This window comes from Numenius arquata, chromosome Z, assembly GCF_964106895.1.
Source record: "Numenius arquata chromosome Z, bNumArq3.hap1.1, whole genome shotgun sequence".
Taxonomy (NCBI): Eukaryota; Metazoa; Chordata; class Aves; order Charadriiformes; family Scolopacidae; genus Numenius; species Numenius arquata.
In genome coordinates this window covers 28,563,211-28,706,336 of record NC_133616.1, presented here as the reverse complement: position 1 = coordinate 28,706,336, position 143,126 = coordinate 28,563,211, and the positions used below count along the sequence as shown (strand labels likewise).

Below are 143,126 nucleotides of genomic sequence, written 5' to 3'. Positions count from 1 at the left end.
TCTGTACTGGAGAATACGCTTTGCTGTAGAGCAGGCTAAATCGTCCTCCTCTGTGTATTTCAGCTGGCCTTCGGTGTCATCCTGCGCCTTGCCCCCACAAGACACTTCTGTCCAAGTGCAGCTATTGGCGTGTGTGCTGCTGGGGAATCACATGCGATACTTTTCTAAAAATGGTTCATGTATGTGTCGGTGCAATTTCAGAAATTCAGTTCCTGATGTATTGTTGTGGTGCAAAGCAGTACTCCTCCGTGAGTCTGATGAACTACATCAGATTTTTCCCACACTTTAACAGCTGTTTAATAGGCAGGTTGTCAGCTGCAATTACATTTCATCTAAAAAAAAAATAAAAATATGAACTCCACTTACCTCAGGTAGCAAATTATTTGGCACTATATTTTTCTCTTTTTATTTTTCTTTTCTCCTATCTGTTGGACTGAATTTGCTTCCTAAATAATTTTATTAATCCTCATTTCAGCTCAGAAACATCATTGTTTTAACTAAAGGTGAGTTTGTTTCTTAATGGAGGTACTTAAGCCTGCACAGTTTTGAAACCAATAGAAGTGTACCTAGACGGGAGCTCGTAGCAGGTCAATTACATCTCTTTAAGCCACAATAACATGTAGATCTGAGGCCCTGTTTTGGCTTTCAGCAGTGTCTTTATTAATTTTAGGTCAATTCTTACCACAGTTGCATTTGCTGCTCGCTATTAGGAAGCTCTCCTCATGCGTGCCTGTGATGGTGACTAATGTTTTTGAAAGTGATAGCATGAAGCTCAACAGATTTTACTTTTAAACCCACGACAAGTTTCCAGGTATGCCATAGCATGGGTTTTAAGCCAGGGCTCCCTTTTGTGGTTGACCCGCTCCCATTTGGGACTGCACTGCACCTAAAAGAGGTGGGTCCCCCGCAGGGTCCTCTCCCACCTGTCTGCCCGTACCCGTTCTTGGGTGCGTGTTCTCACATCCTCCCTTGTTACCAGCGTGAGCAGCGGTACAGCTGGTGGTGTGAGCCGAGCAAGCTCAGGCAACCCGCTAACATCCAGCCCTGCAGAAGGGCTGGGACAGGACCCTGGAGGACTTTGGCCAGATGGATGCAAATCTTGTGTCAGGTTTCCTGAGCAGCCTCCCTTGAGCTTTCTTTGCTTCTAGTGGGATAGGAGGCCACAGACTGGCAGAACACGAGTTGCCTGAAAAAGCAAGTGCCTCGTTAGACAGTGTGTGTGTATTACTGTGCTTCGTTGGTTGGGTTTACAGTGGTGCAAAACTTTGCTGCAGCAGTGTACAATAAACATATATAGTGAAAGCAGGGAACCGTGACTGTTACAGTGATAGTGAGAAGCACAGAGCTGTGCTGAGCAAATGAGAAGCGGGTGAATTGATTCAGCCCTGTTTACCCTTGGGTGCGCTGCTGGTAGAGTCCAAAAGTGCAGCCTGTCCTGAGACAGTGCCTGTCCTGAGAAACTTAACATGGAGAGAGGTGACAATTTTTGAGTAAACGTGTGTTGTGACTCAGTAAAAATTGCCTTTCTTGAACTTAAAGCATAACTTTGTATCCTGATGGCAATGGCAGAGATATGGGTGATGTTTTAAAATTTCTCCTTTTGAAAGGAAGTAGTTAATATTTTCCTAAAAGCTCCCAGCTTTCAAACTTTGGTCTTGGCTGCAAACTCAGCCAGTAACATGCTTTTCTTTTCTTTTCTTTTTTTTTTTTGCCATGCTTCATTGTTTCAGAAATCTGATAATTATTGTTATGCCTGGAATCTTGTGATGGGTCTCTCTGTGTCATGGTCTGTGTTGGATGCCTGCTTTATTTTGTTGTCTGTAGCCTTTTGCTTGTACAGTCTTTATGACAGCTTCATGTCCTGTCGAACATGAGATCATAAATTTCAGAGTATATGGCAGAGCTTGGGGAGGAGGAGTTGCAATGGAGGTCCTTCTGCATTCTTGGAAAATTGATGTCAGGATTGTACTAAAAATGAAGTGATCTGTGCTTGTGTTCCTTGAAGGGGAGAGCTAAGCGATATTAGCCTGTGTGATGTAGCTCCATCAGTTGTTAAGAGCCAGCTTCCCTGTCAGCCAATATACCTTTGACTCAGATTCACATGGTGTTTGCACTAATTCATTTCTGGAGTTTCTTTTCCTTTGCTAATCTGCTTAGCTTTTAAATATTTCCATGCACATACTGTCAGAGCCAAATCAAATATAATTGGAAAAATGTGACTGGTTTGTTGAGGAGCTGTCAGCCTAAGTCAGACTGGGGTCGACGAAACAGCATGTTCTTCATACACCTAAGCTCCACCTATCTGAGTCAACAAAATGAAATGCTGTTTGGATTGTAGAAAACTTGAAGCAGAGCCATGAGGACACATCTGCAGCCCCGGATGAGTCAAATCTGTTGCTTTGAGGATGCACGTAGTGATCAGGCTGCCCCCATGGTGGGTGGTGGGCAGGGAAGGAGGAGCAGGAGCCCCGTTGCAGAGCCAGCAAGGCTGGCTTTGCTGAGCCAGCTAGCAGCCAACTAGCCACAAAACTGCTGCAGGTTTTGCTTCTGCCTCTCACTTGGCTCGGCAGCCACCCGCCCAGGGCAACAGCGCCCTTTTTCTGTACCTGCAGCCTGAGCTTCAGGCAAGCACTGCTTCTCGGTTGAATCTGCCACATGTGGGTTGGAAGAAAACCTCACACCCAGAAAACCTGTCACTGCTGGGACCTGCAGGGGACAGGTCTTGAAGTCAGCCATGCACTGTCCGTGCCAGCTCTGGTCCCCTCACCCCACAGGCTTCCACACAGCAGCCATCAGTCGCCGGGTTTGTCAGGCGATGGGGATGCACGTAGTTGCTTTGGCTGCATCTGCGGTGGGGTCCTTCTGCTCTCCTCACCTCCCTGGGGGACTTGGGAGCTCAGAAATTGCAACTGGTCCCCCCCTTGCTGGTATGTCTCTTCTGTAGGTGCTCTTCACCTAAAAATCTTCTAACCCTGCCTACATAAACCTTTGGGGAGTCTAAAACTTACATAGGTGCTAGTGAATGTGAGGAAGCTGCTGTGGTACAAGGGAGGCTAGGGACAAACTGCAAACAAGCTCAAGGCAGACCAAAAAAACCAAGGCCAGTTCAGCTGGTTACATCCTCACTAAGGACAGATCCAGGGCAGCTATCCTCTTTGGAAGCTGTCAGAGTGACACAATTCAACTTCAGACGCCAGGACAGTGGTGGGATTTGTGATAGCTAGGATGCTGATTAAGAGGCATGTATTTATTGCTACGGTGAAGTTTGCACTGAAGATGAGACTGTAAACACTCTTTAAACCAACTGTTTAATGTACCTAACTTCTTAAAGCTGGACGTTTTTAACTGCCTTTTTCTTGTCTGTTTCAGGTTGCATGTCTGGTTGGACTTGATGCATGGCATTTGCATGACACCTAACAGCCTAGCTCTGGATGTGTCACTGAGCAAACATGGCCTACCCAGCAAATACTAACAGCAGTACTACAGGTAACTAATCGGGAATGCTTTTCTCCCTTTGGATTATAAATTTATTTTTTTAAAACCTTTTTTTCTTAAATTGTGGAAGTAGCAGAAAAGGGAAGTAGCAGCAACTAAAACTAAATACTGAAAACTAATTTCCTGGTAGATCAGAGCCTGTGTGTTCCCCCCCCATCTGACCCCCCAATAATCTTTTAAATATTTAAAGTGTGGAAAGTTGTTTGCAAAGATGCATGGGCTGGCAGTCAGTTGTTCAGCATGCAGTGCTCTCTCCTTTCAAGGACCTACTCTGACTTACACCAGACTCCGAGAGGCCTAGGGGTTTGCTGCAAAAAGTCATGTGGTTGTTATCCTGTGTCTGTAATTAACTTGGGAGATTAACCAGCGCTTACGCATTGAATCCTCAGCTCTGCCTGGTCAGGCTGATTTTTGTTTCTTGCTTCTCAGCAAAACATAAAAGCATTTCTCAAGCAATGTCAAGAGGAGGCGTTCAGTTCATTTCACTTTTTCGTTATTTTAAGAAGGTCCCAAGATGTCTATTTTGGTTGGGTGATACTCTTTGAAATAGATTGCTTGGCGTGTTCAAAGGTTGCTGAGGAGGGCTGACGGGTCAGGAGGGAGCAGAGATTGCGGAACAATTGATAACAGCACAGCAGCAGTGTTCCTCCTGCAGTTGTGTCAATATTTTCCTGTTCTCCTGATCACTGCACAAACATAGCTTTAGCCCACTACAGCTAAGGCTGCTACAGTGGGATTATATGGAAAATTTCAAGTGCACAGCAGGAGCTTGTGGGTGCTCTTTTGAGACCTCCTAATGTAGGTATGAAGGGAAATGGATTTATCAATGAAGGCCGGGGTGGCTGCGAGCACTTTGAATATCCTGGGAAGGAACATTAAATATATTTTTTTTATGCATGTAAATAGAAATTTCAGGGTTTTTTGTCCACCTAAGGCTCATATATTTGTGTTCAAATGCTACTCGCTAGATCATGACACGCGCATATTGAGAATTGGCTTATCTGGTGGGTTTTAGCACCAGCCTGTTTTGAAAGTATGTTCTGGTATGGAAACAAATCCTGAATTACTCACTGTGCTCACTGTTGAATTGTTCTAATTAGTGCAAGGGATTAAAACATTTTGCGTGCAGGAAATTAGAAATATGGAGTGTCATTATCTGCAATTTATGCAAAAGAAGTAGTTGTTTTAAAGGCTAGTGGAAGTTACCTGAAAACGTTGGAGTTACTTTTAAATGTTGCTGATTTAAGGCTAAATTTACCAGTGTCATTAAATCCTGGACTGCTGAAAAGCATATTCGTGCCCCCCTCCCCTTTTATACAATTAAAAGTATAGTCTCTGAGAAAGAACTATATCCTTTTGTAACCTTTTCTAATCCTTTTGAGAAGGTGAACTTCAAAACATCTGCTGTGTGACTTAACTGTCGCTGTTTACTGCCTAAATCCCCCACTTAACTTGATTTTTTTTAGTAATACGCTTTTAACTTAAGTCATGCAGAACAATTCCCTCTGCTTACAAGGAAAGAAAAATTGTGCGTGGACTGTTACTGATAGGTCTACTAATCCCCCCATCCATCGTAGAATTGTCTATTGAAAATGTTGGTAAGCTGGCATGTAAGTCTAAAAGAAATTTACTGGGGATGTGTTAATGCAAGATGAAGTTTTAGTTTCGGGATTGTTACGCAAACAATGCTCCTTGCAGGGTAGAAGCTGTTTGTTCCTTTATTCGTAGAGAGACGCTATAATGAATTGCGAGTATTTAATTCAAAACTAAATTGGACAACATTTTGCAGAGACTGTCAGGACTTGTTGGCTTTGCAAAGCCTTGAGGCCGGCGTTCTAACATGCAGCTACGTACGCCCGTGTCTCCAAATCTCCAGCAGTTCATAATGGACAGGGTATTGGACTGCAAATACCTGTGATTTGTTATCCTGCCGTGCTGCCCGGGAGAGCATGCCTTTGGATGAGTAGGAACTGATTTGGGCGTTGGAGGTATTGAAGCAAGTTTCTTAATTGCATGGAGCTCTAAGAGTGGAAAGACAAACTTCAGGGGTGGTGTTTTCTGCACCCTCTGAATCAATCAGCTACAGGAAAAAGAACTAGAAAGACTTGTTGTGGACTACTAAGCTGCGTTTATGTTACTTGAATATTTTGGCAAGTTTGACCACATACTCAGCTGCATTCAAGTACGAGGTGACTAAGGAGCAGTGGTTTGCTTTGGTTAACTCGAGAATGTGAGTACTTGTGCTGTTAAATGGTTATGCTTATGTGCCATTTCAGTCATTTTTTTTCAGTATACAAGGCTGTATGGACTATTGCTGCTGCAGATAAAGTCTGTTGAGGAATGCTTGAATTTGGAACTTGTTTCCAGGAAAGGATTAAGCTATTTTGCATTCATATAGAGATTATATTTTTAAAGATGTTTATGGGAAGTACATTTGCTGTAAATATTTTCAGTGAGTGTGTTATGTGAGATAAGCTACAAAGCAAGTGATGACTTTATCATGAAACCACCTATCGTAAATTTCTCTGCCTCTTGCATAGCTCTGTAAAGACCTGAACTTTAAATGTGGCGAATAAATAACAGAGATTGTGATTTAGACTTCAGGTCTGTTTGTCAATAGTTTTATTTGCTGCTGACAAAAGTTTTATCGCTCCATTCCTGGCTTCATTGCACAGAGGCATTGTAGTGAACTGTATTTCTGTGAGCTGCAAGATTATTTGTTCATCTTTATCCATTTTGGAAGTTGGTTTAGACACTTGGTACTGATTTTGGACTAGGCTCTGTCAAAGCTGTGTCATCTGCTCAGCAAATAGCTGAAGTCTTTCTAGCACCGATGATAGATAAATTTGTACTTGCCAAAAAATTAGGTTTATTTTATCGGTTGGGTGGTGGGTAGTCACAACTGTTGGCTGTTCTGAGCTCAAGCTAGTGAGCTTACTGCTCGTTTTGGTAGATTCCGCAGGGTTAAGGAGTGCAGTGGAAGTCCAGGGCGCCTCACGCACTCCTCCAGGGAGCTGCAGCAGGAGTTGGGAATTACCCTGAGTCTGTGGGGAGCCACTGGGAGGCTGGACTTGTTTTGGTGCATGTTACAAATTAATTTCTCTTTGCACAGTTCAAGGGAAAAAAAAAAAAAGAAGTGATTGTTTCTCGAAATAGTATTAGTGTCTTCATTAACGGCTGGGTGAAACTTCCAGTAATTGTTAGCTTCTGTGCTTGCTAGAATTGATGCATAAATCATTCACTTAATGAGACTCTGCAAACATTTCTGTAGTGATATCTGTAGAAAGGTCCTCCAGTCAGCTACAAAAAGCGCGATGCACACCAGCCTAAAACTTACCAGGCAGTTCGGAAATGCTTCTGGCTGGATTTTCATTCCTTTCACTAATACCTGATTAGCTGAAACTTTGTTTTCAAAACAAATGTTCTGAAAGGCACTGAATGGTGTGAAATTCCAGTCCAAATCGATTTATTCTGATGTAGAAAACAAGGAAGCAGCAAAACAAACACAGAAGACTGATTAAAAAGATAAAGAATTAAAAACTGTATTTGTTTCTAAGCATAATGAAAACATCTGTTTTATTTAAATTCCCTGAGCATCTCATGCTCTGTATCCAGAGACCACGGAATTGTCAATCATCTCTTTAGCAGGGACATAAAAAAGCGTTTTAACAGAAGAAAAGCTTTTCCAGTTTTCCTGACTAGGACGGGCTGCAGGGGTCAGTATAGCAAGGCTGTTGCACAAACCCTTTCTTTGCTGTGAAGCAAATGCATGTTGTTTTCTGTTTTTCAGGGTATCTGAGACTTCCCTGATCCTTCCTCTTTTCTCCCTTCTGTTTGCACCTTGCCCCTCACTCTTGTTTAAGCGTGTTTCCATGCCTTCCCATCCCACTTTTAACATGCTTCTACACACAGGAGTACTACGTCTTAGTTGGATTCAGTGGAACGATTTCCCTGGAGTGTTTAACTCAAGGATATGCCTTACTTCCTTCAGATTGTTACATAGTTCTTAAAGCGGTGGCCTCGATGCAACCCACCATCGTTTTTACTGTTGGTCTCTTTGCACTTGTAAAGCAGGGAACTGCTGCTGTAATAGCCAGTGTGCAGGCATCAGGTGTCTTTGCTCCTGGTTTACTGCTTTGACTTTCAGCCTCCCGGGGATGGGGAGATGTCACCCCCAGGAGGTCTGGGCATCCCCCTCCGCTCTGGAGAGCACCGGCACCAGGGACTCCAGGACCACGGGTGGTTTGGCGACAGGTAGAAAGTGTGTTGGAGCACTGATTCCCCTGCAGCAGCCTGGTGTCCCTCTGGTTATTTTATAGATGTGCAGTTACTCTGCAGCACTCTGTGGGCTTCTGGTTAGATTTTCTTTGTATCTGAGCAGTTTTCTTGACTCCTAAGTGAAGTTGTAACTATGCATCAGTTAGTCAGAGAATGAGGCCATTACAATCATAGAATCATTGAATGGTTAGAGTTGGAAGGCACCTTAAAGATCACCTAGCTCCAATCCCCTTGCCATGGTCAGGGACACCTCCCACTAGACCAGGTTGCTCAAAGCCCCATCCAGCCTGGCATTAAACACTTCCAGGGATGGGGCATCCACAACTTCTCTGGGCAGTCTCTTCCACTGTCTCGCCACCTTCACAGTAAAGAATTTCTTCCTAATATCTAATCTAAATCTCCCCTCTTTCAGTTTAAGACTATTACCCCTCGTCCTATCGCTACACTCCCTGATAAAGAGCCCCTCCCCATCTCTCCTGTAGGCCCCCTTTAGGTTCTGGAAGGCTGCTATAAGGTCTCCCTGGAGCCTTCTCCAGGGTGAACAACCCCAACTCTCTCAACCTGTCTTCATAGGAGAGGTGCTCCAGCCCTTCGTGGCCTCCTCTGGACCCATCCAACAGGTCCATGTTCTTCTTATGTTGGGGGCTCCAGAGCTGGACACAGTACTCCAGGTGGGGTCTCATGGGAGCTGAGCAGTGGGGCAGAATCACCTCTCTTGACCTGCTGGCCACGCTTCATTTTTTCCAAGAGGCTGTTGCCTGAATTGATGTTGTTTGAGATATTAACGTAAGCGTGACTCAAAGGCCAAATGTTTAATAAATGTGTTTTCCATCTGCTGGTATATAAATGTTTAAGCAACTGTTGTAAAGTATTATGAAAACCTCTGTTTTCTGACTTATTAACCCTTTTTATCAAAGCCAATAAATAGAACACATATTTGCTTAAAGCAAATGTTTTTATGCTACACATCCTCTGCATTGATTTGTAACAACTCTTACCAAAGATTTGTAGACACACTTTCATTTCAGTTATTGGATTGTTTGAGTCAGTCTCTTCTATGATTTTATTTTCCTGGTGCATATAATCTCAGGCAATATGCATAGAGTTTTGCATGGTTTCCAGCCTAATGATCTGAAGTGTAGGCTAAGAAAGTGCTGTGCACCAGAAGATTATCTCTATTAATGATTTTAGCAGAATGTCCAACACTTTTCATTACAGACTCAGTCAATTAACAGGAAATTACAGAGGTGAAGAAGTTAGCAATTGGCAGTGTTTGATAGGTAGGTAGTAGTCAGTCCAACAGAGCCTTTAGTCCTGAGTACTGCGGGTGCCTGTCACAAGAGCCCAGCCGACAGCCGCTCTCCGCTGCTTTCCTGCAGGGTAGCTGTCACCAAGGTATCATTGCGGTCCTACTGACACCTGGAGCTCTGAGCTCAGCAGCCTTAAGTGCACTGAGGGTGCTTAGCTTAGCTGATGCAAATGACCAGGGTTCAGGTGAGTTTGTATTTTTATCAAATCCGCTGTGCCAGCAATTTGGTAATTTGGTTGAGTCAGAGGGATGTGCGATGAGAGGCTGTTTAAGCTGGGCTTGCCTCCCGTACCATGCTCCCTGCTCTGAGCCTGCATTCGGTAACTGTCAGAGTTCATGGAGACGGGTGTATGCCGGAGATGTGCTTTGGCAGCTGGTGGGAGACTCTTGCCATTGGGAGAGCCTGCTGAATTGCCATGTAGTCTTGTGCTTTCTGGATGAGCAGATGGCATGCAGGGCTGTCACTGGGATCCTGCTCCTGCCTCACCCACGAGTGATCTAGTGAGTCACTCTGGTGGTGCCCAGTATTTAAAAACAAGCTGGGGTGGGACCTTGAAATCTGTGGCGTGAAGGGTGATTGAGCCTCCAGTGATTTCACATCAGCTCTCTCATAAGGCATTGTCGTGGTTTAGCCTCAGACGGCAACAAAGGACCACGTGGCAGCCGCTCGCTCAGATGGGGCCCTCCCCCCCAGCGCGGCCGGGAGGGGAGAATCGGAAGAAAAAAGGCAAAAACTCGTGGGTTGAGACAAAGGCAATTTAACAGAACAGCAAGGAGAGCAAGAAACAACAACAATAATAACACCGACAGAGGAATACACAGCCACGAGTACGATACCACCGCTTGCCGATCGCACCCGGGACGCCCCCGACCGCTCCGCTCCCCTGGGGGATGACTTCCTGCCCCTCCCCTTCCCCGGCTAGCTCCTGTTACCCCCTGAGCATGGCTCACATGGGATGGAATACCTGTGTCCCTGCTAGGTCCTGGGGAGAATTAACCCTATCCCCGCCAGACCCAGGACATCATCCACCCCTTATTCCATACCATTTCATGCCATGCCCAGATCTTACAGTTTCCAATTAAATACTATCAGTTTCCCCTGACATACATATATATATATATACATATGTATATCTCCATACAGGCGTAATGTCCTTAGTCTGTGCGCCATCACTCTAAAATGTCCGTTGAGTTCATATAGTCCATGACTTCGAGCTCCATCTGTTGGAACAGTCCCTCAGGGCATGCAAGATAGCGTGTGTGGAGCTGGACTGTCGCATGCTGTATTCTTGGGGCTTGTGGCTGATGTATCCGGTGCGGCTCATGTCCATGGTCCATGGGTTGAAGATGTCGATCTCAGTGAAGTTGCTGGACGCCAGCTGCTGAGGTCAGTTCTGGTCCCTTCGCTGCTGCACTTTACTTGGTTTTTCATCAGAGTCCATTTGTCATTAGTTTGGGTGATTCTTATTATAGTACAACCAATAGCAGTTACAGAAATGAGATGTACAGTGGCAGGGTTATTTAGCAATTAACATCATACAGTTTCATTCACTGGCTATTCTCGCCCAAAATCAGGTCCCCGTGTGGTACACATCGAACTTCCCCATCCTTCCGCATCACCCACCAAGTGCACCCTGGTCCTTGAGCAAAGGCAATCCCACGGACAGGTTTGCCTTTGCCTGAGGCAGGACTAACCCAGACTGTCTTCCCTAACATATTCTTCATGTGCACTACGGGGACTTTATCTCCCTCCACAGTACGTGGAGGTTTTGATTGGGCAGGGCCAGCTCGGTTGGTAGACCCCCTGGTGTTAACTAGCCAGGTAGCCTTTGCTAAGTGTGTATCCCAATTTTTTAAAGTTCCACCACCCATTGCTCTCAGTGCAGTTTTTAACAGTCCATTGTACCGTTCTATCTTCCCAGAGGCTGGTGCATGATAAGGGATGTGATAGACCCATTCAATACCATGCTCTTTGGCCCAGGTGTCAATGAGGCTGTTTCGGAAATGAGTCCCGTTGTCCGACTCAATTCTCTCTGGGGTGCCATGTCGCCACAGGATTTGTTTTTCAAGGCCCAGGATGGTGTTCCGGGCGGTGGCATGGGGCACAGGATATGTTTCCAACCATCCAGTGGTTGCTTCCACCATTGTGAGCACATAGCGCTTGCCTTGACGGGTTTGTGGGAGTGTAATATAATCGATCTGCCAGGCTTCCCCATATTTGTATTTCAGCCATCGTCCTCCATACCAAAGAGGCTTTAATCGCTTGGCTTGCTTGATTGCAGCACATGTCTCACATTCGTGGATGACCTGTGCAATAGTGTCCATGGTCAAATCCACCCCTCGGTCACGAGCCCATCTATATGTAGCGTCTCTTCCTTGATGGCCTGAGGAGTCATGGGCCCATCGAGCTATGAATAATTCACCCTTATGTTGCCAGTCCAGATCCACCTCGGCCACTTCAATCTTAGCAGCCTGATCCACTTGCTGGTTGTTCTGATGTTCCTCAGTGGCCCGGCTCTTGGGTACATGGGCATCTACATGACGTACTTTCACAACCAGATTCTCTACCCGAGCAGCAATATCCTGCCACAATTCAGCAGCCCAGATGGGTTTGCCTCTGCGCTGCCAATTGCTCTGCTTCCACTGCCGTAACCACCCCCACAAGGCATTTGCCACCATCCATGAATCGGTGTAGAGATAAAGTACTGGCCATTTTTCCCGCTCAGCAATGTCCAGAGCCAGCTGAATTGCTTTCACCTCTGCAAACTGGCTTGATTCACCTTGCCCTTCAGTGGCTTCTGCAACTCGTCTTGTAGGACTCCACACGGCAGCCTTCCACTTTCTATGCTTTCCCACAATCCGGCAGGACCCATCAGTGAACAGGGCATATCTCTTCTCATTTTCTGGTAGTTCATTATACGGTGGAGCCTCTTCTGCACGCATCACCTCCTCCTCCGGTGACATTCCAAAATCCTTGCCTTCTGGCCAGTCCATAATCACCTCTAGAATTCCTGGGCGACTGGGGTTTCCCATTCGAGTTCGCTGCGTGATCAATGCAATCCACTTACTCCATGTAGCATCCGTTGCATGATGTGTAGCAGGGACCCTTTCTTTGAACATCCAACCCAGCACCGGCAGCCGAGGTGCCAAGAGGAGCTGTGCTTCCGTACCAACCACTTCTGAAGCAGCTCGAACCCCTTCGTATGCTGCCAGTATCTCCTTTTCTGTTGGAGTATAGCGGGCTTCAGATCCTCTGTATGCCCGACTCCAAAACCCTAGGGGTCGACCGCGTGTCTCCCCTGGTGCTTTCTGCCAGAGGCTCCAGGTAGGGCCGTTCTCCCCAGCTGCGGTGTAGAGCACGTTTTTAACATCTTGTCCTGCCCGGACTGGCCCCAGAGCTACTGCGTGGACTATTTCCTGTTTAATTTGTTCAAAAGCTTGTCGCTGCTCAGGACCCCATTTAAAATCGTTCTTCTTCCGGGTTACTTGATACAGAGGGCTCACAATCAGACTGTAATCTGGGATATGCATCCTCCAAAAACCCACAATGCCCAGGAAAGCTTGTGCTTCCTTTTTACTAGTTGGTGGAGACATAGCTGCGATTTTATTGATCACATCCATTGGGATCTGACGGCGTCCATCTTGCCATTTTACTCCTAAAAACTGGATCTCCTGTGCAGGTCCCTTGACCTTACTTCGTCTTATGGCAAAACCGGCTTTCAGAAGGATTTGAATTATTTTATTCCCCTTCTCAAAAACTTCTTCTGCTGTGTTGCCCCATACAATGATGTCGTCAATGTACTGCAGATGTTCCGGAGCTTCACCCTGTTCCAGTGCAGTCTGGATCAGTCCATGGCAAATGGTGGGGCTATGTTTCCACCCCTGGGGCAGTCGGTTCCAGGTGTACTGGACACCTCTCCAAGTGAAAGCGAACTGTGATCTGCACTCTGCTGCCAGAGGGATTGAGAAAAATGCATTAGCGATATCAATTGTAGCATACCATTTGGCCGCCTTGGACTCCAGTTCGTATTGGAGTTCTAACATGTCCGGCACGGCAGCACTCAGCGGTGGAGTAACTTCATTAAGGCCACGATAGTCCACAGTTAGCCTCCACTCTCCATTAGATTTCTGCACTGGCCATATGGGACTGTTAAAGGGCGAGCGAGTCTTGCTGATCACTCCTTGAATCTCTAGTTGACGAATCAGCTTGTGGATGGGGATCAGAGAATCTCGGTTAGTTCGATACTGCCGCCGATGAACTGTTGTGGTAGCAATTGGCACCTGTTGTTCTTCGACCCTCAACAACCCCACAACAGAAGGGTCCTCTGAGAGACCAGGCAAGGTAGACAACTGTTTAACTTCTTCCGCCTCCAAGGCAGCTATGCCAAAAGCCCACCGGTACCCTTTTGGGTCCTTAAAATACCCTCTCCTGAGATAATCTATACCAAGGATGCATGGAGCATCTGGACCAGTCACAATGGGATGCTTTTGCCACTCATTCCCTGTTAGGCTCACTTCAGCCTCCAGTACAGTCAATTCTTGGGATCCCCCTGTCACTCCAGAAATACAAATGGGTTCTGTCCCTCTATAGCTTGATGGTATTAGGGTACACTGTGCACCTGTGTCTACTAAAGCTCTATACTCCTGTGGCTCTGATGTGCCAGGCCATCGAATCCACACTGTCCAATAAACTCGGTTGTCCCTTTCCCCCACCTGGCTGGAGGCAGGGCCCCCCTAATACTGGTCATAGTATCCGTCACTCACCTCGTGCAGAAATGCTCTGGAGGTTCCTTCAAGGGGATCAGAAGTAGGCTCAGGCCTTCTATTCTGTTTGGGGAACTGCACATTGGAAACCGGGGCAGCACTTTTCCTGGGGAGATCTGCTTTTGTGGTTGTTCTTCCTTGCAATTCCTGTACCCGTGCCCGTAGGATTGAAGTAGGTTGTCCATCCCACTTCCTCATGTCCTCTCCGTGGTCACGCAAGCAGAACCACAGGGTGCTTCGTGGGGTGTACTCCCTGTATTCTCTATCTTGAGTGGAAAAACGTCTGTTCCTAACAGCTGAGATACTGGCTCGTACAGGCGGGGAGGACATATTCTCTTCAAGTTGCTGGACCTTCCGGGACAGTTTCTCCACAGCTGAGACGAGGGGAGAAGACAGATTTTCTTCATATTGCCGAAGTCGGGCAGCCACCTCATCCACTGTTGGTCCCTCTTCGCCTTTCCATTCCATCACTGCTAATGAGTTGGCATATGATGATGGTGCGCTCCGTACAAACTTCCGCCACATGGACCTTGTGCATTGGATCTCATCAGGATCTGTGGGAAACTGGGCATTGTCCAGGTCATAATAAATCATCTCCCGCACGGCTAATTCTCTCAGGTACTGAATACCTCTTTCCATGGTGGTCCACTTGCTCGGATGACATACAACATCTTCACTGAAGGGATACCTTTCCCTCACGCCTGACAGGAGTCGCCTCCAGAGGCTGAGAGCTTGTGTCCTTTTCCCAATTGCCTTGTCAATGCCCCCCTCTCTAGACAGAGATCCCAGCTGCCTGGCTTCCCTACTCTCCAATTCCAAGCTACCAGCTCCGTTGTCCCAGCACCGGAGCAGCCAGGTGACAATGTGCTCACCTGGAAGTCGGCTGAAATCTTTTCGCATGTCCCGCAGCTCACTCAGGGACAGGGATCGAGTGATTATCTCTGGTTCTGCCTCTTCCTCTTGTTCTCGTGACAACCCTGGATCATCGTCATCCTTCGCTGAGCGAACTGATTTCTTGGTGTATTTCTTCTTCTGGATAGGGGCAACTGATATGGGCACAGGTTGGTTTTCTGGTTCAGTTGCAGTGCCTGCCACTGGGGCCGGAGCAGCCACCGCGCCTGCTGCAGGGGCCGGAGCAGACACCGTGCCTGCCACTGGGGCCGGAGCAGACACCGTGCCTGCCACAGGGGCCGGAGCAACCACCGCGCCTGCCACAGGGGCCGGAGCAACCACCGCGCCTGCCGCAGGGGCCGGAGCAACCACCGCGCCTGCCGCAGGGGCCGGAGCAACCACCGTGCCTGCTGCAGGGGCCGGAGCAACCACCGTGCCTGCCGCAGGGGCCGGAGCAGCCACCGTGCCTGCCACAGGGGCCGGAGCAGACACCGTGCCTGCCACAGGGGCTGGGGCAGCCACCGCGCCTGCCGCAGGGGCCGGAGCAGCCACACTGCCTGTCAGCCTGGTTTCCATCTCTTCCTCCTGAGGATGCTGCGCACCATTGAGCAATGCTTGGTAGATACTGGCCAGGGCCCAGCACAATGCAGTGAGTTGTGCCTCTCTGGAATAGCCACAGCATTTTCCTTTCAAATATTCTATCACTTTATCGGGGTTCTGTAATTGTTCGGTGGTGAAATCCCAGACCATTGGAGGTGAAAAACTCTCTAGATACCTGCCCATGTTCTCCCACATGCCATGCCATCCATGACTCTCCAGCCTTGGGGCAGATCTCGGGGTGGTAGTCTTAAATAGTTGCTTAACCCTAAACAAAAACTGAAAAACATTCAGGAGACCGAGCAATAGGACCAAGCTGGTCTGCATGTCCCAAGAGTATTCAAAATTCTCAAAAACTGGCATATCCAGCACGAAAGAGAAAAGGGAGGTGAAAGAGCTGGGAAAAGCATCCCCCCCTGCTTCCCCTATAGACTCAGTGTGTTTATTAATAAATTCCCCGAGATATGGGCAGGAAAGCAGTGCCAAATAAACAACCCAACATAACCATCTGAACAGTGATGCTATCATATCATAAGTTGATATCGCACAGGACAGCAAAATTATAATCCTGATCCCTCTCCCAGAAGTGATAAACATCATCACGGGGAGTACATAGAGCATGTAAGAGTTTACATAACACAGCCATGAAAACAAACGAAGCAACATTGTCCCCAGTAAATAATACAATAAATACCGATAACAAATTCCTTTTAGCACACTCTGGTCAGATCTGTTTTTATCTCAACCCTCCGAGTTGCCCCACGTTGGGCGCCAAAAAGGACTGTCGTGGTTTAGCCTCAGACGGCAACAAAGGACCACGTGGCAGCCGCTCGCTCAGATGGGGCCCTCCCCCCCAGCGCGGCCGGGAGGGGAGAATCGGAAGAAAAAAGGCAAAAACTCGTGGGTTGAGACAAAGGCAATTTAACAGAACAGCAAGGAGAGCAAGAAACAACAACAATAATAACACCGACAGAGGAATACACAGCCACGAGTACGATACCACCGCTTGCCGATCGCACCCGGGACGCCCCCGACCGCTCCGCTCCCCTGGGGGATGACTTCCTGCCCCTCCCCTTCCCCGGCTAGCTCCTGTTACCCCCTGAGCATGGCTCACATGGGATGGAATACCTGTGTCCCTGCTAGGTCCTGGGGAGAATTAACCCTATCCCCGCCAGACCCAGGACAGGCATATCAAAATTTCCATCAGTATGCTGTAGTACGCTCACTGCTGCCAGATCTGCCTTAAGGACAGATGGCTGGAGAATGGAGCACATGATCTCACAGCCAATGCCAGCTTTCTACTTGAATTAATACTAGTTTCTTCTGCAATTGCTAGTTGATACCTGTAATCCAAGGGTCCATTTGCAGCTGCAACAGAAGGCTTGAAAACACATTGACTTGCATTTGCCCAACCCAGAGGCCTTCATCAGATTGCAGGGGATAGGGGATCGTGTATCTTCTTTTACATAGGACTTGTTGCCCATCAGGCTTGATTTTGGAATCTGCTGGAAAGGGAAGGAGTGGGAAAGACGTAGAAAGGATACAGTAAATACAGTGTCATTAGGAGCTGAGGGCATAGCAGTCTGGCCCAGATAGCCCAGTCCTTAGAAATGGAAATTGGATGTGGTGGGAAGCAGATGGCCTGAGACAAAAAGCCATATAAGATGCTGATGCTTTGCAGAAGGACAAAGCATGTGAGAAAAGGAACGGGGTTAATCCATCTGTCTTTTGTTCAAAGATTTACTGCAGTTGTGTTTTATTCTGGATTATCTTCTGCAGCTGCCTAGAAGCTTACATCTCACCTAGACAGAGGACTGTGTTCATTCCTCTCTGGTGCTGGCCTGCTCCTGGAGCAGTGCACGCTTTCCTTGTCTGAGCTGTTGAGATGCACTTGCATGAGCAGCATCTGGACCTTCTCACGTGGCCTGCTGCTGCTCCCTGTGGAAATACATACCCTCTACACCCTCAGAGGCAGCTGGGAGTGCTGATCTTGTATGTTAAAGCTAATAATGCTCTAGGGACTAAACAGGCATGCCTTGCTGCTTATGGTGCCCTGCAACCTCACTGACCTGGTGGCCTTTAACAGTGATAAAAGCCCTTAGGTCTTGGGATGGAAGTGAGTGCTTTGCACCCATGGGGAGGAGCAGCCTGTGGGGCTGGGTGAGGGGCAAGCACCAGTAGTGGGGCAGGCACGTATCATGGGAGAAACAGCAAGAATAAACTTTTTCCAGGCTTGAAAATGTCTTCTCTCTGCATCTTCTTCCTCCCCCCCCACTCTCAAGATACACAACTCAGAAAATCTTTCTGCGGCCATTTTAACCCAAAAGAGTGTATTTTTTCCCAAAACTGTTTTCCAGTATTCCTCACTCCCTTCCCAGGTTCTGCAGAAAGCAGCCTATGAATAACGTGTATGAATCTCCTCCCTGTGGGAAGGGAGGGGATTTTGTTGCCTTTAAAAGGATACAGTCCCCCAGGGAAAAGGCTTGGATGGAAATAGCCTGATTACAGCTGGTTGTCTTCTGTTCGTGAACACTGAGTGCCTGCATTTAGACATGTTCCTTGCAGAAGGGTTACTACTGGAGCAGAAGTCTTTGGGAAGGTTCTTGTAATAGACACCTCTCTCCTCCCCCCCTTTCATGCCATTTGTAAGGCTTTGGATTAGAGATGACAGAAGGGCAGCTCTTCCCGTATCACGTTTTCACAGCAGTTTTAGGGGCTGAGGGAGTGCTTGGGCTGCCCACGTTGGCATTGCTACCGTATTTCCATTTCCTTCCTCTGGAAACTCGACTCCCCTTAGTGGGAGAGTACAGATTCCTGCCAGGATGTCCCCATGTGACCAGCTTCAGGACAGAAGTGTGCTTGTGGCCATCCTCCCCTTTCTTTCTCCCATTCCCTCCTCTGATTTCATCCAGAAATCGCATTTACCATATCGGCTGAAAGCGATGGTTGGCCTCCGCTGTGGGATGCACATTGCAGCTTGCTGTGTCTGGGGATTAGCAGATCAACTGGGTCCAAACAGGGCTTTCTGCCTCCCCCATCTCTGTGACTCTTTAAAACTCTTCACAGCATGTACTCAGTCTGCATTAGGTACAGTCTGAGATTTTTCTTCACCTGGCTCTCCATACAGACTTCGATAAAACTAAGTGCCTAGACACTCGGACAGGTAGGTGAGTGTGAGATCCTACCATATTCTCTAATGCTTTTCGTCAGTCCTTCTCCACTTGCAAACCCTTCTTTCCTGTAAAAGTAGGTAATGTGACCCTTACCCCTTCACACAGCCTATCCTTTTTTATTGCTCAGTTTCCCCGCCCTAGTTATCTCAAGCTGTAATGAGTGTTTTATGTAATTGTCTTCCCTTTTTTTATTAATATATTCCTGTATGTTTCTTCTTCGTACAATATGTTGCTTTCCTTCATCACACAGGACCTGTCTGTGTTATTTCTGTATTGCCCTTCAGTGTTCGTTTGAAAGTAGGAGCGGGAAGGACAGAGGGAGGGGGTAGAAACTGTTTTTAATAGCTGGGTTTGAAGGTTTGGTCAGATTAGGGTGAGGATCAAATTAACTGATAATTGGGAACAGATTGTTCTCCCTATGTAAACCAGACATCACTGGTCTGGAGTTGTCTCTTATTGCTGAGGGGCATGTTTGTTGATGTACTCCTAGCCCCTTCCCTACCCTCTCTTCACTCAGCTAACCTCTGCCTGCAGCACCGTCATATGGGTTGCAGAAGATGTAATAATAAAAACACCCGTGCAACTGAGCTGCTGTTACTGGAATTTCAGGTCTAATCCTAGCAAACAGGTCAAGTTTTAACATTTCATATACACTACTTGATAGATCTAAAGTGTGTGGCTTTCACAAAAAAAAAAAAAAAAGTACAGTGCAAGAAAACAAAAAAAAAATGCATGGTTGTGGTTGAAGAACTGGACTGACATTTGCATATGATAGAAGCACAAAGACAAGATCAGAGCAGTCATGTTTTAAGGGATTACAAGGTTCAACAGGGTTTTTTCACTTCAAAATTCCATGGCTAAACCCTTTCTCTCCCCTTTCTCCCTCCCTCCAGCACAAATTGTTATTCTTAAATTCTAGATATGCTTTTCCATATATTAAGTTAAAAGGTTAAAAAAAAATGTGTATTTTAGAATCATTCTCTTCTGCTCCTGTCCTCTGTTATATTATGTGGAGACAGATGGCGGTTATGTAGCTTTTAAGCTTGCCAGCACTTGAATGGCCTCACAAGGCTGTGCATCCACTGGATCACCCTTTAGACTTTCACCGTTCTCCCTTGCCATCATTAGTTACAGTCCTGTTCCTTTTCTCCGCTCTCAGACAGTGTGTCTGCCATCCAGTATGCTCATCCTTTCTTTTTTGTTCCCTGATATTCCTCTCGGCCCCTTTCTCCAGTGCTTGGTGTCACCCCAGCTCTCCCCGAGGACAGGCAGGGGCTTCTCCCCAGCTGCAGTCCCCGGGGAGCGCAGCCTGTGCCTCACCCCTGATATCCAACCTTTCTTCACCCTCCCCTCTGCCTTTAGTGCTCAGAGGCTTCCTCGCAACCCATTTTCAGTGATGAGGAAAGCATACTGTTGATGATTCTGCGAAAATTACTTCTGTCTCCCTTTGCAGGGAAAAGTTGTAAGGCTACAGTTACACAAGCGTGTGCGTGGCTCAGCCAGACCATCCCAGCCTGTATCCCCGTAGGACAAAGCACCAGGTGCAGCCAAGACAACGGCAGCAGGAGAGACATCTCTATGGGAAACTGAGAGTAACATCTCCTGCTCCACTCCAGCTTTACCATTCTTCTCCTATCCCGCTGCTGCGTGATGTACTGCACGCACAGTTTAGCAGTTATATGGCACATTAATAATGGACATGCATGCTCTTGCCCATGGGTGCCATTAGTTATGCATGGCACTTTTTTTTTTTCCCCAGTTTGTGTCGCACTTTTCCTTGCCTCAGCCTTTACATAATCAGTATGTAATGGGTAGAAGTGCAGTATTTCTGGATTAGTAATTGTTACTAGAATTCCATGGTGTTTGGTGGCAGAGTCTTGATCCAAGTGGGAAAAAGATGCCTGGAACCGTAGCCTATACAGTCTCCCTGGCAAAGCCATGAGTTCCCTCCTGCACCCTCTGCCTCTGCTCAGCTGGGGAAGTTGGGAGGGATGACTGAAGGACATGGGATGCCTTCCACACTGCCAGGACCCACCACCTGACTCTGAATGACCCAGTCTGCTTTTTCAAATGCCCCAGGAGACAGTCGCTAGGCTGACACCTCCACTTGAGCTCCCAACAGGCAGAAGTTCACTGTGCATTCTTTTCTGTGGCAGAAGAGGCATGTACATCTATTTCCAGATTCGAGAATGCATATTTTTCTTTTACAGCCATGGCTTTTTCCTTTTTCTTGCATTCATATTCGGTGACATTCACTTGTGTGCCTGACTGTCCACACAAAAAGAGAAGAAGAAAAAAAAATTTTCATCAAATTTGAAGATTTGAGTGGACTACTGACTCCCACAACAAGAGTTCTTACCATAAATGTTTCCAAGCAGCCGTGTTCAGAGAGCAGTAGAGATCTTGACTTGCCTCATGACACACAAAATATCAAGTAGTCGAAGTTCGTTCCATGTGACACTAAACCAAGTGCACACGTAACGATGATACATTTTTCAGTTTCACCCTCTCTGTGGGGAGATGCTAACTAGTGAGTGACCTAACTCCAGGATGCATAGTCTCTCATATGGAGGGTCTGAGTGTCACATAGTCATTGGGTCAGGTTAATCATCCATAACTATGTCCCCAGGCACTTGATGAGTAGATCTCCTTACAGTACTAACACATCAGCTGCAGTCTGACATTTTGATCCCAGATATTGAATACCTCGTGGCTACCCTGAAAATAAACATTTGACACCGTGATTTAAAACCCATCCTGGACCACCCCCGGCCCAGGAAGTCTCTTGGTCACAGGTTTGTGGAAGCCAAAAGGAGAAATGTTGTGTATATTTGCTTTCTTCTTATGTCCTTCCAGAGGCATCTGCTAGGAAGGAGAAGGTGTGTAGGCCAAATCAGTCTCAGGTCTGACCTGAATGGCTACTGGGTTTTAAATCATTCTGTGGAAACAGCTGCCAAATTCTGAAAGGCTATAAAGAAAAAAAAAACAAGCCCACAGCAATGCCACCCCTCTCTCTCAAAACAAAATCTACCAAAATAAAACCGAGAAGAACCCCATATCCAACCTTCACCAAAATGCAACAGCCATGTTTTTGGGGATAGGAACATAAACCTGACAGTAGTGGGTCAGGCCAAGCTCTCTGCTCCCCTGGACAGGACCAAGGTCGTCAAGCAGATTATGTCATTCTTTCCAAGCAGAGCCACTCCAGTGCTGAGGAAATGGTCTGTTGGAGGGAAGTGTTTGAAAGAGCTGCGTTCCTTCATCCATCGCCTTTCACAGACCCATTGTGCTCTTGCTGCCTTTTGTTTTCAAAAGGGGTGTGAAATAACCTGCTCTTTCGATAAGAATTTACCAGCTGGATGGCTGCCCATACACCAAATCTTACATTCGCTCAACTGCAGACCAAATCAGGTCTTTTGGTCACTGGGGAGCTGTGCTCTGACCTCCGTTTTGTTTCTACTATAAACAGTAGCTGAATGAGTTTATTTGGCACCATAGCGGTCTCAAAGGCCAAGAGAATAAATACGCGTGTGCTCTTTGCCTTTAGGTTTTACTGGTGCCAACCCAGACATGTGCCTCCATATTTGACTTGCTGGACAAGGGACAAAGTGCTGCTACATATTACAGGTTATTGCTTGCACTCGTGGCAGGTCTTTTTCAGCCACCTGAGTTGACCGAGCTTTGAGGAGAGTCCACTGAAGGTGCGTGACTTGATGCAGGGCTCATTCAGATGTCAAGCCCTTGAAACCACAGAGTAATGATAAACAGATGGAGCATGTGGAGGCAGCTGCTAAAATTTGTGCTTCTCTAAACAGGATATCATGCTGTCTTATTTTAGAAAAGTGAAATCATATAATGTTAGAGAATTTTATTTTTTTTTCTCTGAGCAGAATCCTAACTCTTGAGAAGGACATTTTGTCCATGCCTTCTATTCTCATACCTTATCCCAGATGTCGCAGTTTTTTTCACAGCAGAAAACTGGATGGGTATTTTCATGTTCTCTCCTTCCTGGTGTGAAGAACCTGGTGATGGAGCTAGAGATGCCCACCAGTAACACCTAATGCTGCTTGCATACTGCTTGTCCTCACTTGGCTGGTCACTCGCTCTGCAGGTCAAAAGACAGGGCTTGAAGGGTAGGCAGCGAGTGTAAAGCAGTGGTTGCAGGCTCCAGGCAGTGTTTCAAGGGTTGAATTTTTGCTTTTGTTTCCCTGAACAGAAAGCGTAGGTCGGGTTTCAGCTGCCCTAGAGTTCTTCTGTCTTCTAGGAGAAATTTCAAAGCATGGTTATAAGCTGTTCCCAAAGTGTTGTTGCTTTTCTTTATGTCATGGTTTAGGCTGGGCTAGGCACTAAATGAATGATAGGGTGGTTAGAACAGAGACCAAACCAAGTTCACCTAAAATTCAGTACCTTCATGGTCCATAGATGTAACAAGTTGGCTACGTCTAGAGACCTTCTTCAGACCTTTTTTTGGGGAGCTTATGTTTTATAGTGTTGGCATCAATGACTTGTAATTCAAGGGAATAAATGCAAAATTACCTAGAGGGCAGGACCTAGTTTCCAGTCCAAAAGCTGGTGCCTGTAAGTATTAAATATTACCTTGCTTCATATTAAATACCACTGAAGCCACTCGACATATTCAGGAAACACTTTTATTGGAAGTGTGTGCTATTTTAGCGGAAGGCACTGTGAAGGACTTGGACCTCTCTCCTGTCATTTCAGCACAGGATCCCACTTCTGTTTGAAGCACAGCTCTTCCAATCTGCAGTGATCTGGGAAATTATTTCAACAATCCATGCCTCTTTTTCCCTTTCATTTTAAGTGTTCTTGGGAATCTGGATGGAAGGCACAGTAATAAAACTTTTTTCCTTTAGTCCTGTGAAGTCTTAGGGCCATTATCCTTGTTAAATTAGCCCTTTTCCTTGCCCCTTTGCTTTTGCAGTCCCTGCTTGGCCATACTACAGCAACTGTTGTTGTAAGCAGAAGTGAAGAGAGATGGAGCTGAGGCCTTTAAGGGTCTCTTTATGATGCTGAGAAGTGACATTTTTGCATCTGGAATCTCAGTTGTCTTTACTTGAGTTAATACCTGGTGTTACATGGAAACAAGAAAATTGCATATGGAAAAATCAAATACGTTTGTGCTTCATTTTGAAAGTGCTTGTACTAGCATGAAAGATGTCTCATGTATCTGGCTGTGTTTCAGAAAAAAGAAAACTGTTTGTGTCTGTAACTTTATACAAAAAGTTTTTATTTTTATCCCTCAAATTATAAGCTGCATTTGAGAAGAGTAAACAAAATGAGGTTGAATGTAACACAGGCAGAATTGCAGGCAGTGCTGGTTACAACAGAGGTAATTGTTCTGCCCAAATTATATCAATGAACCTTTCTGTGCTCTCAGTCCACACGTGGGAGTGAGAAACGAGGGGGGTGAGGGTGAAAGGCTTGGGGAGGAAGGGAGAGCCGGTAGAAGAAAAGTCACCTGAACTTTTAATTCCCTCTTGGGAATTAAATCTGCCTTTATCAGAGAGAAAAAGAAAAATAATCTTTTTAGTGTGTCATTTGGTACAGTTCCTTTTGTCCTGCTGCCCATTTCATGTAGTTTAACCCTTGGTGAGCTGAAGGCGTCGCGCAGCATCTGAAGTGCCTTGAAGGAAACCACTTGGCGCTGCGCTGGGCTGGCTGCCGGGCTGGGACCGTCTCAGGAAATTCCAAATGAGTATAAATAAATGCTCTGTAGCAACCTCTGGGCTCCCTGCCTGCTGATGTGTCAGGAATACGCACTCCCTTTAAGGCAAAGGAAAGTGTGCTTCAGACTTAATTTCCTGAAAAACTAAAGGCGGCAAGGTCCAAGAGTTTGCTTCTGGGTGGACTGGTGAGTGAGACCCTCGAACGGGCTGGGGGGAGAGGTGAGATGCGAGCGGCCGGCTCCCCTGGAGCTACGGGCCAGCTGAGAAGAGGGATGGGGTTCACCCTGGTTGAAACCAGCCCTCAGTGTGCTTTTAGCATATTAATTTGGGGTGGTTTTTTCCATTTTTTAACAGTGCCCGGTTAGCTGGACGGTCTCGCAAGGGCTGCTGTCCGAATGGAGTTTGCACTTAACGGTTTCACGCACCTCTGGTGCCTCTTTGCTTTTGTTGTTACGTACAGAGTAGTTTGTTTCTTTCAACAAACGCGGGTTTTCTAGTGGGAGATCGGTGGTGTGAACGCTCAAGTGAAGGGAACACTGCACCTATTTACTGTAAGGCATTGTTTCAACAGCAGAAAAGCAGCTGTTACCCTTGAAGTTGTTCATTTTGAACACTGTTCATAGACTTTCAATTATAAGCCACTGGTTTTAGCTATTTCAAATGTGCATAAAGAATTACTTCTAATAATGACCTTTTCCGTATTTTCTCTGATGATCGCTTTTTTTACCTTTTTGGAGAAAATCAGTTCATCAGTCTGAACTATTCTAAGTGCAGAGAAAAAGCTGTTAGTGCTTTTGGAAAATGCAGATCGCTTATGCTTTTGAAGTTTGGAAGGCAACACACGTCTTATCTCACATAAGAAATCAGTACTAGATTAATATAAAAAGGGGTAGGAGGGAACAATTCCCGGTATTTGAAATATCATACTGATTATGCAGCATAAACCATATTCCTTATGGAGGTAAGCATGTGACAAAATAATGTCCTTCCAGGACCCATAAAGACAAATATTTGTGGAACCATTCTTGCAGAAGACAATTCTTCCATTTTTTCCACCCTGTGCACAGTTGTAAGACCAAACTGAAACTGTAAATCAGCTTTAATATTCCATGGCAGGTTTATATCCCAGGAGTCCACGTTCTTTCCTGATGGTTACTCCTGTTACAATAGCCCTGTGTATCTGTTTTCTCCTTCTCACCTCCTCAGAGATTTATAGGCACAGAAGGGTAATGACATTATAAATCTAAATATTTTGGTTTTGTGATTCAGGGTTTTTTTTGGCTAGAAAGCGAACACAGCCTTCTTTGCTTGGGCTTCAGCAGGTAACACTGGTGCACAGTTGTGTTAAAAGACGTTTTCAGGCAAACACCTGGCTTGTATTCATGGCTCCATTTTGGCCCCCACTGGGAGTCGGGAGATGATTTGGATGACTGAGGAAGGAAGAGAAATATTTGGGGGTTTGCTCCTCTACTGCTTTGCCAGCCTTCTATCTGGGTTTTGTGGAGCCCATTCTACTATGTGGATGCAAACCTTGGTCTTTGTGATTATTTTTTCCTTTGTCTTTTTTCTTGTGACAGCGAAGTGGTGTAAAGTAACGGGGGATGATGTACTGTTGGAAGAGTGGGGCAGGTGTGGGTTGACAAGGGAGGGAAGGGAGCTTTGGTGTTTCTCCTATGCAGCAGAGGACAGCAAGCTGCCTTACCAACACTAGGACTCCACCTTCATCAGCATCACTGGCTGAATCAGTTAGCCCAGATCTATTGGGATGTATTTTTGGAAAGGAGGGCTATGGTGGTCTGCAACTGAGCTACTGAGGGACATAAAGCACATCGCATGGCTTTCTCCCAGGCTGCGAGGAGGTTGTGATTGGTATATGCTGTTTGCAGAAACTTAATTTTGTCAGGCCCAAGTTAGTCTGATTTGGAAAGTATCTTTAAATTGAATGCTCTTCATTTGTCACAAATGTGCCTGGAGCCAATAAGTGTGCACACAGTAGAAAGTGAATGAAATATGTGCTTCAGGCAATAATGAAGGGCAGTTCTCGAAGCAGACAAATACAGCGAGATGGAAAAAATGCACATGGAATTGGGTGCTTGGAAAGAATAAATTCATACTGGTTTGGACTTGCCTTGTTGGCATCTGGTTTCCAAATGTCAGTAAACAGGACTGAGATGCCTGCCATTTCAAACCCAAAAGTAAAGGATGACTGTTGACACCCCATCACTCTTCCGAGTGACACTTGAGTGAGCAGGAGGCAAACTTTACTATGAAGAAATGAGCATCTTTGAGGGGTGCTCACAGCCACAGTACACCCACAGGCTGACTTGTGACAGCAATTTGCCCACGTGGCCACTGTTTTGAGAGTAGTTTCTACCCAGAGGTGGCAGCGCTGTTGATGACAGCAGCAGTCCCCACCATGGTTTCTGCTCTGCTCTTCCTTGCTGCTGGTGGGGCAGTTAGCAGAATAAGCTAATGACTGTATCCCTTCCCACACATGCCCTGCTTCCTGCCAGCCATAGTTCGGTTTCCCCTGGGACCTGTGAGTCAGAAACTGGAATGGAGGCAAAACAGACTAGCCTCTTAGTTTTGAGTTTCCGTGGCTAGCAGCCTTGAGGTGGTGCACATAGAGAGACGTGCCACCACAGAACTGCCAGGTCTAGAGCTATTCGCAGAAGGTGAGAGTAGCTGAAAAGGATAGTTATTATTGGCCTCAAATAAGGGAGTTGTCAAGATTATAAAGCAGATTTTGTGAATTTTGATAAGGGGGCATATTGCAGTCACTCTCAGGATAGTTGGTTGTGCGCCCTTCCCTCCTCCCTCCCTTATCCCCCCTCCCCCCCCCCCCCAAAAAAAAACCAACAAAGATCTCTCATAAACAAGATTAATCCTTTATTCAGGGTTAGTTAATTAATTGCAATTACTTTCTTATAGCCTGTATTCCATATTTTAAATGAACTTCTGTTTAAGCTGCAAGTTTTCAGTTCAGAGATTCTAGAAGTAAAAGTTTTAGATGTTAAAAAGAATAGAGAGGGTTAGGAAGTATGTTTTTTTTTAAAGGGTGGTTTTTACTTTCAGCTCACAGGCGTAATTTTTAGTTGTGCTTATATGGTGTTCAGATATAAACTCTGTAGGTAACTCTTTTTTACCATGTGAAAGAAAAGTTTTAATGGTGTAAAAAAAGGTAATGTGACCTTGAAAGACCCTATCCTAGCACCAAAAAGGTTATTTTATATATACAGCAGGCTGGTGAGCACTCTCTGAATTTCCTATGTGATACCAAAATGCTCTGTTTTTCATAGCTATGAACAGTGATCAGCACTTAGTTAGCAAACATGCAGCGAAGGGAGAAGAATAAGAGAAGCCAGAGTCTCTTCTATAAGGTTAAGAGATGGTTCTGTGGTTTAGGAATTGGCCCTTGAGGAGGAGGTGACAGTGGGACATCCAGACTAGTGCATCCATCTGATCACTGGTACCAAGGTGAGAGCTGGCTCATTGCTTTGGCTATAATGCTAAACAAATAATTATATTTTTTTAATTAGGTTTTTACTATAATGATAATTCTAGTATAACGCTAAGCAACTAAGGTTTTTCAGGTCCAGAGGAACATAACTGCTCAAGAGACTGTTTTCGCTGTAAATTGATCAAGTCCATGGAAAAGCCCAGTTAAGTCAAGGGCCTTTGTATTGTGGCTGTGATTGTTTTGAGTTCTTCTTCTATTGCCTTGCCTTAATGATCCTGCTTCTTATAGAAGGAGCATGTATTAGATTACTTTAGGCAGTTCCTATTAGATGAGGTAGATCCCTTTTTAAAATGCCTTCATTTACCAGTGTTGTGTGGTAAATGCGGCATTGGAGCCCAGCGCCCTGGTGTTTGCATTCACAGTGCAACCAAAACACAGCAGCCCTCTGAACCATCTTTCTTCAACACTGCCGCTGCTTGTGCTCACTGACTTAAGGTGATGTCCTTAGTTCACTTCTGTGAGGTTTGCCACTACAAATATTTGAGCTGGAGCTTCTACATTGTGAAATAAAAACCTATTCATTATACAGTCTTGTAGCTTCAGCCTCTCTCTGTTATTATTATCAGGGAATTGTTGCCCCCCATTTTTTTATTACAACCCCCAACCCAGAGTACTGAGTATTTACACGTCAGATTTAAATGTCAGCTCTCCAGTTGGAATATTGACACATAAATTTTAAAAAGTAATCTAAAAATGTTATAAAAAATATTTTACCATTTTTCTGCTCCTTGTTTTTCTTTGAGATTAAATTTGCAGCAAGCGTTTTACACTGGAGATTTATTTCTTCAGTAAAAGGTGCAGTAAATGGAATTCCTCTGTAACAGGAGACTCCTCTGCACCCCTCAACTGCCAGGTTGGTCATACCTCTCTGGCTGAGGTGTTTTAGTTTGGACCGTAGTACCTCCTACCCCACAGCTTCAGATGCGTCAGGAGTTAAATCGCATTTGCTCCAGGCATGACTGTAGCTGAGTAATAGCAGAACAGATTGCTTTTTTTACAAGGCGATATTTATTGGTTATTGTCCCAGAGCAGAAAAAGACGGGAAGGTGTTATCGGCCGGGTCTACGCTATGGTGTGGTGTGATGGGCAAATGGTGCCGTTGCCTGTACAAGCTGAGCTGGGTCATCCAGGCACCCCAGGCTGACACTGCAGGAAGGGTAGCTGAGGCCAGCACCACACAGTATGGTTGTGGGCAGCTTGGTGGCTTGACTCTGCTGTGCTGTGCTGCGGTGGTTCTCCCTGTGGGAGAGGAGCGGCCAACTTCACACCATCGTGTCCTTTAACTGCAAAGGGAAAAGTAAAACGCTCGGTGCTCCTACTGCGTCTGGAAAAGTACGGAAACAACTTTCTATAAGTTTTTTCCCCCCTCAGTTCTTGGAATAAAATAAAATAAAAATCTCATAGGTTGATTGTTTGGGTTTGGGGCTTTTTTTCTATTTGAAAATACTGGAGAGCTAGGCTGAATTGTTGGGGAGCTAGTAATTTCATGACATCTTCTCTATATTGCTAGCCAAAAAAAAAGCTGATCAAATGAGTATGCTGCAAGGCTAAGGTCTATTTTCCAAGCATTTTTGTTGTTGTTTTTTTTAACTCACATGCAAATCCCAACATCTGAAAAGAAGAATGAAAGATGAATTGTTCAGTATTTCATTCTTCTTTCTCATTTTCATTAAGGGCTGACCCTCATATGTTTTGGTTCTTTTCAGAAGGAGAGGCTAATACTCATTTATATATGCTGAAGAACAGAAAAAGAAAAGAACAAAAGCAGAGTTGAGGGTAGGAGAAGGGGAAAAGCATCAGTTTCTTCTCAGATGCAGTGAAGAATCAGAAAGTCAGAACTCTTTTCTTTTTTTCTTTGAACCCCGTCTTTTCTTGTCCCAGATAACCTCTCAAACTGAAGTTGAGCATATAAAAATACTGATTTGACACCACTTATGCCAGCTATTGCCTCTGTATTTTTCCTCTGCAGTATTCTTTATGAATTGTCTTATGCCATAACTCTGGAAGTAGACTCTGTTATTCATAACATTATTTCAATGGAAAAGACTTCTTTAATAGCAGTCAGATCCAAGATAAAAATGCCTTAGAGCAGATATCATAACCAGATGGGGAGAGAAGGCTTTAGATGTGATGTCTGTATTTTTCAAAGCACTTTGACTTTTAGCTTCAGAAATACATCTTCAGTTGCTTCTCTGCTCTTCCTGGACCTTCCAAGGCAGCTCTACAATAAAGTTTTCTAGCTTGCAGAACAAAAACTCTATGGCTGCCCACATTTTCACTGTCCCTCAGAAGACTCAAAGCACAACTAAATGTTCTATTTTTTTCCAGTTCTCCGGGTCTGGGAGCAGACATGATTAGTGTGGACTTGGGTAGGGCTGACTCAATATTTTAATATACTGATGTTCTTGTGTAGTGCATTGGATAGGATATAATTTAATAGAAGTTGGCAAGACTGGAATGTTTGGACAGAGCCAGTCCCAGCAGTGCAGGAGGCGAGAATTGAAGAGTACATTTTTTAAATGCTGCTTGTGTCCTGCCTGTGGTTATCCTGCAGCAGGGAGAGGGAAATGAAGTCTTTGCATACTTCTGGAGAAATGCATTAATAACGACAGCACCACAATGAGGCCTCTGTTCTTCACAGGGTGTTTTACTTAACAGGTGCTGGCCTATCAGCATGATCTGTTTGTGTCTCATTGCATTTAAAGACATTTCAGAAGAAAACAGTAGCGTCTGCAGCATTTTCACAGAAAAAAAGGTGTGTGTGTTTTTGCGTCTGCACATACTGTCTCAGGGTAACACAATGATGTGATTAATATTAGCCTGAGCTACTACAGAGACTGGGGAATAGTTCTAATTTTAGCCGTGCCCATGATCCGCCAGCCAAGGATGAGACAAGATGCCTAACAAGAGTGTTTGTACCACCCCGTATTTGCTCCAGTGCTTCTATGTGTGTTTAGGTTGAATGGGGTAGGAATCTTTTTTCTCACTTGAGGTCTGTGGGCATGAAGGCTTGCCTTTCTGGCTGAATGGCTAATAGATACAGCTTCCTCCGAGGTTAATCTGAGGTACCTGCTTGTGTAGCACTTGGTACTCACCCACCAGAGCTATGGTCCATCCAGGACCTAAGGGCTGAAAGGGAGAAGGGATGCACTCTTATCAGGTGTTTATTCATTTCCTTTTTATTAGATTTTTTTTTTCCTTTGGAACAAACAAAACCATTTTTATTGTTTGAAAACAGCCACCCATTTTTCTTTGTTCCATGCTTAGCCGGCACACCCATTTTGGCCCTTTCCCTGAGACAGCAAAATGCACAAAGGCTTGGCGCGGCTCCGGCACACAGCATCACAGTGTTGTGTTGTTGGTGGTAGATCGCATGCCTGATCCTCATTTGTCTTAACGTATCAAGAAACGTCTCCGGAGATCAACTCATAATACTGGGATTGTGTTGGTGGAGTGCTTACTGTGTTGTTTCAAGGAGAAGTAATAGGCAGACAGCTCCGCACAGAGTCTTGTGCTCGTGGAGTGGCAGATATGAACTGTGTCCTGGTAGTGCTGCCAGCTTAAGCTGAGAACCAAAGAGGGTTTCTTTGTGAAGACACTGAGCTGCCTGCAGGTGTTGTGGAGAGGCTTAGTGAGGGATTCAGTGTCAGTGTTACTATTTTTTTATGATTTACTTTTGATAGGTTTCTGTTGAGCAATCTTAATACCATTCCATGAAGAAGAAAAAAATACATCTGTGATTCCAGTTTGCCTCTCTTGACTTAACATGAGATTTGCATGTCTTTTTAGAGGTTTTATGAATATTTTTCCAAAAATGTATTCATTTTTAAGTCCTGGGACTTCCAAAGAGGCTGTTCCTCCCTCCCCTATCCAACATACTTATGCATTGTGCCCAAGGACAGCTTAGAGGAGCTGCCTGACTTCACTGGTGTAGTGATGAGAGAATCGGAGATGTTGCTGGGAAGGAAGACAAGGACCAAGACAAGCAGAGGAAAGGAACTGGGGGAAATGGGACAACAGGTAAAACTGATGGAGCTTGAATTTACCTGGGCTGGGTGAAGTGACTAGAGTCAATCCCAGGACAAGGGGTAAGAGTATAACCAGATTTGGGGTTAGATTTGGTGGAGCAAGCAAATGGATGTAAGTAGAGAAAATGGGTGAGAAATCCAAAGTGTGGGAAGAAGGCAAAAAGAGACGTAAGACTACAAGGGATGAGGGTCAGGGTGAGAGTGGGGACAAACCTAGGGTGCAGGCAGGAAGGAAGGGTGATCAACCTAGGGTGAGCAGCTATGTGATGTGGAAAAGTCGCCAGAGTCCCAGAAACTTTTTCCCTTCCTGACATTGAGGCAGTCCTGCTGGAAGGAGCTGTGTGTGCTTGTGTGCTTAAAGTATGTGTGTATGCATGTATTTTTGCTTCCACTGTGGTATTTAGATGGCTATTTTGGGTGCATCTATAAGTAAATACTACAGCATACCGAGACTCTGGTCTTTCAGCAGAAACATGTGGTTTTGGGGGGGGGCTGTTTGTGTCTGCCGAACAGTCTGTCCACACTGCAGGACCGAGATACCAATGTGCTCAGGTCAGCCCCACTTCTGTGCCTCTCCCACGTGCCTGCCTGTGTCTGTGTCTCTCTCCATCCTTTTCTTTTCCTGTGCTGGTGAATATAGGTTTTCCCCGAGCAGCATCCTCCTTCCGTCTACTGCTCGGTGTCCTGTGGTAGCCAAAAGCATAAAGGATCGCCATGAAAGCAGTTATACTGTCTGTAGACAAAGCTTTTCTTAAGCACGCCAAGGAAACTGGAAAAACAGGAGCTTTTTTTTTTTTTCCCCCCCTTTCTCCTAAACCCTTTCAGTACAACATTAAGTCACTTCCTGTAGTTGCAGTAAGTCGAAAGTTTCTCCTGTGGGTTTTTTTTTTCCTTATTTCTTTTTTTTTTTTTTTTTTTTTTTTTAACCCCTCTCCTGAGGCTTCTATTCCTTTAAGAGGACGCGGCTTCCCAACCTCGCCTTTTAAAAACGAAACAGCGAGCTAAAGTCTCTTCCAGCCACGGTACCAGCCTGCTGCGCCCCGCGGAGGCGGGACGGGGGGCGCGGGTCGGACCCCGCACCGCGGGTGGGTCGGTGGGTGCGTGGGCTGCCGGCCGTGGGGAGCCGGCAGGGCAGCGCGGCGGCGGAGCCGGTGCGCGGGGCCGGCCGGGGATGCGCGGGTGCGGGCGGCTCTTCCTTATGGGGTGAAGAAGGAGAAAGCCGGGAGGGAGGCAGGGCTTCGGCGGGTGACACATGAGGCTGGGGCAGCCATACGTGGTTGGAAAATTTGCAGTGTGGGGGCAGAGGCATGTGGCTAATTCAGGTAACCGGAAAGCTGGCTTTTATTATCCCTCCAGCTCATAACTCGCAACAGTTGTTTTTCCCTTTTCTTTCTCTTTCTTTCTTTCTTTCTTTCTTTCTTTCTTTCTTTCTTTCTTTCTTTCTTTCTTCCTTTCTTCCTTTCTTCCTTTCTTCCTTTCTTCCTTTCTTCCTTTCTTCCTTTCTTCCTTCCTTTCTTCCTTTCTTCCTTCCTTCCTTCCTTTCTTCCTTCCTTTCTTTTCTTTTCTTCCTTTCTTCCTTTCTTTTCTTTCTTTTCTTTCTTCCCCCCCCCCCCCCAAGTGGGGTGGGAGGAGCAGGTTGTATAGAAGCGCTGAGTATAAATATTCAGCCCAAGGAAGCCCATCGGATTGAGTGAAGTTTTATTTAGATTACTCTGGGGACAGGCGAGTCCTGCATTTGGAAGGCAGGTGGGTTTTCCTTACATGCGAGGTGATGGTCTCTCCCTCAGCGGTGGGATTCCGGACCCTGCAGGAAGCAGGGTCCTGCTGCTGGTTTTGGTGCTGGGGGCTTCATGCAGTTTAAATTGAAAGAGGCAGAGGCAGTGGTGGACGTAACGTGAGCTGAGGTGAGAGCAAACTGGTACTGCTGCTCTTGTGGCGGCAGTTCCTAAAGCCATAAAACGGTGTGTAAAGTCTAATGGCATCGGTTGCATAAGGAGCAGGGTCGGAGTTCCCGTCGCCTGCTCAAATGCACCTTGTGGAGAAATTGGTCTCTGCAGGATTCGTGCGGTACGTGGTCTTGACGTGACAGCACAGTGTGTGGGAAAGCTTGGTGTGACAGGGGAAGACTGGAGGGATTCGGGGAAGGACGGCTTCGAGCTTCTAGCTGTGCCACTTCTGTGCCCCTTTGTCAACAGACATTATCTGTGTGTGCGCGTGTGTGGACACATTTATGTGGGTATGCGCTTCTCAGCATTTGAAAACCTACTGATTAACTTTTTAAAAGTTAATTAATCAGGATTTAGTGTTGAGGGTCAGTCAGCGGAAAGCTGGTCTGCTTGCTGAGCTGCAGCAGCAGTTTCTGCCTGCGGCGTGCTGTGAGCACCCGTCTTTCTGTGCTTGTGTTTCAGCGCATAGTTTACTGAGACATAGTTTCTTTTCCAATGCTGATTTTGTTTCTTCTTTTCCAGAAAAGGAGGAAGTTATTATAAACGGAGAAGATGAAAAAGAACGGAAAGACCCCTATTTTGTGGAAACACCTTACGGCTACCAGCTAGACTTGGATTTTCTGAAGTACGTGGATGATATACAAAAGGGGAATACCATTAAGAAACTAAACATCCAAAAGAAGAGGAAAGCCATACCAGCCTCGGCGGCTACCAAGAACTCTGGTGGCCAGTGCAGCGGCTGGACCTCCACAGAGTCTCTCTCTTCATCAAACAGTGATGAGAACAAGCAGTCTTGTTTGGCAGTGAGGAGTCAAGTAGCCTCATCCGTCACTGCGAGACCCTCAGTTTCCTTTGAACTATCTCCTTCCTACTTAACCGTCCCTGAGAATAAGCAGCTTCCTCCTCCCTCCCCCCAGCCTCCCCGACACAACCTCCATGTAACAAAAACCCTGATGGAAACACGGAGGCGACTCGAGCAGGAGAGGATGATGCAGGTCATGCCTGGAGATGTCCGCAGGCCCCGGCTTTCCAGCTTTGGAGGCATGGGCTCCACGAGCTCCCTTCCCTCTTTTGTGGGATCCAGTGGGTACGGTCACATGTCTCAGCAGCTGCAAAATGGTTATCAGGGGAACGGCGACTACGGTGCCTGCTTCAGCTCCTCCTTGGGCAGTTCCATTCGTCACAGCCCCATGAGCTCGGGAATATCCACGCCAGTCACCAATGTGAGCCCGGTGCATCTGCAGCACATCAGGGAGCAAATGGCAGTTGCCCTCAAGCGTCTGAAGGAGCTCGAGGAGCAAGTCAAGACCATTCCTGTGCTGCAGGTCAAAATTTCGGTGTTACAGGAAGAGAAGAGGCACATGATGGCTGAACTCAAAAACCAGAGGAAAGCCTCTCAAAATGACATGTACGGTTTCAGAAAGCGATCCTACAGTGCAGGAAATGCAGAGCAGTGGGAACACATGTCTCAGGTGAGAAGAGGTGGAGAACTGTATATAGATTGTGAGGAAGAGGTGGAGAGCATGGAGCAGAGCTCTCAGAGGATAGAGGAGTTCAGGCAGCTGACTGCTGAGATGCAAGCCCTGGAGAAAAAAATCCAGGATAGCAATTATGAAAGTCCAGCAAACCTTCGGGTGAACAGAGAAAGCCTGACCAAAGAAGCCCGATCTGTTGCTGTAGGTGCTGATGAGAACATGAACGATGTGGTTATATACAACAGATCTGCGAGGCAACACAAAGAAGTAGCTGTGGGGACAGAGAAAGAAATGAGAGAGTCTGGGGTTGGGGTGACGGAGGCCATGCTTGGCTTGTCCACAGAGGTTGAGAAAGAGATAGAGCTTCAGCAGCAGACCATCGAAGCCCTTAAGGAGAAGATTTACAGACTAGAGGTTCAGTTAAAGGAAACGACCCATGACAGGGAAATGACCAAATTAAAACAGGAGCTGCAGGCGGCTGGGTCTAGGAAAAAAGTGGATAAAGCTGTGATGGCTCATCCCCGTGTCGTCAGCAGGATGGTGGAGGCCATCGTACAAACAAGAGACCAAATGGTGGGAGACCACGTGGACGTTGCTGATTCATCAGTGGGAAACCACCTGCAGACGAGCAGCGTTGGCACCTCCTGCAGACCTGCGGTACGGAGCACGGCGGTGGGCCCCGAGCTGCTGATGAGCCGGTGGCTGGTGAGGGAGAGGGCAGAGGTGCAAGACCAGGGCACGGGGAGGTCCGTGGAGCTGTGTGATAAGGCAGTGGGCGCAGAGACAAACATCTGTGAGATGGGCGTCAACACGGAGGAGCCAGCAGGCGTGCCGAGCCCCCGCCGGGTGGCACAGGCAGTCAGAGCAGTGAGGTCTGTGGGCTGCGGGGACTGCTCGGTGGACGTGGTGGTTTGTGCCCCCAAGGAGCACGTGTCCCGCGAAACGGCCACAGAGGCTGTCCCCAGGGCAGAGGCAACGGTGATGGCCGTGCCTTCTACAGCTAGCCAGCAAACCAGTACCACTTTGGAGATGGTGAGCCAGTGCACTGGCACGGAAACGGCCTCCCTGGCAGACTGCGGGACAAACACCGCCCTGAGCAGCTGTGATAAACAGACCAACACGGAGAGCGTGGAGACACGGAGCGTGGCAGTAGGAGATGGCCGGGTGAAGGACATACATGCATCCGCTAAAATGCGTTCAGTTGGGGTGGGCACCGTGCTTTCCAGCCACCCTGGCTTTGAAAAGCCCTCTGCAATAAAAACCAAAGACTGTGGTGTTGGGCAGATAAATGTTCATGAGAACTACTTGGTTGGTCTTAAAATGAGGAGCATTGCCTGTGGACCCCCTCCATTGCCGGTTGCGCCAGCTGGCACCAGGAGCATCGGTGTTGGTGGAGAGTCTGTGTGCGATCCGGTGAGTGGTCTGTTGGAAAGCCCTCTGCCTCCACCTGAGCTGAGGACGGGCTTGGATCACTACATCGAGCGTGTGCAGAAGCTGCTGCAGGAACAGCAGATGCTGCTTGCTGAAAATTACAGTGAATTGGCAGAAGCCTTTGGGGAGCCCCACTCCCAGATTGGATCTCTCAATTCGCAGCTCATCAGCACTCTCACCTCCATCAACTCCGTCATGAAATACGCCAGCACAGAGGAGCTGCGGAGCCTGGACCTGCAGAAGCAGTGCATGGAGAAAAGCACCACATCAGGTAAGCCCAGCATCCAAGCACACGTTTGGTCTGCTCCTTGCCAGAACCACAGGTCAGCCACCTTCTAGGCTCTCACTTAGTCTGGAAGCAAGCATGTAATCCTCCCTGCTGAAACGCAAAACGTAAGGCTGTTGCTGGATGTGCCCATTTGGTGTTCTCCCCAGCCCACCACTGGTAACTGAAAAAACGGAGGTGGCTTTATCTCTCCCAGTCCAGCAGACTATGAAGGGCCTGATGAGATGATGGTGACTATGACTGTGAAAGAGAGGTATCTAAAAGTATGCAGGGTTTGCAAGATGTTGACTCTGTTTTACAGCTTTAAGAGTATTCAAGGCTAATGCTGGTGGGTTTGGAATTTTCTCCTTCCTTTAAATTTGGCATGGAATTTTTAAAAACTATGGTGTCAGATTTGACAGCGTGGAAAGCCACATTCAGCGTCTGTATCAAACTCACTTGTTTCCACAGACATTTCCATGGATTTTGTCGTGTTTCTTCCATTGCCTGTGTTCCTTGTGCCTGTCAGCCGGAGAGCTGCGGGGTGCTTTCCCCATTCCAGCAGGGCTGATGGCTTTATAATAGGCAACTCCAGAGCGCTTCACAGAAACCACATCTTGCATCTTCTCTGTTCCAATAACTGTTTGTCCTAATCCCTAATTACAGCCTCATGTCTGAAAGGCATAAGCTGTAATTACTGCTGGAGGTTCTGGTGATACTCAGGAAAGGCAAGAACTGAGATTTACATATTCCTTGCACTTTATTTAATAACTTGAAAATCTATACAATTAATTTGAGGGATTTCTTTATTCCCTGGGGTAAAGTTGTTTACATTTTTTTTAATTATTATTATTATTGTGTGTCTGATAGTCTAGTTTAAAACTTAGCCCTTTTTTGTAATACCTTACTGGTGAATCCAACCATATTACTATTAAATTTATAAATGTTGGCTACTGGAAACCAGTATGTAATGCCTAGCAGTGACTGTTAGATACCATCTTCTGTGTCCTGCTATACAGTGACTAAACAGGAGGTTAAGTAAATGGAAACCTAGTGCAAATTAATCTGTATCATGGGTACTGAACTGGAAAAAAAGTCCTGAGTAAATACCATTCAATATCAGCATAATATTACTGGCATTGCTATATAAAGTTTTTGCAGCTCATTTACTGCCTTAAAATTTACCTAGTTTTGTTAAAAGGCAGCTTGGTAAATCTCATTCTTTTCAACGTTCATGTGCTAAATGGAACCATCCATTAAATGAGCTGAGGTAAAAATTTTAGCTTCCAATAGTAAAGCAATAAGCAACATTTACGTAATGGTAAAGAAAACATATGATATCCTGTCTGCATACATGCAACATGATACTATATATGCAATATTCTCTTTCTGGTATGCACTTTATATTTTGGGCTTCCTACAACTAATGATACTATAATAATAATGAGTATCTAGCAGGCACCAGAAGTGTCCTTAAAAACAGTGAACCAGAATTTTTACTAGCTGTAAATCCTCAATTCCTTTCCCTGCTTTTAGTGCGCAGTATCAAATGTGTAGTTTGAGACTTTAAAGTATTTAGACACAGGTGGAGCAATGGTTCATATTTTACTAAAGATGTTCTTACTCGGATTCAGATTTCACATTCTTGACAAAATTATTCTGGAATAATTTTATTGTAGCTTGTAATGCCATTATCTTTAGCTGTAGATGCTGAGTGTAAAATCTCTTTATTTTTAGTCCCTGGTGAGAACTACATGCCAGAACTGCATGCATAAATCAAGCTCTGGGCTATAACAGTTTAGACCCATGGAGAATTGGAGTGGGAAGGAGGTCATAAGCCTGAAATGTTTCCCATTCTCTTTCTATTAATTTCTAAAATATTGTCTTTACTACAGTTACCTGCTGGTCCTGCTGCCTGTTCCTGTGGTCTTACAGATCATGTGTTACTTCTTTCTGCAGAAGGGTTTTTGCTGAATGAAGTGCAAATTTAAATAAATCTGTAAGCACTGGAACTGATAAAGCCTTTTTTTTTTTTTCCATGCATCAGTATCTCATGATAGCTTGTGAGCTCTTAGTAAGTTTTTCCTCACATTTAGGTTTCTTGAATGTAGCTTTTCAGGTGTCTTGTGTGTGAACTCAACCAGCACCCTTTTCTCCAGGCCTGGCATCTCAGCCTGATTTCTCTAAAGCTTGTATAAATATAAAAATCCTTCAGAGCACTGAGTCTCTAGTCCAGTTTGATTAAAATGAGCAATCAGGTTTAAGTTACTGAAAGAACCATGACCTCACAAGCCTCGGGTTTCTTTGGAAAACAGGCTGAAAATAGAGGCAGAAGTGTCCGGTTTCAGATTAGCAGCAGTCATGTCATCTTTTAATATTTTATTCAAAGCGCACCCTTAGGAAGCGCCTCGTAGGGGCCAGGTCCTTTTAGGGCAAAAATACCTGGTCTGGCTTTGAGGCGTGTGATTTGGGTACCAGTTTGCCATGTTCAAGGGTTAATGGTCCCATACTGCTTCTGATACCTGAGGTAGCACATGGGTCAAGTTCTCAGCTTTACAGACTTTTCTCCCTGCCAGTGCTGGGCAGACAGGGATGTGCTGCAGGGGTGTCTGCCGTCTCACAGCCCCCGAGGCAGCTTGTGGCAGGCGATGGAGATGCAGACATGAGAGCTGGAGCCTGCTGAGTGGGACACGGGCTGGCTCTGCAGCTGGCATCCCTAGATGCAAGCCAAATGGACTTCTGAGATGATCTCTGAACCAGGTCTGTTAGCAATTAGTATATTGCATGTTGCAAAATAAACACCTTCACTTCTGTAACTAAGCAACTCCTATTCACATATGCGCGGTCTTTCAGAAGCCCTAGTGACATCAGGGAGATGAAACCCGCTGGCCAGACAAGCCAATTTCCACTCCACAAAGTCACATTAGCTGGCACTGGCACCCTGTCTGTGTCCAGCGGGGTTGTATGGATGTGGGTGACAAACCTAGATGCTAAGTCATCCTTACTCTTAGACCAGATAGCGTATAGGAGGACTAAGAGAGGCGAGCGTGTTCAGGTTGTCCATTTATTGTGACAGAATTTTTGAGAAGTTTCAGAAAGTTACATTTGAGTGTGCATGTGATGGTGTTTGGCAAAATATTAGCCAGAGGCCTAATGTCACTCGTAGGGGTTTTAATTAAAAAGACTTTTTACAAGTCTTGTAGGTGGATGTCTTTCACAGGCAAGGAGTTTGCAAGGGTGGTATTTAAATACAACTGCTCTGCTCTTGCCCTGAAAAATTGCTCTGAGTGTATTTGACCTGAAAATGCATGGTTATTTTGCCACGGTGATCTTTGGAGTATCAGTTTTATGGTCACTTTTTGGAGGGCTGATGACTGAACACCCCAGTGGAAGCATTACACTAATCATTGTGAGGAAGGAAGCAACTTCTTGAATTAAAACTTGAAGGAGTGGAAGAAGCAGCAAGCGAGTGGTGTCGGAAAGTCTCGGGGGTTGGGAAAATGTGATGTGCCATCTGATGGAAAGATCTTTCAAGGTTTTCAACTCTTAACTTCTACCCAGACCTGGGGAGACAGGCTGGGGGACAATGAAAAGACCAAAGGAATGATAGTAGTGCAAGAAGTCTCTGGTTATCCAAAGCTGGTGTGTAGGACTAATGAGGTATTGTGGCCACGGTTGTTTCTCTCTGCGTTGTTATTTGTAACGCAAAACTAGCAGGGAGTTGGAAAAAGCTCTTTTCTCTTTGCAGCTCTTCTGTTTGACAAATTTTGTAGCCTTTTCTCTCAAAGATTGTGTAGCCTGATGGGTTGGTAGCCCCCCTCCTGGCACCATGGACGAGGCTAGTGCAGCTGAGGACTGGAGGCTTGCCCAAGGCTCGGGAGCCAGTGCTGTTCGAGGTGCAGGCATGTCCATGGACCCTGCAAAGCCATGGGCTGCTACAAATTGCACTGGTTGTCTGCCATCTAGGCATGTGAATGAAGCCCTCAGCTTCAGTTCTGCCACACGTGCATGCTTTAATCACCAGGTTAGGTTTCTGTACAGATTTGTTTGTTTGTATAACAAACAGGACCCATCCATCTCTCTGTTGGGGAGAGGCTGACTGACAATCATGAAGGATTTTTCGTATTCCCTGGATGATGCAAAACGTTTGTGCAGACGGTCCCATCTGTGTGCCAGATGAGTGCTGTTTATTCATGTGTGTTTGGCTGGCATCTCAAAGAATACAGTGCCTCCTCTGCATTTTTTGTGTGGCAGGTGGTATCTGTTGACCTGCTAGGCAAAGCTTAAATGCCCAAGTCATTTGAAAATGGTAGCAACCTCTATATTAGGAGTTGAGAGGTTTAGCAGGTTTTTTTCCTGTTTTAAATTCCCGTCTGATTACATTGGAAGAGAAGCAGAGATCTGGTCAGTAATTGTCCTATAAATGCATTATTGAAGGTGAAACTCAGTAGACCTCTTTAAAGAGGTTTGACTTATCTTCCCTGGTCATGTGTTAAGCTTATTATCATTACAATATTTGCTGTTTTCTGTTTTCATTCTGTGGCAGCACTACACAGAGTGTTTGAATCTGAAAGCTGTTCTGTCTCCTAATTTCTGCTTCAGTTAATAAGGAGTATAAATTGCCACAATATATATAACTTTTTCTTTCAAATCTATTGCTGCTTATAGAGTGGCAAGCTCCAGCCTGTTGGAGTGACTTTGGTAAAACCCCGGTTCCCTCACCGTACTGTGGCACAGGGACATGATGTTCAGGCACTGAGCTTTGTTCAGAGTTCAGCTCCCATAGTAACAGGGACATCTATGAATATTTAATGGCAGGAGATTCCTGTTTTTCCAAGGAAGAGTTGTTATATTGCAGCAACAATAAAGCATCAGCTTGAGAAGATCAACTCCTTATAAATGAGAAAGCAACAAAAGCTCTGAGATGACCTTCCTGTTGTGCCCAGCATCATGAGATGCTTTGATCCACCACTCACCAGGGAAATTAAGTATGGCTTCACTGAGCTTCACACGCATTTGTCTTGGAAAAGAGGGCACTTCATAAATAAGATTATTAGCTGCTTCACAGACGTGTAATTTTTTGTGTTCAATCATGTTCAATTAAAGGAATTGGTTTTGACTTCCAGTTTCAACAAACTGGCTTCACAAGCTTATTTGGGGATGGAAAGCAGCTTCTCAACACAAAGAAAATGGTTAAAGCGAGAGTGAAAATGAAATTGAGATTGCTCTTGCAGTCATATTAAAGAAGCTGTCCTGTTAGAAAGAGCATTTTCCCTGGAACCAAATGGTAGTTATAACTTTTACCTATGTCTGGGCCTGAAGTGAATCTGGCTTCTGTCAGTTTATCATATAAAAATTTCACAAATGGCAGTCTTTTGTTCTGAAATTTTACATTCACTGCCTTTTAACCTGGAATGGCTCAAAAGTACCTTTTAAAATGAAACTACGTTTAGTCTTCTGAAGGTAACACATTTATGAGGTGGATGGATGGGTTAATATCAATCATTGTAAATGTTTAAACATAACATGTTTACTCATCACTGCCTTTTTATTTAACTTAGTAGAAAGAGGTTTTTTTCTTCAATAGTTCTGATGCGTAGACCAAGTGGAAAGTGGATTAAAAGTTATTTATATGAAAAAATAACTCTTTTAGGATAAAGCAACTTAATAATCAAAGACCACTGGAGAAGACTGTGTGTTCTTCAGTTACAGTAGTTTCATAGGGAGCTTATTGCTACTGTAAGGAAATCATGCAGTGTGAAAGAGAACTATTTCCTTGTTGTATATGCTTCAGACAACCTTAATGCACTGTGTTTAATAGGGATTTTATAAGTTGTATCATTGGCTGTTATAAACATATTGTGCACATAAACGCTTGCACCGATAAACAGGTTAAAAATAAAATCACTGTGTAGCTACCACACAGGCAGCAAGCTTGTGCCCTTTTTTTAGCTAGAAGCCTGTGATGTTCCAGCCAGAGTTAGGTTCTCATCCTGATGGTATTTAATTCCCCTGGCCTCGTTTGCACTTCCCTTGATTTCCAGTAGTATAAAAGTATTGTCAAGCTGGATTGTTTTTGTAGTAATAGGCTTGCTTCCATCAGATTAAATGGAATTTTTCAAAAGTAGGTAAAGGCCAGACTTATATTATCACAAGTTCAGCACACATTCAGGGGGAAAAGTACTGTTTAAAACTGACCCAGTGAGTTCCCTGAACCAGCTTAATACATGACTACTCATGCTCTCATAAATGGGAGGGGAGGTCTGCAGCTGGGAAGGGAAATAGCATTTTAACAACAATAAATTGATTTTATATGCGCTAGAAATGGCATGGGTAGTCTACTGCTGATATAGTTTTGCTGTCATTCTGGTTTAAATTGGTGAGATTTTCAAAAGAAGCACAAGTGATTTAGGAGAGGGGTTTCCTTCTAAAAAATTAAAAACAGGTGTTCTCATTCCCTCAAACCACTGAGGCTAAGCCAGTGAAGATGCTTCACTTGTTTCCCTTTGAAATTGATGAGCGTAGCGTTCTGTATTAAGGGTTTATGAACAGTTGAAGTCAGTAAGTATTTTGTTTTGTCTTATCATACTTCTGCTTCTAAAATACTCATAAACTTTTCCAAGATCACCTACTATATTGAAAAATACATTTAGAAATTCCTGGCAGCTCCGTGCTGTAGTTAGCTCCACCATACCAACACATAGAAACTTATGTCAAGTTTGCCTTATTTGCCAGCAGCAGTTAACTAACAAAAGTCAGGAGAGCGAGTCTACCTGTGTGGCTCTCTCTGGAGGCCATGGCTGGCTAGGTGTTGAACCTGTTGGCTAATGTACTGTCAGTGTGGTGCCCTGCGCCACACTGGGAAGTGTCACTGGGAAGGACTCTGTGCAGGCATGCGTGAGGTCTGCGTGAGGTGAGTTGAAGAGTCTCTTCTAAGATCTGTGTAGTGATGGTGATCTTCCATCAGGGTTTCTCTTTCACGCTTGAGAAGCATCCGGCGCCTCCAGCCCTCATGGCCATCCTGCAGCCTTGTTGGAGGAGGAGGGAACTTTGCTCATTGAGCTTGTTGTTTTGGGTGGCAGTTGATTAATCAGTTGAGTCATTGACCATAGTGTTGGGTAGCACGGCTTTTTCCTTCACCTGTTGTTCCAAGTGCTAGGTTGCTGCTCTCCAAGAACGTTTATGTTGGGTGTCTTGTAAAGAGGAAGGCCTGAGAGCTGATGTTAAATGCTAATTAACAGTTTGCAGTATTAATGCTGTGTTGGGCCCGAAACTGTCTTTTCTTGAATCGTCATTACCGCAGACGCAGTAAGTGTAGACATGGAGTAGCTGTGCTGGGAGAAGCAGTGTAGTGGCCATTTTGTCTAATGCCCGCTTACTTGTTGTGTGCTTGGCCTCAAGCCTTGATGTCACCCTCTTTTGTCAGGTGCTGAGGGCCCAGCAGCACACCTCTTCTACTCTGTTTGAGGGCATGGACAACATACCCCAGATCCTGAACTCAATGTGGTGCTTCTCAGCCACTGAGGGGTGAACCAGATGAGGGAACCTGCTGAGATCTTGTTGCATTGGTGGAAGGTTTAGCTGGCAGAGTGGCTGTGGAGCAGGGGAGAAAAGTCTGCTACTGTCCTCCTTCTTTCTCTCGCTGCCTCCCCAGCCATGTCCCAGGGCAGATGGGAGACACTTGAGGAAGTCCAGATGCTGGCTTTGGGGGGCTGAGCATCGCTGGGGGGTGTGTGTGCGGTGTGTGACAGGGTGCAGCAAGGCGCACCGTTGGGTCACATCAGGCAGGACCCCCACTCTGCCCTGCCAGAGCCCCACCGGCTGCCCTCAGCTCCAGCATGCACAAGCCCACCTGTGTCCCCAGGACATGCTGTGGAAGTGGAGGGATTTCAGTTGACAGTAAACCCAGGCAACTTCAGAGGATTTGCACATCTCCAGTGCTTCAGAGCAGGTCCCCTCCGCTCCCTCCCCGATTGCTCAGTGGCGAGGCTGGAGCAGAAGGGGTGACCGGGTAAAACCAGCTGAGGCAGCCAGCACCAGCTGCAGCTGGAAGCTGTTACTCCATTCGGTGCTTTCTAGCTGTAGCTGTCAACACTCCAAGCAAGTGGAGGGAGAGGCGGTTTCCTTGTTTTTCAACTAAGGGAGTTTAAAAACCATTGGTTTTGGCTAAGCGCTCCATCGCCTTGGCAGCCCTCTTCTCCTCAGTTGGTGGATGAGGGATGGTGCTTACTGCCGGGAAGAGACCTGACCAAAGTCAGTCACTGCTGCGAAGCCAGGAGAGGTGGGGGAATGAGGACACGACTTCCCTGTTGATTTCCACGGATGCCCATTTTGTCCCAAGCATGCAGGCTCCGGACAGTGAGAGGGGTTGCCTCTGTACAGGGGGGCACTGGGGTGGCCACTGCCTTCATCCCCTGCTTCCCTGAATGGGCGGAAGCTTTTTGGCTATACCTGTAGTGACATCTCTGCCAATACCCTGCTGTGTGCCTTTCCCGGCAGGCAGCTTCCTCCTGTAGCTTGCAGAAGTTATAAGCAATGGTGGAAGTGGGCAATAGGTCCCCTCCTTGCTGGAGAAGGCATCTTGGAAACGTATGTGGGGTGAGATTTGATTGGGAAGTTGGAGACTTGGGCGGGAACAGGAGCAAAGCGGAGGAAGCTGCTGGGAAGTGACAATGTTTGGAAAAACCAGCTTCATTATGTCCTATTATGGGAAAAAAAACAAACAACAACTGAGGTGAAGCAGGAAGGGGGAAAGGCAGCCTCGCAAGTGCAATAAAGATGTCAGCTGTATTTCTAAAAGTCAATATTTGGAATTTCTGTTACTACAATATGTTAGCAGCCTGTGCAGTGCCACTCATCTATTTCAATGAGGAAGCTGGGTCTTAATTCTTGATAAATACAAAGGAAAAAAACTATGGAGGCAGAAGTGACTGAAGCAAGCTTTGAAAGAAAGAAGTGATAGTGTTTAAAGTAAATTAAACGCTATCTTTTTTTTCCCCTGAAATACTAGCAAGATTACTTGAGGAGGAATGTGTGTGTAAAAAAAACAGTGTGTTCCACAAACAAAAGCATTTGTGCAGCTTTGGAGAGCAGTCGTAATAGCACAGCTGGAGAAACTCCAGGGGAATCTGTAAAAGTCTGTGCGTAATTAGCGCAGCCTTTTAAACACACAAAGGGAAAAAATGAGCAGATGCCAGCAAATTGGGGGGAAAAAAGAAAGTATAACTGAAACATTTGGAATTTGATTTGAATACAACTACTAGCTCAGTACAATCCTGAAAAGGAAAAAAAAAAAGATAGAAATGCAGTGGGTGGGAATTTATTGCAGTTGTCTCACTAACTGAATAAAGTATATGACTTTCAGAAATAGTAGAATGCTGGCAAAAATTAAAGTTTCCTGAAAAGTTTCTGCTTTCATGGAAAATGCCATTTATTTTAAAAGAGTAAGATAGAAAAAGTAAGATATTCTGGTCTTGCAGAAGGAACCTGCAGAGCCTGTGAAGGTGGTCTTCAGGCATGTCAGCAGGGAGCAGCTCACTGAGTGCGCCCTGAGCCAAGGTGGCAGGAGCTGGGGTCACTGCACATACCAAAAGAGAAGGAAAAGGAAGGAGCACTCCTTTCGCCTGTTGTAAAGCCAATAGGTTTTTAGTTTGCATTGTATGTTTTCATGGAAAGAAAACTAGCTTTTTTTTTGTTTTTTTTTTTTTAAATTTTCTGAAAGCAATCACACCCTTTTCCTATTGGATCCTCAGAAAAGAGTACGGCAGAGCACAAGAGTTCCTTTTTCTTAACCCCAGTTTGTTCCTCCCGGCCCCCGCTGTTGAGCGCATTGTTGACGGAAATGTTTTGGTCTGACTCCTCCGTGATACCTACTGTCTTCTCTGGCAGGTGCTACTTTGGAGTACATCCCTCACGGCCAACTTGCAAACGCCCACTTAGCTTCAAATTTGCGGACGCTGAAATTGGAGCAGGACATTTTGCCTGCTCAGGAGGAGAGGAAGACTCCCCTGGTGGAAGCTGTTCGGGGAAGGAAGTCCATTTCTTCTCAGGACAAAACTCTTGCTCCAATTAACCTGACAGATGACCAGCTTGCCTCTGGCCTCTATGGTAATAACTAGCTCACATTCACCTTTCATCGTGCCAATGGAGTTTGAATATGAAAATACAGTTAGAGGAGGTTTTCAGGGTTCTCAAAGTTGTGAAAGCAGGGAAAGATGCAGCTACGGGGAAAGTCACAGTGGGAGACCCTGTGCCTACAGATAGCCGTTAGTTTTTAAATGGTAGATTGCAGCACATCAGTGAAATGCCGTTTAGTGTCTTCATAAGAAAAATGTGCTAAGAGAGAAAGGGTTAATAAATTATTACTTTTTTTTAACCTAAATTTGTATGAGTGTTTTACCTGTCTTATACTTAGAGATTGGTTTGAAAGTTGTTTCAGTGAATACTAAAATCTAAAGAAACAACCTTGATTGAACTTCCCCACCCTGTTGAATAGGTTATTGTTAAATGTGCTGTCTGTACTAATGTGGTAGTTCTGGCAATGAGCTGCTGTCATCTGACACCAAGAATTAAGATTTTCTTAACAGAGCACAGTAACTCATTTCAATGTTAGTAGTCTTTCACAAATAGCAAAGAAAAAAAAAAAAGTGTATTTTCTGAAAGTTTCCTAAAACGTCATAAAGATTAGCAGCATGTTGGAAGATGGGAAAGTTAGGCTAAACAAGTTTTCGATTTCCAGAGTTGGTTTTGAAAGTGTTCTTTTGTATTTCCAATATGCGTCTCATGCCATGACTGTAGGTATAAAAAGATTAGAAAGCCCAGCTTCAGTTGCTAAATCAAACAGAAAGCTGTTCGCTTATTTTGAAAAATTGTCTAAAGCTGATGCAGTCAAGGCTGGCTACAGATTTGTACTGATACATGTGCTTTGTCTCCCTTTTCAACAGTATGTGCTAATAATGAAAACACACTTAAATCTATCATGAAGAAAAGGGATGGGAAAAAGGATTTGAGCAACACCAAGAAGAACCTGCAGTTTGTCGGCATTAATGGCGGGTAAGAGACCTGTCTCCAAAAAATCTGTTGTTATAGCACTGTCACAGTGGGAAGGGAAAGAGGAACCCATGAACTTATGCATAGCTTTGGCCTGACATAAAATCATAGAATGGTTAGAGCTGGAGGGGAACTTAAAGATCATCTAGTTCCAACCCCCCTGCCGTGGCCAAGATCACTTTCCACTGGACCAGGTTGCTCTAAGTCCCATCCAGCCTGGCCTTGATCGCTTCCAGGGATGGGGCACTCTCTGGGCAATCTCTTACAGTGTCTCACCACCCTCACAAAAAGAATTTCTTCCTAATATCTAATCTAAACTTACCCTTTTTCAGTTTAAAGCCATTACCCCTAATCCTATTGCTCCACTCCTGTATAAAGAGTCCCTCCCCATCTCTCCTGTAGGCCCCCTTAAGGTACTGTAAGGCTGCTATAAGGTCTCCTCAGAGCCTTCTCTTCTCCAGGCTGAACAGCCCCAACTGTCTCAGCCTGTCTTCATAGGAGAGGTGCTCCAGCCCTCTGATCATCTTCATGGCCCTCCTCTGGACCCGCTCCAACAGGCCCATGTCCTTCCTGTGTTTTCCATGCTGCCCTTCAGGCTGAGGTGCATTTGCTGAGTTTAAGGGTCGGAGGGAAGAATGAAACAGCTGAGCTCATCTTAATCCTCTGTGAACCTTTTGTGCTTGCAAGTCATACATGGCAGTCTTGGTTTGAGATAGAACAAAACCAGTTTTCTTTTCAGTAATTTTACTTTTCAGTTAAGTCTCGTCTAACAAACTGCACTCCCTGAAATTAAGGGCATGTTTTTCAGACAGTGTCTGCTTCTAGCAGTTGAGAAGGCCTGATGTTTATAGTTAATGCCGAGGAATGGTATGCAGAGAGGCTCTTGCTTATGCTTATTTTGATAACAACCAGGGTCAGCTAACTTTGTTACATGCCATATTGGAGGGTCAGAAGCAGAAAAGTGTAGAGGGGTCACACCTGTAGGGAGGAGTGGACAGGACAGGTGACCCAAACCTGACCAACAGGGTATTCCATCCCGTCTGCCCCACAGTCAGTATAAATTAAGCTGAGGGATCAAAGAGGTCAGCCTCTTTCTTCAATGGTCAGTCTGTTCTTCTGCCTTTGATCCTGATCCATGTGTTCCTGAATCCATTTCCCATCTGCCACCAAGTCCAGTCTGGGACTTTCCCAGTGTCTGCCGGCAATGTGATCATCATCCTAGAAGCTTGATACTGCTTTTATATATAGTATATATTTCATTATTTTCTTATTGATATTATTATCTTCTTTTTATTGTTAATAGTTTTAGTTTCATATTTTATTGAAGTAGTTTAGTTCCTTTTCAACCCTTAAGTCTTTCTCCCTTATTCTCTCTGTCTCTCCTCTTCTTTTCTCTTCTGAGAAGGGAAAAAGGTTAAAAGAGAGTGTCTGTCATTCGTTTAGTGGCCAGCCCAGCGTGAACCATGACAGCAGCAATAGTCTCAAGTACCTGCAGATTAGATTGCTGCCAAATTTAACACAGGAAGATGAAACAAAGTCAAAGAGCCATGGGAACATCTCTCAGGCAATGTTTTAGTATGGAAAATTTTAATAGGTATTTGCCAGCTGACAAGCATTGGGCTATTGAACAATACAGCAAGAGGCGGCATTGCCTAAGAATTAACTTTTCTGGCTTTGCACTAGATAAATACAGAAACTTTGCTGCAGAAATACAGAAAACAGTATGCAAAATCATCTTATTCTAAAATATAATCTACCCTCACAGAATGTTGCAAATAACTTTAAAATGGTTTTACCAGGTTGTTTTTATATAGCTTTCTAGCCCTTTCCTCAGATTAGTTTTTCTTCAGTACAAATGCCTTGTGCAGTATATAATCTAAATATTGTAATTACTTCATTTTATATATGTTAGTTAAAATGTTATAGTGGGGGAGTGTTATCACTCATAAATCACTTGTACATTAGAAGAATAGGCGTAATACATTAATTCAGCAGCAGCTGAGGTTGATAAGATGTTTCGTTGGAATCAGCATTGTAATTATCCAAATCACTTATATTTCACCTAAAGTATCAAAATGTTTTGGACAGTCACAGGAAAAAGTGTTAAAATCATGGCTGTTGTCTTCAGGTAGGTTTGTTAGCTTCCCTGCTTATATCTGCCTAGTCAGGCAACAACACCATTTACTCTGAACAAAGTAATTTCATTTCAGGGCTCTGGCAAGGTCTGACAGGGTGTTAAGACTTCTGTTTAAAAAAGGTTGTTGTTCTTTCATTACACACTGTACACATAATAATGGCAGCGTCAGTTGGCAGTGGCACTGAGTTCAGTGTGTAGAAAAGGTCTCTGAGAACAAAACAGGAGGACTAAGCCTTGGCAAGACACTTTTCAGCTTGCAGCGGTGCAGGTGGATACCGACAGCTGCTGAAGGGCACCGAGCAAGCACCCCTGCCCATTCTCCCTCCCAGGTACGAGACGACGTCCAGTGACGACTCCAGCTCCGAGGAGAGCTCTTCTTCGGATTCGGAGGAGGAGTGCGAGGGCCACGAGTATCCCCATGGCCGGCACACAGAGGAGGGGCAGCCTGTGCCCCATGCCCCAGAGGTCTGCGCCGTGGGGGCAGAGAAGGAGAGCCCCCCTCCAGAGTGCGAGGCCGAGGAGGTGGAAATCAGAGAAAGGTAGGCTGCCTGCCCTGTCCCCAGCAGCTCTGAGGGGGGTTTCCCCACGACCTCATTCCACAGGACAAACTCCAGGCTGTTCCCATGCTAGTGAAGAAAGTGCCAGCCCCCATTGCCCCTCAACTGCTGCCCTCTTCTGTTTCTTCCTCGAGTGGGTAACCAGAGGGGCTTTCTTGGCAAAATAACTGTGTGTGAGTGGGGAGAAGGTGACAGAGGGTGTCCTTTCCAGCAGCTGACCCCAGTGGCTCTAAATGGTCCACTGATAGTGAGACTCAGTCAGTTACCCCCCTGCAGAGGTTCTCCCAGGTCACAAAGAGCACTCGTTTGGGAGCAGGCAATGCCTTGTTATCAGCCTGGTCTGTAAAACAATAAGTAAGCAAGCGAGTCTTGAACCATGTACGCACACCAGCTCGGCAGCTTGCTGGGAGCTCATCTTGCATTTGCACCTTCCACAGCATCTCAGCCATGGCTGGTGTTGCTGAGTGAGAGAATGGGATGTAGCAGCAAGGAGCTCATCCAGCCCTGAGATCATATACTTCATATACTACAATACACTTTAAGGCTGCTGTCACACATTTGTTCAGCATTTCATGTCTGAGTTACTTTTTAAATTGCTGGTAATGAGCTATGTAAGGTAGCATTTGGCAGGCAAGGCCTTTTTTGGGGTTTTTTTTGGCACGTAGAAAGCAGTAGTGTTGTGAGTTTTTACTGATTCTTGATTAGTGAATGGACAAAAGGAACTAAAAACAGAGACAGTGAATGGGTATTTTATAGCTACTGGGTTTGCCAGATGTTTACAAGTATGCTAGCTTGTAAAATTACGTAAGTAGAATAAATAACAGTAAAACGGCTAAGACAAAACTGATGTGTCATGTTTCACTGGAGGTATAGCTTAGCATCTAACTTATCTGTAATTATCAACTCCTAAATAAAAGAGATGCAGAAATTCATAATTAAGAGCTATTTGCAGGCCTTGAAGCTGTGAGTTTTTAAGTGCTCTGAGTTTTATTTATACAGTACTGCAGGCTGGCCTGTTATTTTACGGGTGGCATAAAAAGATGGGCAATTTCTCAAAGGAGTTCTCTAATTTGCACTTGCCCTAGCAAGGGATGGTGGTGAAGAGGGGGCAGCAGGACAGCTTAGATAGCCATGTGTACTTGAGGAGCATGTTCTTTGCAAGCTGGCAATGCCCTTCGAGGGGAAGAGGCAGAGCACGTGGCCACGTGGGACCGAGCGTTGTCCATGCAATGGTGGAGGATTTCATTGCTCTGGAAGCACCAGCAGCTGGCGTGTAACCCTGAAGGGCTAAAATGCCTGCCTTACACACACGAGTGTTAGCCTCTCTGCTTTTTGGGAGAATTTTCCTGTTAAATTGCCGTATCGTCTGTGGCAGCTCATAAGCAGAGAGGATGGCAGCCTGGCATGCCATGTGGCACATGCATGAGCCTTATTTTCAGCTGTTCCCTGAGTTTTGAAATTTGTGGTGGATAGGGGACAGAAGTGAAAACTGAGGGTCTGGAGAAAGAGGAAATTTCCAGAGTGGATGGGATGAGAGAGTCTTGTTCTGATGAACAGGATAAACCGGGATCCGGCAGGGAGGCACCGCCTGTGCCCTTTCCCACCGGTTAATTCTGTTTCCGTCACAACTGTCAGCATTTCCTCTTGTTAATCAAGTAATCAAAGCATGGAGTAGTTAATACATGCTCTGCAGTCGTGCAGCGAGGTGAGAATTTCCACTGGAAGGGCTGCCAAGTCTAAAGCACAGAAGTGGTGCATCGCCCGCTCTCTGTTCCCACTGCTCTTCCCATGTACCTCTGGGAAACACATTGTTCCTCCTCACGGAGATCGGCGGCTCTGCTCGCCGTGGAGGGAGTCCCCACAGGGAAGAGCTGCCAGCTCACCTTCTGCGTTGCAGCAGCTGATGACTTGCCTGAAAACATTCACTCCCACATGACTTTCAGAAAGGTAAATGTTCCTGTGCTGAAACATTGAGAAAAAAATGTAAATGTCCATGTATTCTGCTGTCTCCCTCAGGTACGAACTAAGTGAAAAGATGCTTTCTGCCTGTCACTTGCTGAGAAGCAACATTGATGACCCCAAGGCACTGACCAACAAAGACGTGGTAAGCAATGGAGGGCAAAATTCTCTCTGAGCTGCAACAGAAAAACTTCAGGGAGGGATAACTTCTGGTTTTGCAGGACCAGCACTGCAGTGGCTAGGCAGAAGAGGATTTCAGAGGTTCAGCAAGGGCAAGTGTAGGGTCCTGCACCTGGGGAGGAAGAACCCCAGGCACCAATATAGGTTAGGGATAGATCTTCTGGAAAGCACTACTCAGGAGAAGGATCTGGGAGTCCTGGTGGATAGCAAACTTTCCATGAGCCAGCAATGTGCCCCTGTTGCCAAGAGGGCCAATGGGATCCTGGGCTGCATAGGGAAGAGTGTGGCCAGTAGGTCGAGGGAGGTCATTCTCCCCCCCTACTCTGCACTGGTGAGGCCACAGCTGGAATACTGCATCCAGTTCTGGGCTCCCTAGTTCAAGAGAGACAGGGAACTACTGGAGAGAGTCCAACGTAGGGCAACTAAGATGATTAAGGAATTAGAGCACCTCCCTTAGGAGGAAAGGCTGAGAGAGCTGGAGCTCTTTAGCCTGGAGAAGAGAAGGCTGAGGGGAGACCTTATCTATGTTTACAAGTACCTAAAGGGTGGGTTGAAGGGTGATGGAGCCGGACTCTTTTCAGTGGTTCCCAGAGATAGGACAAGGGGCAGCGGGCACAAGCTGGAACATGGGAAGTTCCATTTAAATATGAGGAGAAACTTCTTTACGGTGAGGGTGACATTGCCCTGGAACAGGCTGCCCAGGGAGGTTGTGGAGTCCCCTTCTCTGGAGATTTTCAAGACCTGCCTTGATGCAGTCCTGAATAATGTACTATAGGAAATCCTGCTTTAGCAGGGGAGTTGGACTAGATGATCTCTAGAGGTCTCTTCCAACTCTGACAATTTCGTGATTCCATGATTCATCTTTCTTGGAAGAGTCACAACGTGCTTTTTCTATCAGGAGGCTCGTCCAGAGAGTACTTGTTCATTGTGTGCTGGGGCACTGTCATCCCAAGGCGCACACATAAAAATAGTAACATGAAAGTGCAGTTTCAACACATCCATGCATTCCCGTGTTATTTTTTTGTAAGTGTTGCTTTAACAGTGCTGCAAGCGGCTCTCAGGCCTCGAATTAAGAGACTCCACAGGGTGTGGAGCCTGTTTCTGCCTGTGACAAAAACTCTGAGTCTGTTCTAAAACTGAACGTGCTCTGTCTCCTTCTAAGCACAAGGATACTGGTTTTGTCTCACTTACTGCACTGGTAGGTTTTATCACTGCAGCAGGAGTAAGGAGGATTCATTGTTAAAACTCAGTCTCAAGAAATAAGGTTCTGTTTGCTTCATATAGCAATTGCCTATATGCTTCATACGGGAATTGCATACGCTACTTTGTGAGGGCAATCTGAAAGCAAAGGAACACTGTTAGTGATACGAAACTGAATTTTGTGTTCATTACAGTTGTGCGGTGATGTGAAAGGCAACAATCCAGTGCCAGTCTCCTCTACCATAGAGCATCTGCAGCTTCTTAAGGACAATAATACTGTCTGTAAGACACAGACACAAATATTGTCTGTGTCTAGTTCTGACATTTGTGGTCCAGGGAATGTTTTGGTAGGTTGTTTAATACAGTTGTGATGAGTGGCTTTTAATCCTGTGTCAGTCCTTCAGGAGTAGTTTAGGCATTCAAACAACAAATGCTTCAGGCCCAGTCAGAGTTGAAAGTGTCAAAAATGGCATAACCAGGTGATAATCTCTGCCTTGGAAGTGTAATTTGAATTTACATGTTTCTTTCTTGCGCTTAAAGTGTTTGCCAGTACAAGTGGTGCTTTGTATCTGGAAACTGCAGACGAATGAGCTCTTGTTCTCTCTCTGTCTGCTGATCACAGAATCACGGAACTGTCAGAGTTGGAAGGGATCTCTAGAGATCATCTAGTCCAACTCCCCTGCTAAAGCAGGATTTCCTGTAGCACATTACTCAGGACTGCACCAAGGCGGGTCTTGAAAATCTCCAGAGTACGGGACTCCACGACCTCCCCGGGCAGCCTGTTCCAGTGCTCTGATAAAGAAATCTTGTCCAAAAAGGGTAAACTTCAGTACAGCTAGGGTTCCATATAAATTGTCCCAAGCTCTTCTAACGCACTCGGATCTTGTAGCTGCTGTTTACGCCAGAAAGAGCTGTGGACCGCTCCTTTTGGGATGTGATAGATGACTTGAATAAAAAAAAGTCTACCGTTTACTTAGTAATGTGTGTGATACTGTGACAGTAAAAAGAATTTCTTAGCAAAGAGAATTCAGCAGAGAATCCCTGGTCCTTCCTATCTGTCTTGAAGGTCAGATTTCCTTGACTTCTAATCATTCTTCTCACTGCTTACCTTTGAAGCCATTTCGACTGAATCTTTCTTGTCATTCCACAATCAGACCAGACAAGGTAGTCCAGCTGTTGCCTTCACAGTGCTAGGCAGAGAGAAGGGACTGCATCACATGCAATCTATAAATCTGGTTATTCGCCCCAATACAGTATTTGCCTTTTTCATTACAGTGTGATGTTGTTGGCTTAGGTTCAGCTTGTGATCCTCTGTAACGCCCAGCTCTTCTCCTGCAGAACTGCTGTCCAGCCAGTTCTCCAATACTTTGTGCATTTGATAATTCATCCTTTGAGGCTGGGCCTAGCTGACTTAGCATGCTGTTGTTGGAGTCCCTGAGAAACATGCATTCCCACTGCTCTTAGTCTTGGGTTCATCAGTGATTTATGAACTTAGTTATGTATTTCATGGAAGTGGTTATTCTGAGTCTTTTTTCTGTCCACCAATATTTGATACCCATTAATTCTGGGGGTAATCTTACCCTAATATGCTGTGCCCTCAGAGGTGAACCATTCCTGAATTTAAGCAAAATGAGAGGAAGTAAACAATTGGTGTTTTAAAGAGGGATTTAGTCAGAGGGGAAGCTTCAGTTCGTACATCTTGTTCGTGAGCTGAATACTTTCTTCCCACATTTGACTAAAAAAGGCTTGACCTCCTGCATGGCTCACTTGTGGGATGGAAAATCCTTTAAATAGATTGCCCATATGTAAATTTTTCTGTCTTGATTTTGGCAGAGGTTTTGTTTAAATACCATCCAGCATGAGTGGTTTCGTGTCTCAAGTCAGAAGTCAGCTGTCCCTGAAATGGTTGGAGACTACATAACTGCTTTTGAAGAGATTTCTCCTGCTGTCCTCAGACATATCATCAATATGGCAGATGGAAACGGAAATACTGCTCTGCATTACAGCGTCTCACATTCTAACTTTGAAATTGTAAAGCTTCTTCTGGATGCAAGTAGGTTGACCTGTTTTTTTAAATTATTTTTGTTTTTTGCAGTCCTCACAGGTGGCATTCTTGACAAGCAAGAGGTCAAATTTGGGCTTCCTCCAGCAGCTGTTTTAACTGTTGTTACATAGAGGTGCACTTGGGTAGTCTAGAATCCTTGTCTCTAGTGCTAGCTTTGGAGATAATGGTGATGGCTCTCAAAGAACGAAAACACTCACGTAAATAATATTTAAAGCTGACCAGTGTTTGGGACAGATAGGTAGATCCCTGACTCTTGGACTGTAGTCCAAGTTCAGCAGCACCAGCCTCCAGCAGTTTTCTCTGGAGGCAGCACAGCTGCTGCTCAGCCAAAGGTAGGGTTCTGGTGGAGGAAGATGCGTTCAAGGATAAACACCCATGTTAAACTCTCAAGCTCATCTAGCTTTATCTTACTAGAGCAGTACAGAAGCTTTTTCTGGCCACTGCCTTGGCATGTCAATACTGCTCTCCTGAGAAGCTGGAACAATATGGCATTCTGCCATATAGGAGCATTTCCCTGATCCATGAGCAATGTGATGATGCTTCATTTAGTTGCTTTTGTTGCTGCTTCCTTCCCTCTATCCCCTTTGCCACACACATGCAGAGAGGTTAGTGGCAGAGGGGAGACTCCAGAGCATCTGCTCCCTACATGTGCTAAGCCAGAAGGCAGTCAGCAGAAGAAGTCACATGTTGGAGCTGGTCCCAGGCAAGATTAGGTCTATTTAAGCCTGGTTTTGCTCCCTGACTGAAGTTTCTTTCCCTAAACTCATTACAAAACCTGTCGAAGTTGGTTGTGAAGCTTAATTAGACCAACGATGTAGATGGAGTGTAAGCCTACCAATAAATCCAGAAGGGTAACATCAGATAAACAAGAATATTAATGATACAAATATCAGCTTTGATAACCCAGCGCCTCTGTCGCTGCAAAGACTTCCTCCCCAGGAAAGTGAGTGCTTTGAAATATCTGGTCCTGTTTGAAGGCAGCCTGTTGGGGAGAGTGAGTCACAGTGGGGGAATGCGGGGAATGTCAGGAGCACAGTGAAATGCAGCAGCACAGTGCAATGGCTCTGCAGAATGGTGATGGGAGGATACTGCCCCTCTGCTTCCCTGGCTATCTCAGGGTGGTGTTAGCATGCTCATCTGTTGCTGGAGGTTAGGACTGCTGTATTTTACAGCAACGGGTGTATTCCTACAAAAACAGTGGGGTTTAACTGTAAAATCCAACAACCATGACTAGTGCCAGGTGTGCAGGAGCACACTGCACATGCCAGCACTTGGAAAGTATTTGCAAACAGGCAAATTCCTTCAGGTTTCGACAGTATCCCTCTGGACTGCGTCTAAATGGTCACTACAGGCAACTGTGCAATGTGGTTATAGCACAGGCAGATTCTTGGGCCAAGAACTCTACTCTCTGTGTTTGTTGGGAAGAGCAGATGAGACAAGCAGATACCTCTATCACCACGCAGTGTTATCAAGAGGACAAATAGGAAAAGAGCTGTGCTCATTAGCCATATAGAAAAGGAGCCGAAATGTGACCTCAGAAAACACAGCTCTGCTAAAGTAGTCTAGCCAACGTAGGAGAGCATCACTTCCAAGAATTATTCATTACTCGTGAAGTAATGCATGCATGTAGCAGAGTGTCACGTTCTGTGGCTTCAGTGGCTTCCCAGAAGTGACTTCTGAAAGTAAGGTCGGGCTGCTGGTTATAAGGTAGCACAGGTGATGTGTGTGGAACATGAAAAAAATTATGCATTTTCTTACATCTACACTTGTACTGTTTCTGCAATGTTCTTTTCACTTAAAGGAAAAAAAGCCTTTGGCAATAAATCTGAAGAATTTCCTGAAATATTTTTGCTTGTTAAGATATCTGTGGTGCAATTTAACCCCACATCTAGAGACACTAGTTTATGTATAAAGTCTGAGTCTTTGCTTTCCAATAAGATGAGCACACTGAAGGCCCTGCTGCCTGGTAAACTAATAAACCCTGCTGGATTTCTGCAGAATCTTAGGAACAGAGACAGTCTAACAGACTGGAGGTTAGACCTAAACAAAAAGGAGAACTCTTGTCATCTGCTGGCGCTAGTCAGAGGACTTGACTGAATTTGTTCCCAGAGTACTTTTGTTCACAGTCAAACACTGCATAGAGCTGGAAACAGTCTTTTAATTGAAAGATTTTTTTTTTCTGCAGCTCCAGAACATGTCAAAGTGCACTTGGAGATCTTTAAAATAACACTGATTACAGGAAAATGTTTGTGCTGAGGAGAAACAGCTTTTCCATTGACCAACCTAGACAATTCTATGTTGCTGGGCTGTTTTTGTTTTGCAGGGTGGAAAAATACCACTCAGGAGAGGAGCTCGAAGACTCTTGTGGTGGTATTCCTGGGGTTTGGACCCATGACCCCAATGGTCATGTCAGATTTCAGACCACTTGCTTTTACAAAAGAAAAAAAAAATGCACAAAGCCCTGAATGATGACATAAAATGGCTTTGTGGTCTCCCTTGTGTTGCACACATAGCAGAAGAGAATCCTTTTGTTTCTCAGGCTCAAGAGTGTCCCTGTTTATTTTTTTTCTTCTCCACTTTCCCTTGAATTGCTTCCATTATGAGAGCAATTGCTGCCTTTTCTTTTTATAGGCTGCTCTACTAACAGTTTATTCAGTTCATTAGCACAATTGCTGCTTTTTGGGTTCCTGCTTTCCAAAGAAATTATCTCATCCCTCTGCAGATGTCTGTAATGTAAATCATCAGAACAAGGCCGGCTATACCCCCATCATGCTTGCTGCGCTTGCAGCTGTGGAAGCGGAGAAGGACATGAGGATAGTGGAGGAACTGTTCAGCTGTGGGGATGTGAATGCTAAAGCCAGCCAGGTCAGTCAAACAACACCATTCCCACTCCTGTGGCTTTTTATCTTTCCTTCCACACTCCCATCCCTGCTCCCTCAGTTCAGCTTTAGCACTCGTTCACTCCCACCCTCTGCGGTCTTTGAAGTTTGTGTATATGGTTTTGATTGCTATATACAAAATGGAGCCGTGGAAGAACAGTTGAACCTCAGGTCTGGACCATTTCTAAAAATGAAGACTGAATATTACATGAAAGAACCATTACTGAATTTTAGGAGGCATTTACAAATTCTGTACCATTTAGTTCCTTCCAAGGAACTCCAGATGTCTGGAAATAGATCCAGTATCTTCCTTTAATTTAATAAACAGCTATGTGAATGTGGGATATATTATACATAAAAGGTATTTAAGGAACAGCAAGCAGAGCCTTGCGAGTGCTGTATAAAATAACGGTCTTCCTCTCCCCGCCCTTCCCCAAAAGAAGCACGGTGCCAAAAAAAGAAGTGTGCATGCTTGGCTGCTGATTGTCTTTGTGGTGATTTAGGTTTTCCTCTTCTTTCCACACAGGCTGGTCAGACTGCGCTGATGCTGGCTGTGAGTCACGGGCGGATAGACATGGTTAAAGCTTTACTGGCCTGTGGTGCGGACGTCAATATCCAGGACGACGAGGGCTCTACAGCTCTGATGTGTGCTAGTGAACACGGACATGTAGAGATCGTCAAACTTCTGCTGGCTCAGCCTGGGTGTAATGGCACCCTGGAGGACAATGTGAGTTGCCTTTCCAGATAGTGCTTCTCCACTCTGGAATGTTTTTCTAATTTTTTTGATGCAGTGGAGAGCTGCTGAAAGCTACTGATGTGAATCTCTGACTCACAGCGTCAAAGTACCGAATGCATGTTTCCTCTGCTTAGTAATAGCAAGTGCTGTGGTTATTTGGCTAGTATCTCTGCTTTTCTAACAGACCTAGCCAGAAGCTATTTTTGTGGTTATCTGTAGGTGTGCAGTGACCAGAAGAGATAAACTGTTTGCTAGCTCATGGTAAAACATCTTCCCTTCTCACATTCCTTCCCCTTTCCCGGGATTCTTCCAGTTTTCAGTTAGGACCTTATTGGGTGACTTAACGGCCTTTCTGTGTTGATTTCTGTGTCCATGGCAAACATCAGCCCTACAGTTCTCCTCACAGGATGTTCACACACTATCTGCTCCTTGACTTTTGAGAGTACAGGTTTGGTCTCAGTCATGAAGCTACGTTGTCCTGACAATAGGCAGATACAGGCTGTCACTTCAGTGCCAAGTGAGACACTTGCATATTTCTTGTTTGCAAGGATCATTGCAGCCTACACTGTCAGCAGACAGTTTGATCTGTAGACTTCTCAAACTTGAAAATGTTAACTTAGCTGGTTTCTTGCCAGTACTGTGTTCTCGTTACCACCACCACTTCTTGGGTACGTTTGCTGTTCTTCTTACTGCTTTCACATACTGGTGACTGAAATGGAGCCCAGGTTTGGGATTTGGGAGGGCAGTGGGTGGTTATTTGTTGAAGCTGTGGCAGACAGGCAGAGACATTATTTCTGTTCACCCACTCACCTGCTGCAGGAGCTGGCTCAGTTGCCCGATGGTGCCAGTGGTGTGTAACAGCTGGCGTGAGGGGAAAATGTTGAGAAGACCTCAGAGGAACAAACCCTTGTGGGGCCGATCTAGGTTACTGCAGCCTGGATGCTGTTAGTACTATTAACCACCAAGTCAGTAATTGAAGTCTTCAAGGAGACACAACCCTTAACTATTTGATACCGTTTTTTGATATTGTTTCCCAAGCACAGCTTGTCTGCTGCTCACTCATTTTATAATGGATTTGTCTGTGCTGAGAGATTACGAGATTTTTGGTGTTATCCTAGCTATTCTGAATGTGACAGTGATGCTTTTCCAGTCAGCATGGTCAGTAGTAAGCTAAGCTTCATACTCCTACTGATGCGTGCCACTGACAGTGATTCAGCATCTCTCTTTAAGAACTTGGCTTTTCCTGCTGTTGACTGTGGAGTTTTTGTTGTTCATTTGTAGTCCATTGTATTGCACTGTAGTGGACAGCTTGTCTAGCTCCCTGCCTCCTCAGGACAATTAAGATTTATGTATAATCTTTCACTGTAGTCTTATAAGAAGACTTTCCACTTGGATGCTGTCCATCATGTCCCATACTGGAAAATGGATTTACAGTTTCCCTAAACTGGTGCTGACCTCTCTTACACTAGTGCTACGGCAGCAGCTGGAAAACATGCTCCATGCAGAGAGCTAACATAAGAAGCGATCCCTATGAGAAGACATATCAAATAGTGGCATTATCGTGGAAAATTCTGTGCACAAGAGCCAAAAGCCAGGCAGTGGACCAGCAAGCCACTGTAAGATTTGTGCCAAGATTGTAACTGCCTGCCTTGTAATTTAGACACCATTGGAGAGCAGGAGGTCATAGCCATGTGAGGCACCGATTTCAGGAAGGCAAGGAAGCAAGGAAGGCAGAATTGGGGATGTGTCAGCTTTGTACAAGTGTGTCCCTCTGACAGCTGAGAGGTTCATATCACAGGTTGTCTGACATCTGCTTCTTCCTGGACCAAACATGGTCTAAAGGGAAAACAGCAGGTTAATACATTACCCTTTAGGCAAAAGCAGTCTTTGCTTCTAGCAGCCTCAACAATTATGGTCTCTGAAAGCAGTATCTTCTGAGAAATGGAGGTGACAGTATTTGACCATCTGGTTGTAGTTAAGACTTCCATCAAGGAGCATTTGGAATTATGAATCAAACCACTCTTAGTGTTAATGGGAGCTATAACACAACAATTATCATTATAACACAGCAATTATCATGATATTTGATTAGCATTTATTCCTCCCTTATCTTACCTTCCACTCCTCACTGACGTTGTAGTTTCTCTCAGACAGACCAATCTTCTGAAATCACTGGTCTTACATAGCACTACATGTAACATTATTGTGGTAATGGCATGCTCATTCTTCCTTGGCAATAATCGAGACTCCTCATTGAGAGAAATTATGAGGCCTCTGACAATTGGTCTGCTGCATAAAACAGCAGTGTAAGGCTTATTGTCACTTAATTATAATAAAAGAAGTGAAACAAGACTCTAAATAAGCCCAACTGTCTGTCTGAGCAGTGGGGCCTCCGCTTCATAACTTTCCGTCTCAGTGGGCTGAGGTCTGTTAATGCACACAAGCACTAATTCTCTTATTTCTTCCTTTCTCCTCTCAGGATGGCAGCACAGCACTTTCAATAGCCCTGGAAGCTGGACATAAGGACATAGCGGTTCTCCTTTATGCCCATGTCAACTTTTCCAAAACCCAGTCACCGGTTAGTACACAACCTCCTGCAGTTTACATTTTAACTTGCTGCTCCTGAATGTAATAGTAAAACATAAAAAAAATTATACTGCCACCCCCAGCAGCTGTACAGCTGTACAGCACATGAATTTTCAAGTTTATTCACAGGATAATTTTTATGCTGTTAAGTGGAATGCGCATTTTAAACACAGGTTGTCCACAGAAGGCTGAACTCTGGCTAAAGGATACCTCCTCCCTTTTATCTGGGGGTGAAGATAGCACGCTAGCAAGGTTCACTGACTGGCTAGTGTGCAGAGGTGCTGTTGCATCATTGTAATGCTAATTATTGACCTGGTCACCAAAACACAGCTGTTTCTGGAGTTACAGCTGTCCTAGGTGTTCTGGCAAATATCTACCTCCGAGCTCCGACTCACCCTCCTGATAAACTGCTGCTAAATGTTTCATTGTCTAAACAACATGCACTCTCAGTTATAGGCTGTATGACAGTTGGCACTGTTCTTCCTAAAATGAAAAAAAAAAAAAAAAAAAGAAAGAAAGATTAATCTGTGCAATTAAAGGCAAGGGATTGAACAGACTGCATGTGAGTGCTATGTTCTCATTCGTCTGGCTGGAATAATTTCCCTTTGATTAATTGTTCTTTCCTCTTTTCCAGGGCACTCCTAGGCTTAGCAGAAAGACATCTCCTGGTCCCACCCACAGAGCCACATTTGAGTAGTAGTGCATGAATATCTGTAAAATTCTCTACGCCATCTTTAAGCTGCTAAATGTTACTGTTTTACTGAGACAGATACTGAATGTAATTGTCTTGTGCCTGAACTCACCAGCAAAGTGAAAGCAGAGATCTAGTGCTAAAGATAGAAAACTGTAAACTTGAAGCAAGCATGTAGTTAAGTAGTGCTCAGTTGAGAACCTTAGCCAGAACTGTTCTTTTGCTCACTTGCTCGTCTTTCTGTACACTGGCATACATCCTATTTTTCTTTGCTATAGATTATCCTTTCCTATGTCATGTGCAGCCTCAGACGTCGAAAGCTATCCATACAAGGGTGTCCCAGCGGCCTGTTTTTAATCACTCTAAAACATATTTACTGTGCCTAGACTTTATCACAGTAAACTTGTCATAAATTTCATTCCAATGTGATTTTGGTGTTTTTAATTACTTTGACATACAGAAGTTGCAGTTGCTTATATAGTCAGCTCCGTGGATCTTGAGCTGGTGGGTGAGCGGGTAGGTATTGGGGATAGAGCCTTGTGTCAGGTCTGAAGTTCACTAAATAAGTTGTTGCTAATTGGGGATAATGTATAACTTTTTATATGAAAGATACTAGTATCTATAAAATTAACTCGCACAGTATTTTCAACATTTTATATTCCTTAATAATTAAAAACTACATGAAGAATTAAATGTCCTGTTACCATATTTTTATTAACTGTGTCAGTCTATAAGCTCCATACATGTTTATTGGAGAGTAAAATTAGAGGTACCAGCTGTATATTCCCCTTGAGTGGAATTGAGCGTAGTTCTCGGTGCATATTTATGGAATGCTATTACCTTGTCACATTCACTTTAGTCATGTGTATTGAAATGTTTGAAGTGCCTTAGACTCTTGCCATATTTTCAGAATAAAATTTCATTATGCTGTTTTACTCCTCTCCTGTTTTACCTGTGATTTGTCATCATCCAGATATGCTGCAAATTACAACTGGCAGAGGCAAAACAGGACAGATTGGTAAGTCAAGGCAAGGAGGACTGGGTAGCTCAACCCTTGGAGGTTCCTGAGGCGAACAGCATCTGTTCCAAAACTACCTTTTTCCTGCTGATTGGCAGAGTAAAAAACTTTGCCCACGATGATCTGCCTTCGCTGGTCTTGTGCTTGCTGCAAAGGTTGGACCCTTTGCTGTTTGGGAGAGAAGTGGCTTCTCTGTGGCCTTGTGCAGCGTCACGGGGGGGGTCACCAAAGGATGATGTTCAAGCAGTTTGACCTAGCTCTCTGCAAAGTAGTTACCAACTGAAATAAAAGCCTTCGAGCTTTATCTTCCAAACAATCCTGGCAGCTTGTTGAAGGGGACGCTTCTTAGATGGCACTGTACAAGTCCTAAGCTAGTGTCTCCCTATCCTTGTCAGTTCGGACCTAGCTGATGAGACAGAGAAACATGCTTCAATGACTTTCTTCAAGGGACCTGTACACTTCTGTGCCTCTTTGTCCTTCCTCGTTCCCTCCCTAAGTCCTCATCAAACAGCTTTTCCCACCTAGTCCCTTGGCCTACGTGAACTTGGCAGCTTGCAGTGCATGAAGTTTCTGTGAGCTCTGTCAGGTACTGTGTGATACCAGCACCAGGGAGTGTCCCCTAGACAAAGGGCGGGTGAAGTCTCTCTGTTGGGGGGACACATGTCTTCACATAGCAGTTCCAAAAAATGCCCCCTTTACCTTGAAGTCAGTCAGTTTTTACTATTGCACACCTTTTCTTCTCCACCTTTGCTTGGCATCTAATTTTGCGTGGGTACTGTCTCATCTGAGTCCTACCTGCTAGACAAAGAGGTATGTCACCAACTTGCTAAATTACTGTGAAAATAAGGTGACACCAGACTGATGGCAAACGGCAGCAGCAGCTGTAAAATTTTAAAGAGAAGCAAAGGCCCCTCACTTTGCCAGCTGTGCCCTGTGGACCAGGGAGCTGGGCTGTGCCCTACATGTGCATCCACCTGATGACCTGAGACTTGGTCACATGCAGTGCATGACACCAGCACCGGCTTCCCAATAAATTCCTTGTTCATTTAGGAGCCATGTGGGTTTCTCATTCAGCAGAATTAGCCAAGTTGGATCTCCCAACCTTGGGCATGGCAAAGAGTGGCTTTTCCTTCATTTTCAGATTTGTTGGTCTGCTACCTCTTGCCACAGTTCCAACAACTGTCTGGAAAGCAAAGTCAAGATAATCTGTTCTTGTCTTTATGAGTTTAAAACACACGCAGTGCTGGAGTTACTCAAATCAAGCTGATGAAGTGGAAAAAAAAGGATGAGTGCTTTAATCTCTCTTCAAAACTTGTTCTATTTTTACAGAAAATCCAGTTTACATAGTTATACATGCTTGCCTGTATCTAATTGATTAAATTCTTGTTTAGTGGAGAAACACTATAATGCCAAGACCGAATTTGGACCAGAGATGTGTTTATACTTTCAGTTTTACCAAGAATATAATTTTTATTTAGCACTGATTTAACCAAAACCAGTCTAGTGCTTCCTTAAGGAAGTTAGTAATCATACCTTTAACTCTGGCTTATATCTCATGACAGTGGTTTTAGGTAGTCCTGCAGGGAGCAGGGAGTTGTACTTGATGACCCTTACGGGTCCCTTCCAACTTGAGATATTCTGTGATTCTGTGACAGCAGTTTTAAAGCCTGTAGATTATGCTCCAAAGTCTGACTTTTTGTTAAAAGAGTGTGCTGAGCTGCCTGATAATGTCTTCTTCAGTAGTGCCACTGTATTGCTGTAGGAGATGCCTTAATTAGAAACATGTTTAATAGACCCTCGCCCCCAAAATCATTTTTTAAACAATGATTTTTGTTGCTGCACTGCTGCCTTGCTACTGTGCTTGATTTGCATACATGTGTATTTGTACATACTGTAGCCTGAGGCTAAATAAAAATTTTGAAACGCCTGTGAATTGAGCTTTTCAGAGCAGAGGGCCATGACTGTTATTTTCTGGGTTGGCTTAGGTCGCTGACTCTCTCTCCACAAATCAATGGAGTCCTGGGTGCCGTCGAAGTCCTGGCTGTGCAACTGTTGTAGAAAGGTTTAAAAAAAATGGGCCAGTGGCTTAGGTGACTAATGACACGGGGAGAGTCACCAAATGTACTTTAATTTTTATTTTTTTTTTTTTTAACCTGGAAAAAAAAGTATAGGAAAAGGAATGTGGAAATAAACATTCCTTCCTTTTTTTCTTCGCTCCCCTCCCCCCTTCCTGTAGGGAATTGATACCAGAAACCAACACATTAGGGGTTAAAATTTTCTAAGTGATTGCATTGCTTTCTAATGGCCTTGACTGGCAGGAGTCTGGGGAGGAATCTGAGCTTCCAACAGCATGCAAGAGTCAGGTTATGCAACTCAGAGTTCCTGGATTTATTTAGGTGCTGTTTTCCTGGTAAGCAAAAGGGTTGACCCAGGATTGGCCTCCTAGAGCTTTAGAACATGTTAGATGAAGTTATGGACTTAGCATTTCTGTGCAATGTTCAGTTTCTTCCCGAAAGCTCATTTTCTTGCATTAAAATGCCTTGTAAGGCAAAGTGCCCCCAATTTTAGCTGTGTGGTGAAGTAGGCCATTGTGGTGTGCCATGTCAGGAAGATTGCCAAAAACAACCGAAAGTTTGCATGTGTTCATGGATATAGGTGAAAAGTACAGAATAAACTGACTATTTTACCCAAGTCAGTGAATGTCATTTCTGGCCTGAAATCCTTTTAGGAGAGACTTAACGGATTTAGCAGTTAAAAAAAAAAAAAAAAGAAAGAATAATTACTTCCCTTAGCATTTTTTTCTCTTGGATGGCCCTCCTGTCTCCAAGAGGTTGACACCTGAAGCAGTTCACACTGTGAAAGTCAGGCTCTTCCCCAGGAAATAGTTAAGAGATTCCCAAAAGTGTTTGTATCCACCAGTGTCCTCTGCACGCCAAGTTTAATTCCACCTGCTAACGCTGGATAGCATTTATCACAGGTGCTGGGATTAAGGGGTTTACCATATATACCAGCTCGGAACTGAGCTCCCTCTACACGTTCTCCCTGGCATTTGTTTTTCAGTTCAGATCAGATAATGATTGACTCTCGGTCTATCCAAGCATGATGTTATCATCACCTTTGAACTCCGACTGTCAGTGAATATATAAAGGCTCTGGCACTTTTTCGAGACTGTAAAATAGGTCACTGTCTTTTTGCAGTTATACTGTCGTACATTAAGTGAAGCTGCCACTTATAATGACCCTAAGACATAAGAGGCAAGAGTTACCAAGTTTTAAAATGATGGAAATTAGCCAACACAATATTGATCTAAATACAATGACTGAAGAAGGCATTTTTGCAAGATGTATTTTCAGAGGGTTTATCTTCTTGATACAGCTGGAAGAACTCAAGTTATTCTAGAAATAGCTTTTATGTCTGCTTCTCCTGGTGTCTCATACTTTTGTGCTGAGAAGTCTGGCTGCTCTGGGTCCAGTTCAGCCGTGGTGTGAATAATGCAAGCCTTGGCATCGATCCCTGACACACAGGACCGGCTCTGTTTGCTGGGATGGAAGTGACCCAAAGGCTACAGACATCCTCCTGCCTTTGAAAAGCAGCAGCAGAGCTGGCCAAAACAGCGTTCATGCTTACTGCAGCTGTGAGCAGCTCTCTTCAGTGGGCTCTGTGTCTGCGTGCGGGTCTGTAGACTTCATCCCTTCCTGCTCTTGTGCCTGCGTCCAGGTCCATCGAATGAAAGCTTAACTACAAGCATTTCCCCGCTATAAACAGAGGCTTTCAGTTGTTCAGTCCGCATGGGGACGCTTGGGCCTGCCTCCAAAGAACCCCTGAGAGCCTGACGTGGGACAAGGGACAGAGGTAGGAGGTCAAGGAACAATGTTGGAAAACATGCGAGGAGGATTTTAACACTCTTAGAAATGTCCACAATGAGATTAGAGGAAAGCGGTACCCAGATTCACATTTGTTTCCTATTTCAGTTGGGAACCGTGGAAGTATTAGCCTTCACTATTCACGGCCTAATGCAATGGCTAGGGAAGCCAGTTAAAAAATTCCTGCCAGTTTCACTTCATGTTGGCTATTGTGTCTCGCTGCATGCACACGCTGAACAGAAGTGCCTGGATAGAGCTGAGCTACCTGGCTGCTGTCTTTTCCCATCAGTTGCTCCACTTTCTGTTTGGTTGGTATGACATCGTGCAAAATATCAGTACCTCTTCTCTTCTCAATGCGTACCACTGGACAGCAAAGTGCTGTTAAGGAGCTGCCGAACTACGTGCTACCTGCAAGAATATTTGGGAACCTCTGTATAAGATACCACACAGGAAATACTACAACAATTTTTTTTTTTTTTCAAAGATGATTGTAACAATTTCTTACAAGTTGTTTGTAAAATGACACGTCTTTTTCCTGCCAGATTTTTAGGCAATCGGAACAAGGCACATGAGTAAATCATGCTAGAAGTAGTACTGCCTTTCGGCTGTATGTATATGTTGGTCAATATACCAGACAGTTCTTTATTATAGATGATTAATTAATTCAGAGCCTCAAAACCTCTGTTGTAAGTATTCTGCTTCTTTAATGGTATGGACTTTCTGCTTTTCCTGCTAAAAGAAAGGCATGTTTCCTCGCACCCATCCCATGCATGATCCCTGAAGAGATCTCAGGACTGAGACAATCATCAGGGAAAATGGGAGCTTTCAGGCAGCTGGTACCTGCTGTGAGCACTTCGGCTGGGGCCTTAAAGGCGCTGGCGAGGGCCATGGGCGAGAAGCTTGAAGGACCGTTATTTTTCCCCCTATCATTTTACCCAGCTGCATTTTGCTTGTTTGCCTTGTGCCACTCGCTGAGTGGTAGCCTTTCTGCTAGGCCACTTCTCACTGGGAACCACGTCTGTGCATTTTCTGTTTGGGTAGCCAACACAGCCAGCACCAGCAAAGACAAATTGCCTTTTAAATAATTCTTGCTATACAAAACTGCCCTTCAACGACCTCTACAGTAGAGACCTGCAAATAAGGGCATCATTATACTCTTAAACAGAGTATTATTAAATACATTCAGCCATGAATAGCAGAAGTCAATCTCTGTGTCCTCTAAACACCACTACAGGCATTTGCAGGATTATTACTTGGATAACATAAGGGCTAACATTTTTTCAAAGCAGTGCGCATGCTTTTGTATGATCTGTAAATGCTGATCTGAATGGAAGTAGCAAAAAGGTATTTCTAGGAGATATACTGGTATTTTTTTCTTCAGCTTTTCACTTAATGGCTTTAGCCACTGTTGCAGAAACAGCCGTTGCTGCATTCTCCTGACAAGGTTTGACTAGCTGCAGTTGAAAGGATGGGTAACACTCCCCAGCAATACTGTCCTTCCTCACTCAGCTACATTAACTTCACCGAGATGAAGACATACCATTTTTTTTTGCATGTCATGGCGAAGTTGCAGATTATTAAAGATCCTTCTCTACTTCCTGGCCATGGTATCACACCTTTCTTTGAGGCATGAAAAGCCACCTGCTGTCTCTGGCAGTCATCCTGCAATGCCCCTGCATTGCTCTGGGGCATTTTCTGGGACTAGAAGAGCAACTTTTCTCCAGTCCCTGGGGTGAGTGAGACTCAGAGCCAGCCATTTACAACCCCATGGTACTGGAGAGGTGTGAGCAGGCAGGGGCTGGCCCAGGAAATGCCTCCCTCTCCACTGTGCACTCGTTCTTGCAAATTTATCATGAGAATTTTCCAGTCCAACCACATATATCTGCTCAGAGGCCCTTTATTGTGGTGGTTTAATCTGCATCACTAGGCTAGCAGGAGGAGCAAGGAGCATGTTAATGCCTTCTGCAGTGGATGCTGATTTGGGTGGAATGCGAGCAGAACAGCTGTACAGACCAGCTGTACAAAGAGATTGAGAGAGATTAGAAATACAGGCTGATAATAACATGAGGTTTGGTTTAGGAAAATCAGACTGAAACAACTGAGGAAAAATAATAAAAGTTTGTGGGAGTAAACGAAAGTTAGAAATTTGTAATGTAAGAGAACTTGCCAGAGAGTGAATTAAACAAGAGTTGGCAGTGCAATAAGACCAAAAATGGACCAGCGCTGGCAATGTAATGAGAGCAAAAAAATGAGCAGTGCATTTTTTTTTGTCCGCTTCAGATGGATCAGAGAGGCACCTGACCTTAAAGATGCAATGCAACTTGATCCTATTCATGGTCAGTGTGTCCGCAGGGAGACAGCTCCAAAGGCTGCCACCATCAACCTGACAAACAACAGTTGCCGACGATTTGGAAGCTGAAAATAAGCAGTAAGTTTAAAAGGACACTTTTGTTTTGACAAATCCTGAAAATAACGAATTTAATACAGTCCGGAGTATGTGACTGTTGAGATAATGAACTGTACAGATGATTTGCAAAGGGGCAGTAAAGCAGAGATATAGCTGAAGGTGAGAAAGTTTTTCAGGTTCGTTCTGCAAAAAAACAGGTTTTAGTTCTTGGGAAGCCTGGGTGAGTTTTTAAACGAATATGAGCTTGTTACCACCTCTGGCTGTAGTGTCACAAAATAATTTGCCTATTCTGGCTTTGGTACAACAACTCCTTTGGCCAGAATTGGGTCAAGAATTGGAGACAAAGGAGACACACGTAGCTATATGAAAAGTGGTTAAGTATGTGTGTGAGTTTCTGAAAACACACTACAGGTAAGACTGTAAATCCCTGTTTTAAGCTGTGTGAACAAAATCATCCAGCGCCTTCCTGCCGTGGCCCATGGAGCTGCCGGAGCACCCAGCTCACCCCCTCAGGGTGCTGGTTGTCCTTCACCCCCTCCTTCCCCCGGCCCCAGCCTCCCCGGTCACTTCTCTGCGGAGCCGGGAGACCCCTACAGACAGGATAAATCCCACATGGCTGCAGAGGAAGCACGCAGAGGAAAAGAACCAGACTGTGACACAGCAGTTAGCTACTGGGTTTTGGTTTGGGTTTTTGGGGGAGGTCATTTTGTTTTCGTTTGGGGTTTTGGTTGTTGGGCTTTTTTTAGTATTCTGGTATTCATTTTCTTCCTCTTTTAATAACCCCATTTCAACTGCTGACATTTTAGGGCAGGGTATGGTACAATCCAACATATGCAGCTCTTGGCCTTAGATAGTTATTTTCTCTAACTAGCAACTTCAAATTAGTAGCCCACTGCTTTCAGCACTAGTTTTCTGCTTAAAAGGAGGCCCATCAGTGTTCTCCTGAGATCCGGGGTCAGGAGGTGGAAAAATGCTGTGGCCTATGCATGAGCACTGCCTTTGGAAGAAGTGATGAGCACTGCAAAACAGAAATGTAAGCTCCAAAGACAGAGAAAGGAACCTCACCATGTAAGCCTGTGCTTAACCTCAAAATCCCTACAGCTCTTCTACCAAATCAGCGTGGAAGAAGTGATGAGCACTGCAAAACAGAAATGTAAGCTCCAAAGACAGAGAAAGGAACCTCACCATGTAAGCCTGTGCTTAACCTCAAAATCCCTACAGCTCTTCTACCAAATCAGCGTGGAAGAAGTTCAGGAGCCTGATATTACCTTCTAGGAAGTCTCTAGGGATCACATATTTGCTTGTGAGGAACTGGTCTACCCAAGGGCGAGAGGCATTAGGATGGCTACCCAGGCTCTGAGATCTAACTCTGCTCCAGGAATTAAAGTTTCCCTCAAATTAAAGGATGGTTTTCTTGAGGGTGCTAGCAGAATCACCTGCCGTGCATCCTGGTGCAGGAGACATGTTTCTGGTGTCCAGGTGTGCCTTTTCCAGCTAAAATGTGATAAACACACAAACATGTCACCCCATCTGTGACCAGCAGGCAGATCAAAAGGGACATTTCCCCTAACTTACAGCAGCTTAGGATCAAGGCCGAAACTCTTCCCACTGCAGATAGGTTTCTGTATTATTCTCTTCAAACCTGGCAAGAAAAGGTTCTTCAAAGCCATGTGCAAACCTGGAAAATAGGCCATCATCTTACCATGGGTCTGCCTAGGGGATCCCACAGTGTGCTGCTGGCATGCATTATAACTGAGGGGCATGAAAATGAGCTGGGTTGGACACGCTGCTCCAACACAGACATACTTGAGCTGATGAACTGGCTACCCCAAAGACTTTCACCTGAAATGTAACACAGACTGTCTGAAAGTACCTGAAATAGCTGGCTGCCTTCCACAGGAAGCAAACCTGGTCCCCTTCTGCAGCTAAGCAAAGCTGAGTGTGTTGATCTCAATGTTAAAAAAAACCCATAGCACAAGGATGCCTACATTGGCATCCTGAAATGACAGGTCTTCTCCTTGAGATGCTGATGGGCCAAAGGTGGAGAGGAAGCTGCATTTGGAAGTTTAGCCTTGACTTTAAATGGACCTTTGGGGAAAGTGTAAGTCCCAATTTGCAAGGAAAAAGTGCAACTCTTCTATTCCTGCCTCCTACACTTCTCTCCAGCATTGCCAATGGTGAGTAACCTAATGAGAACCTCATCATAATGAGGTTGTGTTTCCCGCTGCTTTGATTCCATCAAAACACAACACAGTCTGTGAAAGTCACTCTTTCTGCCCCCTGCCAGAAGAAGGGTTGTATTAACCAGAATTTTGAGGCCAGGGCATTCCTGAATTCCGGTGCTGGAACTAACACTGTCTCCCTCTACCACCATCACCTTCACTGGACCACTTAAAAACTGTGATTAACAGTGAGATCTCGTATGAGTTGGTCTGGGACATCAGTTATTTTGACCATCTTTCATGAGCAGTCAAGTGGTGCCCCTTCGAACTTAATATTGACAATAGCAATGATTTTAGAGACCTTCTTTGAATAGGAGGAAAAAGTAATTGCAAGATATTCCTTGTAAGAACATTGCCAGGCCCCGTAACAGCTACGATTTTAACAAAGGGGATGTAATGATGTGACCGGGTGAGTACTCTCTTTTTTCTTTTCTTTTCTTTTCTTTTTTTTCTTTTTCTTTTTTTTTTAATAGGCGTGAGTGTATAATTTTCATTTTATTCCCAAAGTTTGCTTTAAAAAAATGATAGGAGGCATCTCACTGCAGCACATAAGAATAAATAGCTACTAGAAGTTAAGGCATGTATTCTTCACCCAGTGGATGAGAGCATCACCAGGCTGATGGTCTATCTGCTAAGTGAGCATCCAAGCAGGTATTTAAGGTATGTATCATTCAGCTGGTACAACACAGTGAGTCCTACAGAGAGGAGTTGTGGGGTACTGTGTTAATAGATACTTGGGCAATTTTAGAGATGCACCCTGCTTACCTTCAGGCGCCTAATGAACAATCTTCTAAGACATCATTACTGTGAATTCTCAGAAGCTGCCTTCCAGTAGTGAGAAGGCAATCTCCATGCCTTAGTTTCCTAGAAACAGGTAAGAGAAAATAATAGCATGAACAGCCATGCAGTAAAGCTGCTCTTTGTTCTCAACCTTACTGTGTGTGTTGTCTGTTACAATTTCAAACTCTCAGGGTAATTAAAAAGATTTTACTCAGTCAGTGTGAATATTTGCATCCACGTAGCTGGGATGGCTGAGCTGGGCTCAGAACACCTTTATTCTGGCATCTGCAAGAGACACTGTGTTTGCCGATAGATGACAGAAATTTAAGATGCCTGACTAATTAGTTTCCACACAATGTTCCCATCACCTGACAAGGCATCTCCATGTCTAGACAAAGCCAGCCTAATTATAATTAATAGCCTGACAGTTTAAATCATTTGTAACAATGTGTCATCTTCCTTAGCACCTTCTAGCCAATAGAATTAGAGAAAGTCAATTACTCCTAATTAGCCAATGTGCAAATAAGATGTACCGAGATCATCAACCCAATATTGCTGACCGACAGGCAAGTGATAGAAGAAAACTGTTACCTAAGGAAGCCAGCTAACTAAGTGCTCTGATATCTGAATCTCGATAGCACTAGGCAAAGCTGAATTTGAGAGGTGTGGGTCTCCTGAGACCCAGATCTCCCCAATCCTTCCTCTGAACTGGATTCCTGGCATGGAGAAGGGATAAGCCCATGAGCCCTTGACGATAGGGAGACCCAATACTCTGTCTGCAGCATTTGGGGACCACCTCTGAACTGCCCAATTTCCCTGGGGGCTCTGGGGCACTGCAGGGAGATGGGAGAGGCTGCGGGGGAAGAGAGCCAGGCCAAGAGGGAAGAAGAAACCCTCTTTCTCAGATGTGAAAGGTCAGTGGCTCGCATTAAGTCATTTCACAGCATGGCTGATTAACTAACAGTCATTTGACTTTGATTAAAATATTTGGAAGAGCCCAGCTGCTGCTGGAGGCAATTCTGACACAACACTCCCCTTGCCCTGCACCTCCCCAGTGGATTTGAAAGACTTCACGCAGGAAGGGGGAAGAAACAGGGGAAGAGCAGCATGAAACTTTGCTCTTAGACCCATGTGCTACACTGACTGATTGTAATGGGAAGTCCCACAGAATGAAGTGTGCTCCCCTAGGAGCAGAATATTACATGAAAAAAGATATTTTCTATTTATTTAGGTTTAAAGAAAAAAGAAAATTCATTCAGAAAGAGCAGTTGTACCAATACTTTTGTTTCTATCAAGCATCAGAATTAGGAGCAACAGACAATAATGCACAAATAACTAAATAAATTGGACAGCCAATAAATAGACACAGCAAAAAATGCCCCTTCAGCCACCTCATTCAGAACCCTCGCAATCATGGAGCTCCGGCAGCTTCAGGTTACTGAAGATCAAGAATGTAAAATAATAAAAACTTCCAAAATTTAAAAGATAGCATAAGTAATAAAGCAAGTGCTTTATAATTTGAAATGATCTATTTGTTCCTTTAAATACCAATGGGCTTGCTCAATGAAGTGGGAATTTAACTGTATCCATTAAAAGATTGAAGACCATAAATGAAAAAGTAGCAATTAATTGCGTTGCCTATTTTTAAGAGGTTGGAGCTTAGTTTTTCACACTCTGGCAGTCTATCAAACTCAGCTCCATTACAGATGTCTTGGAGCTGAATTGATGATGATATTCCAAACTAAGGGCATTCTCTGCAGTAGTCCTACCCTGATGAAGGAGCTCGAACATATAGATGGCTTATGTGATTCTATCATTCTTACAGTGTGAATTACAAATGTTAGAAATGTCAGCTTAATGAGTCATGCAAGAGTCTTCAATGTTCTAAGTCACTGGATCCAATTAATTTTTAAGTGTGCCTAAAATGAACAATGAAGACTGAGAAGAAGCAATCCAGTGGTTTCCCCATACTCACTTTTTTACTTCTATTTTATGTCGGAATAAATAATGCTTCCAAATAGCTATTCAAGTCAATTATTAACAATGATTGACATTTCTGAGGAGCTGATAGTGTGTTCTCTTCAGTTTTTAAATCTGCAATGAAATGATTCTAACTTGCGTGAACAAAAAAAAGTGGTAATTTTTTCTTTTCTTTACCCCTGTTACTAGTAAAACTAGTCACAGCAGTGACATGACAAACAGGCATTTTTTTAATATCTCCGTCCTATTTGCTTCATTGTACTTGAAAACTGCTTTGGTTTTGTACTGTATTTGCCATGATGTAACAGAGTGAATTTTATGTCCAGTGAATTGTGATTCTATTGAGCACTATGGGCCAGTGCCATTGGCTGGGCTTACAACTATGAAAGTGAAGAGTCATGCACTGTTACAGGCAGGTTTTTCCTGATTTTTACATAAATAATTTTTACCATAACCCAGCCATCAGGGCCATTAAATTCTAGAGTATGACTAGTGTGCATCTTGCTAACAAACGTGCATTTGCTCATGCAAGAATCACCAGTGGCTTTTCCCCCAAAGGCTCCATGCACTAGAAACATTTTTTGGAGCAAGGAAGAATGAAGCACTGAAAATTTTATGTCTGAATAGAAGATTCAGCTTGACTGAGTGGACTTCTAGCAAAAGACATCAGTGGTTTATCAGACTCCATTGATCTTGAGTGATGCTGCTGGTGCAAACATTCCATTACAATATCAGAGAAGTGTCTGAGATGGCATCTCTAGGGCTGATTTTAAAACTCTTGTAAATAACAGGCATTTAAAGGCAAGATTTGGTTTGGATCTGCCTATCCTAATAAGAAACCCTTACCTTTTTTGTTGTGGTGCAGGCAGTTCTAGGAGTATAACCTGAAAACAGAAACTGTCAAAACATGAATATAGAAAGAGACACCAAAAAAAAAAAAAAAAAGCTATATGCTGCCAGAAAGTGTCAAGAAAATTCTCTGCTTGGAATACAGAACTTTACCTGTGTGGTTGTGTTTTAAGAGCCAGGGGACAAAAACTTCAGCTTTGCTGTAAGTTAAAGGACGTTTAAAATAAGGAATGAATGAATGAATGAATGAAAGAGGAGAATGGCACAAGTATACAAGTGAAACTGCAAAAAATGCGTGGCTTATTTATGCCACCTACTGGATTTTTCCTGAAATATCTTTTCAATATCTTTTCAATGGGTTTAGTTGTCACGTCCATGTCTGTCACTCCAGCAAATATTTATCTTTGGGGGGGGGGGGGGGGGGGGAGGAGGAAGGCTACTTGCACATTGCACATGTGGACCAGCAAATATCAAGACAATGACTCACATAAGTAAATGATGTGTGGACTATCATAGCTCCAGGACTGGAGATGGGGGTAGCTGTACACCTGCTACTTGATTATTTATTTATTCTGCTAACTTGATGGGTGTAGGACAGCAAATACACCCAAAGCTGCAGGCAAGAACTAAAGTCCAGCACCGGTGAGTTTCCCAGCCTCTGTCATTGTCCCAGGAGGAACGTGCTGGCACCATTTCCCTCCTTTGCTGGACTCTGGCTGGCTGTCTTTGATAATTTGTTCTAAATGTTCAGAGTGTTTATGGACACGTTGATGTTTTCACAGAATCATAGAATGGTTTGGGTTGGAAGGGACCTTAAAGATCATCTAGTTCCAACCCCCCTGCCATGGGCAGGGACACGTTGTTTTCAAACAATGCAAACAGGCAGTGTGAATGCTTTATCTTCCATCCCTCACCACTCCTGCAGCTGAGGCTCTGCGGGGAATCCACAACCAGCCCTGGTGATATGGTCTGGTGATATCTGGTGATATCTGGAAAATGACCTGGTAGAGTCAAAAAGATCTGCTGTGACAGAGGGGGAAAAACCTTCTGGCTTGACCCACTGACAGCAAAAAAAAAAACAAACCAAAAAACCCACCAGAATCAGATCTAGCAGATCTCTAAGATGGACTTACTAAATGCACTCAGCCCTGCTGACTTCTGTGAAACTAAAGGTCTTCACTTTCCAGTCAATGGTGTCAGAATCAAGTCCTCTTTAAAATTTGTTATCACCCTATCAAGATGCTCAGTCACGCTGAATGTGGTGGTGCAGACATGGCTTCTTCACGTATGTCCCTTAAAATTATGATCTTGTTAGCAAATAAAACATTTTTGCAAGGTTTAAGACATCAGCCAAAGGCATGCATTGGCCAAGGACAGATTGTCACTAACAGGTCACATTTTGTACTTTAAAGACTTATGCAAAAAAGTTAAAGCTAAAGGATAACTATCACCCACCTAGGTAAAAAACCAAAAAATGTCATTTGAGTCTTCTTACATGTTGCTGTTTTTTTTTTTTCACCAGAAACATTAATTACAATTATTTTATTTCCAAAGGAGCTGGCAAACTGCAGTAATGTTTAGTCACTGACATCATCGCTGGATTCAAATCAAGAGACACCCAGACTTACATTAAATGAATGCGTATGATTTCCTGAAGGCTTGCAGTGAGATTGCTCTGATTTGTGTTAGAACCGCCGGCAGTTTATAACCATCTCCTATTCCTTCATGACTCCAACGGACGTCAGACACAGTAATGTGTTGTCATCCTCACCAAACACCCATTAAACAAATCTGAGGCAAACATTGCACACTAAAACCACACTCAAAGTGCGACTTGAGCTAGCAAAAACAAAGCAGTTCATTGTTAAAGGATCAACTATGTGCTTGTGTTCACCAGGCATCTAGGCATTTTGGTGGTATTCATCCAGAACTCAAAATACTACATAGTATCTGTGCAGTTAGCCTGAAAATCTTTTCTCTTTTTTAACTCCTTCTAGTTTTTCTCTTCCTTCTTCTCCTGTCATTTCTGATGTGCTTTTTCTTCTCCTACCTTTTCATACCTCGGTTTGTTGGTTTTTATTTTATTTTGCCTTTCTTTTCTTTTGATTTAGCCTCCTTTCATCTCCTTTTTAACTTGCATTTTCAATTAACTTCACGACAATTCGCATTCGAGCACTTGAAAACTTCCTCTGTGGTGTGCTCAACCAGGCACAGAACTTCACAAACTGGAGTTTCACTTTCAAGACTCGCTCCTGGACAGCAGCTTTGGAGCCTGGTCAATGCCATTACAAGTTGAGAAGATCTCAACTGATTTCGTTCAGGGAGGAATTTCACATCCCAGTATAGGAGGCTAAGCACGCCCGTCTGCATCATTCACCTTCGTAAGTATTAGTGATCTACACCACTAGGTGTATAGGCAAATCGTACTTTTGTTCCACTAAACATTGTATTAATCTTCTCCTCTTTTCCAGGACAAATGTGCAATTATTGACATCAGAAATGTCAATCCCAGCAAGGGGAAAAGTTCCGGTTTCTGCGAGTTGAGTGCTTGTCACACCAAGCATCTGCTGGTGCCTCACTTGAGGACCACCTGACTGCTCAATGTGGGGGGCTTAACAGGAGTGTTTTAATGTGATCTCTATGGAGGATGGAAAGAGACAAAAATGTCTCTTGCCTTGTATTATGAAGGAAAAAGTTCTTTAAATGTAGTTTAGTGAATGCTAATGGAAAGCATCGAGGAACAAGGATCTGGGGCTTTCTTCAGCCTGGGATAGGCACTGGTTGTTTCCGGCAGGGAGGCTCAGTCTGAGCAGAATTAGCTGGGAGATAGCTGATCTCGAGGAGAGAGAAGCTTTCCTTGGCTTCTTCTAGCAGAAATAAATTTCTACCTACTGTAACTTATTACCTTCTGATATGCTGAGTCATGAAGCTGGGGTTATAGAAATCTTTATGCAATCTTTATAAATCAGCCTCACATAATCTCAGGCGCTTTCTGCTTCATCTCTGTTGAGTCACTCATTTGACAGTTGTCATTCATCTTAGATTGAGATGTAATTTAATAGTTTCATTTCAGCATGAAGATAGCGTCATCTAAAGTTGAGCCCAGAAAGATTTAAAGGTGTAACAGAGGAAATATTAATACTGTAAATAATATCTGTAGAGCTGCATGGGTCTATAAATCACGTAGTGCCAAGTTGGAAGGGGAGCCTATGTAAAAAAGAAGAGGAAAAAGCATCTTCCCCTGCCTTCTTCCGGAGAGGAGCGTACCCGCTGTAGCCACCCACACCTGCTCCTGAGCTGCTGGTTGCCCAGTTGTCACCACAGCCTCACGCCTGTATTTGTGGGGACCACCTATCCCCACTGGTACTGACCAAAGCGTGGTGGTACCCGCTTAGGGATGCGAGTGCAAGGGTAACCTGCAAAGGGACGCCGTCTAGCAGGCTGCCAGACGTCTCACCAAGAAGGGCTGCCGAAGGGCTGCAGCAGCTCGGGTGTTTTATTCAGGCCAGGACATGTTGTCGGGCTAGCCAACCCCGGCCCGCCCACCACAGGGGAACACGGCGCTTAATAATGGCCTCCCCGCACCCCGGCTCCCTCCCTTACACCACGGCCGGCGTTACCGCCGTGGCCGTGGCCCGGCCCTTGCCCCGGCCGGGAGGGAGGGCAGGGCCGCCGCAAGACGGCCTCGGAGCCGCCGCCAACCGGGACGAGGGGCACGCTGTCAAGCCGGGCCTGCGGGGCAGCACGAAGCCAAGGCTTCTAGGGCCGCCGCCCCGGCCCAGCACCCACCGCCCCGCCGCCCACCCGACGGCCGGGCTGGCCGCGAGGGAGGAGCGGCGAGGGAAGGGTGGCCGCTCCCCCGCCCCCGGCGCCGGCCCCGCGGGGGAGAAAGGGCTCCGCGGCCCCACGGGCCAGCCGGGGGTGGGGGTGGGGGGGCCGCGGCGGGAGGGGCGACGCCGGGCTGCCGCCCGCCCGCCAAAACGCGCGGGGTGGCGGGACGGGACTGGACGTGAGTGGACCCGGCAGAACCGCGCCGACCCCTCGTCCAGCAGCCCCCCTCCCAGCCCGCCGCGATGCCCAGTGACTCCCCGGCCTTCAGCAAGCCCCCGGATGCCGCCGGGCCGGGGGACAAGGCGGGCGGCTTCGTGAAGGCGGCGGCCCTTATGGCGGCCGCCCCGGCGGACGGGGTCGCCGCCGCGACCGGCGGCGCGGCGGGGAAGAAGCCGCCGCGTCTGCCCAAGTGTGCCCGCTGCCGCAACCACGGCTACTCCTCGCCGCTGAAGGGCCACAAGCGGTTCTGCATGTGGCGGGACTGCCAGTGCAAGAAGTGCAGCCTGATCGCCGAGCGGCAGCGGGTGATGGCAGCGCAGGTGAGCCCCGCGGGCCGGCCTCCCCGCCGGGGTTCGCTCGGGGCCGGGTTGGGGGTGTGGGGGGGGTGTCGTCTGCCCGACGGGAGTGGGTCCTGCCGCCCCCCCCCCCCCTCCCCCGGACGGGCTCAGTGCCCTCGGGATCCCCGCGGTGGCCCGGGCGGAGCTGCACCGGGCTGGAGCTGCGCCGCCGCCTTCCTCAATTAATGAGACTTTTCGCTCTGTTAATTACATATACATATATTAAATTTTTTTTTTAATATTTTTTTTTTTTTGGCATAAAAATAGGCGATGCCCTGACGGCGTGCAGGGTTTAAGTGGCGGTGAGGCGGCGGCGGCGAGCGCTGGCTGCTGGGCTGGGAGCCCGCCTGAAGGCACCGCCGTCGGAAAACGGGCAGAGCCGGGACGCGCTGGCAGCCCTGGAAGTGCGCGGATCTGGGTTAAAAACTGCAGCGAGGAAGACTTCACGTTAATGGCAGATTGTCGTTTTTCAACTTGGGGTTTTTTTTTGGTTTTGGCTGGTTGTTGTTTTTTGGTTTTTGGTTGTGGTTTTTTTTTTTTCCTTTTTTAACTGGGCAATGAATAATCCAGCCAACTAACTGATTAGTGAGAATATTTTCCACTGGCGTTTTCAGATTCGGTATATCTACTTTTCCTGATGCTAAGCGGTATATCTGAGTGCATTTCGAAAAATACCTTTTTTTTTTTTTTTTTTTTTTTAACGGCGTTGTTCCTGATTTTGCATAGAGCGGCTCTGTAAAGAGCCATGTAGCTGGGTCATCTTAAATAAACGAGGACTCAGTAGTCTTCATTGAGAAACCAAACTGCCTCCAGTGCTGTGTAGGAATAACTTTTTTTGTTAGGTAGTCCCGCCGAAGTCACAGCTCGTCGGCATGTAGATGACCGCTTGGTTAGCCCTTGTGATCCTTATCTTGAAAACCTCATTAAGAGGACTCCTAGGGGTGTAATGGCCACTAGCTGCTTTGAGCCCTGTGAGTGGGGTCCCATGATCTCGTGTCCCTTGCAGACAAATTAATTGGAAGGCGGTAGGGCTAGTGGTGCAAGTGAAGGTGGTGACCTACTGACCCAGTCTCTGCAGGTAACGTGCGCTTGGAGCTTCGTGATCCCACATGAAGTGGACGTACTGCTGACAAAATCTTAAAAACCTGAGCAGCGCTGGATGAAATCCTGCCCCACTTCTGTTTTTTTTTATAATTTATTTACTTAATTATGCGGTGCAGGTATACTAATTGTCCTCTGAACTTCCTGGGAGCTTTCGTTTATTTAAATAATTCCTCCTTGTCAGTGACATGGCAGTCCAGAAGTTGTTATTGCGCCCAGGTTACGTGCACTTTCTCTGCCCAGTGTGAACCGTGGAATAATAAATGTGGATCCCCTTGCTACCTTCCTCTGGGGAGGTGGCACGAAACAGGGTGTTGCCTGCACAAGTGTCCCGTTCTGCTGCTGCCCTGCAGCTGCTGTTAGGTGGTGATTGCCTCCTGCTAGCAGGTCCTGGAGGTGGCCTTCCTGGGGGGGGGGGTTTCTCTTCCCTGCCTAGTGTTTGAAAGTGGTTTTGAAAGCCTCCCTGGCTGAGCCTTATCTGTGTAGGAGTTACACATTGAATGTCTGTCTTTGCCCCTTTTGATATATTTCTGCAGTAAGCCCCTTGGCGCTGGTGGAATTTTGCAGGTCAAGGTTATTGGCTTGTGAAGTCAAAGTTGCCTGCGGTGGTTGCAAGTCTACACCCCCTGTTTGGGATGTCTCTACTGCAGGGGCTGTTCTTATTTTCTCTTAACGGTATTATGCATCCATATTAGAAAAATGTTGCTGTTGAACATGTAAACGGAGGGAAATCCTGTCCAAGTTGCCCAGGAGAATTCATAGAATCATAGAATGGTTAGAGTGGAAGGGACCTTAAAGATCATCTAGTTCCAACCCCCTGCCATGGGCAGGGACACCTCCACTAGAGCAGGTTGCTCAAAGCAAGAAAAATGCCATGATACCCATCTGTAATCTGGGACAGATTTCCAAGGTGCAAATGCAGATTGTAATATGCAGACTGTAATGGGGACAGCAGTAATCCGCTGCCTAGTGAATCAAATGCAAAATCAGTCACTCGTCAAGTTTCAGGGTAGGTAGCCATAAAGCCCCCAGCACGGTGTTTACTGGCTGGACAACATGCCCTGTTTGGCTCAGGAAGGTGGCTGTGCGAAATTGATCTCCAGTTCAGGTGAAGCAGAAGAGGTCCTCTCTATCTTCAGGAAGCAGGGAATGGGGTTTGTTTGCATCCATGTCCACAGAATCACAGAATGATATGGGGTTGGAAAGGACCTCTGGAGGTCATCTAGCTCAGCCTCCCTGCCAGAGCAGGTCCAGACTGCATAGTGCCTGTGGGCTTTGCCAGTGCCAGCTAAGCTATGTAACATCACTGTTGGGGAAGAAGTGGGGAGCTCCTGCTCCAGGCCTGGCCAGCTGTCTGTAATGTGTGATGCTAGCTGAGGTGATCGCAGGATGGTTCCTTACCTTTGCTGTGCTTCTGCCACGATAACTCTCTCAGCACAGTGTGTACTGAGCACTGAAATTCCCTTGAAGGGATAGATTTCCAGCAAAGAGCAGCAGATTGCAGAGACAAGCCCTCATAAAGAGCTGCTTTATATTGAGGAAGAAAACATAGCAGAGCCAGATTAATTTCTTATCCCCAGCAGCCGTGTATCAGCAGCAAGGAGGTTTGTGCTTTCCACAGTATGCTTTGCCCAAGGGCAGCTGTGTTGGGTGAATAGTCAGTTTTAATGTCTTCATGTGGCTTTATTGGAAGGAGATGTATATAGCACCAGCGCTTCATAGGTTTGTTCCTATACCTTTGGACAGAGCAGGGGTTGGGTTTGAATAGCTTTATAACTTACTTTATATTCTCCGCTAACCACTGACTGGATCGTGACCTCGACACCATAGAAAGTACTTACCAAGGGGAAAAAGCAGCTTTGTGTTTGAGTCTTTCATTGTTGCCATTATAAATTGTGCTCAAGCCAGACAGCGTGCCTGATGTCTGTCTTCTCGTCCGCAGGTTGCGCTGAGAAGGCAGCAAGCTCAGGAAGAGGAGCTGGGCATCAGTCACCCGGTGCCCCTTCCCAGCGCCCCCGAGACGTTCGTGAAGAAGAACAGTGGTGGCAGCTCTTGCCTCTTGTTGGAAAACAGCAGCCCTACGCACTCAAGTACAGCCACGACGGCAGCTAGCACACCACCAGGTAAAGTGCTGGGAGAGCGATGCTGAGTGCTTGGGGCAAGGGCTGACCTGGCTTACCTGCTGTTGCATCTCTTCCCCTGCCCTGCCTGCAGCAGCGGGGCTGTGGAGAGTCCCTGCTCCAGGAACTGTGTTGCACAGTTGGGACAGACGGTTAGCAAAAGGGAAGAACCCAGGATCAATCTTTCACATTTTAATTATTATTTTTACTTGAAAATCAAAATCAGTTTGGTGTAGACTGGCACTGTAACTGAACTCAGTAGGGCATATACCTGCAAGTAGAGGTTTATGAGGAGCTTTTCTCCTTTCTCCCAAAACATGTGCTCCTGCCACAGTCCTGGCAACTGCGTGTTGGCTGCCTGTGCATCTTCCTCAAAACTGGGGAGTTTTCAGCATTATATAGGAGCCAAGTATGTAGGTAATGTCATTGACCCAGCCCGTCTTACATGGCTCGTTATGGTGGTACATCTGCTTTGTGTGGCCGGGTGTGACGAACTACGAAAGGCTGACGCAGCCCTTCCACTCTGCTAGGCCTTTCTGTACTGCATGTAACCCTTGTGAACCAAAACAACAACAACAACAATAAAAAAAAACCCCAACTAAAACCCAAACAGTATTTGTCTGTAGATTCAGTAAAGCCATGCCTAAGCACAGCTGGGACTTAAAGGCGCTAAATTGAAGACTCCAGGCAAAATGCTTTTTCCTATGCAGAGCTTTTGGCTGACAGATACAGCAATTGAATATGTATAAAAATGGAACTAATGTAATTGACTTCTGTTGTATAGGCAGAAGAAAGCAAACAAACGTAGAGGAAAGAAGCAGGAAATTTCTTTCATTTTTTAATCATCTGTGCTGATACCAATAATACAGGTGAATGTACTTCCCGGTTAAAAAGATGCTTCTATAGTGGACAGTACCTTGCATTAACTAATAAAAGGACAGCACATACGTGTGTCTGTCAAATGTCATCACTCTGTTTTGCAGGCCATTTAAAGCCATGTCAGATGGATTTGTTGCACCCATTGCAGGCAGGCAGTTTCACACCAATGTGGAGGAATTTCTTTGGGAAGCTTTTAGAAGAACTGGTTGATAAAACAATAAATAGCTTTTTATTAGCTTTTTTGTTTTCGTTATTGCAGTCATGTAAGTGTCACCTTTGAATCGATGCAGTTACTCCTTTCATATTTGGATTACTGCATGCTTTGTCTGTAGACATGGAGAAGATTAAAGTAGTATATTCAGTAATGTATAGAGATTGTGTGTAACTCAGGAGAACAAGAAAACCCTTGCTTATACAGAAAAGCCAAAAATGAAATTGTTTTCCTGTCAACAAAATTTGCATAGGCTTTGGTCTTAATGTTTTTAAAATGTCAATGGAGGTATTTCATTTATTAATCCCACTTCAATAATTTCTTATTAATTGAATTAAATTATGGTGTTTTAACGAAAAGCATTCATTAAGCTTAACGCAATTTACATGCTTGTATGAAGACCTGAAAACATGAAAATGCCTTATTTTAAAGTAATTTTAATTGTTTGGAAATTTTTGGTTGAAGCAATTGTAAATGGTTTGCAGTCATCTTTCTTAATGGTGAATTTTTCTGTGTGAGCAATTCAAATACATTGTTTCTCAAGCATTTTACTAAATAACTGTGTGTGGGTGACAACATTTAAAATACACGGCTTCATCTCCAGAGAGATGTGATTCCAGCCAAGAATCAAGGCAGGGTCAGCTTTATTTACCGGAAATGGAAAGATCCTGGAAGACTCTGGGAACGAATAGAAAATTGGGTTCATAATTTTGTTCTTCGGCACCTAAGCAGCAGCAGAAATTCATGCTTAGCTCGAAAGCGACTGCACTGCATGAAATTCTATCCCAGCTAATGTTGGTAGGTTCGACTGTTGAAAGCAGTGTTAAGTGCTCATGGGTATGGGTTTAATTCTACCAGTGTCTGCCTGCGGGCTCTGAAGCTGGAGAAGGTGCTTTGCGTTCAGCCAGACCTGTAGGGTGGCTTCATCAGGTGTCAGAGTACAGGCTTCCCCCTGGAAAGTCTGATTTTACAGTGAGGAATACTGCTTAAATATTCTGATGCTTGCTTTTTTTTTTTTTTAGCATATGAAGGTCTTTTGTTGGATATGAAGCTGCTGGGTGTGATGTGACATGAAGTTCTTGTTTCAAGTGTCAGGTTGTTTCAGGACCAGGTACGCGAAGAATTCTTGCATTGCTGTTTTATCGTTTTACTGGTACCCTCATCTGCAAGCAAAATGGGAGACCCTGTTGGAGCAGCATCCAGGTGTCTCAGTTTGGTAGGCTGAGGTGCTGATTTTGCAAGAATTTGCAGTAATCATTAAGGTAGGCAGAGAGAGCGAAGCCCTCAGTGGCAGAGGAAGCCAGCAGCTCCCTACAAGCCCTGGAGGATCCAGTGGCTCCTTGGGAGGGCAGCGTGCCCTGCATGACACCCGTGAAGCTGGGCAGGAGATGGCTTTGACAGTGGTAATTCTGTTCCTCCTGTACGTTTTCGGCTTCACAGGAGCAGTTTTGCTTTCAGACTCCCCTCACGCAGAGCGTTGTTTGCCGGCAGAGGAGTGATGTGCGCAGGAGTCACACAAATCAGACACAGTGCCAGAGAGAGAGTCTTTCCTTGCTGTATCCATTTTATCGGCAGATCAGAAATATTGTGACATCTGGGGAGACCAGAGACAATTTTTCAGATCCCTTCGTGACATGCTGTTTTTGAAAAGGAGAAAAATGAATTATCATGGCCGTAGTGTAGGGGTTTGTGCATTTACCATCCACTATGGATGGAGCGTATCTTCTCCACTCAAAATCAAACTGGGAATTTGCAGGGTAGTTGGAAGGGAGCAGACCGTGGTCACAGGGCATTAGGAGAACCTCTTGGAAACAAATTTTGTAGTTTCTGTGCATTTTCCCTTAACTTGCAGGTTGCAGAGAGCAAAGGCCATTTAGTTGTACAGAGCAGCAAAAAGTCGTGATGCCAGGGCATCTAAAGTAGTTGTCCTTCCTTCTCTAGGGCAAGTACATCCTGTTCGGTTAACCAGTGTGCAAAGCTCGGGAATAAAGACTGTGGTGAGGCATTTAAAACGTGCCTTTCAGACATACTCAGTTTTTAAAACCTGGGTTCTTCCCTGTTCCATGTCAGTTTGGTACCTCTGCCGTTTTAATATTCAGAAATCACTGGGGGGGTGGTGTGGGAAGCATGATCATGGAACGCTTTTGAGTGAGAGCTGCTCACACTAAGGGAAGGAGACAGTGCGTTCCAGCTTTCCTCCATTTTATTTGGTCCTCATCACGGACTAAGGGTGGTGTTTGTCATTTGGTGGATGGGGGTGGTGGTGTGGCTGGAACATACATCTCCCAGTGACTGGAAGGTGCTGGAAAGCACCCCTTCTGTCTGCTACTCTGTGCTCCTGTTGTCCCAGTTTAGAAGCATCCAGTATAGACGGGATTACTGCCTGATGGTAAATGCCAGCTGCTGCTCCTGTGCTCTGCAGTTATCCATTTCCCATTGGCTTTGCGATGGTTGTTAGTAACAGGGTTGTTCAGGTGCCTTGGTAGCATCACTACCACGTTGACAAGTTAAACATGCAGTTGTCAGCAATTGTGAGTAATAAGCTTGTGCTTGTTATTTCCCTTTGATACATTTATTGTGTGTGACAGAAACAAAATAGTGTTCTTTTTATGTTTCTCTAAGTAGATGCTGCCTTCACTTGGAAACTGTTTGAGGATCAGATGAGTTTTTATCTGCTCGTAAATACGGACACTAGTGGGGTCAGCAGTAATCCTGTGCCTAATGAATAATGGTACTCAGATCCCTTTGAACTTGCGGTGTCCTAGGTGCCTGTGAAAACCCTGCCTTGCCTTCTTTACTCTTCCTTTGCTTCTTTCAAGTTATCTTCTGCGCTGACCTTTTCTGTGACACTGCATTGTAATTTCAAAAACTGGTGACCTGGCAGATGTTGTGCTGCATAGGTAATGAAGTTTTTAAAAAAAGTAACTATAACTGGAAGATATCATGGCCTGATTTAAAAAAAAAAAGTGAGACATTTTCTTTTTGAAAGAAAATCCTTTGAAGTCTTTACAATATAGTGCCATACGCTGTCAGAATTTCAGTTTTGTCAAAAAAAGTCTCAGTCTAGTCAACTGATGGACAATATGAGGAAGCTGCCATGGAAATTTCACTGTGATACTGCTTACGCACTGATTGTGAGAGAGGTTGTGGAGCGTCCATCTTTGGGGAGACTCAAAACTCAGCTGGATGGTGCCTGAGGACATGATCCATGTTCTACTTCGAGCAGAGTTTGGACCAGCTCGCCTCTGGAGGTCCTTTCCAAACTAAACTATTCTGTGAACCTATGAAATGCCTACTTTTTTTTTTTTTTTTTATTGACATTAAGTCAACATACTGAAATTTGAAATTCAGCCAGCCTCAATACTGATCAGCATTTGCAAGCCTGGGAAAGAAATCCTGACTCTTTTGACCTAAAAGCACTTGATGACTAAATCTATGCTAGATTTCAAGAGAAGTTGAGCGTCGGGGGGGTTGACAGGTGGTGGAGAGGATTGCTGGTTGAGGTGGCGGCAGCCTCAGCAGGGCTGAGCAGTAAGGAGAAGGAGGCATTAGCCGCTTTGCCTGCCCATGCCAGGGCTGACATGATGGCTGCATGTCCTCAGAGGTCTTGGTGGGTCTGCAGTGGTTACTGGTCCATAATCTTGCTCTTTCTTTTTGTCTTTGTCTCCTCATTACTGTCTGATGATGATTTTCTGTGCTGTGCCCGCTATTTCTTCACCAGTTTTAGTTGCTGGCTGCCTCCCGGTCATGCCCACTTTCCTTTGATACTGAGAGCCAAGCAGCCTCATCCATTGCTTCCTTCTTTTTCTCCAGCTTCTCCCACAGACAACAAATCTCTGTTCAAAAAAAAAGAGCATAATTGAACATGATGTGTCTTTACTGGATTGCAACAGCTGGCAAAGAAATAAGCTTTGCATCCTTCACCTGTGAATAACTAACACCTTTTCATCCATAATCAGCTGTTTTGCCAACTGCAGTTGGCTGCTGTTAAAGCGTGAGAAAAAGAGTGACATTTGCCTGTGTCTCTTGTAAGAGTTTGTGAAGTGTCTTACCTCTCTTGGACTGGCGTTATTTCCACAGCATGAGTTAGACTGTGTCTTGGGAAGAGTTGCTGGAGATGGTCTTCTGCTGGTATAATGGTTTTCTCAGTTGCTAAATCTCTTTCAAGCTGGATTAAGTAAATATTCAGGGAGTGTTTTTCTTTGAACAATTTGTTCTTGGTTTAGGCTAAAACTTTCCCCTAATAGGCTTTTTAAATTTCTGACTGGTAACAGCTAAGCGATGAGTGAAACCCTTCGCAGTGTGGTGGCCATGGCTTTGTACTTTTCAGTTCCTACTGAAATCACGTGTCTTTTGCTCGGAGTTGTTTAAAAAGGCATTGCTTGTGAAACAAGGGGGGTGTTTCTGCCTTTCTCTGCTGCTTTGGTTTCATCGTACTTGGGAACGCTGCAAAGGAGTTTTGAGCATCTCATTATAAAAGGACATAGATAAATCTGAAAGGATAGAGGGAAGGGTGACAAAAATGATGTATGGCTTGTAGAAAAGGAGACTAAGGGTGGATATAACAGTCTATAAATATTTGAGAGGTAATAATATGGAGGAGGGGGAGGGATTATTTACAGTGCTTGAGACAGCATAACAAGGAGCAACGGCTTGAAACTAAAAAAGACAAAATTAAATTAGACAGTAGACACTTTTTCTCCTAACTAGAAGTGCAATTAGCAACGGAGTGACCTGCATAAGGACAAGGGGGTAAGTGAAGCATAATCAGGAAAGGTGTTTAAGAGTGTGTTAGATTACGATCTCAAGTGATTAATATGGGGGTAAACTCTGATCAATGTGCAGGTTAAACTAGATGACAGAAATCTCCTGCAGCTTTGTCATCTCTTGTATGATTCATTGCCTCTGGCCATTGTTTGGCTGTGTTAAATAAATCATAATGTTACAGGGTTCTGCATCCCTGATTAGATGTTTCCAGTTAATTCTCCAGTTCTGGAGCCTGCAGCTTGCAAAGCTTGCACTTTCCCTGCTCCTCCTTTCAAGCGGTAGTCATTCGTTGTCTTTGCAGCTCTGTGTGTGTGTGTGTCTGAAATAGGTAGAACTGGTGGCAATTTTCGGAGTCAAGAGTCTAAATGAAGAAGTTTTCCTTTCAGGCTTTCGATTCTGTCTGAATCTTCAGTCGAAGTGTAAAAATAATACTACCATAAAAAGATTTGGAAAACCTCAGAGAAGATTGCTTTTCTTTCTGTGTGCCAGTGGTACTGCAGGTCCAGGGCTGTCTTCAGCAGGTGCAGGGGCTGGGGAGATCTTTCTGCAGCGTGTTGGAGAAGCAGGAGTGCCGTGGGACCAACCGTGATCTACCCAGACCTGCTTACATGGGGGGAGAAGGGCTGCTCAGCCCCAGGGCTTCTGTGACTGCCTTTTGGTTGGAGGGGTGGAGGTGAAAACCCACAAGCAGCTCAGCAGGTATTTCCATCCTTCTTTCACATTTCAGAAGAGCTTTTTTCCCCTAAAGAACTGGGAGTAGATTTTTTTTTTTTTTGCATTTTCCAAAATCTGTCGCCCTAGGGCTCTTTCTGTTTGCAGCATCTTTCTGTCCAACTTTTCTCACACCAGGTGAGGTTTCCAGACATAGAGCTACCAGTTAGAGAGCATGGTTCCTGCTGAGCAATGGCTGAACGGACTTTACTGTGCACCCTGTCCTAGCACCCGGCTGCTGGGGGTTTCTCTTCCTACCGAAGGCCGGAGGGGCTGGTGGGCAACCCCTGTTGTTCTTCGTGCCTTGGAAGCTCTTTCTCCGTCAGGCTGGCATTTGCATATGTGCATTCACATTTAAAGAGTTATGTGTGCTGGCTTGTGCTTCCCATTTGTCATTATGAACACTGAGATAAGGAATGGGGCAGGAGCAGAAGATGTACTAGGAATTTTCTATCCATGGGCACATTATTACACTATCTGCAGCTAAACTCTTGTTCCTTTCTATGTCCTTGAAACAGTTATTATGACTTATCTGAATGTGTGGGTCTTTCTTTTTGTTTTTAGAAAAGATGTAAGTGGGGAGTGAAGGAGTACTGCACGCTTCCTTAACTGAACACTGGCATGACTTCTTGCTTTTTCTTTTTTTTTTTTTTCTCTATGCTTTCTTACACCTCCAAGACTGCTTTCGTTTGCTTTATTTATCAACTAACTTCCTAACTCAGCCTGTTGGCCTATTTTTCATTTTCAGTAGATTTGTCACTTAATGACATGGGGAGTAAAATGCAGTTTTGAAGGCTTCTTTGTAGGAACGCTTTTTCGTATGCTGCTTCTAATTCCTTGTTGTTTTTTTCTTCCTGAACTTTGTTAAACTTTCTTCTGAGTTTGAGTACCTGCTGGTCTTAATCAGAGTTGTGAATAGCTAAGTTATATAAGTACAAGCATCGTTCATGTACTTATGCCCTATGTTTTCTTGAGGAGCTTGTGGAGAGTCTGTTAAGCACTGAGCTTCTCTTCCTTTGCAATGAGATTGGATGCCTAATTATTTTATGACTATTTTTTTTTCTCCAGTTCCTGTTCATACTATGTGTATGGCTTACAGCATAGGCTACCATTTGCTGACTTGGATGCCTATAGTCGTGGGCACACCTGAACCTGATGTAAGCCACTGTAGTTCCAGTCACTGCACATTTCTGTCTATCAGTTGTGCACGAGCAGAATTCATTAGCAATCAATTTGCATTTGCATGGAAGCAGATTTTATGAGTCCAAATGTTGTTGTTATTCCATGCAACCCTGGCGATCATGTACAAAAGTGATGCACATGCATGTGATTTTGGCACACTTGCCAAGGCGCAGTGGGGTGTCCACAGTGGTTCTTTACCACACCTGATACTAGTTTTTCCATCACGGATTAGGTAGACAGAGTGAAAAAGCCCTCTTGTTATTTCTAGTTGGTCTTTTTTAGAAACTTTTTGGGTTTCTGTCATCATATGGCTTATAACCAAGCACGAACTCCAGCTAATTCCAACCATCGCCCTACTCCCTTTATTATTTTTAGTGTGAGCCATAATGATTTTATCCCAGTCATATTTCCTCCAAGGTCTCCTATCTCAGACACTTGTAAAACCTTCCCTCCCTTCTAATGTTCTCTTTGATCTGTTGTTAATGACTTAAATCCCTTTACGTTTAATCCACACCAAGTTTCTTTCTCCTCCTCTCAATTTGCTTCTTTGCGCCTGCAGGTGTCTGGGCTGTTTTCCATCACTGTCTAGAAATCTGGTTTTCTTTCCTAATTTCCTTTCTCCCTTAATTTCTTATTCTATTTTTTTTAAGTTATGGTGATTTTAAGTTTTGCTCCCATTACACACATGAGTAGCATGTTGGATATCTGAATGCTGTTAGTTAAATGTTTGTAAATTTCTTTCTGAAACCAGGTATCTCAAGATGAATAGTAACATGTATACATATATATGCGCACATAGTAGTCATACTCCCAGCTGTTACACTGAAAATTGAAAATGGCACTGCTCCTTGTTTTCTGAAGTACTAATTTTATTGGTCCTGATCTGGTTAGCTGTCATGCATGATAATAATTTTAAATGTATAAATAATCCTGCTGTCTCAGTTCCGTGTGAACAAATATGTGCTGAAGCATTAAAGTAGTGCCTGGCATCTTCACAGATTCAAAGCCATGTTCAAATATTTTGAGTGCTTTTTCTTTACTAAAGAAAAGCACATTCTTTTTTGCCAATAAAGTTTTTAATAAGATCACGATAACTATATTATAAAGACCAAAAGTACAAGTAAGGAAAGAACAAGGATTGCCCCCCAGCTCACATAAAGAGATCAACTACTGTGCTCTAGTCAGTGGCAGAAAATGTTGAAAGTGGGATTTGCTGCTGTAGACATCTTATTGAGGGCCTGAAGCTTGCATTAAGTGTGGAAATAAAAAATATTTTCTGTAGATTTTATTTCTTCAGCCATATTAGGAAGATTTTTAAGTTGCATGCTAAATGTTTGCAGCAGATCATTTTTATTAAGTGTACGCTAAATGTGAACAAAATGTGCCCTCTCCAACTCTACTGAAATCAGTGGTGGTATTTCAGCTCCTCTTAGCTGGAGCTGGACTGGGGCTACGTGTATGACTGGGAAACTTACTATGTCAAGCTGCAGTCTTCTGGCTGGGATTTCTCCCTGCGTGTTTTTTTCAGCTGTATTGAGGAATGCACACACAGAGTTAACAGTCATTTGACCCATTATTGGATAATAATTTTGTGTGTGGAAGAGAGGAAGAAATGCTCAATGTTTTTTTCTGATTGTTGCTTTGAAGAAAGGCAGATGATACTGCTGTATTTAGAGATGGTGACATTCTGCTTTTGTTTCCCGCAGTAACTGACATCAGCAGGATTGGATTACTTGCATGCAATATTTAAAAAAAACCCGCCCCAAACAACAGAAAACTTGGTTGAGGATCTCTCTGGTCCATTAGTGCTGATTTCCAGTAAGTCTTCTAACACTGAGGAAATTCCTAAGGCCTGGAAGAAAGCTAATGTTATGCCAGCGTTTAAGAAAAGCGAGTGTGGTGGGATGAGAGGCTACGAATCAGTCAACATGACACCAGTTTTTGTGAAAACAGCCGAACAGTCCACAGCAGACTGCAATGTGGAGGAGGGGGAGAAATGCAACTGTTAAAGGATGCTCATGCAATATGAATTAACAGAAGTTTATGAGTAAAAGATTCTGTCCAGTTGGTAATGTTTTATTGTTATGAAATTGTTTGAAGTGACATACTGATGCAATCAAATTCTGCAAAATTCTGCATTTAGTTTTTGTATCCCCTGACATCTTGATTAGGAAACTGAATTGACAGAAAAGCGATATTATATGTCTCACATGGTTTTAAGAAGGATCGTATCAGTCTGAAAATGTAGGTCTGAGTAGGGAATCTAATGCAGCGGTGATCCTAGCAAAGCCTGACAGGGACCTGCTCTTGACGGTAGGCTGTGTGGTCTTCCCATTGGTACCTTCGAAGCAAGCCTGGAATTGCTGCAAGTAGTCTTGGTAGGTCATGGAAAGGTGCATGGACTGGGAGGCAGTGGAGAAGACAGAAGCACACTGCAGGAGGGCTTGGCTAGATGGTTGGTCATGGGCAAGCAAGAGCCACTTATACCCAAACCAGAATGGGAGTCTGTCCCTGAGAAACACTGTCACTGCAGAGAAGCTCATGGCTATGAGGGTACTGTGCTGAATGTTAGCAGTTCCCAGTGGAAAAGGATGACCAAGGACTGGTACAAGCCCTTTCAGACAGACCTGTGATGATGGGAAGGAGGCTTGGTGGCTTCTGCACCGGAAACTGGTGAGGTGCCTGTGGGACTAGTGGCACGCCTTCCCTGGTGATGTTGTATGTACAGAAAAATGGACTCTCAAAGGATATTGTGAGGGATACCATTAGTGGTTATTAAGTAATCATACCACACTGGGCTCAGGAACATCACTGAGCCAAAAATGACGGGAGGCTGGGAGAGGTGGCGAGGGAGGTACCATGTTGGTTTGCTCTGATCATACTGTTCCCTAGGTTTCTCTTTATGGCTGGTGGTGGGGATAAAGCCATGGTCTGAACCAGCACAGCTGGGCTTGAACTTGGAAGGGCTCAGGCAGGAGACACAGAAATGATTAAAAGACCAGAAAACATATCCTGAGGTGAGAGATGATGGTTTATTTTGCCCTTTAGTGACTCTAAGATTTAATTAACACCCCATACAGTTGTTCTGCATCGCTTGTGCTTTTGCCAGACTAGACCAGTTCAAGTTGAAGTTTTCAGTGTCATTTCATGGGATGGGTTTTGATGTCATGAACAGAAGCATCATGTGGATGCAGACTCCCATGAAAAGCTTGTGTGTTGGGTGCATCCACCATGTGGCTCAAGCAAGACAATAACAAACAGCATCAATTCTAGGATCTCCCAGATTTTCTTGAAATGTGCTGTCCTTGCTGCTTGACTTTTTGTTCCTCCTTCTGTCAAATGTCATTCTCGGTAAGATATGCTGTCCCACTTAGGACTGGTTTAGCCCTTCATAGGTGGAACTGGAAAAGCTTATTCCACTTTGCTCAAGTGATGGCTCCAGCTTTACTCCTAGAGGGAATTTAAAAGTAATACCCATTCCTTCAGGGTGAAAAGGAGTATTGTTCTAGGAGTGGGGTAAACCTTGAGAAGCAGGAGAGCTCAGCTGTTTACGTCTTCATGGGTAAAGCCGTCTCCTGCCCCCAGGAGACGCCTGCCCTGTGCCTGCAGACTCTGCTGCCGTGATGTCCGATAACTCTGGCTGAACCCGTGGTCCAGCCGCTTCGTCCGGTGAGGCGTGTTACGGGACACCCCGACTCTGCCCTAGCTGTCAGAGAGCTGCTGCAGGAGAGGTGCAATGACTGGTTTGTTTTGTTTTGTTTTGTTTTGGGGCCGTGGGAGGAGGTGAGAAGCGCGGTGGGAGTTGGCTGGTGATAAGAGCCCGGGCAAGGCATAGCTCTGATAAGGAGGTGGGGTATATCAGTGCCTTTGCGCTTCAGCTCCAGGGAAGAGGCCAAGAGCCTGCAAGAGGCTCAGGGTTGTTGGACTGCGCATTTTTTCTTTTTTTTTTTTCTTCTTTTGTTTTTTAAATGTGTATTTCTGCTTTGAGAAGAAAGGCTGAGCAACTATGTTCCTGGGGTACGATCGGAGAGGTACCTTATGGACTGCGGTGGAAATAAGCTGTTTTGGCTATGATTTACTCTCTTTAGCCTGGAGACACAGCAGCTTTTAGCCCACGCGTCTGATATGGCTGATAACAGATTTTTCAACCTCTCCCTCTAATAGATGTTAGTGGTAGCACAGCTGGGCGTCCATGGCTGTTTGGGCAGGTGATCCTAAACAAGGAGGAAAATGAACCGCTGGATTTGGCGTTTGAGCTCAAGATGGGCTTGTGGCATTGTTGGCAGTTGGGGGAGGGAGGAAAAAATACGCTTTTCTCGAAAGCTTTCTTGTCAAAACAATTGGGAGGACTGCAGAGGTGGTAAATGAGAGTAGGACAACCCCATACATCTCAGACACCGGGCTCCAGGACAGGGGTACGACCACAAGCTACCCTGCTGCCCTTGGCCTGTATTTGCTGGCTCATCTCGAGTGCAGGGAGACTCTTTTCCCTGTATCCCTGTTAAAAGGTCTCCATCTGCCCAGTCGTTGAGAGGAACCACAGAGTGATGGGCCAGAGTTCTGGAAACTGTGGAGAAACTGCTGAGAAGGGTTTTGTCTTCACAGCAGTGGCCCAGGTAGCCATCTCTCACGGCCTGAATTCAGGGATGCTTTCAGGAGTCCAGGGTCCCTGTTTTTTCACCCTGCTTATAAGGGGAAGGCTTTCACTGGCAAATCTGAAAGGCACAGTTCTGCATACCTTGTGTTACAGTGATTTATACTGTGTTCTTTTTGTCCAAAGTGAGTACCTGATCCTTGATGTTTTGTTTTATTTGTCATGACGGCAGAAAAGTTTTCTTGTATTTGGGAAGTTTATTTAATCACACAGTTCAAAAGCATCAGGATTAATTTTTTTAGTCAAATTTTCTAAATGGTGATTTCTTAAATATCTCTTTTCCGATAGGGATGTGGGTTGAGAGTTTTATACATACAAGCATCTGAGAGGTTTTAAGATAAAGCACCCTCTGGAGTATATTGGTAAAAAGAGGACTAAGGGGAAAACAAAAATCAGGATGGAGGGGGTCAGCTCTCTTGTTTTCTTGAGAGCCCTGCTTCTCTGTAGGGTCCAATTCCAGTGTCCACATGAAGAGGAGGGATGTAAGTGCATGGACTCACAGTGCAGTGAGACTGCTAGCCGAAGCAAATGGTACTGGGACCCAAGTCAGTGTCTGGTCCTTCACTGGGAGCTTTGAGAGCAGCGGAGAGAAAAACCTGGTCCTTTGTGCCCTCGTGCCAATGTCCATAAAGGACAATCCCTGTGAATCTCATATTGGACCAAATTTGTCTCTTAAGAACCTGTACTGCATTGACAGAAGCTGTAAATCACGGAGGGGTGTGTGGTGTTTAATGCCCTTTCTCTGCTTACTGAAGGAGCAGTAAATGAGCTTCTGTGTGAAAGGGTAGGGCTAAGCAGAGTTACACAAGTGTGAAAAGAAACGAAAATGGTGGAATCAGATTCTGGGAAAGGGCAGGAGAAAGAGAAAAGGTGGGAGCAGCCGGGAATTTCTCCAGAGCCTGGTGTTCGGGCTTTTCTATATGTTGCTGTTGTGTTCCTCAGATTACTATTGAGACACCCCAGCCTCTTCTCGTTGCCTTCCTTCTCTTACTAAAGACGTTTCTTTTCCTCTTCTTATTTCAGCTAAAGCAGGGAGCAGGAATAGGGAAGGTGTTAGCATGTAGTATTTTGTATGGTATCACTATGCAGGGTACAAATAATAAATCACGCGCTACATGCTTAGACAATTTACTGTTGGCTTTTGTATGTGCTGTGACAAGTGCTCAAAAGGTCAAAAAAGCTTCCTTAACAAATTTGATAAGATAATGCAGTGAGCTGTAACAGCATAAAGTCCTGGGGGCCATAGACCAGAATAGAAGAAATAATTATGCATGGTAATGGGTAATTACAGATAATGGCCTTTTTTGGGGGTGGCAGAAAATACACAGCCCCACAGCCTTGCCTGGAATGAACATTGCCTAGCACATTAACTTTATAGCAAGCTAAAAGTTCAAAGCTGGAACCAAAGATAATCCGCAAGTTCTAATGGGAAGAGAACAGAAATATTCCTCTCAAAGGCAGAGCGAGCATGCAGGTTTTGTTCCTCGGGAGGCAGAGTGTCTCAGCAGAAAGTAAGTAATGGTGCCAGCTTTCTTTGACATCTGAAATAGCTCTGTCATGATTGTCTGGTGGGAGAAACATACTGTTCCAGTGTTTCTGATTATGATGTTAGGGAGTGATTTCACGCTGGCCTCATTCAAGGCTACTGTCCGACCTCAAAGCCAGCTATGAATTGAACTAACGCGTTGCAAGACTTAATATTGCCAAACCAGTTAACGGGAGTGTACTGATGCTTTATACACTGACCAAGGGGAAATTGTCAGGTGCAGATCCAAGACTCTTTTGAGGTCTGAAGGCAAGTGTTCCCTGGCTGAATAATTAATTCTTAACATTTTAATGGCTTAGCTGTCTCCTGCTGCAGAAGTTGACTTGCAGGAAGATGCTAACACTGCAGTGATGGAAACAGTCACTCTGAATTGAAAACTACAGGAAATGTACCAGCTACCAGAAGCTGGACTCTATGCACTGGGCAATGGATGTGCCTTCCTGCTCCTTGAGTAAATGTGTTACTTGAGTAGTCACAGTTCTGCATTTTCAGCAGCATGTCTGTGTACGCGTAGAGTCTCTGTAAGCACAGAAGAAATAAAAACTGCTAGCCATAGGTGTGTGTAAGAACTCATGTCGATAAATGCAGGCAGTGATATTCTCTTAATTGCCGCATATACAGAATCCCTTTCCTGAAATATACAATCAGATGGAGACTAATCAGCAGTTATGGCCACATGAGTAAGTTGAACCGTGCCACTGCATGCTCCCAGACATTGAAATGTGAATCTAAGTGCTATCCTGATTTTGGAAACAGTTCCTGGTGTGCATCTGTCCCAAGGTGACTAATATTCTCTCCCATATTCCCAAGTGTAACCATTCCCAGTAGGCAATTTGGTGCTGCCACCCTGTTGTAGATGCTGAGAAAGTCTAATAGAATGGACTCTGTACCATTTGACCTCAGCATCAGAGGCTTGCCCAGGCATGTTTAAATTACTACTATCAGTGTATAATGAGATGTATAACTGGCCCTTACCAGTACTGGTAGGAATAGGAAATACTCCATGCTTATATACAGAATGAGTGAATGTTACAGGCCGAACTTCAGTGTTTCCATTTTTAAGTGTGTGTGCTTAAAACATGTTTGCATCTGTGAGATAAGAGATGATGATAGAAATTCTTGCAAATTCCCTGACATTTCTTCTCTGTCTCCTCCCAAAAAGTAAGAAGGGGAAGAATCTAGATAACAGGCTTCTACGTTGATTTTGCCATGCATATCCACAATTTGTGTAAATCTCCATAGCTTTATTGAAGTAAATGTTCTGAGACTGGTTTACATTAACTGAGGACTGGACCACCGTTTTTCACCATGCTCTGCTAAGTGAAGGCAGGAGCCCCTCATAGGTTACTGAATGTATAAGGACCCATATGTGTAACTGACCCCGAGCACTCACTTTCCTTAAAAGAAAATCCCAGCCATCCTGAAATGAATTACTGGTTAACTACTATTAATATGCCATAGAGTTGGAGAGTCGTCTACAACACTGCAAGATCAATAACAGTATTTATCGTGCATCATATTGATCTTCTATGAAAGAGTGGGCTATATTTCACACCGTGTACACAGTGCAAAAAAAGTAGCATCAGTTCTCTACAGACATAGAAAAGAGCTGGGAGATCCAAGGGCACGTCTGCATGAAGGGATACTGTTGAGCATTGCTCACACATGGAGAGTCTCTGACAGCCCTCCGTTGTAGATTTGGTGTTCCAAAGACTGAGTGAGAATTCTAACCAGTTGGTTTTTGGTTTGCTCTTCTAATTTCTGTTCCTTCTTGTGCAGGTTCATTCCCAGATTTTTAATCGTGTCCTGTTTGCAACTTGCAAAATGTTAAAATTTGTGGTTATTTCTTTGGGGAAAGACCCAGGAGCCCTTCCCAGTTTTTCCATGCAGAGGGTGAAGACAGCCAAGGTGTGAGCCCAGCTCCTGCAGCAGCCCTCTTGTTTCAAAGGGCAGGCGGAGAGGCAGAGTAGGGAGTCTGACGGTGCAGCAGCAGTTGCCTTGTTGAGAGCGTAATTCCTCTCAAAAATTAATCCCCTTAGAGCAGTGGACCTCAGGGCTGCCCCTCACATGCAGGTGTTGTAACACGGCAAGCTCTGAGGCAGGGGAGGACCCTCTCCTTGCCAGCAGAGCCGTTCAGCTGTGTTGAATTACATTTGGGGGAAAAAAACCCCAACCAAACAGCTGAAAGCTGCTTTCTTAACCTTGGTGTCCTCTCCTTGCTGGTGGAAAACGCAGCCATGGGCTGACAGCCTCCCTTGAGGAGGACACCTTGCTTGTTGGGTGGCCAGAGGCAAGGCTGTGGGAAGGTTCAGCTGTAGGTAGGAGGCAGGAATTACAGGTACAGACCAAAGACCAACGAGAGGAACCCCCGTTAGTTAAAGTTTAGTTACAGCCATTGTTCCAATAGATCTGCCCTGTTCTGCAAACGGTGGCCATGCCTGAGGATGGTGCAGCCCAGAAGCAGTGTGCTCACTCACCAGCTGGCTAGGAGACTTCAGCTGGAGACAACCAGCATGGATAGGGCAAAACCATGAAATCTTCTCTGGGCAGATTTCCAAGTGCCTTGTTTTATCCCAAGGACAGTGTAGCAGGGTTCTTCGGCCTTTAATTCTGCTCCCCTGGGTACTTAGCACTTCTTTGAAGCTACCCCCATGTAGATGCTGACTGGTCTGACCTGCGTCTCTTCCTGAGCTTTCATTGCTCGGAAAAAAAGTGAAGACTTTCAGGGCTTTCTCCATTAATAGCAAAACTCTTTCCCTTCAATGTTTTTACAGTTGTGTATGCTGTATACATGTTGTATATGTATGGTGTATGCATTAGTAGCATACATGATTCAGCCAGGCTGGATGGGGTAAGCGCGTAGAGCTGGACTGCAGACCTGCCCTTGACCTGTTACATGCTGGAGTTGCTGAAGACCTGCCAGAGCTCAGCTCTCCAGAGGCATCCTTCCCTCAGGCTGACTGGTTCAAGTCTGTAAGGAGTTTAGAATAACCCCTGGCATCCTTTGACCTGGTCTGACCTGACATCTGCCCACAGTCTGGATGGCACAAGTCTTGTACGAGATGTCTCCCTTCTCCCAGGTAAAGCATCAAATCTTTGGTGCATGTCAGTCCCTTCACTTGAACTTTCCCCTTTCCCATGACTCCTTGTTTTTTCTGTTAAGCTACTGTGGCACATCCCTGCCAGAGCTCAGAAGGGGGGTTGTGTGCCAAAGATGTTATGAGGACCATGGGTTCCATAATTCTGCATTTGTAAGAGAAAAATGCCCCAGGCTGCTGACGCTTGGGGATTTATGTGTATGGGTGGCTGAATGAGCAGGTGACCACCTCTATAAACTCCATATTGAGTCCTGAGAGGGCAGCTGATAGTACTGTAGAGGCTATTGGAGAGCAGAGGGACAACAGGAGGAAAGCAGAGGACCATTCTGGTGCATTCGTAACAGCCCTGAACACTGAACTGCTGGTGGCTGTTGTGCAGATAGATAAAGGAAAAACGGATGGCAGCAAGTCAACCCTTTTGCACCTCTGGTGGGTGGAAGATGATGGTAGCCTCAACCACAGGTAGGGGGTAGAAAGAGAAAAGAAGGGGAAAAAAGCATACTTTTGTTTTTCTCTTAATGCAGCAGAAGACTACAGGTGCTGCTCGCTCTTCAGGAAGGACTGAACATCATGGAGTGGTGATTGTATGATCTTGTGGATAGCTATGGGCAGGTCTCTGTTCTAGCCTAGCCCATCTTGTCCCATGTTCAAAGCGTAATGCATGAGACCTTTCCAAAAGTTGCATCAAGGCCTGCTACTTTCTCCCCCTCTTCCTGACATGTGCTGACACCTCAGGGTGGCTCACCTTTTGTGTGAAGGTGTAGAGAGGCTCCATCTTCCTGGCGCTAATATCCTTAGCGGAAACTATTCTCTCTTCTTAAAAAGCACTGCAAGTGGAATGACACTGCAGAGGTTTCAGAAGAAATTGCACATCTGTGCAGCGTAGCATAGCCCTGCCAGAAGTTCTGCGGCCGGCTGCCTTGCATATCTCTGTCTCATGTGAAATCTGTGTCCCAGCAGGGAATGCGTTAGAGGATTTTACTTTCACCTTCTATCTCGCAGCATGAAAAGCAGAGCAGTTGGACCTCAGCTTTATTTGGGAGATAAGTTTGGGGAGGGGAGCTAGGCTTCTGCTGTGATTTATCAGAATCGCTGGCTTTTCAGTGCCAGTGGTCTAAGTTCTTATTTTATCAAAGACATGGTCTAAAGGACTTGAAGAGAGTACTGCCCAGAAGAGGTAGCAATAATAAAATTTCATAAAAACACAAAAGTGCAGAACCTGTAAAGGGTCTTTTGTGGCATTGCAGACTCCTCTGTGCAAATTTGAGAGGTGCTCCCAATGAAAAAGGCTGGCTGGCTTGTTTTTTGCTCGCGTAAGGCTGAGGGGCAGAAAAATCAGATGCAGAAGGCATAAAACCCTGTTTGCTAATACATGGGTACACTTCACTCATGTCAACAAAATGTCAGCAAGAGCTGAATAGGGGCACTGTATAATTTAGGGGCTTAGAAGGAGACTATCTAGGATTGCAGAGAGCTTTGCTTACAGCTGAAGTGAAACAGAATTGCACTGTAAGTGGCAATAGTTGGTAAAACTGATCATTGGATCTAGTGTGCAGCTAATACATAGTACAGTGGAAATTTTTACCTTGACTCTGAGAGGCTGGTGAATTGCCACCGTGTTCATTTTGCAGGTGAGTAACCAAGGTGCAGATATACCAAGAGAAGGATGCAAAACGAACTAGGCAGTGCCTGCCTGACACCTCTCTTAGGGCTAATACTTCAAATGTGCGTATTGTCCATGATGTTTCATCTCCGTACTGATAGCCCTTGAGAGCTCATCAGCATGCTTTAAGCCACATCCTTTTCTCTTCTGTGGTGGAGTTAGACAACTTCATGGCAAAAGCAGGTGCTCCTTGCGGAAGGGATCATCGTGTTGCAATCTTAGGGAGCGACCAGGGAGGCAGACCTTTGTGAGGACAGCCTGGTGGGAGTGCAGCTGGCTGGACTCTGGCCTGGAGACACTCCAGGGTGCGGGCAGCAAGTCACAAGCAGTCCCCTCCTTCTCCTCCTCCTCTTTTGCCAGTGGTGTGGGAGCTTGTTCTGCTCTGTGGTGTTTTAGGTAAACAGGAGCTAAATTTGGGTATGGAGGCTGGGCAAGGGTTGAGGGAGGGCCTTGCTGCTCAGAGTGGGTTTCATGTGGGTTTCTGAGACACCTTGGCTGATTGCGCAGTAATTCCCCTGTTGCAGCTTCTCTTGGCCTTGGGCCTGTTGGCCCTTTCTAGAGGCATGTTCACAAAGTGTTCTCGCACCTGCAGGACACTGGCTGGAGAGGGGTCATCCTCTAGCTACAGCCTTTCTGCTTAGTTAAAGGAGACTTGGCACACTGTTGTAATCCCAAAATAATGGGGGGCTGCGTCCTTAGCTGGTGTGAATCACCATTGGATCAGCTGACGCTGCTTGAAGACTCAGAGCATTGTCTTAACCTGCAGTTGGTTTTGTCTCCTGTTGTGCAGTTTGTGGTGTGTGTAGGTGGCAGTCTCAGGCTTTGAGTGGACGTCAGTCCACTTGAGTTCCCACCAAACATCCAGCTGTTTTTCCCTTCCAGTTCCCACCTCTTCCTATTTACTACTCCGTTCAGCCTTCAGAAGAAGTAGTAGCTTATCAGAAGGTAAAAGGTAATGGTCTTCATGGAGCCTCCTATTTCATAATGGCTTGTGTTTTTTTTTTTCCAGAGGGACGCATGCTCCTTCAGGACATCCCTTCCATCCCCAGCAGAGGGCACTTGGAGAGCACGTCTGATTTGGTTGTGGACTCCACCTACTACAGCAGTTTTTACCAGCCATCCCTGTATCCTTACTATAACAACCTGTACAACTACTCCCAGTACCAAATGGCAGTGGCCAGTGAGGCTTCCTCAAGTGAGACGGGGGGTACAGTTGTAGGATCGGCCATGAAAAACAGCCTTCGAAGCCTCCCAGGAGCATACATGCCAGGCCAGTCAGGAAAACAGTGGCAGGTATGATGTTACAGAGGTGTTACATGGAATTATGTTATGTTACAATAATAAGCTGTTTCTTGGACCTGATTCTGACCTCCTGTTTGCTGGCTTTATGGCAGTGCAAAACCAGAACCAGATTCCAGAGTGGGATTAGGACCCATGTTTGGAAGGTTAGCCAAAGCGGTGGTTATCATGCAGCACACAGAAGGCAATGATACAGGTATAGGTAGGTTGCCACAAGCACAGATAAAGAGCACCCACTTGATTTTATCTTCTAATTTATGTCATAGTAGATTATGGGCTGTTTTCCAGAAAAAGAGTCCAACTGAATTACCAAACATAGCATCCTGGGAGCTTCGGGTGTCATTTCTGAGAGGCTTTGCTTTTCAGGAACATGTTCTTTTCTCTTCCATCTTTCCCATTCAAGGCGCTGAAGTGACCCAGGAGACCATGGTGTTGCGCAGAGGGTTGATGGCAGTCAGTCACACGGCATGTTGCTAATGGTGCATTCTGGTAGTGTCAGCTCCAGGGCTTGCAATTGCAACTTGGGTAGCTCAAGATCCAGGCTGTGCCTGAGAGGTTCACACCAGAGCTCTGTGTGCTTGATTAGTTAGGATGTAAAGCCAGCTGAGCCCTCTCACTTTAGGACTTGCTAATTACAGCTTCCAACTCAGTACCAGTCGCAGACTGGAAAAAGGGGAAATCTGCCAAGGCAGGGGATTCATGGCAAAGTAAGTGGAGCTATTTCAGTGCCCCTGAGGATGTTTGGTCTTGGGCTGCAGTGGTGCTTTTCTAAGACTGAATTCAGGAGGCTGCACCCTCTGCGTATGCCCGTGTCCCTTGTACGAGGGCAGGAGAGGGCAGACCTCTTCTGTAGAGCATCAGGAGAGGGCAGGCTGCCTTCTGCAAAGGCTCTGTTGTGAAATCACTCAACAACAAAAGATTAAATGTTCACCAAAACTTCCTTTCTGAAGGGAACAGATGAGATGTCCCCTTTGCTGACAGAGAATTCCTCTAGCAATTCTGGCACAGGGACCAACTCTGAAAGGGCATTTTAACTTTTGGTACCAAGGAGCTGGAACTAAGATCAGGGTGATTACAATTACTGTAGCAGTCCACATCCCCTTCAATGAGGCTTTCCTATCATTAGACACTTTTTTCATGGAAATGTCCTTCTGAAAATGTGGGGGCTTCCTGGGGCAACAGCTGTCAAGTCCATGAATTTTAAGATCATGGCTTTACAGCAGTCAGCATTTAGTACTATTCCATGTCCCTTTTTCACCATGAGTGCAGCTGTATGGGAAAGAGCTGTCTCCTTTCCCTCTGCTATGTAAGCCCACAACGCAAGAGTTTCACTGCAATCACCTTTAAATACATGGAGGTACACCTTTTCAGTTACACTAGTTGATAGCATCCTCTCTAGCTGCTGGACTTGATCACCAGACCAGGGGGAGAATTAGTCAAGGCAAGTTGGGGATAGGATTTTGTGCATGGTAACAAGATGAGGTGCCAGTGCTTTTTTAGCTTTTTCATTTTGGTTGATTGGGTTAATCTGGCATATCATAGCAGAGTATTTCATATAGAACGTTACTTCTCCTGAAGCTTTTGCAGTACTTAGGCTGTAAGAGCCTATTGCAGAGCTGATGCTTGGAGACACTGTCACAACACAATTTGTTACAGCCACATTTGTCGTGCAAAAATAGGGTTCTTGCAGGCTGCTAGTCCCACAATCCACCATTCCTCCAGCCAGTAGACTTCTGTAGTTTTACTTTCTTGGGAAAAAGGAAATTACAGGTAATTACTATCCAGCGCATAGTGTTTGAGGAAGAGATACATGAAGGTATGTTAAAACATGTTAAACCTTGGAGTGATGGTGGTGTCCCCTTTCTTCTGCTGTCATGTACTGTCATTTGAAATTAGACTGTGTTTGTTTAAGAAGTCTTGGCCTGGAGGGTCCGTTGTCTCCATGTGAGATTTTTTTCTTGAAGAAATAAAAGCAGTAGTGTGTTTTCTATGGATTTTTCTCTTGAAGCCCCGCAGAATCTGTAACTAACTTCTGCTTAAGTGCTGCTCAAATTAGTGAGATACTGATGAAGTGATTAAGGAAAAAAGAGGTGGTCATTGTCAAAAAGGACTGTTTTTCTTCCACCAGCGGGCTCCAGGCACTGGGTGTTCATTCCCAGCTTGTGGGATGTATCACATGGTTCCATTCACTTCCATGTGAATTTAGTGATTTACCTTACCAAAGATTTTTAATTTTTCCTGGCCAAACCTTTTGTGTTTTCTTAATGCTGCTCTGGTGAGATGTCCGTGTGGAGAGACCAGGGGCAGTGCTTTCTGCCTGCAGAAGTGGCATCTCCCCAGCTTCTAAATGGCCTAAAACCACCTCTCCTGTTCAGTAGGACAGAGTGTAGTTCAAGGTCAGTGTCACATAACTTACAAGCTGTTTCTCAGAGGCTGATCTGCAAGAAGGATTGTTATTGCTGGAATAGTTACGAATCATGGGGTTTGCATACTGTTATGACAGCATAACATTGCACAAATAATCATAAAAAGTTTTACAGTGAGAGCTAGGCTAGATAATGCTTGATGGCAGTGGGTGCAATGATGCCAAGGCTGTAAAACATTGTGTGGCACTGAAGATGGTTTGTTGTAAGGGGAACGAGCTCTCAGCTGCTGCACGTGGTTGAATCTCAATTCTGTTCATGGAAGGTTACCAGCAAGGGGAGATCACAGAAACACGGTGTGTTAAATAGAGATGGATGATGAGTTTCTCTGTCAAGCACACTAAGGAGTTACAGGACAGTTTCAAAGCATGATCCACAAAGAGGAATCAGACCTTGCTTACACCTTCAGGGTGTTGTGCTGGCAAACCTATGCGGGCTGATTCTCTCCAGAGGAAGCATGTAGCTGTATCTACACAGGGATTTTCGTTGGACTGCCCGTACTTGGCTGGGTTTATATTTTTTATGCACAGGCTTTCTTAACCAGTCTTCCAGCACAGGTGAGTCTGCTTATGTGACTGGTAGCACTATAACTGTTTTGATCAAGGTTTTTGATTTCTGCTTCTTTATCAAGATTATAGCTGTGCAGTGCCTGCTGTGACCAAATCAGGGCAGCTGGCTGAGCTGTGAGCCCACAGGAGGGTTTTTTTTGTTGGTATAAGCTGCCCGTGTGCCCACTGGAAGGTATCCTCATTTAAGCTGTGTAGACAAGGCTCCTGCCTTTTCTAGGCACCGCTGGTGGAGCCTGGCTGGTCCTGGAACAACTGTAACCAAGCAAGGAGAATTGCATACTTAAAGATAACTTCTGGATGCAGACAAGGCCTTGAGCAGACCAGCTGTCTGCTGTTTCAGAATTTAGGGAGCAAGGGAGAAAAGCTGGGGAGGAAACGTGTGAGTGTGTGTGGGATGGGATGAGGATTAATGCATCATTGAGCCTTGGCAAATAAACTGAATCACTGAATCTTTAATGTAGATTAATGTCAGATTTCATTAGTCTTTGTTCTTTGCAGAGGCTCGCGTACTTGAGTGGATTCATAGAGGTGCAATTTTTTTAGATATTTCTATGTAGGTTTTGTTCGTTTGTATACAGTTAGCCCAGAAACTGTATCCGTCATGATTTGATAAGCATAATAAAAATGATAGTTTTGGTCCAGACACCTTCAGTCGTTTATATTCTGCTGCTTTTGCCAGCTCTAAGGCAGATAATCAGGTGTGTCTGGTGTTGCTTAGATCAGAGAGGAAATGTAGCAGATGTGGTACTCATTGTGCATCTCCTTTCACTCCAGTTCTATGTGAACTCTCCCTTGAAGCTCTCATAATTGTTCATTACAACAGGAATTTATGTGCATTCAATCCAATTAACAGTTAACTGAATTCAACAACATTAGTCCTTCAAGTTGGAGCATGTTGGTATATAGCGGCAGCTGGTGCTTCTGAAACTGGTCTCACTGTGACCCACTTAGGGACAGCAACTGGAAAATGCTGTCTCTTCTACCGCAGTCTCTTCTACCACAACAGAAGTAAAACCTAGATGGATATGTCTGATTCTAATCAGGTTTAATTCTCCAAGCTGTCAATGAAAATTGCTGGCTCGAGACCCACAGCATAAGGATAATCTGGATTCCTTGTGAGTTGGCATCCTCCCCAAAAAGCATTAGAACTCTTCTGGTTCCTACAGCTATACCATTAAAAATCTGCAAAATGCAGAATGTGCCCCGCATGTGGGGACCAGTGGCTGAGTTTTCTTTGTTACTCTGGTAACTCCAGGCATCCTGCTCCAGAGGAAGGTTAAAGCTGGCTGGGAGGTTTTGGACAAATTCAGCTTTCAGAATTTCATGTAATTTCTGCTCCGAGGTGTTTTTTTCCTTCCAAAACCTCAACTTTTTTATTCTTTCCTTAAACCAGTTTAGAGCAAAACCTGAAGTAAGTATTGGTGAGAGTCAGACTGAGAAATTGTAACTTAATTTTCTAATATGGGAATTACATTTAGCATTTGGAAGAGAAATATTTAACGTTGCTGAGATAGGAAACTGGTTTTTAAGGATTTCTTAAGAAGTAGAAAACATACTGTCTTTTACAAAAAAGTCTGTCTTTTACTAAATCCAGAAAAGTGTGGCTGTGATAGGGCAGCTGGCAGTTTGAACTCTTAAGAACAGCTGCTTGGTAGTAAAAAGAATTGCTCTTTTCAGCTTCTACAACCTGTTTCTAGCACAGTTTTTTCTCCAAAAGCCTGGCCTTCTTACAGAAATACGCAGTCGAACTGTCCAGAAATAGGTGTAAAATGTGTAAAATATATGCGTGTCTGTGTGTCTGTTCATGTGTAAATATATACACATTGTGCAAGTCACCCGACACAATCCCAGTTTTATGTGTAAGCAGTGTATTATATACTGTATTCATAACATACCCTTCACACTACAGATTTATGCTAAAAGTATCCTAATGTTTCTGACAGCTCATGTGTGACATGAATGCAATCCATATTTCTTGGAGGAGCTAATCTAAGCGGTTTATTTTCCGATACTGCTGATAGGGCTATATCTCTAGGTGTCACTGCAGTTGAGATTCTGATGGTAACATATTGTTTATGGGTCACTGCCTTTGTCTAAAAGAATAGGTTGGAACAGAATAGCAAAGGTTAATTAAGTTTGTCTATCAAGGAGGGACAGATATAGATGTCTCTTGTATTTTCTGTGCTAGAATCAAAGTCAAGGCAGGGTATCGTTTTTCCCTCGTGCTGGAAAATATGCTTAGCTGGTTTTAGGAAGGAAACAAAGCCACCTTGGGCAGCGTGAGTACAGCAGTAGTTGCGAGGGGTCAGCTCATGGGCAGTAGCACTGTGTGGTGGGAGAGTAGTGGCAGCCCTGGTCTACAGCTGGGGAAACTGAGGCAGGGAAGCGTTAAATAACTTACCCACAGTCACACAGCCCACAAGCGAAAGAGCAGAGATTCCTGATGTCTGGGTTTCCACCCTGCTGCCTGGCGGATGCCTTCTCTCCTCATGCCCAAAACCGACCTGTGAATTTTGTTGTTTGCAAACAACGACATATAAATGCCAAATTTATGCAGTTTCATGCCCCCTGAAGCTGGCTTTATTTTTAAGATCAAGGCAGAATGAGAAGGCTGTTAAAACTTTGTTTTAACAGAGTTTCTCTGGTATTCCCATAGTTACTGGTTTTAAGGCAGCTGTGTGTGAGACAGAGGGATGGAAAGCCTGGGTGAAGTGATTTGGTTGAGATCAGGTGGCACACCAGTGGCAGAGCCAAAAGACAGTACCTTGATCTTGTCTGTTGCTCTGAATTTTTTGCAGCCCTCGTCACCCAGGATTAGCATCCGCGACCTCCTGCTACTTGTCTTTCTTAGGAATAATCCCCATGGTCAGTCAGGATCAACTGCAAAATATGAAGGTGCTGCTAAGAATGACGCTGGATTGCTTGTGAGGAGATTGCAGCTGGCAGCTTCTGCAAATAAAAGAATTAACCTGGGTGACGTCTCGTCTGAATAAATCATCCAGGAAGGGTGGGACCGTGTTCTAGTCTCTGAGGCTGGAAGGAGAAGTGAGCCACACTTGTGTCTGCATTGCCTCTTTTCTATCTCTCATTTGGGCACCTCCTCTCCTCGTCTCTTCCTCTGTGAAGAAGATGTGGAGACGTTATGCAGATGCTGCCAGGAGCTCGGACGTTGCTGTTCCACAAGCTGTTGAGAAAGCTTTTTCGCAGGAGTGGTCTGAACTGATGCAAGAGCGTTTTCTTTATGCTTCCCTGGCTTTTGCTACGTATTCTGTCACTGTTGGGCGCTGCTGTAGGGCTGCACTGACTGTTGTCCTCAGTGACGGACAAATTCTGCTTCCAGCTTGCCTATTTGTGGACAAGCTGTAGCTGCCACTGGATTCCCCATATTGGCTTTACAAGGTAACAGGGGAAGAGTTTTCACTGTGTGCATGATCTTTTAATCAGGCCTTATTTATTTGTTTGTGATTTATAAGCATCCCACTGTTGCTTGCAGTACATCCTTTAAAAAGTTACTGAACGTGCACTGTGTTGCATCATTTAGGGGAGCCTGTAAATGTTGAATAAGCCAAATGTGAGTCTCTGATGATCCTTGTCTCGCCCTGAAGCCAGCGAGGTAGTTGGTGGATCAATCCTGCAGCTGAGGCAGGGCACAAGCGATGTGTGGCTGGAAAGGTATGCACTGTAAGTCAGCAACTTGGGTGTTCGACTGAGGAGCTCTGCAAAGAGCAAGTGGATGTTCTTCCTTTCCACAGCACTTCCTCCCCTAAAACATGCCTTGTTCTTAACGGCACGTAACCTGCGGTCATACAAACCAGAGTGGTCCCGTCTTGGCCTCACTGTAGAGCTGGAAGGGGAGAGAATAGCAGGAGGCAACACCAGAGCGCCAGGCATCTCCTCCTGTGATCCCTGCATGGCCCCAGCATTCCCCCAGGACAGGACCTAGGGAAGGATCCCAAACCCGGATGCAGCATTGGGAAGGCCGGACTGCCCCACCTTAGAAATAATCTGAATGTTCCAGGGCTTCCCCACAGCTGTTTTTATCGCCCTTTCTGGCACCCAAAATTGTGCAAGGACTCTCCAGAGCTGCAGGAGTTAAAACAGAGCAAATGCCCCTTCTCGTGGGGTAATGATCTCCTAAGCCCCCTTCTTAATGCAGCGCTAAGGTCAAGAATTTTTACGACTGGTTGTTTTTTTATTGTTACTGTAAAATAGGATTGCTAAGCACTATAAAAAGGAAACCTTATGGTTCAGATTTACTGCAGTGTGTATTCTAAACAGTTTAATAAAACAAAACCAGAAGCTTTTAGATTTTCTTCAGCAGTTAATACACAGCATATTCTTTGCGGAGCCAAAGCTTTGGCTGTCGGTCGAACTGTGGTTCATAGACTTGGTGTGGGTAATAAGATTATAAAACATGTCTCTTGCTAGCCAGCTACCACACACTAATAATAATAGTGGTAATAATTCATTGCATCCAGATATTTTAGGTGAGTTGTTTTTTTAAGAAATGGAGAAAAACCCTAAAAAGGGGTTTGAAAGGAAACAGGTCACTGCATCCGCTCTACAGGGAGAGGAAACACGCCTGTGATCGTTTCAGTGCCAGGGAGCGATCCCTCCATTTTGTTACAGCTGAAATAATGCTGTCTGCCGCAGAAGACCTTTTCTCGGTTGCACAAGTGCACTTGCACAAGGGAGAGGTGGAGATGTGAAGACCACAGATGCTGCCCCCCCCAATGGAAGGAAGATGGTGGGTGCAAAACAGCAGGCACGGGGGAGTTTGCTAACTCTTCTTTCCCCAGTACTTCTAGAGCTGCTGAGCTTTGCGGATGTGCAGATTCAACATGGCCTTCGGACCGAGCTTTTGGGCAGTTTGTATTGCAAATCGGAAATTTCAGGGCACAGGCAGCCTGGGTTTTGTTGAGGGGCTCTGTGCAAAGCACAGATGTCTGTTTCTAGGAGGAGACTGCCCTCTTTCAGAACAGCAGACACCAGTGTCTCTTTGGAGTTCAGATGACACATTCGGTTTTTTTAAGAGCAATTTACTGTTTATCGTGGATGAAACTTCGGTGCCTTTTGGCCTTTTTCTGCTTGCATAGGGTGCAGATGATAGAAAAATGACCTTTTTAAGTAAGAACTCTTTACTTCCACAGGATACAAGCCTGTCCTGCCGATCCCTCAGTACACGTGCAAATACGTGTGACCGCTGCCATCGGAAGACGGGCAGAGATGCACTTTGCTCTCTCTCGGTATTGAATCTCTCTGCAAACCTGGCTCCACCTGGAAAGCAAGATGTTGCCCTCTGCCTCAGAGAGCACCAGCAGGATTTTATGTCACTTGGGCCACCTTATGTCCAGCTAGGCATACTAAAAAGAATATTGAATTATTAAGGGGGTACCCCTGGGAAACAAAGAGCATTCTGGCAGCTTTGCTGGGAGGTGCCAGTGGCTCCTTCTGCCAGGACCAGACCCTGGGGGTCTGCTGGTGTTGGGCAGCCGTCTGGGACAGCAGGTTCACCCCCTGCTTCCTCTGCTCCCCAGGTCTGAGCATCACAGCCTGGGAAGGGTTGAGGAACAGGGTTCCATGTGTGGCTGGCTAGGACCCGAGGGGACTGCAGTGGAGCAGGTAGAGCTCCTCTAACTGAAGTGAGATGGGGCTGAAAAGGCTGTCGGGCTCTTCTTGCGAACACAGTGTCTAATGGCATAGCTGGGGGTGTGCGTTACTGTTGGCACTGCTGCCTTTAATACCTGGTACAAAACTTCTCTGCCCGGAAGCTTTCCATCCTACAGTCACTCACTGCTCAGCAGCCTTAGGGGGGCCAGGTGGTCTTACCTTCCCTGTTGAAAATCCTGATCTTGTGAACTGTTTGGCTGCCTTTTTTGGAGCACTATAGCCACATTATGTTGTAGGGCTTTGGATCAAATAATAGTAGATGGTAGTTCTTTCGTAAAACAAAAATTTAAAGAAGCGTTGCCACCTCTCTGAGGAGATCAGTTTGGATGATTTCAGGGCATTGGAGTAGGTTAAACTTTGATTTCTGAGTGCTGCCAACTTTGCTGCAGGCTGTGGGAGGGAGAAGGAGTTGTCTGGTGAACACCATGCTGATAGAGCGGACCTGCAGGCTGGTGTCCAGCTGTAGCTGCACTACAGATTTCCACAGTGCCTACAACTTGGTTTCTCTGGGTAAATCAGGAAAATATTTTTCTATCTCCCTGGGTTGTAGGAAAAGTGATGTGTTTGCGTCCATGTGTCACTGCTCAGACACCAGGGAGTGTGTCCCAAGTAAGTTGGATCGGTAGGACTGTCCTCCTTAGCCACCCTGTTATGTCCCTAGCAGAGCAGTTACCACTGGTCTGAGATGGGTTAGTCTCTGGGGAGGTGTGGTGACTGGATGGACGCTTCGCCTCTGACACTGGCCGAGTGTGTGCAGCTGAAGGGGTCTGGAAAGCTTGCTGTGGTGTTATCTGTGCCATGAGCAGGGGCCTTGCCAGGAGTCTCCTGGCAGCGAAGGGTACGTGGTTGTGTGCCAGATGCAGCTTCACCTGGGGTAAGATAGACCAGCCATAGGCATGCAGGTGCTGCTGCTAGGTCACATCCCATGCCATGCCAGCTCACCTGCAGCTGAGCGGTGTGGGCATGCCAGGAGCCACTCAAAGGAAAAACCCAGTGCCAGCCTATCAGGATTTTACTTTCCACCGACCCCACTGTGAGCTCCTTCAAAGCAGTGTGCATGGAGCTGGGGCTCAGCTTTCACAGGCTGCTCGTGGGCTTGGGTGGCAGAGCACTGGAACAGGCTGCCCAGAGTTAATATGTTAATTATGGAACATGTTAATCCATCACCTGGCATTGTGATACCTTTTTCTTTTAATTCTGGCTTCTAGACGCTGTAACTTTTGTTTCAAGCTGATTGTTTTTAAAGGTCAGGTGTCTCACTTCTAACTCTTCTTTACAAAAGAGTTTTGAAACTGTTTATTCCTAGATATCAGGAACGTATTCTCAAATTGAATAAGAATAAAAACATAACTTCTCTTTTTCTAGCCTTTGTTAGGAAACTTACTCTGTTAATGATTTGTTCTGTGAGTTTGAACTAAAAATGTTTATTCTATGGCCATAAGGATGAAAAAAACTGGATTGCTACTTTCTGCTAAATACAAAAAGGGTTACTTTTTCAGAAAATACAGCTGATCTCAGTGAGGTCAGCTATACGTAGTGCAAAGTGAGGAAGACATTTGGATGCGGAAAGAGGAGATAAGTTAAAATTCATCCAGACACATATTTTTTCAGCAGTAACCATCAACAAAAATTATGTCTGGCATTCTGCAAAACTGTAACTGGGAATCTTGACCCTGATAGTGAGAGTCTTTCCTCTTTGAGGGCAGCAGAGCACTGGGGCAGGCTGCTCAGAGAGGTGGTGGGGTCTCCGTCTCTGGAGACGTTCAGAACCCACCCGGACACGTTCCTGTGCAACCTGCTCTAGGTGGACGTGCTTTGGCAGGGGGGGTGGACTAGATGATCTCCAGAGGTCCCTTCCAACCCCATATCATTCAGTGGTTCTCTCTCCAACAGGTGAAGGGCATGGAGAGCCGCCACGCCGTCAGCTCTCAGTATCGCATGTGTTCCTACTACCCACCAGCGTCCTACCTGGGACAGGGGGTTGGCGCTCCCACCTGCCTCCCCCAAATCCTGACCTCTGAGGACATCCCCTCCTACTCGGAGTCAAAAGCAAGAGGTAAGTGCACCCACCGGGGGGTCTGGGACCGCCTTGCCCTTGGGCAGGTGCCCAGGGGCTGCGGGTTGCTGCTGGGAAGGAAGCTAGGCATCAGGAAGTAGGTGTTTACAAGATGGTCTAGTGGCAGAGGAGTTGGAATTAGATGATCTTTAAGGTCCCTTCCAACCCAAACCATTCTATGACTCTATATGATTCTATGGTGGATGTTTTCTGGAAGCCTTGTAGTGGGGTGGCAGTGTAGAGCTGTAGTACAGTAGTGCAAGCTTGTATTTCAGAAGTCTCATGGTTCAGGAGCACAGTTAGTCATATCTTTCTGCTCCAGTGCATGTCTCTAAGTTGTACAGAGAGTCACTTGAGGTGCCATCTTCAGTGCTCACCAAATGGCTCCCTTGCAGGAATAAACGTTGTCTTTGCCCTAGCCACAGAATTATCTTTCCTGTTTTTCTTTCTCAGAAATACTGTCCGTGATATTTTCCACAAGCCTCCCACCGAGCCTGTGCTGTCCTCTTCTTTTTGAACTGCACGTGGGAACTGTTCCTCTATGCCAAACATGTCGTAAAGCCCTTTGCAGACTTGCTTCCTTGTCTGCTTTCAAACTTACAACACTGTGTTACTTCATTTAAATATACTGCGGATGAATTTTTCTTTTCATATCTGGTGTTTCTTGGCTCTCCTAAGGACTGCTATAATTTGCAATTATTTCCAGGAAAGTGTTGGTGAATTTACCCTGTGATTTTGATAACGTTTCTCTCACTTCCTTGTTCCCTTGCTCTGGTAGAGTGCACACACAGGTGTTAACATGGCCCTGCTGGAGTGGACCAACTCCATTGAGCTGCTTCCCTGTCCCTGGAACAGGACAGCAACTGATGCTAGAAAAACAGGAAGAGAAACAGAGAAAGAGCAGGGTGATCCTGCTTTGTATGTCCCAAATCCTTACACTCCTACAGCATTCAAAGGTGTCCTCGGCCGTTGATTGCCTCTGAACCATCTTTTCAGTTACTAGTGGCAGACCTGCACTCCATGAATTGAACTAACCCTTCCAGAAGCTTAATTTGTCCAGAAGTTTAATTTTTTATGGTCTGTAGGAAGTACTTCTTTTAATTTACTTTACACCTGCCAAATTTTTGTGTGTTTTTTTTATTATTTTTGCACAGAGTCACACCAGTGGCAACAGCACTCTTCCTCATTTGCTTCTCTGATGCACTTAGACATTGAGATTAATCTTCTAACCTTCTCCTCTTCATATCTGATGGAAGTATGTTTGTTGTGTAGGTTCCATAATTGTTTTCAGTCATGGCCTTTCTGTGGCTGGTGTCCGTTGCATTTGTGTTGTGGTGAAAAATACTATGGTTGTGTCATGAGAGGACCTTAAGGACTCAAAAGAAGTTTTGGAAGGTGAGGTGTGTATAAAGTCATACCTGTGGCTGGTGTAAATCAGCACTGAGCTCTTGAGTTCAGTAACTCCAGGATGATTTATGCTGAGGAGGTGGCTGCGCTTTCAGAGTGGCTGTTTTCTGAAAGACTTCCAACTAATTGTGACGTACCAGATAGATGAAGAAACAACATGTGGTATCATGAAACCTTAGACTTTTCCTCCTTCTCCAGTAGTTTTAAATGGCTTAGAGAAATTAGTGGTCCTTGGCTCATTTTCCTGCTCTTTTCTTTAGTTTTATTTTCTTCTCTCTTCTCTGACCACCACTGAACAGTGACGCCTTCCTTTCTGCTCATTGGTTGGAGAAGCAGTTGGCTTTATGCTCAGCTGCAATTGACACTTTTTCTTGCATCCATCACTACTCACTAAGAAGTCTTACCAGTCGAGTGTTCTTACAAATAGACAAAAGACCTTATACCCTTTGTTCCCAAATGCACTTCAGTAATTTTTCATCACTCTAGAAAAAAGTTCTGCGTAATGTGCCACTGATTTTTAAACTGCATAAATACTGTATTTTCAATAATCCCTGACTGCTTCTCCAGACAGTATTCCACACACAGATATTGTTCCCTAAGTTACACCATCAATCAGAAACCGACAAGCAGTGAGATGTAATTTACTGAGATCAAACAGCATTTTCTAGACTCTGAAGAAGTGTTTTTCCATAGCAGGGAGCTAGTGGGTGAAAGAGGCACCAATATTCTTGTGAGAAACTTGAACATGGGAGCAGGACCATACCCGTTTAATGGGTTTCTTAGAAGCATCTTCTTTTTCATTATGCGTGTTCTTGGAGGAGATGACTGCTTTTACTTTTTACAGCTACAGACAACATAATATTCTCAGGCTGTTAGTCGATGATTTACACTCCCATGACGTTTTTCTTCTGGTGCTTTTCACAGTCCTCAGAGAGTTTGAGGTTTTTTGCATCTTTATCGTCATCTGCATGAGTCCTGAGTCAGCCAGCAGGCTGTGAGTGGTGGATCCTGCGTATTAAAGAGGGTGGTTCATTCCCCCAGAGTACTGACTGCACATGCTGCAAGTGCTGTGTCATACAAAAGACATGTTCTTATGCGTTCCTCCATTGCTTGTTGGGCTGAACTTTCTGTACAATGCCTGACTGCTTTGTGTGAAGCATGGGGACATGTTTCTGCAGGGCCAGTGGTTGCCACTTGCTAAAGACAACTCTAGTGCGTGCTTTAAATAAACAAATCATATTTTACTCCTTCCTTTTCTGTGGTTGAGATGGTACCCATGCTCAGAGATTTGTTTTCTTTCTAAGAATACGTGTTCATAGATTTTAGGTCCAAAAGGGAACATTAGGATCATCTAGTCTTACTTGCTATATAATGCAGACTGCAAAACTTCACCTAATAACTCCTGCAGCAAGCCTGTCACTAATTTTTTTAAGATCTGTGAGTGAAGACTTACGTATTGTTAATCCAGAAATTTTACAGGAAGGTAACAGCGCATATAGAAGAGCAATAGGTCAAAATACAAAACTCATTTTGCAGCCAAATTATCAAAACATCGGAAACGCATATCTTTAACAAAAATGGTTATTAAATTCCCAAGCACAAATCTGAGATGGCCTTACAACACATGCAGTCTGTTACCCACAACTCAGTTGTAACTTCAGCTTTACAGAAATTTTGCCAGTTCATGCATTATCTCAGTTAGTATTTCAGTCAGACTATTTCATTACTTTTGTTCTAAGTTAACTGCCTGTTTAAGCCAGCTATATTGAAAGGGAGGAGAGATGAGCTAGCAGACCACTGATTTACACTTTCTTTGTTTTTATGAATGATGCGAAGTTCTCAGGAAGCTTCTGAAATTTGTACATGAGGCCATACCACATTACAGTGTGTTGCATATAGTAATGGCTGACATTTTCTGAATGGCAAAACACCATCAGTCAACCTCCTTGCAATTTGAAGCGGTTCTAAGTAAAATGGTTTTGCTTCCAGCTAAGCACAGCTGCTGCCCTTCCAGCTGAAACTGGAAGAAATGGGGAGAAAAAGAAGATGACCAGTGACAAATGGCAAAAGGATATTTTTCAGAGGGCTCTCTTAAATCACCAGGTTGTGAGTTTTGTATAGTTATTTCTAGGTAGGAAAGGGATTTTGTACTCTTGTACTTTCAAAATATTTTCCCTCTCCTTTTTCTGCAAGAGCAATGAGAGGAAAAGATGCATGAATGTGTGAGGGGTTGTTATCAGTCCCTGTGCATGCAAAGCATACTTTAAAACATGTCTTTCTTTTGGAAGAAACCAAGATAAGAGAGAGATCCTTGTGCAAGAAGTGGAGGAATTAAAATGGGTCACAACAGGGTATTTCACCTCCAAAAGCTAAGTGCCTTATTCCCATTGATTTCTGCAGGACAGTTGCACTTTGTTTTTTTCCTTTTTCATGGGGCTTTTTCAGGATTGGATCACTGCCCAGAACTGGATAGCACCTTCCACTGAATTTGAACCAGACCCTCCTACACTTAGATCTGTGAAATACTTGCACAAGATTTTGGTTTGAGAGAGCAGGAAAGCACATGCTTGGGTGAGGACTGGATGCCTCACTCTGGGTCCTGTGTCCACTGAGTAAAAGCTGAGCATTTGCTTTATGTGGGAGCGTTTTCCAGGTTTGGGACAGTGGCAGAAAAATTTAACATTCAAATAGAAAGATGCAAAGGAGAAAATCCCTGTATTTGCAGACACCTTTGATTATAAAGTAGATAACTTTTCTTAAAGTTGGCATGGAATAAAATCTCCTCTTTGTCATTGTTACGTGAAATGTTGAGGTAATTACTCTGTGCCCGTGGTGAAGGAGGTGGCTTGCATTTAGAATGTTGCTCTAGCTGCTGAATGGGTTTGAATTTTTGTTTTTCGAAGTGTCAGGATAGTTGGAAACATGATGAAGTACTGGATTTGTAGCTTGAACATAAAGCAGCAGCCTGAAACTCTTCCCAAACACAGATAAGAAAAACTGATAATTTTGATAATTTTCTTACCGGTTTGTTCATTTTGATACAGAAAATGTCAACAGCCAAGTAAATCGGCAAACGCCATTTTATGAAGGAGAGCATTTCTGGTGACGGATTCTTTTGGCAGCGGAACAGTTTCCAACACTTTCAAAACACTTTATCACAGTTCTCTCTAGAAGTTAAATAACTGGTATCCCCAGTTTTGCAGTTGTGGAAATCAAGACAGCACAGACTTTTCCAGGGTCTCACCCTTGCGTCTCTCTGCTTGGATGCTGTATGCAGAGCAGTGCTGACCCACTGGAGAAGCCCTCCCAAACTGGAGCAGCTCTGTGAAGAGCCCCTTCCAGTGGTTTCACAATCAAGGACGTGTTGGAAACAGTCTCCCAGCTTAAGACAAAAAGTATCATTTTGGTAGAAGCACCGCTGGAATTCGAGGAATGCTGTGTGCAATGGAAACACGCGCCAGAGGTTGAATGTTTTCTTGCAGACCAGGCTACTGTGCACCAAAGTTATGCACCTTTTTTGAGGTTTCCTACATATAATATTTTTGCGTGCCCTTGGAACGCCATGCGAGATAAGAGTAACGCTCCAGAGCTACAGGTGGCACCTGGCGGTAGGATCAGAGAGGTCAAGGAGTCCTGGTGTGCGAAAGGTCTTTGAGACCATGTCCTCAAACCTGAACTGCTTTCTGCAAGCATTCAAGCTCCACAGATGGCACTGCAACAGCGCAGGCTGGCTTGGTATGGCTGAGAAATTACGCCAAAGAGCGGAAAAAAAGCCTTGTATATATCTGCTCTTTATTTGCAGCCAGCTGACAAGATGCACTGGCAGAGCCACGCTGATAAAGCACTTTAGAGAAGTAGGGTACAACAACAGAAAATAGCCCAGATTTTCCTCTCACCAGGGTAAGCTGAAGAGTTGCCATTGCAGTCCTTCGGGGTCTGGGGGTTGTCAAGCCTGAGAGGTGTCACTTCTACTCCTTTTTTACACGCCTCTTCAGTAGAGCACCAGCAGAAAAACATCTTGAATTTGGAGGGGTTTCAGCAGCAGAATATGTGGGGAGCATACAGTTGTGCTCCTAGAACTTTGCTCCTAGAACTGCTGGAGTTCAGCAATATTTAGCTTATGTGTTTTGTGTGTGTGTGTCTATCTGCGCATCTTCTGCTTAAAAAGTGACCTTTGTTCAAGTGCACGTTATCCTTAGTGCCGAAGGAGCAAGCAGTGTTTGCTGAAACTCCAGGTAGTATTTTCCACTGTCCATCTTACATAAAACTTTCACGAGTAAATTTTGAAATAAGTCAAAAGAAGAAAGGAAGGGATAATCATCTAAATCTGGAGATGCTGAGCAGTTGCTTCAAGTGGGTCACTTAATCTTTGGATACCTGTTTTATATTTTTTTGTCCATTCTCATTGCTGCTACTTACAGTCCCCAATGGCTGTGCTGTGTGTGACGTCCCTTAGGCACTCGTTACAAGGACGGTGAGCAGATTTTAAATGGTGTTTTTCCAGGCCTTGGTTTCCACTGCCAGTTGTGTTTGTGCACTGCAACTTTTTACAGATCTTTTTAGGCAGGTGCCCTTTTAACATGCCATTTTCATTTTCAATAAAAAGTTGAATTTTGGGCTTAGCTGACTAGACAGCTGTTGGGTTTGGAGATTTTTTTATCTCCAAGCAGGTTGCTAACCCTGATTTGTGACATTCTTATTCAGACTTCATCATTTCATTAACTGTAACAGCAGCTATCGAAATACATTTGAGAATGTGAGGCATATTCAATATAAGCTCTGGCAACTAACTCATTTTTCTGTGTGTTAAAGCCCTTTCATAAATTACTGGTCTGTGTTCTAAATGAGGTTGGATTGGTGACGATTTGACCAATATTAAAACAACTTTATATGGTCTAATTGATGGAGAAGGGAATTCCTAAAAAGAAATGAACGTAAGCACTTGCTTACATCCCATTTTCCTTCAGTTTATTCCTGATTAAAAGGTTTATTTTCTTAGTTTCTTCTCCAAATGCAACCTTTATGTTACACTTACTCAGAAGCACACAGAAGTAAAATAATAAGTGCAGCAAAGCAACTTGTCATTGGGCAATTGCAGAATTACGAGTTTGATTCATGAGTTGTGCTGATTCATGCCAGGGCAGCTGATAAGCCCTTGCTGTTTGCTCTGGGGGAGGCTGCTGGTCCTGCTGCAGGAGCTGAGAAAGCTGTATTTTTGCTGGTTTCCCCCCAAGTTTGATTTTGTAGAAGGAGAGATGTTTTTGGAGTGAGACATTAGCATCCTCTAGGAGGAATGGTAAGCTGTCATGAAAACTGCTTGTGGATGCTTTCGTTTGTCAGTGCCCTGGCAAGAGAGAAAGGGACATCCTGAAGCCTTGGAAGATGCTGGTGGGACCCCATCCGCCCATACCAGCAAAACCACGTCCACCCAGAGGGTCAGCCTGGACAGTTGTTGAGCAGCGGAAGAAAGGTTTCTGTCCTGGCATGTGTTTATCCACGCTATAATATTTTGTGTGGATTAAAGGGTGCAGCGTTTTTAAAGTTCAAGCCTGTGTTTCAGGCTTGTGGGTATTGGTTTGGTAGAACAGGGATTTAAGGAAACTCCTTCTATTCTGAGGAAAATCAGATCAGCAGTCTGGGCCATGGCAGGTGCAAATCCGAGACAATACATTTAAGCCTATAGCCACAATATCTACTTTTCTTAGGGTTTTTTTTCTGTGAAAAGAAGTCCTGGTGTCCCATCAACCCCAGTCTGTGAATGATGGGTTTTGATGCACGCCCTTCACTCTTGCTGGCCCTGGCTGAGGGTGCAGCAGAGAGCAGGGGCCATGGGAAGTGATGCCATCTGGATGGCATGCTGCAGAGTGCACGCGGTGGCGCTGGGTCCCACGCCAAGCATCACCGTCTCTCTGCAAGCCCATGCCGGTGCTGTCCTGGGAAAAGTAATAGCTGTGTTTGATTGCATTCCCTGGACACCTTCCCTCTTTTCCTTTACCTTTTTTTTACAGAGGGAGGTTTCTTCTCAGTCCCTCTTGCAGTTAGGAGCGTTTTAGAGCTATGTGTCAGAGATCAGTGGCTTATACCCACTGCGACCCTGGACTTATTTTCTGCTTGTTTAAGCTGCTCTTTGTGTGGGGCAGAGGATGTTGCTTTAGCTGATAAGGATGCGTGGGTCTTTTCCTCATGTTGGATACTTCAATGAAAAAATCCACACCATCAGTTGAGCTGCTTCCTTCTACACCCGGCGTTGGTTTTACACGCTGATTTTATTCCCGCTAGATACAGAACTTTTCCCACTGCAAACAGAAATTGATAGGGATAGTAAAACAAACTTTATCATAAAGTAATAAAACAAATGAATGTGTCTTGTCAGGACAGTGGTGATAACTGTGTGCTTACCCCAGCGTAATTTGTAACAAACAGTGGTAGTGCTCCCCTCCTTGGTTTGCTTTAATGTGCAGTTGCTTCCTTGTAGCTTGGCTGGTTAAGAGAGAACTCACTCCATATTCAGCATATTCTGTGCGTGAGGGTCTGTGTAGAGCATCTCGTGGGTCATGCCGGCTTTGCAGCTCAGGTGAGTCTCCAGCGGAGCTAACGCTTCTGCAGCCTCTTCTGCTTATAAAGACAGAACCCTTAGCAACCCTTTGAGAAACTCTAGCAAAAGAAGACTTTGCTACAGATCTCTAAAGAAGAAAAAAGAGAAATGAAAAGGCAGGATGTCTAAGGCTCCGTAGCATGGAGCGGTGCAGAGTGGCTTTGCCTCGAGCAGGGAGAGGATGAGCTGAGTTGTGACTCTTTGCAGGAGGCTGTTGCAGCCCATGGTGCTGCTCGCGCACCAGAGTGGTCTCGGGGAAACGAAGAAGGGCAGCAGCTCTCCCCACAGCTGTGCTTGCACGCCGTGAGTCGTTCCCGTGAGCTCTGTGCATTACACCCTGTTGCAGGGGTAAACTTCTGACAGAAGAGAAGTGGCTTTCCTGCAAGCAGTGGGCCAAGGAGCTGGAGGACAGTGTGTAACTGCACAAGATACAGTGGAACCGTGTTGTGTGAGCAGACAGCCCATTGTTCATTCTGCCTGTTTTATAAATATGCATATTTATATTGCATGTGTAAATAATACCAGGGTATGTTGCCTGCGTGTGATGTATGTAACCATGCGGGGCAGGGCGGGGGACGGATACCAAGGCTACTTAATGGGCTTTCTTAATTTACCAACCATTAGCGTGCCTGCCTGTCAAATGTTTTTAATTCTATGCTTCAGTGTAACCGATGAGTTTATTTCCAGTGCTCCTCACAGGCATAGCTTAGGCCAAGTACAAGTTGAATAACCTTCAGGAAAGCTGTGCTGTCCTTCTGTCGGCCGCTGTCTTTGAAAATTGCCTGCAGAGTTAGTGAGCAGGAACAGTTAAGATTTACAAACAATGATGAAGCTTGTCATGCATCTTTCACCATTCATCATCTGGGTGCCGTGGCTGGGCGGTGAAGTGTTCTTCATAAAAACCAGCTCAGTGTGAAATACACCTCGCAGCAATGTTTACTGCTCTGAAACTCGTCAGCAGCCCTTTATAGTAAATCCAGATTGCGATGTGACATTACAGTATATCATTGCAGAGCGCGCTGGGGTTTACACTAGGAATGAGTGCAGTTCACACCAGATGAGATGTCGAAATTGAGTTATGTAGGAATTTGGCTGTTATATGGGGATAGCTTTTGTTTTCTGAGGACTGAAAGTTAGCTTTATATATATAATATATATAATCTACACATACCTGTATTTGTGTGTGGGTGCCTATATCGATAGAGAGATATATATACATGGATATATGGATACACACATGCTATGCGCACTTTCTATATACAAACAGTATGTATGGTCAAATACAGATTTCTCGGATGGGACCTTGTCTGATTTTTATGCTGTTTCTTAAAAGTATTTCAGTATTTTGTTTAAGTGCAGCAGTTTAGCTTTAGCTTTTCAGCAAAGTAGCCTTTTGTTTTCAAAAAATACTGTTGAAAATACAGTTCTTTGGATATCACAGTTTCATGCCTAGAAATATAGGGTGGGAATTTTCCAAAGGGATTTTTGGTGTAGGTTAATTGATGGGTTTTTTTGTAGGGTTGTGATAGCAGATGCTAACATTGAGCTTCTCAGTAGCAAAGCCAGTGTGAGGTAAACCAGTGTGCTGCCTTTGGGAGAACGGGGCTGCATGTGGGTGCACGCTGTGGGCAGCTGAGCTCTGGCGAGGCAGAGCTGCTCGGCTGGAGGAGGTTGCTTCTAAGATGTAGAGATGATGCACCTGGCTGGAAACCACCAAAACAGAACTAAGGCCCATTGCTGGGTTTTGGGTTGGGTAGCGTCTTTTATTTTGTTGTTTTTTGCCTGTGAATGTCTCCCAGAGCTTGGGAGATGCAACTCTGAGCAGAAGATTTGCAGGACATTTACCCAGAAACTTTAAAATACAGAAACTACAAAAGTTACCGGTGCATCTGGCTGTGTGCTGGAACGACATGTTCTCCCTGCTTGTTTTAATCCCTTCAACTGTAGTGTGGACATTGAGAATAAGACAAAATAGTAGGTGCCTTTGTCCGATTACATAAGTAGGAAGTCAGTGCAAAATATAACCAAGGCATTTTTTGTCTGAGTAAACTGAGGGTGAGTCTTTGGAGATAAATCTGCTGTCTTGGAGATGTGGTAGTCTGTGAGATATCCCTGGAGTTAAACAGCAATAGCCGCATGCAGTAGAAAGCATGCTGTGTTGGTTGGCCTACAGACAAGGACAGTAACTTGCTTTAGTGAAAGTTAGGTACTTTGGTCGCAGTTAACTGATGAAAAAAAGAAATGAAAGAAAAGGTTGGAGATAACAAAGTTTTTACGTGCTTCTGTGATGTTGTTATTTCAGTGCTATGCTGCAAAACCTGGAAATTAAGTTATATTTCACTGTCTTTAGTGCTGTGGCTGCTTTGTCCTCTATGTTTGAAACAGAGCTGGCATGTCTTGGACTCTTCACCAAAGTCTTTTGGTTTTATTATTGCCTGGCTTTTCAGCCAGAGGGAGAGATGGGATAATTAATACTGTTAATATTTAATTTTAGATTTCTGAGACTCATACTCGGGTATGAAATATAGTTCAGAAGTGGAAAAAGGAGTGGGACTGCGGTTGGTACTACCAGAGAGGAGAGAGAACTATTCTTCATTTGTCCTCCTCAGCTGTTTTCAGCTGCTGTAGTTGTTTTTGCTTTGAGTGCTAGTCCTGCAGTAAAATCATACTTTTGTAGCTCAGAGCAGTTTCCACAATGTGATTATTGTTATTGATTTTATTTAGTTGATTTATTATGTTTTTCTAAAAAAAAACTAACACTGTCAAGTTTACCTTTCAGTCGGCTGCAGGTGGTGTGAAGGTGAAGCTTCAGATCCACATCATGTAAATACAGAGGCTTCCAGGCATACCAATAGCATTCTAGACTTGTTTGTATTCATAATTATCTTAATGATACGGTATTAATCTCACCTGCTTCTTTACCAGAGGCTTTGAAGGATCCAGTGAGATTTCTTAGGGATGATGTGGGGGTGAGAGGGTAGAAGTATTGAGCATTATTTATGAATTTTTTTTTACTTTCTCCTTTTATTTTGAGAGGGGAAAGTTTGGACATCTTTTATGTTACTCTTGTGGCTTGAATTAGAGGGGTGGAGAGTAAAGCTGTCACTTATAATGTAGTGGTTTCAGGCGCCAGAATGTTGCATATAAAATCAAAGGGATGTATTTCTTCACAACCTTGACTGCTTTATGTACCTGTTTGGTTTCTAGTAACTTTACTAAGCTGCACTCTTCAGATATATGTAGTAAGTGGTGCCTTGACATAGGGGTGCTATAATAGCCTTAGGAAGCTTGTCTTCACAAATACGTACTCAGAATGCTATTGTAGAGCTTGTAATTTAATTTCCCGTTCTTGCAGGTGACTTGTTCCTCTTGCAGTGTCTGCCGTACGTAGATTGAAAGAGAATTCCAGGAGTCAGGGCAAGAATTGGGAAAAATACTCCAGGAAGGTGCCATAGTAACAGTATTTAGCGCAGTGCTAGCATCCAATTGTTGCTATTCAGGCATCTCCAAGTTTTGAGTTAGATGGGCAAGTGCTGGCCAAGACTAAGGAAAAAAAAAAAAAAAACGGTCTTGTATGGCAATGCTAAGTTAAATCCCGTAATTTTATGTTGCTTTCCCACACACATACCAAGGTCTTGGGGCTGGGGCGGGGGGATGGCGTTTTGTTATGGTGACTGCAAGGAGTCAAAGCAAACATATCTATAGAGCACTGTAAAAAGTAGTCCAGGAGGAAATTGCTCAGAATATTGGGATTAAAAACCACACCACAAATAAGCTAACAGTATGTTGGCTGATTATAATGACTGTCTTACAGCATCCAGGAGTTGTCAATCATACCTTAATGTTTGCAGAAGTGAAAAGTCAATGTGTAGCTGTTTAATTTGACATGACTCTCAGGTTGAGAAAGTGTAATCGCTGGAGGGGACAGTTAAGTAGCTGTGCTCCGTGTCAGCCTGTCTCGCTCCGACTACTGCACTAAACGCTTTCCTGATGAGCGATAGATTTGGTTAAATACCAGGATAATTGCTAGCTACAGCATCCAGCACTCTTTTAATGCCTTGTACTACATCTGTATTAGCTCTTGCCTGAGGGTGTTTGAGGTTTCTGCAGGGAAGAAGGCATGTTCATTCAATTACATTGTTCTCCTTCGGGTTTTGAAGGGCAATTGTTGCAGAGCTAAATAGGCTATAATAAATTATATTTCGTTTCTTCCAAACCTGTTGAAGTGGGTCAGACATGGAAGTGTTATAGCCGCTTTCTGCTTGTAAATGACACTTTTGTTAGTTTGCTGTACAGAGAACACACAAAGAAGTATTTAGACAGTGTTTTTTCACTTAAAAAATGGAAAATCACCAGCCTTGCATTGCACTAGTGCAAAACATGTTTTGCATGCTATAAAAGTATTTGCTTCCCCTCACTGCTTCCACACATGTGAATAAGATCGTATACAAATGCATATTGATGCTCATTATGAATAGCCAGAATAGGAGAGAGACTCTGCCCTCCCCTCTGTAATTAGGCGGGTGTCAGCATTTTCATTAACCTTTTGGTGTTTTAAGGAGAAGACTTGAAGTGGCTTGCTAGTTACTGCTGTGGGCTGGCGTAGCTCTTGCTGGTAGGGCAGCATTTCTCTGCAGCGTACCCCACCTCTGCTACAAAAGGGTCTGCCCTGCTCTTGGCACCAGATGCAAGAAAAGCTGGAAGCATCCGAGCACAGATGGGTGTGTTACTGCTCACTTCAAAAATGTTTGAAAGGGATTGGAGGGGGGGGAAGCATTTATTTTTGAAATATGTCTTAAAAATTAAATTAAATTAATTGTCTTAAAAATTGTCTTAAAAATCTGAAAAGATCTGGAGATTGGTTTTGAAGTATACTCAGAATCGAACACTTTATTTTTTGGGATTCATTTTAATACATTATCCAGAAAGAGTGGGAGTCAAGTTAAACTATGTAGTTCTCCCTGTGGGTCATTTAGGAATAAAAGAAAAAATTGTGGTTTTTTTTCTTCTTTAAGATTGGCATTTAACATCATCGCATTTAATCCCTGCTTTTTTGTAACTTTACAATGCCAGTTGTAAAGGTCCATGCCTGATGTTTATCTCACCATATCTGTTAGATCAGTTAAGCTTCGCAAGTAGACTGAATCAGACCCCATATGCTGTGGGTAGCATGTTTATTTACCTCAAGCATGGCACTAATCATGTCTTAGCTGAAAGTAAAAGAATGTTTTTGGTCCAGTTTGTCACTAGTTTTGTTTCCTTTCTAGGCATGAAAGAAAAAGAAAAATCAATGAGCTCTCTCTCCTGTGCATTTATAAATCATTTTCCCTTTCAAGTTCTGTCTCAGAGCAGTTGCAGACACTGCAAGGAGTGTTTTACTTTCCCACCCTGAAACAACTGTTGCACTAGATTTTTTAGCGGATTTTTATATAGGCATTTGGCTATATAAAACACATTCCAGTCTAAGTCAGGTTTGAGCCAGCTGTGTACCCCTAAATACAGCTTAAAGCTTACTAAGTACTCCATAAATCAGAACTTAGTTTTTGCTGTCCCCTCTCTTGGGTAAATATGAACTTCTAAGTTCATAAAGCTATCCCTACATGCTGTGTCAAACACATCTTGCCCCTGCTCTTCCCTGAGTCACAAGTTTCCAGGGACTTTAATTTTGTGGATTGAGTCTCTAATTTTTCCAAGGCATAAATGCTACGCGTGGGTTTGTGCAAACAGTCTACATTGGAGTGAAACGACACTGGCTTGTTGAGAGGGGTCTGGTGTATGCCAGTTATATGGATACTTTTGCAGGGTCTAACCCAAATGAAGCTGTAACTGCCTAAACTGTAGTTAGAAAGGAGCGAGAAAAGAGGAATGTGGGTTGGCCCCTAGTTTCAAAGTAATTACCCGTCCTGAGCTGTGGGGTACCTCGACTCTTAACTGTCCAGCTTGGATCACTTTGTCTGCTTTTCGTGCTGCATTCAACTGCTGTGCCCATCAGCAACATGTGTGAAGGGAGACAGAGATGCCTGCCTGCCCCATCCTCCAAGGGAGGGAAAAAGCCTGCCTTGACCCTGAACAGCACCAGGTACACAGTTACTGTGCGTGGTGCAGGGTCCTGCAGCCCCTGCCCTCTCCTCGCTTCACCGCCCTGTGTCGGCGGTGTGTGGCAGCAGGGCTGTGTCATGCAGCAGAGGATGAGCTCCACTTTTTGCTTCCCTTCTCTCCTCCCTTCCTTGCCCTTACAGCTTTGGATCAGTTTTGTATTGACCAGAGTTGTATTCGGCGCTGTAGAAATGAACTGAGACATAGCGTTGGAGTGGTCCTCTGAAAGGAGGCAGTCTTTGACGCAGCCACCAGTGTCTGGATTGACTAACTAGACCCAAGGAACCTGTCTTAAAGTTTTGTCTACAACGGGTGACAATAATAAAATTTTGATTGATTTATTTATTTATCTATTTTTTTATTTTAGAACTTTTCTGCCACTTCAACAAGGTTTAAGGTTCACCTTCTGACTTCAGACTGTGGCAAGCAAAGGCAAGGGAAGCCCCTGTTGAGAATTGGCCAGATACGCACAAGCCCATTCCAGTAGCCTTAGTAAGGAAAGGTGGCACAAGAGCAATGAGGCGACCTTGTGCCCTTACAGCAAACTAAAACAACCAAGGTTTTTAGGTCCTATTGATACACACCTTGTAGGCCGTTAGCTGTTCTCATGGGATTTTGGCCCTTCCTAGCAAGGCTGCTGCTGTCAGGATCCTGAAGACCATCCCACCAGGTCTGCATCGCCCCAGCTGTAGGAAGTCAGCAGGATCCCCCTGGGGCTGGGGAGATGCTGCTGGCAGCACCAGCAGCATCCATAGGCGCAGCCCATCCTTTCTGGCTGATGGGACATGGTCAGTCGGGGGCTGGCCCTTCACTTGGAAGCAGGACCAGCCTTTGTGCCGCACCAGTGTTTCACAGGCTGCGTTTAATACTGCTATTTTGTTTGTGGAAATAAATATAAATATAACGCAGCAGGTCTGTCTTAAGCCTAATGTTGTGTGAAACTTCATTTAACTTATTTGACTACCTCAAAAGTGTTTTGTGTTCCGTTTTTGTCCCTATTTTCTCAAGTATTGTGACTTATTGCAGTGAGGTTCCTAAATTTTGGAGGGCATCAATCTCACTTTAAAATAAGTAGCAACATTTTTACTGTGTTCATGCATATACCCATCTTGTGCTGTGTATTTCATCAATACTTGTTGAACCATTTTACTGCAAATCTGCTTGACTTACTTCCAAATTAAAGTTAATATTAAAAATGATAATGCCATGGTAATATTAAGTCACTTTAAAGCCTCCTGGGCTTTTTAAACTACAGATTGACTTAAATTGTAATCTGTAAATGGCAGGGCTGCTTCTTTCTTCCCTCTTACTCAATTTTGAGCACAGTCATTCGTGAGTACAGTCTTCCTCATGCTGAAGTCGGTGACAAACCTCCTGCTGCTTTTATGAGTTGCAGTTCCTTGTTTCCTTCCTTCCCAGCAAAGAAGGTTGTATGATAAGAGCATTAAAAAAAAAAAATCTGTTCTTGGCAAGTGAAAAATCTATTGTATCTACATAACAGATTGCTTTCATTAGACTTAGCATTTTCTCTGATTGTTTAGTAACCTCTTGATTTCCAAAAGCTTGCAAATCATGTCCAAAAAAATCTTTTAAGCTTTATAATATGGCACTTTTGCACTGAGCCAGTATTTTCTAAAATTAAGACTGTCATTAAACCTGAAAGAGCTGAAGCCATCATTATTAGCTCTTTGGTTACTCTTTGAGCATTATGACTGATGACAATGGGCATGGATTTCATCCCTGTTTTATAGATTGAAAGTGACATTGGCGACAATAAAAACATAAAGAGGGGTGACCAGAATCAATATTTACATTTATATGGCTAGTCCTGGTGTTGCGCAGACTGTGATACACTCCTTTTTTTCCTGATATGCTAGTGAAGATTAACAGCCTCTCTGACCCAAGAATGGAGAGACATTCAGCCAAAATAGTGTTATGTTTGGATTTCTGTGCTGAGCACCAAAAAGTATACAGGATTTTTAAAGCTCTTAGGGTCCTGTTTCCTTCCTTTAGTATAGGTACACAAAGGAGAAACCTTGTACCCTTTTTTTTGTCTCTCCACATACTTCGCTGCTTGATAACGTTATCCTGAACCTTGAATGCACTTTTCCCTTTAAAGTTACCATTGCTTTTCAAAAAACAGTATCTTGCCAGAGCTATTGCAAATGGCAGTGCATTTTCAAGGTAGGACAATTGATGCTTTTAGAGGTGGTTATTCACAAGGAACTTGTTTAGACAGGTTTAAAATATATATACACCCAGCAAAACAAAGGGAACTATATTGTAGTGATGCTCAGAAGCATATAGGGAGTTGGGAGTCACTGGCTGTTTCCTGTGTTGCACTAGGAGGTAGATGTAGCATGTGAGGTCTTTCCTCAAAACGGGGAGCAGCCCCAGCATCTGTCCATCTGCAGCCTGCAGTGTCAGCAGTCGTCCCACAAAGAAGCAGCAGGCAGCATTTTGTCCGTTCAGTCTCTCATGCTGCCACACAAAAGCTGTGATAACATTGCCGCTAGTTAACAGCAGCTGGAGTTGTCCATTTCACTCACCTCTGTGTGGCATTATCTGTGGGTTGGGTAGAATCATAGAATGTGTTGGGTTGGAAGGGACCTTTAAAGGTCATCTAGTCTGACCCCCCTGCAGTAAGCAGGGACATCTTTAACTAGATCAGATTGCTCAGAGACTCATCAAGCCTGACCTTGAATGTCTCTACAAGTGGGGCCTCCACCACCTCTCTGGGCAACCTGTTCTGGTGTCTCACCACCCTCATTGTAAACAATTTCTTCCTAATGTCTTATGTAAACCTGTAGTGTTAGGAATGTATAGAAAAGCCTGTGTCATCAGCATAGGAGAAGATGCAGACCACAAAGGAGGTTGACAGTAAGCAGTCTCTGTAAAATTAGTGTGAGGTCCCCAAATTATGCCTGAGGGTACTGTAGGGTGCAGAGGGATGATGCCATGTTCTCTTGTTTAGAGCTGGCTGGAAATTGATAACAACTATTGCTTTGGGAAGAATCCAAGCCACTGGTTGTTCTTGCTGAAACCACATGCTTCTGTAGACTCACAGCAGGATAAGCAGAGGATTCAGCTGGACCACCTGCCTTCTTTCCTTGACAGGCTCACGTGGATGGAGAAGAGCCTTTGTTCAGCCTGGAGAAGAGAAGGCTCCAGGAAGATCCTATTGTGGCCTTTCAACACTTAAAGGGGACTTATAAGAAAGATGCGGACAAACTTTTTAGCAGATTCTGTTGTGAAAGGACAGGGCGTAATGGCTTTAAACTAAGAGGGTATATTCAGACTTGACATAAGAAAGAATTTTTTTTATGATGAGGGTGGTGAAACACTGGAATAGGTTGCCTAGAAAGGTGGTAGATGTCCCATCCCTGGAAGCATTCAAGGTTAGGTTGGACAAGGCTCTGAGCAACCTGATCCACTTGAAGATGTCCCTGCTCATTGCAGTGGGGTTGGACTAGATGACCTTTAAAAGTCCCTTCCAACCCAAACTAGTCTATGACTCTATGATTCCTGTCCCTAGATTTTGAGTTGTAGGCAGTCTGTTCCTGTTTTTGCCTTGCCACTGGAGGTTGCTGTTCACATGATTGTGTGGCCTTTTCTGACCTGGATCTGTGGAATGGTTTGTTTTCTTTTTTCACAGGGAAAAAAGAAATATCTTCTTTTTCCAAAAACACAGTTCATTTTGTGGATCTGGCTTCAAAGGTGGCTGCACAGGAGAAGCACGTGGGGCACCGAGATCCCTGCCTTGCTGCTGCGACCAGCAATGGGAGAGCCTAGGGGGTCCCAAGCTTCCTGACCCCATAGCACAGCAATTTTGTGCAAAACCAGTCCTGGCAGGATAAAATGCCCAGAATAAATGTTTAGGCATGTGCACCAGCAGCTGATAAGATAGTTAGGTATTTCTCTTGAGAAATGATTGAAATGATTAATCTTGTTGTTAGAACAGTTTTTAATTACTGTAGGACTAAGGAAGCAGTCCCAAAAGTGGATTTGAAGTTCATTTTTTTCCTCAGAGCTGCCTCGGTCTTCTGCCAGTCTTCTGAGTACAACGCATCAGGGACATCTTTTTTTGATGGAGAATCAGTCTCTGGTGTTGTGTATGGAATAGAGAAGTAGTACCCGACCTCCAGAAATAGAGATGAAAGGTCCCAGCTTTGTCACAGCCTTGTTACGTGATGAAGCAAATGGCTTCATTCCTCTGAGATTCCTTGCTGCTCCTCAGCTGGTGGCAGATCTCCAAATACCCCCATCCCTCACAGCCACTTTTTTATATGCCTCTCTGGGAAATCAATGCCTCCTCATATGTTTCTGTGGCTGCTCTCTAATCTTGAGTCTTGAAATGGCTTGTTGGGTATTTATTTTATATATTTTTTTCTCAAAATCATTGTCTCTTTGTTGGCCTGTGGTTTAGAGCACAAACCATTGGGTTTGCCCTGCCGTGGTGGGCTATGGATGTCTGAGGGAAGAAGGGATTTCCAAAAGTACATCATCTGGTAGTCATAGCACAGAGTCACAGCCTGAAGGAGAGGCATGTGCGTCTTTCAAGTCCTAGCAATACAAAACCAAAGGGGCTGTGTGTTCATTGGCAGAACTGGTTCCCTAGTGTAATCCCCTGGGTTGCTGCACAGATGTCTGCACAGGACAGCACTGGGTTTCAGTGACTGGAGAATGGTAGGGAAGGAAAAGGGAGGTGCTTTGGTACTTTTATCATGATGCCTTTTCTTTGTAGTGTTACTCCCAAGTAACACTATATAAATTACATACATATTTGTAATATATAACAATACCTCAAATCTGTGACCTCAGCTTTGTTGTGATGCTGAGGTCATCATGCTTCTTATGTAATTGTACAGAATGTTTACACTTAGAGATGACCCAAAAAAACGTTTGCAGAAGGGCACATTTTACCGTGTTACCCAGCAGTGGGAAGTGTCTGCTATACATTGAGATATCCTGTTCCTGGAGAATGTTTTGCTTTATGTCTTCCAAAACAGAAAATGTGTGTGCGAAACCATTAAAATAATGTGTCCCTATTGAGAGAACTAGCCATCAGGGTTCCTGGCAGTAGAATATAAACTGGGGAGCTTTCTGTGGAAGTTGTACTGATTTATACCTTGCTGAGACCTGGCTCAGGCAGAGTGAGACTTTCTGGTGAATACCTTGCAGAAGAGGTAACCATTCATTTCTGCCAAATCAAAAGCAAGGTTTTACCAGCTGAAATCTGCATGTTGCCTTTCAGCAGAAAGGCATCTCAGATGATGATCATCTCGGCACACCTGATCCTCAGGAAATTTTTCTGAGATGGTTCACCCTCTGCCTTTCTTAGCCTGCAGCAGTGGCTTAGTGACATCAGGTTAGCCACAAAATGTGACACTGGTGATAGCAGAGAGTGTTGGGCCATCACCACTGCTCTGCTCCAGGTTGTGTCTACAAGCATGTAGGGCGATTGCTTTGTAATGGATTGGTATAGTTTCAAGGTAGGTTTTGGAGTCTCAGAAAAAAAAGCCTGTGCTTCCTGCCTGTCGCCTTTGCATCCTCCCTGTCTAACTGGCAGTGGCTGAGAAGTAGAAAGCCTTATTTGATTGCTTCACATATTATTGTAAGAGAATTAAAAGCCGGGGGTGAGGGAATCATCAGGAAGATATTTTCTTCGGCTTCTGGTTTCTAATTACATCAGTTACAGCCCCGTCTTCTTAGTTGCTAAAAGTACAAGCATGAACTGGAAAAGAATGAGATAATCCATGGTAAAGTATGCTGAATAAAGATCTCCATTCAGGTCTTTACCTTTTATCCCAAGTTCCTAATGCCAAGAATTAATGCTATTTGAAAATACACAATGAATGTGCCCTACTGTGAGCATCCAAGTTAATCCTAATTGCTTTAAATGTTAGTGAGAAGGGTAGGTGCTTGAGAAGGAGGAAAGGGCTGTACTGTGAAATAGTATATCTATGTTAAGAGACACAGATGGGACGTGTTTTTTGATTCATGATCCTTGGGCTTTTTTTTTACTTCCACATCGAAAAGCAGCTTTGCTCATTGCTCTTGAAACTTCTTGTCAGTGCGAAGATATCCACGGACATACGTTTCTAGAACTGGACTGGTTTCCCTTGTGTTAATAACATGCAAAGCAGAAAAGGGGCACCACTCCCATTTTCTCAGAAGTTAGTCTGCATTATGGTCAGCATAGAACAGTCCGCAACATGCTGATCAAAGCAAAAATTGCAAAGACATTTTAGCTGATGTGTCTAATACGTGGAGTTCAGTTTTAAGGCAGATCCATAGCTTAGTTTTCGTCAGCCCCTTGGCATCAGCCTCCCTGTTAGACGAATGTCTCATCTTACTCTCCGCTGTGCATAACACTGCTTCCAAGAACCCTGCACCCGTGCTATGTTGTGACCAGCTGCGGTGAGCAGAAACACTTGGTTTCAGGTGGACTTCCAGAATTTGTCCCCATGGGAGCCATCAGCTGGTGCTGATCTGTGATGAGGCCTGAGGGACAGGAGGAGAAAGTTGGTCAATATAAAACATTTTTAGCACATTTATGCACTTGCAGATGTTGGCAGGAATTCTCAGTCAGTAGGAGCCATTTAATCCCCACAGTACAAGAAGACGAGGTTCGAGACCTCTTAAAGAACCTGAAGGTGCATAAGTCCATGGGACCTGATGAAATCCATCCACGGGTCCTGAGAGAACTGGCGGACGAAGTTGCTAAGCCCCTCTCCATCATATTTGAGAAATCGTGGCAGTCTGGTGAAGTTCCCACTGACTGGAAAAAAGGGAACATAACTCCAATATTCAAAAAAGGAAACAAAGAAGACCCGGGAAACTACAGGCCGGTCAGTCTCACCTCTGTGCCTGGCAAGATCATGGAGCAGATCCTCCTGAAATCCTTGCTAAGGCACATGGAGAATAAAGAAGTGATTGGAAACAGCCAACATGGCTTCACCAAGGGCAAATCGTGCCTGACAAATTTGGTGGCCTTTTACAATACTGCCACAGACTTGGTAGACAAGGGCAGAGCGACTGACGTCATTTACCTGGACTTATGCAAAGCATTTGACACTGTCCCGCACGACATCCTGGTCTCAAAATTGGAAACTCATGGATTCGATGGATGGACCACTCGGTGGATAAGGAACTGGCTGGATGGCCGCATCCAAAGGGTTACAATCAATGGCTCAATGTCCAGGTGGCGGCCAGTAACGAGTGGTGTTCCGCAGGGGTCGGTACTGGGACCAGTACTGTTTAACATCTTTGTCGGTGACATGGACAGTGGGATAGAGTGCACCCTCAGCAAGTTTGCTGATGACACCAAGCTCGGTGGCGCAGTTGACACGCTGGAGGGAAGGGATGCCATCCAGAGGGACCTAGACAGGCTGGAGAGGTGGGCTCGTGCAAATTGCATGAAGTTCAACCAAGCCAAGTGCAGGGTCCTGCACCTGGGACGTGGCAACCCCAGGCACAAATACAAGTTGGGTGGAGAATGGCTGGAGAGCAGCCCCGAGGAGAAGGACTTGGGAGTGCTTATGGATGAGAAGCTCAACATGAGCAGGCAGTGTGCACTGGCAGCCCAGAGAGCCAACCGTGTCCTGGGCTGCATCAGGAGAAGTGTGGCCAGCAGGTCTCGCGAGGTGATTCTGCCCCTCTACTCTGCGCTCGTGAGACCCCTCCTGGAGTACTGTGTCCAGCTTTGGAGTCCTCAACACAGAAAGGACATGGACCTGTTGGAACGGGTCCAGCGGAGGGCCACGAGGATGATCAGAGGGATGGAGCACCTCTCCTATGAAGACAGACTGAGAGAGCTGGGGTTGTTCAGCCTGGAGAAGAGAAGGCTCCGGGGAGACCTTATAACAGCCTATCAATACCTGAAGGGAGCCTACAGAAGAGCTGAAGAGGGACTCTTTGTCAGGAAGAGTGGTGACAGGACAAGGGGCAATGGTTTTAAATTGGAAGAGAAGAGATTTAGATTAGATATAAGGAAGAAATTCTTTACAGTGAGGGTGGTGAGGCACTGGAACAGGTTGCCCAGGGAAGTTGTGGATGCCCCATCCCTGGAAGTGTTCAAGGCCAGGCTGGATGGGGCTTTAAGCAACCTGCTCTAGTGAGAGGTGTCCCTGCCCATGGCAGGGGGGTTGGAACTAGATGATCTTTAAGGTCCTTTCCAACTCTAGCCATTCTATGATTCTATGATTCTATGATTCTATGAATCCCAGCATTCATCCTGAGCAAGAGAGGTGTGAGGAGATGGCAATGTTTTTTTAGGTTCGTTCACACAGAGTAGAAGAAAAAGAACTAAAAGATGTTGGGGATTCACCAGATGTGAGCATCCATCAGAAACATGAGTTACTGCAGCTTTACAAAATACGAATCTTTTGTGTTCAAAGGAGATCTTGAAAACACAGCTGATGAAAGTTTGTCTCTTAATTTTCTTAAGGTTTTTCAGCTTCTCTGTGATTTTCTAACAGGAACCCATCAAGCCATAGGCTCCAGTCTGCTGGTGTCTTAGATCTTTATGGGGCAGAATACCGGAGTATGAGGCCGATGCCCTTGCGTGGCGGGTTTACAGCCTGCCATTAACCCTGGTTTCTTCATCCTAGTGTAAGTCAGTAGTCCTCCATCTTTTCTAATAGTGCATTCACATAGGAATGAATTGCATGAGAGATTCAGTGGAGACAGGTTTTCTTTTTGATCTTCCATTAATTAACTCTGTGCTTGAAGAGTTTAACATTTGGGGGCATAGGATTAAGCACTGCAAAGGTGAGAGGCAGCTGAATGGGGGTTGCTTAGGATAACTTGGCCTTTCTGCATGTGTTTGCATCACGATTTCGTCTTGCCCATCTATGCCAAATCTACGATGATCTACGCCAAAGTCAGGACAGACCCCAACACTCTTGTCGCCACTCTAATGCTTTCTCCACAATAGGAAAATTGTGGTTTTCTCTCCCTCTCTTTTTTTGTGCGTCTTCTCAGTTGTTGAGCCAGCAACAACTGAGATAATTCTGATGGTTCTCTCATTCTGAGTGCCTGGTTTTGCAGCAGTAACCATTGTTTTGGATTTTATTTTATTTTTTGGTTGGTTGATTTGGTTTGGGTTTTTGACCTAATGCTTTGTCAGGCAGTTGCCATGTGTATTACAGTAGTTGCTGTAGCTTGGCAGGCTGTTTGCTGGCAGTGGGTGGTAGAGTCAGCCCTCTAGGGTCAATCTGAGCAGTAGAGTGGCAGAGTATCATCAACTTGGGCGGAAACTGGGCGGTGTTTCCAAACTGAATTCGACCCATGGTATTTCGGGGCCATCAAGCCAGCTTATCTTCAGAGCATTGCCAGTCACCCCACTGTGTCTGATAGCAGCACCGTGAAGACCAGTGCCAGTCCTTGAGATGGTAACGTGGGGAGAGTGATGCCATTCTCTCTCATTGCACCCTTCACTCAGGTAGTGTGGGTTGCCTCTTGGATTGACTACCACAGGTTTCCCAGGCCTGTTTGTTTTTCAAGACACTTCATATGGCATCTGTGGAACCTGGACTGGAAGTCACTGCTTGCTTAGACAGCATCCATTTCCAGTGGTATTTGCAAAAGGAAAATGCTTTGGCTATAAGGGAGAAGGTACTGTGAAGAGCAGTTCCTGTCCACCCTCACAGCAAAAACCCAGGCCCACTTTAGTGATGCTCCAGTGCCCTTGAGCTGCCAGCAGCAGTCTGATTCCATTCCCCTCTGTCCTGCACAGGTGGCTGTGCGTGCACGTATACATGTGAACACTGGGGAGAAGAACCTCGGCTTAGCAGCGTGTGAGACTGGCATACTTATCTATTTTCCTTTTCCCTGAAAAAGAAGGCGAAAGAGTTTTAAAAAAATGAATTGTACCTCTCAACTTTAAATCTTTAAAAATTGTTCCTTATTGAGAATTTAATAGTTTTTTAAATGTAAACTCGGGAAAATATTTACTTTTCAAGCATGAATATCCTTCTGCTTTCTCACATCACTGAAAGTGTATTATTTTTTTCAGTCCATTGAATTCCAGGGATCACTCATGTTAAAAGTCAATGTGGTTTCCAGTGTCAGAAGATGTAAGGTTTTGTGTTTATGGTTAGAATCCCTTCTGGCTTCTTTTCCTGTGTGATATTAGCCAAAAAATTTTCAGATGCATATATCTCAAAAGTATTCAGGTGCTTTCCCAAGGATAAAAGGTAATTAGATCAAGGAATGGTCTTCAAAAACTGTCACAGACCCAATTCTGGTGCTGTTATTTACACAGATAAAGGCTGTGTAACAACAGTGGGAGGATAAGCCGCAAGCCTCAAACAGATGAAACTCATAGACTTAAATCAAAAAGAACATGGGTTTTGTTTCTTTGAACTTGGAACGTCTACATTTTATTGCTGTGTGATTAAAACACTGGAACAGAATTGCTCATTTCCTTTTTGCTGCCTTTTTATAGCTACAAGTCCCAATCCGAGTATCTTGCTCTTATTATCAGCATTGCACCTACTCAGTGCTCCTTGCTTGACTTCAGTGACCCCCCTTCACTGCAGTGGAAGCCTATCCAAGGAAGCAGTGTGGGTTTGGGTACAGGAGTAGCACTCTCATCTGCTAGAGATAGTATCTTGGAAGTTCCAGGTTGTTCTTAAAATCTATGTGGCTGTTGTCACGTACCCCTGTGCACATTCAGAGGTCAGCGTATATAGCTCCAATTGCAAAACCATCAAAACTGTGATCAATTTGGAACTCTATGATAAAAAAAACCAACCCATGTTATTTAGATCAGTGCTTCAGACCCTGAGGCAGTTTGTGAGATCAACCGGTTGGTGACTGGAACTGTTCCCATGTAATGACACTTTACATATGAAGTTCGATCAGGATGTTTGATGCCCCATGAGAACTGTTGGAAGACTGGTGAAGCTCCACTAGCCCAGAAAGCTTAGGAGGTGCTGCTTGAGGTGCTAAGAAACAGTTGTGGGTGTCTCTCTATAAAAGAAGTTGCCCTCAGTGTCATTCCCCAGGTTTATAATAAATTAATGTAGACTTGCTGGAAAAGTAGATCATAAGAACAAAGTGGCAGTTTTGCTGTGGCAGGGTTTTAACATCATGCTGTAGCACGTTGGGTGGGTTTTCTGTTGGATTCTTTTCACTTAGGAAAAAAAACTTTCTGTAAGTTTGTCACAGAGATTTATAGATCTCAGTATTTAAAAATGGGCCATTCCATCACTCCCAGGCACATGCACAGTAAAAATATTAACAAATCCTTTAAAATAAATAAGCCTCTTGACCATTTGGCTACTCAGGAGTAAACAAAAAAATATCCCCTTTCAACCCCAATCGCTTCCTTCATACTTCTGCCCCAGAGTCTGGGAACACAGAGATTCCTTACAGCATGTCCTAAATCTTAGCACATTGGGTTACTTGCCTGAAATAATGGATGGTGTGTGCTTCAGATCACGAGAGTGTGGTGCAGACCAGGGCACCCAGTGAGCATGTTTGTGCTGTGAGCCTGTCTCAACAGGTGAGCCAGCTTCCCTTCCAGAGGAGCAGAAACGTTCCTGTGTTCCTCCACTCATTTTCCCTAACCTGCATGTTTGCCTCTGGTTCAAGTCCTAGGAACTCGTAAGCAGTGATGAAATCTCAAGCACAGTCTTAGCAGGGGAAGTGCAGTGGAAAGATAAGTTGCATCCTCATCCAGACACTGAGGAGATGTGACTTCTCCCTGGACTCCACCATCAACCCCACTAATGCACTGAAAAGGGGAGATAGGAAACACAGCATCAGGAATCGCTTGGTATGTTCTCATGGCAGAAGAGAGCTTGGCTTTTGCACTGGGCAAGGAGCCTTCCTGATCCTGCAGCACTTCTGGGTTTCAGGATTGGTGGGCTACAAGAAGTAAAAATCTACAAAGTTGTTCCCAACCGGAAATTACCTAAATGCTGTTCTGGCCTGCTCTAGGTGCAAATCGGTGCCCTCCTCCAGCAGTCCAATGGTTACTCACACCGGGGATGTTGGAGAGACTTGTTTGGCTGTTCTGTGCATTTAATCACATAGCAGGTTAACCACATAGCAGAGGAATACATGATGCTCCAGACCCAGATTCCTCTTTCTGTGTCATTAAACCATTAGCAGCATTCACTGGATGTCTAAAAACTGCTTTAAGTTGCCTTGACTACTTTGTCACTCCCTCATATCTAAGCACTGCATTCTTTTCTTTGTCATTTAGCTAGGAGAAAATGTAGTATGGGGTTAATATCCCATTCATGAGGTTAAAAAAAAAAAAAGGTTTATGTCAGATCTAGAAGGCATTAGTAGAGTCTGCTTTGGCAGAGTGGTGTTGGAGGTGATGGACCTTACTTGTCCCTTACATGCATCAAAGGAGAGACTTGCATGAAATCAAGAAGCCAGGTTCTGCAATGTCAAAAATGGGCAAAATTCCCTGAAAGTAGCAGAAATTGCCGTTTTATGTAGTCACAGGAAAAGTATCTGAAAATTATGCATGAGACCTCAACTCCATAATGTCGTTTCCATCTTTTGGTAGCCAGCGTCATGTTTAAAATAAGGAAGCTGAACTGCAAATGGAAGTTACTGCAGAAACATAAGATACTACAGAAATAGGATGTTGGTGTTTTTTTTAAGAGAGTATTTCTCGTTTTCCCAGCAAAGCGGTAAACCCAGATGGCGACTGTTTACTTTCCTTGATTCCCCTTGGATTTGCCTGACTGTGAAAGTCAAGCCTGACCTTTTCTTTTTCGTTGAACTTCAGACGTGCTTCTAGAAGTCCCCAGAGTCTGCAAGCACCCAGGGCTCACGCATGGAGGAGCTGCTCGCTGAGTCACAGCGGTGCGGTTTGGGGACACGGTCTAAGCCTCAACTCCGTATTCCTTGTTCTCACGCAGTTGTACTAGATTCATCATGGCTTCTAAAAAACAAGCAAATGGATGTAAACAATATTCTCTTTTAAAAGATCACAGCCTGGTAATATTCTCTACTAAACAGTAAAATCCAGAACATAATAAGTATTGATGATTAAGATGTCAGGGGCCCATGGAGCTGCCGCCATGATTTAGTTCCCTCCGACTGCCTCAACTACCAATGCATTTTGCTAATTACATCATAGATTTTCCTATTGATGAACAGAATCTGAATTAACACGGGATGCACTAATGTTACGCTTTCACTATTATTGTTGTACAAGAAGCCGTGGCAGATGCTGGCAGTTAGTTACACAAACATTAGTATTAACGATTGGCCATTTGGAATTGGTGACAAACTGCCGCCCGCTGGAATCCTGAGCCTGAAACCAATCAGGAAGTTAATGAGGAGAGAAATTACCACTGCAGCTTCCCCTTAATTATATTCACGGTAGGCAGGAAGGGAGTGTTGGGGGTGGATCTCAACTCATCTAAGGTTAGGAAGGTCAGAGACCCTTTTACTTGGGTTTTGTATCTACTGCAAATTGCAATGTTGCAACCGTTCCTAGCACTATATTAGTTTTAAATTCTTTAATATTTGGCCTTAGCCTCGGGCTGTCCAAGTGAGGGCCTTAAGTCTGTAGGCAGGTTTGTTTCTGGGGGGGGTTAGAGGGGTTGTGGCCCCCGGTCCTGACGGTCTTCCACCCCCTTCGTTACTCCCTCTGCGTTCGCCATGGCTGGAGGAGGGAAGCCGGCACCCTACCATGCAGGGGGGACATCCCCTCGCCCTTCTTCCCGGGGGAGGGGAGACCCGCGTGTGTGTCCCCCTCTGGTCGGGGGGTGGGGGTGAGGATCTCAGGCGCTTTTTCTTTCTTCTCCCCACTCGCAGTGTTTTCGCCGCCCAGCAGCCAGGACTCCGGCCTGGGGTGCCTGTCCAGCAGCGAGAGCACCAAAGGGGAGCTGGAGTGCGAGCCCCCCCCGGAGCCCGGCGCCTTCACGGTGAGCCCCGTCCTGGAGGGCGGCGAGTAGCCACGGCTCGGCTCGGCTCGGCGCGGCGGTCCTCGCCCGGGGCAGGGCGGTGCGGCAGCGTTCACGGTTTGCTTGTTCTGCTTGGGGGTTACGGGGGTGGGGGCGGGGGGTGGGAAGGGGGTGAGGGGGCGTTTGTTTTCTTCTTTCCAGGTGCAGGGCGGGATGCCGGGATTCCTTGCGGCCGGCGGGCCCCGGTGCCGCCGTCGGGGCAGAGGGCCGCCGTCGGGGTGAAGGCAGAGGCGCAGAGAGCGTCGCCGAGATGGGGGCATCGGGGGCCGAGACAACCAAGTGTCCTGCGCCCGCCCCTCTCCGCGCAGGGGGCGGTGCGGGGGGTGCGCTGATAACCCGTCTCTGGGAAACATCATCCCATTATGTATTTTTAATGGTTCCTTATAGGCTAATGCTGCTGCTCGGCTCCGGGCGTTTTCTTCTCATGTCGCCAAATTAACATATTTTGCATATTACAGTTGAGTGCCTTGCCTTAGATTGCAATCTAAACTGCGAGTAAATAAGTCTCTAAAAAAGTTACTGAGAATTTCCGTGTTTGTTATTTTGTTAAAAATGGCTTACGGTGTTCTTTTCTTGCGTTACAGAAGCCGACCCGAAATGAAACTAGTCTAGAAAAATTCATTGTTCTCTGTAGTTGCGGCTGTACCTGAAATAAAAATGTTATTGATGACTGAATTTTCTTGTGTGTATATTTGGTGAGCTGTATTAAAACAGAAAAAAAGAAATTACTTGTA

At 44.9% G+C, this 143,126-nt stretch overlaps 2 protein-coding genes across 2 annotated transcripts; both read left to right on the top strand.

Annotated features, from left to right (window-relative positions):
• The first annotated feature begins 32,991 nt into the window (after window positions 1-32,991).
• Window positions 32,992-63,829, top strand: KANK1 (KN motif and ankyrin repeat domains 1). The gene is made up of 11 exons (XM_074165884.1): window positions 32,992-33,061; window positions 34,208-36,862; window positions 46,745-46,963; window positions 47,800-47,908; window positions 50,372-50,581; window positions 52,616-52,703; window positions 55,772-55,991; window positions 58,726-58,868; window positions 59,409-59,609; window positions 62,098-62,196; window positions 62,839-63,829. Exons 1-11 carry the CDS (start codon window positions 32,992-32,994, stop codon window positions 62,899-62,901), a joined length of 4,077 nt encoding a protein of 1,358 aa, XP_074021985.1. The 3' UTR covers window positions 62,902-63,829.
• A 16,258-nt stretch (window positions 63,830-80,087) lies between these two features.
• DMRT1 (doublesex and mab-3 related transcription factor 1) lies at window positions 80,088-142,383 on the top strand. The gene is made up of 5 exons (XM_074166096.1): window positions 80,088-80,384; window positions 83,446-83,626; window positions 103,344-103,627; window positions 114,189-114,351; window positions 142,244-142,383. Exons 1-5 carry the CDS (start codon window positions 80,088-80,090, stop codon window positions 142,381-142,383), a joined length of 1,065 nt encoding a protein of 354 aa, XP_074022197.1.
• The last annotated feature ends 743 nt before the right edge of the window (window positions 142,384-143,126 follow it).

What these genes read in the sequence shown, in the direction of transcription:
- KANK1 (XM_074165884.1), top strand. Translation starts at nt 32,992, where the DNA reads ATGAGGCTGGGGCAGCCATACGTGGTTGGAAAATTTGCAGTGTGGGGG. An exon ending in TTTGTCGGCATTAATGGCGG is followed by an intron (nt 47,909 to 50,371) that starts GTAAGAGACCTG and finishes TCTCCCTCCCAG; the next exon opens with GTACGAGACGACGTCCAGTG. An exon ending in TTTCCAAAACCCAGTCACCG is followed by an intron (nt 62,197 to 62,838) that starts GTTAGTACACAA and finishes CCTCTTTTCCAG; the next exon opens with GGCACTCCTAGGCTTAGCAG.
- DMRT1 (XM_074166096.1), top strand. Translation starts at nt 80,088, where the DNA reads ATGCCCAGTGACTCCCCGGCCTTCAGCAAGCCCCCGGATGCCGCCGGG. An exon ending in GGCAGCTAGCACACCACCAG is followed by an intron (nt 83,627 to 103,343) that starts GTAAAGTGCTGG and finishes TTTTTTTTCCAG; the next exon opens with AGGGACGCATGCTCCTTCAG. An exon ending in CTCGGAGTCAAAAGCAAGAG is followed by an intron (nt 114,352 to 142,243) that starts GTAAGTGCACCC and finishes CCCCACTCGCAG; the next exon opens with TGTTTTCGCCGCCCAGCAGC.